Source organism: Chelonia mydas, chromosome 1 (assembly GCF_015237465.2).
Source record: "Chelonia mydas isolate rCheMyd1 chromosome 1, rCheMyd1.pri.v2, whole genome shotgun sequence".
NCBI classification, from domain to species: domain Eukaryota; kingdom Metazoa; phylum Chordata; order Testudines; family Cheloniidae; genus Chelonia; species Chelonia mydas.
In genome coordinates, this window is record NC_057849.1 from 219,917,951 (window position 1) to 220,062,129 (window position 144,179).

The following is a 144,179-nucleotide window of genomic DNA, read 5'->3' on the forward strand; positions in this document are numbered from 1 at the left end:
CCATAAAAAATCCTGTCCATAAGCCTTTCAAACACTGCATTACATAGGCCAAATGGCATCTCCTCAAATTGCCTTGATGTAAATGCCATTTTCTCCTTGTCCATAGGGTCCACTTGCACCTGCCACTACCCACTTTCAAAGTCCAATGTGGAAAACCAAACTGACCCTGCCACAGCATCCAGTGTATCATCTATCCTTGGCAAAGGATACAAATCTTTCAAGACGGCTTCATTCAGCTTTTGAGTGCTGCTATCCTTTTTCTTTACCAGTATTATGAGCAAGGCCCAAGGGCTGACTGAAGATTCAACTCTACCTTCATGTTGCATTTCTTCAGTAACTCTTAAAGTTTGTCCCCTCTTTTCAACTGATAACCAGTAAGTGTCTGTTTTACCAGTCTGGCTTCCCTAGTGTCAATCTTGTGTGGTATCAGCACAGTTTGCTCTACGTCAATATTGGACTGGGAAAGCAATCTCTAATTTTCCCTCAGAAAGTGTTTTAAACTACTCTGCTGTTGTGCTTTTAAATGTACAGCACTGCACTGGAACACTTCAAGAAGGAATTCTAAGAACACTGCTTTGTTCCCTTCCTCTGCTGAGTCCTTTTCTGCATTGGACACTACCAAACTCTCCAGCTCACTAGCCTGAACAAAACAACTTTGGTATACTTCCTTGAGCCACCAGTTTACCCATAAACAAGTCTAGTGTTCTCCCTTGAACCATTTTTGTTTCCCTACAAAAATCCCTACCCACGCTCAAGTAAGGGGTCTGATGCCTCCTGGATCCAAAATCCGTATCAGTTCCTTTGGGATTTCATCTTCTTTTGACTGATCGTGCTGGGGGCTCCGTCTGTCTCCAGCACTCCAGACCCTCAGCTACCACCACCACCACCTAGGAACCCCGACTGGTTCAAGCTTCATGGAGTGGTGAGAACCCAACTCTCTCTCTCTCTGTACTCTAGGTATAGCTTTCTAACCCTGACTTGTGTGATCAGGTATAGTTTTCTAAATCTGACTTTGTAATCAAATTTAAGCTAGATTTAATATTGTAACTGTTTTGTTTGTTTGGCTCTCCTTGTATGGTTATTACCTGGCAATAAATAACTTTTATGGTTAAGCTGGTTACTTCCCTCAGCCCCCCTCTCTCTTTTGTGTTTTTGGCTTCCCCATTTGTTCTGCTGCAATGCTCCTCTTACTTCTGCATTCATTAAGAGTCTACAAATAATATTTTCTTGCTGCGTCAGTTCCTCAACTGGTGTCAATCAGCATAGCTCCATTCCTCCCAGGATTTGCCAGAGGCCAGTTTGTTCTCCAGCATAAGTTAAATTAGTCCAGAGACTGCTCTAAGTTACAAAGGCTGGTGACAGCCCCTCAAGAAGCCTTAACATCAGCTGTAGTGCTAAGTAAATAATTGATTTTTTGGTTCAGGGGCCAAACCAAAAAAAAATTCAGTTTAGTTTGAACCAAAAATGAACGTTTTGTTTTTTCTTGCCAAAACAAAAAGAAAATTGAAAAAAAAAATCATTTCAGGCTGAACGTTCCATTTCACCCAGAACTATTTTTATTCCGTTTTTTCATTTGGGGTCATTCTGGGATATTTTCCACTCCCCTTTTTTTGTTTTTTATTAAATTAGCTAAAGTTCAAAATGAAACTTTTCCGACATGAAAAGCAGAAATGTTTCATTTAGAAGCGGCTGAAACAAAACATGTCAAAATGGATGAAATGAAATGTGTCAAAATGAACCCTCAAAATTCCTTTTGAGAATTTGGGTCGAATTGAGCAATCAGTTTTGGCAAAAATGAATGAATGAATAAATTCTTTATCAAAAAAGCAAAACTATTCATTTTCAACCATTTAGAAACCAAATAGTTTTAGTGCCCCTCAAAGGCATTTTTCTGTGAATTTACTATTTGCCAAATAATAATTAATAATCAGCCAGCTCTAACTGGCTGAGGATTGCCAGAGCACATCAGCACTCCAACCTCACTCTGTATTCCTGGTATGTCCCTTGACACATCCCCTCACCAGTGCCACTCAAGGAGCCCCCAATGCTGGAAGAACTGGATCATCAAAAGTGGGTCATATCAGGGTCAAGGATCTGGCCCACAAAGTCTGTGCCGGTGAGCTCACAAATAAGGCAAATAGTAATGGGGCAAGGGACATCCCTCCTTACTGGAATTCCTCTTAACAATCAGAGCAGGCAGAATCTCAGCTATTTAGTCTTCCTGTGGATATTCTTGAACAGAACCTGGAACAAAACTTGCATACTGGATTCTGAAGTCCAAGTCCTCAGGTAACAGAAATAAGTAATCTGCTCTACCTGGTCAAATGTCTTCTCAATATCCAGCGATACTGGAGAAAAATCATTTGACCGAGAGGAATAGATTCCCTTCAGGGCTCCTCTGAAGCTTGTGTGCACTTGACAAAACCTTTGACCGTTGTCAGTTAACACGGCAAAATGCCTTTCACCCTCAGCATTGTAACTGGAAATTTAATGTAATTATTTAAATATTTAAAAGTCTAATATGAGGCTCTGCACAGAGAGATTTCCCCCTTAAATGAAAGGCTTATGGGCACCTCTATCATAAGTGGGGAAAGGTTCTGCTTTTAGTGGCTTATTATACACAGTAAACAATAAGAGGTTGATTCAAGGCACTTTTTTAAAAAATAAAACCCTATTCAATAATCACACGATACCAGTGACCTTTCTCCTGAGAAGTCATTAAAGACACCAACTCTTCTTGCTTCATTTATTAGTACCTCTGACTTTTATCAGATATCCACCTTATTTGCTGTCCACGCACGACTAGTTGTCCACAGAACACTTACTGGCAATCTGCAAAGAGGTGGCTGGTCACATTGCAATGGCTGTCCATGTTATCAGCTGCTTCTACCATTCCTCCTGAATCTTCATTGCAAAGAGAAAGCCTGTAAAAGCAGATGGAAACAGGAAAGAGAAGCTAGCCTTGCTGCCTCTTCTAATATCACTGATATAGATAAAGGAAAAGGAGAGGAAACCAAAGCCAGCTTTGGGAGAGCCGAGCCACCAGAAAGAAAGAAGCTGCCAGCAAGCAGTGGGAGATGATGTTTGGGGGGCAAGAGAGAAAGTAGTAAGACAGCCAGGCAATATATCCCAGGGAATAATGACCCAAATGGCAGGGAGGCATGCACATTATTCATAATCTTTATGGTTACTGCATAGCTTCACAAGAACAAATTGTTATAAACTGGCCATCAATAAGTTTAGGTTTGAAATTAGATGAAGGTTTCTAATCATCAGAGGAATGAAGTTCCAGAACATAAAATCAATGGGTCAACATGCTTCCAATGGGAGCAGTGGGGACAACAAACCTAACTGGTTTCAAGACTGAGCTTGACAAGTTTATGGAGGGAATGGTATGACGACGTTGCCTACAACGGCACGTGGCCCATCCGTCACTGTTATGAGCAAATATCTCCAACAGCTGGAAACGGGACACTACATAGGGGAGAGCTCTGAGTTACTACAGAGAATTCTTTCTCAGGTGACTGGCTCACTCAGGTGTCAGGGTCTAACTGAATGCCATATTTGTGGTTTGGAACGAATTTTCCTCCAGGTCAGATTGGTAGAAACACTGGGGTGGGGGGGGTGTTCCCCTTTCTCTGCAGCATGGGGCACAGGTCACTTGCAGGTTTAAACCAGTATAAATGGTGGATTCTTTGTAACTTGAAGTCTTTAAATCATGATTTGAGGACTTCAGTAACTCAGCCAGAGTTTATGGGCCTACTACAGGAGTGGATGGATGAGGTTCTGTGGCCTGCAATCTGTAGGAGGTCAGACACAATGATTATGATGATCTCTTCTGACCTTAAAGTCTATGAGTTAAGGTTGTTTAGATACATTCAGAGTACAGAAATGCTCAGATAAGGTGAAAGAAATCCAGACATGCTAATCTTAACTTTGAATTTCATAGGTTTGTAATGTTAGTTGGTTTGGGGATAATTACAACATGCCCTGTAATGTTCTGACTGTAAATTACTGATGTGCACTCTCAACCTTAACTCCATCTTAATGCAGTTTTTTGTCTGAGAATAGTCTATCATAATAGTTAATGCAACAATTAATAACTTATTTGTAACTTAATTTCTTCAAACACAACCTATGCAAGAGATTCCAATGAATTTTAATGATATTGAATGTGTGAAGAGTGTGTGGTGGTCTTTGCATTTGGGACCAAAAAAGGCTGAATACAGAATAAATTTAATAAAATCCCATAAATGAATATTAATTCAAAACTAATTAATGGATTTACTTGTATATTCTCTAAAAATTGATACACTATTCAAAGAGCAAGTGTTACAAATATAGGAAACACACACTATTCTTCATACATAACAGAGATTGCATCCCTGCTTTGAGTACAAAACTAAGCTCACCTTTAACTATGGATACACAACCAATGTCACTATAATTTAGGTATGTCAAGATTTTGCAGTACGGAATCGAAACAGAAATGTGGATGGTCTCAAAATATAGTGGATTGATCATATTTTGTGAGCAATGAATACATAATTCAAGAGATGTTTGTATGGTTCCAGTTAGGATACTTTTAGGAACATGTTCTCATACATTTGCAAAACAGGGGCAGTGCCAACCTTGAAAAACAATCCCTTTTTTCTTGTCATGAGCAGTCACTTGACTGATGGAGATTTCAAAATGATCTGAAAGTGACACTTTATTTGAATGTGGCCTCAGTAACTGTTGTTATATCTCAGAAACAACCAATATGCCTTTTCACAAGTGTCTCCACTCAGAAACTGTTTCCAGTCCTAGATATTGCTAACTAACTTATTTTCATGTGGGCTACTCATGAGAACTAGTGTCTGTTTGTTATCTCTGCCTACCCCTCATTTGAATTCATAGTGCCAGATCCCGAGCCGGTGTCAAAGGGCTGTTGCTCCATTAAGGTCAATGGAGCTATGCTGATTTACTCCAGCTAAGAAACTAGCCAATAGGGCTAAATGTTCTAAGAGACTCTTCCAAGTCGTACATGAGCTCAAGTGCACTTGTGTCCACTTGAACACTCTCAAGACCACAAAAGTCAGCTATTTCAAAAGTAAAAGTTCCCCAGAGCAGTGGTAACTAACTCACTCTGCAGCTGTGACATGTGCAGCATTTTCAATGACTATTTATATCTTTAAGTGCACATTTTTGTTTGAAAAAATGGCTGAAGAGAGAGGTTTAGAATGAAATGCTCTTCTCAGCCTTAATGATAGCAAGCCTATTCTGATAATGTTTAAAACAAAACAGCTTCTAAATACAATGTTCTTCAAAGATTCTAATGAGACATCAGTGGCATGGTGTTAATAGCCTATAATGAATGTGGCATTTTGATTTCAGAAAGCTTTGGGGATTTGGGGTTTTGTTTTTTGGATAAAAAGCACTGTAAATCCATTGTCTGTGAAGCTGAATGGGAATGACACTTGACATATTCTTTGGCAGTCAGGGCAAACAAGAGAGAAACTTGAACATATCCGAAATTGCAGAGATCATGGAAATTCAGTTGCTTGTTTTAATGAAACAGCATTTGCCCCAGCTTCCTGTGGGTGCCAAACACCACATTCATTCAACATCACAGAAAATGATTCTGTGTATGCATTCCTCTGCCATGGTAGGAATGTCATTAAGAGGTGGAGGGAAGAACCTGTCTCTCTCTAAAGATGAAAAACTGATTTTTTTTAAAAGGCTAATAACATCTGCAGCTTGATTACAAAGTATAATCATTGGGAATATTGTTAAAAGTGAGGATTTTATCCCAGGCTCCCCTATTTTGCGAGTGAAGAGTCAGCTTGTGCATCTCAGCCCTGGCAGCAAGAATGTAAAATTCCAGTCCAACATAAATATTTTCTTTTCATAGCCACATGGGCCTATAGTGACAAGAAGAGAAGGCAGCAAAAATAAGTGGAATGGGGGGGTGGGTGGGAGAAGAGAGACAAGTTTGACTAGCTCTTTCATATCAATTCAGCCTTTACAATAGCTAAGAGAAACGGGCTCTGAAGCAAGTGTTGTGTCAGACACCAGAACAGAAACAAACCAAATTAGTAGAATCCTTCTCCCAGTGTCTGGACTCATTTGCAACCAAAAACAGTAGCTTTCTAAATGAGCCTTTCACACAAACAGAGTCAGTAGGGGCTGTGGTAGCCATGTTCCAGCTGCAAGTCTTTCTTTATATACCTTACACTACCCGTCCAGCTCTAGGTATTGATATTGTTTTGTGGCACAGTCAGCAAATAGTCTTGATAAGGGTCTTCCGATCCATGGTGTGTTTTGCTTCACTGCAGATTCCACATGTCCTCCCTCTGGGCAAATAAGAAAGGAGCATCTTCAGATGAAAACTCATTAATAGCTATGGCTCATAAGCTTTTTTGAACACATTAGTGATGTGCTAGAAGGTACACCTGTGGTTTCTCAGGAGCCCCTTGTTAAAATCTGAACTCTACTTTGAAGGGATTGTTATTGTTGTTATTTATTTGCATTGCAAAAGTGCTTAGAGGCCCCAGCCAGGATCAGGGCCCCATTGTGCTAGGTGCTATTCAAATCCACAATAAAACAATCTCTGCCATTGAAAATTTACAATCTGGGATGATTTCTCTTCTCTGCCTCTATTACTGCAGTTCCTCCCTGATCTGTATTCTAAGTTCTTATACCGTGCCCATCACAGCAGTATCTGGACACTTTCCAGTGATCCATGAAGCTCTATGACCATCATCTGTCATGTGTGGTGCTTTCCCTCTTCTTCTACCCAGAGGGAAACGTATATGTATATTTGTTGTTATAATGTGCTAAGTGCTTTAATTTGGGAAAGCAAAGTTGAACAAGTGCATCCAGCTTTCAGAACAGAAAGTGGTGAGGTAGCTCTCAGCCTGAGCAGGAGTTTAGTCCATTCAGTTATGGACCAGCCCATGAGGAAGCGCTCTCTTCTGCACATAGCAGCTTTATCCTTTCAGTAGAGAGTTCTACTGTGTCAGAGCAGGGGTTTGATCAATGGACTCCTCATCCTGGAGCATTAGACAATCTTTTATGTCTGTTGGGCCCAGATTGTTAAGAAACTCGAAGATAAAAGATGAAGACCTGGAACAATATCCTTTAGGGAGGCTGTAGGCTGGCGGGGCCATCCCACCACGTCTGCTTCTGAAAGCGGCCACGCCTCCTCGCAATTTGGATCTGCTAAAGCTCTAAGCTGAACAAGAGTAGGGGAATTAGCGATTCACAAGGGGGCCCATCCTTCAAGTGGGGCAGGCCATGCACAGTCTGGGCTCTGGCGGATGACCAGGGTGGGCTACAGCTGTCTATTCACCCAGCCCTTAGGCAAGGCAGGGCAGTCACAAGTTAAGGCTCTGGCCTGCAATCAGGCCGAGCTGTCGTACCAGCCCAGTGTAGGGGCTCAGGTTTGGGGTTGAGCACCACATGCAGTCTATGGAGCTCAGGAGCACAGGCCTCCTGGCCTACAGAGGGGGAATACTACCACCCCAGGGGTGGGGTGACAGGAGGGACATGGGCCCACCCAACTCCACCTTGTCCTAAGCCTGGGCCCTATCAGTGGCAGAGCAGTCCACCACTGGGTCAGCAGGGATCCGCCCACATGCTGACCTAGCTTCAGGCTCACTCTCCCCCAGACAACTGCCTGATTCCCCTGGGATGCTTGCTTCTCTCCCCCTCAGGCATACCTGAATCCAGGGGTCATCCTCAATCTCCTCTGAGTACACTGTCAAGGGCAGAGGTAGCAGCTTCTCTGCCTCGAAAGAGTCAGGGCTCCCTAGAAGCTCATGCTGGACCTTGGGGCAACAGCGGTTCTCCTTGGTGCTCGCCTCCAGCAGTGGGGAAGAAGAGTTTATTGCCTCCGGCGGCTTCTTCCCAACTGAGCAACGGGGCCAGCCTTTTATATTTCTCCTTCCTGTCCCACCCCTCTGCTTCCAGTGTGCTGGGCATCGCCCTCCTGGCTCCTCCCACCAGGCAGCCTGCCGCGTTCCCTCCGTGTCTGCGTCTGATTGGGGCCATGCCTCCTCACCACAGAGGCAAAGTACTGAGTGGAGGATAGGTAGGTTATGCTCACAGTAAACAGTATCCTTGAGGACACAAGCTGGTGAATTCTGTACTAGTTGTTGCTTCCCAGGCAGATTACATTGCTAAAAGTCTCTGAAAGGTGACAAAAGCATGTCCTATCAAAGCCACGTTAGCCTCTGCAAGGATGAGATGTAGCCTCCTAGCCAGCCAGAAAAGTTGTGTGTTATTCATCAACACTGTTGTGTCAGAGCTCAGTGTCATTGAGGAATGTGTGTGTGTTTCTTCCATTAGTGGGGACTGTACCATGACAACAAACTCCTCAGAGTGTTTTCTTCTGCCAATCAGCATAACCTCCAAATTGCTGGGGTTTAACTTAAACCAACTTTCCTTCTTCTCTGAGATGATCTTGGCCAGGCTTTGGGTTAGTTGGGTGACAGTGATGTGGTCTGTTGTAAAGGACCCAGAGTCACATGTCATCTGCATATTTTTGCTATGACAGCTTTAGGAGTCTCACCAAATCTCCTGTGATTACATAGCTTTCATAAAAATGAACTGGAAAGGTGGGGGGGGGGGAATCATTTGGGTTGCACTAGTTTAACACAAAGTGTTTCATTGAACATTTATAATTTTTTTCCCCCTGGGCTTGGTTGAGAGGAAAATGTGTTTTAAATCCTGACTCCCCCCAGAAGGCCTTCCCACCCTAGCCCCATTTTAAGCTTGACAAGTTGAACACTGAGCTACACTATCATATATACTATTCTTTCAAAGAGAAAACATGTAAATATTTCCAGCATGTTGCAAAGAAATCAAAATTTCTTTGCCAAGTTTTATTGTCTCTACCGTGGGTTAAGATAATGCATTTTTCTTTAAATGGGAAAACCAATCTATAGATTTTCCAATTGCTCTTCAAGCACATTGACCCCCCTCAAAACAGACCCCAAGAGCCTCAATTCCCCAAATTCTCTAACATAGCCTCTAGGCTGCTTGGTAATGAATAGGTTAGACTAGTTCTAAATGAGTCAGAAAAAAAGATGAAGCACAAGAAATACATGCAACCACCAATTAACGGATTGCGGCTTATCAGCATTTTTTCCAGGAGTGACTGTAACAAATTATGGCAAATAAATTAGGGTAAGATCAAGCTACTTCTTCCCCCCCTTGCAGCATTGGTACCTATGCTAGCACTTATTCTGAGATATGTAGTTTGTTTCTGGCACAGTTCCACTGAGAAGGACCTTCACATTTCAGATGGGACCAGTCTATATGTATTGTCCAGATGTTCTCCACACAGATCGACAATTGTTAGCTCCTATCTTGATGTCTGGTGGAACTACATAGGGAACTAGTGTAGTGTAGGAAAGGCAGGGATGAGCAGCTAGAGGATGCTGTGAATAAAAATGCCTTCAAACAGCTTCCTCAGAAGCTCTTAAGCCACAAGCTGTTTCCTACAGAGCACTGACAAACACTTTGAAGAAATGGCCCAACTCTTGTGAGGAAGACCTTGACAGGCCTGATTTATTTTTTGTTTTTATCAAAAGATAATAAAAATTTCTTTGGCTCCTTCCCAATGCCTCTCTGCTAGATTGAACTCTTCTCAATGAACTAAATTCAGTCTTTCTGAAGCACCCCATCTCAGATCTATCCACTTCTATTAGCTATTGTGGGGAAACAGAGAAAGAGGAGTGTTATTACAGAAGACATACAGAACAAATTAATCTTGATACTCTTTCAGAACTTTCTACGCCTCCCTAAAGGGAGTAACAGTGTGACCTATCATTTCTGGATTGCAGCATTTGACACTGGCCCATCAACTCCTGTGAAATGTTGAAAGAGGAAAGTAACTCTAGTTATTATATGGTATAATATAATTATATTACATACTATAAAATTTTACTCATCAACTGTCATTTACCTTTATATAACTCTGCTGTGAATTTGGCTTCCTAGGGTGAAGAGAATGTGTTGTTGACACAGAACATAAACCTCACTCCAAGTGAGTAAGCAGGAGTGTATTTTCCATAGGCGTATCTCTTGAGATCTTGATTTGAATATAAACTTATGGGGGTGAAAGATCAGTACAACAAACTTTATGTTGGAATTACGGTAAATCTCACCAGGGCAGAGCCCAGCCTTCTTTAACAATGATCCCAGGCCTCTCATGTGATGACAGAAAGAATGAGAGTTTGTTTCTAATTCTGCCATGTGAATTCCCAAACATAATAAACCAGCGATTCATTTTTGCTTGTACCTGCCAAGCCTCAACTGTTGTAGGAATCTGTAGGAGGAATTTGGTGATTAGCTTTTGTTCTGTACCTGGTAACAAATATTCTATTCAAATTAAGATCTAGCAGTATTTCTCTATTACCATTAATTGAGTACACACATCTATAAATGTCAAACATAATAAGCACATGTGACACTCTGTAATTTAACTTTCCTTGATGTGTGTATGGTCAGATTCACCTGTACCTTCTGGTTATTCTGCACCACTCTGGCTTAATCAACTAGTTAAGTCAGATCTATGGCTGATTTACATCGTCAGACTGGTGCAAAATAGTCAGTGTTAGAACCTTCACATTCTTTTAGGGATCAGCACCTGGTCACTGAACAATAATTCTGGCATATTGTTGTTTGAGGCAAAGTACAATCACCATCTCTATTCAGGAATGAACTAACCAATAGCAAGATAATCAGTATGCACAGTTTCATGATATTTTATTAGAAACAGAACAATAAAGCTATGTAGTATGTAGCTACGAATGACATCCCCAGTGCGAAACAGCATAGAGCAAGCAGCAAATGGTCAAACAAACAAACCAAACACGCCTTTAGAGAAGCAACAGACTGCAGCCATGAAGGAATAATAATTAATGATTCCTCACACAGGTAGGAAACGATCAATCATTAAAGATAAGCAGCCCAGGACAACACTAAAGGACTCTTCAAGAGTTTTTGAGCCAATTTTCCATTCTGTCTGAGCCTTTTTATGCCATTGTAGGTAAAAAGCAGAGCTATAAACTTAGTGGAAGCGGACAGAGGGGATGTGTATAGGACAAGAGGCATTCTGTTCTTTGGCCCTTCTCAGCTGTTGGATGGCTCCTAGAGGGCTGCTGCAGCCAGGTGTAAATTAGAGCAGCCTTAGGGATACCCTAACTTATGCCGGAGACTGAATGCATGAAAGTGGCTTTAAGTAACCTTTCTATGCCCCCCTCCCCGCAACTCATTCACGTGCCAAGTGTAGCTTGGATGAAACTGAGACTCAACCCCCTTGTGTGATGAGAAAGGTTTCTGAGCTTCAGCGCAAGTGTGAAGGTAGGCTTCAAATAAGATGAAGTGCTACATGCAGTCCTCTGCACTGACGAGTAAGTTTCAAGCATGCTCCTTTGTTTACAAGTATTCAGGGTAAAAAAGAGCTGGGGCAAAGGAGCATCCATAAAAATAGGAGTTTTAATGCCATCCTCCTCATGCTAATAAGGCACTCAGCTACATGTTCCCTTCATAAGCCTGACTTTGGCTACTAGGCAAGGCCAACTGTGTGGCACTGCCCTCATTAACCCAGGCTTGAGTTCTCCTGACCCCTGGCCTGCTTTTATCTGCATTTTATCTTGCTCTCATCTATGCAAGATTTCACATCCCGCACTGTACAGAATAAAGTCATAATATTCAGTGCAAAGTACCACCATGCATCTATCAAGAGCACCCCATATTCTTACACAAAACATCACCCTGATGTGTGCCCTACGCTGAACAGGGCCTGACTGTCTACAAACAGCTTTATATATGCTCTTATATAAAGTACCAGTATATAGTGTACCTTGAAGACAACACTATAGGTTGGATTATCTCCTATGCTGCGATCTGCTTAGTGCAGAAGGAGGAAGGGAGACCATCAGGAAGCTGGTTATTACTCCCTGATTGTCAACCTACCTCATCCCCAACCCTCTCATATGCTAGTGCAGCCTTGGGGCTGCTCTAACTTACAGAACCTATGGATCCTAAGCTGTGAATTGGCAGAGCATAGCTCTGCTCCTTCACATTATACATGTTCCTCCTTCCCCTGACACACATCCCTAAACCAGAGTGAGAGGGCAATTGGTGTAGGAACCAGCTCTGCTGTCTTTATGACAACGGACAGTGCTTCCCCAAAACTGGGCAGCTGCAGACAGATTCCAGCTCCCTTGTGATTCAGGAACCAAGGTACAGAACCTGGCCCGATATGCAAAGTACCATCCTATGCTTTACACAGAACAGTACCATATTTCTACCCAGGCAGAGAAAAGGAATGCCAGAGCAATGTTTGCCATCAAGTAACTAAGCGTAGAAAATAAGATGCTAAGAAAATTGTGTTAAAAAACTACAAAAGAATCAAAATAAAAGAGAGGTTCTCATTGGCTACTCAGGACAGCAGAGAATCAGTACCCTTAACAGTCCTAAAAGACTACATAGGCGAAGTGGTACATCGTGCTACGATGGAACCTATAATTTTATGGTGTTAAGAACTTAGCTAAATAGATGAAAGCCTTGCGGATTCAAAGTAGGTAGAAGGTATCAAAAACCTGTCATGACCTGTAAATCTGTTATCTAAAATTGATAAGCAGCAGCACAAATTGAAGTGCAAGAAACTGCACGGACTGAATTTCTTTAGGCTGAAATACAACGATGAAGAAATTACTTCAAAGGACGCTTATAATGGAAAAAGATTCCTTGAGACTGAAAGAAACACCCACCGTTGGGACATCAGAAGCTTAGACTGATGGAACAGTGATGGTTAAACACATTGGAGTCAAAAATTCAGAGAGGGCAGCACAGGGACACTCCCATGCCCTCTGGGTCTTTACGGGTCACAGGCCTTGTCTCCATTGCTATAAAAAGTGTTTTATCTCAGGGAAACTAATGCACGTGAACTATCCTGAGGTAACAGCTCAGTGAACGTAAAGGCATTTTAGTTTTACTGTCGAGTTAACAAGGTGAGATCAGCACTAAACCCCCACTCATGGTCGACAATACCGAGTTTCTCTCACAGTAAACCTATAATGCTTTGTCTTCACTGTGTTTTTACCTGATGCAAGTTAGAGCTTGTCTACATGGGGGGAGGAATAATGCACTCTAGAGGGGCTGATTTCTAAAGTTCACTAACTTGTTGCACATTAATTGGTCCATGTAGAACTTGCTGGTGCGCACTAAGGTTCCCTAGTGCACATGAATGTACTGCTGTTTCAAAGAGTCTGTACGGACCAATGAACGTGCAACCCACTGGTGCACTTTAGAAATCACGCCCCTGTATAGCGCATTACTCCAATCTTTTTTAGTAGTAAAAACAAGACATTAAAGAGGTCAAGAAGGTCTTTATTTTAAAGTAGGGACAAGACTTTTGCTGTGGTCTTTGGAAGGTTTTGTTTGATACATTCAGACGCAAAAGGTCCAGTGAGGATGTCAGGCCATCATTGCCAGATTGCATGAAGCCTAAGCACCTCTGTGATGTAATACTTAAGGGTGGGGTTTTCAAAAACCCATAGCATTGGTCTAACTCTAGTCCCTCTGAAGTAAATGTAAAACTATTGACTTCAACTACAGCACAATATTTTTAATCAGCAAAGATGACTAACCATTGGAACAAACTGCCTAGGGAAGTGGTGGACTCTCCATCTCTTGACATCTTCAAATCCAGACTAGATGCCTTTAAGTTTCTGGAAGATCTGCTTTACACAAACACAAATTATTGGGCTTAATACAGGAATAAAAGTATGAAATTGTAGGGCCTGTGTTGTACAGGAGATTAGAATAGATAATCTAATGGTCCCTGCTATGAAGTTAGGCCAACACTGAAGGTTTTGTAAAATTCCCTCCCTAAGTTTCCTGCTATCCCCTCACTTGTGTTTCACTTCACCCTCATTCTATTTGCTCTTTCTGCTTGTCATTTATCTGATCCATTCAAAGTCCAACCGGCTCTGGAACTAATTGAAATCTATTGCTGTGGCCAGCAAAACAGGCGAAGACATTGCAAGCAGCCTCATCCCAATGTAAAGGAGGACGAGTTAGAACAGACCAGATCATGCAAGCCGGAAGTCATCTGGGGTCCAGAGGTGAAAGCACACCCATTTGTGACTAGCCTGAGTACTACATCCTGCCTCCAGCATGTGAGCAAAGAAAGCAATGGGGAGACCATTTCTTTTTTGAACTATCCTTTAACTTCCCGCCTTGTGGGTGGTTTTGGAGTTTGTCTAAAGAGCAGGAATACTCTGAGCACCCACAACCAACTGTTGAGCCAAAATCCAACAGTGGATTAACTATATTTTCCTCACAAGATAGAATTTTGGCACCAGCAAGAGATATTTCTAATCAACGCTTTTCTTCTGGAAGACTTTACTGAATGCAAACTAAGGAAAGGGGCAGTATCCCCAGAATGACTTGTTCTTTAATATTTGAATGCCAAGTGTTTTCGTGTTGCTGCCTTGTTCTTTTCTTTTATGCTTAATAAACATTGGCAAAGATTTCTGTGGGGTGGATAAAGACGAGAGTCCCTTTACATAAGACCCTAACCCTACAATTGACTCTAATTGTATGACAGTAAAAAGAGGGCCTTAGTAACATCTCAACACCTGGGAGCTTGAGGCCCCTTCATAACAGCAGGTGCTGATTTAAGCCCTAGCCATGCAATAGAAAGCTAACTGGAGACTTCAGACAGGTTGAATTTCTTGAGCAACAGCAGTACTGCTGTTTGCAGCTTCTACATGTGCTCATAATAAATACCAGCAGGCAGGAAAGATGGCAAGTTGTGAGTGTAAATAAAGAAGACAATGTCAAACTCTTAAAGGTATAAGGCTGGGGCAGGAGCTACAATGTGAAGTCATTTGTATGGTCTAATGGTTTCAAGAAGGTCAGATTAACATAATGTGCTGCATTGCAGTTAGCTGCTGTTTTGCACTGTTTCAGTGCCAGCGCTGAAAATCATTATCATGTACCATAAAGCAATGATTAAGCTCTTCATATTTTTTCCAGGTCAAATTAGGAACCAATATTACTCTGCTCCTCTGGAATGCCTTGCATCCGAGAATCGCAAATTGCTTTACAAATGTGAATGATGAAAGCCGCAAAAGAGACAGTTTGAGATACCATGTTGTAGGAAAGTAGTATTATTCCCATTTTACAGATGAGGAAACTGAGGCAAAAGAGGCTTAGTAACTTGCACAAAGTGAGTCTACACCAGAACAAGGAACAGACCCCTGTGCTTTAATGACAGGATCATGCTTTTCTTCCCATTACATAGATATTTGTAATATAAGTAAATCCTTTTCCTAAGGATTTACTACTGGAGGTCCTAACATGGGGAGGGTTAGGTTATTAGGTGACCTAAAAATCCATTTATTATGATAGTCAAGGAGAGATGTAAGTTTGAGCATTCCATTGATTTGTTATACATCTCAAAAAGTGGATGTTTATCCAAGCCTATACAATTTAGAAATCATGCACAAAATCTCACACAAATAGGTGCTTATCTTCTTACTATATGTTCCATTCTATGCATCCGATGAAGTGGGCTGTAGCCCACGAAAGCTTATGCTGTAATAAATTTGTTAGTCTCTAAGGTGCCACAAGTACTCTTGGTCTTTTTACAGCATTCCAGTAATTCCTAGGTTTCAGGTATGTCACTGAAATTTGATGAACCTAAAAAACAAACAAACCCCAAAATGTAAATTCCATTTGGTTTCTGAGGAAAATGTTCAGGATGGTTTTTCATATAATCTCAACTAGCTTTCCCATCAGTATATAGAAAACTATATACAGTATATGAGTACGGTTACTAACAGAGGACACCTAGTGGTGTTTTGTAGGAAGTGATCTATCTGCCTTGGACCTTACTTGGCTGTTGTACCAGGCATTCAATAATATTCATATGGTAGCTTAGCTGATTATTTCCTCCTCTGTCCCAGAATATAAGAGAAGATAGAGGTACTATACATCTCCAGGGAATCTTAACATTTTCTTCAGTAATGGTCCCAAGGAGTGCAGTCTCACCATAGTAAAATGGAATATTTGAAGCATTACTGTACAATATTGTAGCATTTTGAAAAATGAGGTTTAATTTATATTTATTGAAGCATTACAAATAAAATATAGATTTCAGGCTTTTCCCCTCACTTTATGAGGGAAATATGCAGTGAGTACAATTCTAAATAAAGTCTATTACACCGGTGTACAAAGGCTTAATCACAGAATTAAGAAGTGTCAATATACATATAGGAGACAATCATGCATTTTTCAAGAAATTCTTTATGCATTGAGTATATTTCAAAATTAAGTCTATTTAACCATTGCACAAAGGCCACAAATATTAGTGATAAAGAGAAGAAAATATAACCTTAAGGTTAGCCACTTTGTAAGGCAGAGGTGGGCAGACTATGGTCTGCGGGCCACATCTGGCTCGCAGGACCGTCCTGCCTGGCCCTTGAGCTCCCGGCCATGGAGGCTAGCCCCCAGTCCCTCCCCTACTGTCCTCCCTCCCCCACAGCCTCAGCTCACTGCACTGCCATCACTCTGGCCTGCCACTCCTGCTGGGCAGCACGGCGGCATGGCTGGCTCTGGCATGGTAAGGGGGCTGGGAGCAAGTGGGTTGGATAAGGGGCAGAGGGTCACAGGGGGGCAGTCAGGGGACAGGGAGAAGGGGGCGGTTAGGGGATGGGGAGCAGTTGGATAGGGCGTGGGAGTGCTGGGGGGCCTGTCAAGGGACAGGGGTGTGTTCGATAGGAGGTGCGGTCCTGGTCAGGAGTTGGGGCCAGGCTGTTTGGCCCTCCTGGCCCTCCATACAGTTTCAGAACCCCGATGTGGCCCTCGGGCCAAAAAGTTTGCCCACCCCTGTTGTACAGTGTACAATTGTTCTACAGCCACCTTTCAGAGATGACCAAGTTTAAACACACAGAGAAAGAGATAGGCAGGAAAGGAGACAGAAATGAAACAAAGGCAAATGGAAGAGAAAAATCAAGAAGATATGTCATGACATTGGTGGTGGAGGAAGAAGAAGAAATGAAAATCCTATTACTACTTTGGACCCTCACAATATACCTAACTAGGGACTAGATAGTAGCCCAGAACAGGGACTGATGGATGGACCAGAGAACCAAGACTGTTTCCATGAAGGGCAGTCTGCTGCAGCCCAGTGGAGGAATGATGGACAGGAAAGAGAAGCAGTTAAGAGAATCTCAAGCTAGGCATACAGTCAGCTATGACAAAGCCGAGAATCTGAGGCCACTATGCAGAGGTGAGCACATCTGGGTCCAATCATCAAACAGCCATGTAACGCAATGGCAAAAGGCAACACTCAAAGTTGCAGGGGAACACAGGTAATATGAGGTACCTATAGACTCAGGACTGTGATGGAGATGAAATCAAGCACAGTTGTGTAGTAGTGGCAGACAAACACACCCAGACATACAGGGCCAATGCTAGGACTTAGAGAGAGCCTCAGCTATTAGTTGGCCTGATATGGGAGAGTCAGAAGAAACATGATAAATGAGAAATACAGAGGACCAACAGGATGGAAGATAGTCCCCCACGATGAGCAACACCACAAACAAGGAATGGGAGGCTGGTTCAAAGACCAGCACACTTGATGGACTGTGAGGCATAACAGGCCGCAACAGCCTTGTGGTAAAGCCTGTGTCTGTGCAATGGGTTATGCACCAGTAAACTCTGGCCCTAGCAAGTTGGCAAATGCTGGCACAAAAGACAACATTGTTTTAAAAAGTACTAGAAGGAAAGATGTAGCAACTTGCAGGAAAAGGAAGGAAGGAGCACAGATTGCAGGTGTGAAGAGTTTGGAGGAGGCACCAGGAAGTCAGTTTGCAGCATCTTTATAAATCTGTGGTGGGCAACCTGCGGCCCATCAAGGTAATCTGATTGCAGGCCGCGAGACATTTTGCTGATGTTGACTGCCCACAGGCATGGCCCCCCACAGCTCCCAGTGGCCACGGTTCACCATTCCTGGCCAATGGGAGCTGCGGGAAGGAGCAGCCAGCATGTCCCTGCTTCCTGCAGCTCCCACTGGCTGGGAACGACGAACCCCAGCCACTGGGAGCTGCGGGGGGCCATGCCTGCAGACGGTCAACATCAGCAAAATGTCTCATGGCTCCCAATCAGATTACCCTGATGGGTCACATGCGGCCCTTGGGCAGTAGGTTGCCCACCACTGCTGTAAATAGTTCCCTTAATAAAGAGCCAGTTTAGTTTTAGAAACATGGAGTCTGTCATGTTATTACCCAGCACACAGTGCATGAAACAGTGGGTATATCATCATCCTTGTCCCTCAGGGTTTCTTGGGTCTCCTACCCACCTCTCTTCTGGTGACAATGTAAATTCCTCTGTGTGTGTGAACATTTTATCTTCTCCAGGAAGTTTGCTTGTGAATGAAAGTCCTTCAAACCTCATTCTATTCTATACAGTACCTATTCTAACGTAATTCTTGCTAGAAACTTTCTTGGCATTGTTGAGGAGTTATACTATTTTCCTGAAACAGCTGAAAAATGACCTGATTTCTTATTAGGAGATTCAGCAGCGGATAGAGGCAGGGTCAAGTCCCACTTTTTTATCCAACTAAGGATCTGAAGAAGAAATATCTACTAAGCTGCAAGAACAGAAAATTGTTGAGCTGTATTATGGAATAAAAATCATTTCTCTCCTCTCTTTTCTGGACTTGAAACTCTCAAGTCTGCTCTTTCAAGTAGTAGTAATATTGACATATCAAGGGCTGACAGTAAAGCTTTTCTGTGAGGACTCAGACTTTGAATTTTATTTGGCTCTGATTTTCAAATAGCCTTCTTGAGAAGCTTTGCATTGTGCCTCTCACTCTGCAAGAAACAGCAACAAGCTTTTCCTCCCTCTATTTGAGCTATCTAATTTTCTTCTCAGTAACAAAAGCAGACGGAAAGAAAACTAAGTTATCTGAGCAGTCTTGGCTGTTGTGACTGATACAGATTCTGGAGTTTCAGAGTTCTGAGGAACATCCAGAAGCAATAGGAGCTTGAATAATTATCAATAGCTCTAGTTAGTGAGTGCTCTATCACTATTGAAGTAAAATATTTTAAATACAGCCAACTCCAGAAGCTCTTGAAACTGGAATAACGGGCTGCTGCAGCAAACAGATTAAATACATTGAGCCAGATCCTCAGCTCGTGTGTAAATCACTATACAGTCTATTTACACCAGTCCGTTGACTGATCTTATGAGAATGAAATCTCTGATGTTTGTGCAGTTAATAGTTACTGCTGACGTACTAGAGAGCCATCACCTAAAGGAAAGGTGCCTTAAGAAACTAGTTATGGAGGTCTATGGAAATAATTTGCTGGGAAGAAATTAGTATTCCGTAATTTCCATTCTTTAGAAACTTCAATTAACTCTTACTTATTTTGGCTTAAAATGAAAGGACTTTCTCTTCTTTGAAGTCAATAGAAAGCACAGTTAAAAGAACAAAAATGCATTAAGGGGGGCTGGAACAATTTGTATAGTGGGGGTGCTGAGAGTCATTGAACCAAACTGTATACCCTGTATATGATGGAAACCACTTCAAGCAGCACCCCCAGCACCTCTAGTTCCAGCACCTATGCAAGAAATACTGAACCAATAAAATCTGCAGTTGGGACTGACAGGTTTGCAAGCTGAAGTGTGAGTGACATCACAGACACTTCCACAAAAATATCTGAATATACATATTTTGTAATTATTGCAAAGGAAATGTGCAATTACTAATGGAGTTTTGCAGTTAAAAAAAATGATAACCCAACCTGTTCACTTCTACATTATCTAATCACTCATCTTTCTTCCCTTCCACAATTTCACTCCCATGAGATCTTGGTTTGTGATCACAGCACCGCAACAACTTTGTAACAGTAGTCAATTGTCTTTACCAGGGTAATCAAAGACTTGCCATATCTAGGAACACTTGCCCCAAGATGTAGAAAGCCATGGTCATGAGCTGAGCTGAGCGAATAATTGATTTTTTTCAATTCCGTGGCTGAAAACTATTTTTTTGTTTCTTTCAGGTGATTGTTTTCCATAAATTTAATTTCCAAGTAAATGGATTATTTAAAGGATACAAGTTCACAGAACACTTACGAAGTAAGGAAGCATTGTCTGAGGGGACTGGGAGTCTGCGTGACCTTGAGTAAGGTAATTAACCTCAGTTCCTCCATTTGTAGGTATAACAATACTTAGCCACTCAAGCACTTAGTGATGCTTGGATGCTGTAAAACTGATCAATGAAATTGTTTAATTGTTCACTTTATTATTATAACTTCATAAGCAAAGTTTTATGAATGAAACATTCATTCATAAAACCGGTTACCCCAATAACTGGCTAATTGACAATGAAGCTGCTTGTTAAGAGCCACAGCTATTCAGGTGTCTGCCCTTGTAAGTTTCACTTTCAATCCAATTGCTGCTTAAATTGCTAAAACTTACACTGTTTCAACACTAACTTCTGGTCACTGTTTGCCATTCCTTACACTTGTCCATATTGTAACTCAAACTCCATTTTAACTTGTCCCAAACTTCATTTTAAAATGCTCACTCCATTTTGTAAACCCTACTGCAACCTTCATTTGGCAAAACCCTGATGTAATCTTATTTGTGTAGTTTAGATGTATGAATGGGGTATGTATGGATGAGGGAATCAACCTCCAGCCCCAGCCTGTCCTGATGAAATAAAGTGTAAACACCAATGGCTGAAGATGCAGACAACAGCCCTGACAAAGCAAGAAGAGTCCACCCTAAAAAGAAAAGAACAAAAGTACAATTGAAGAAACATCAAAGCCAGGTCCCAGGCTGAAAGTCATGTCTGCAACTGACGGGTGATCAATCACACCGAACCCAGAGGCAGCGTGACACAGCAAGACCTATAGACTCTGGATTCAAACTAAAGCCTACAAAAAGGATGAGTGAGATGGAAGACTTTGGAGGGTAACGTTCTGCTTCCAACATCAAGGGGCATCAGTGTGTGCCCAACAGAGACCAAGCCCTTCCTCGTGCCCGGCTTTCCTGGCCAGTTAGCCACCACGAACTACGATCCCAAGCTGCGAAATCAAGCCACAAATGCAAGCTACGTTCAGGACTGGTAACTACACAGCAGCTGCAGAACATTTGGGGCTGTGTGTGTGCGCGTGTCCGAGCATGTACATAGGTATTAGATATTAGTTATTGGTCATAAATCAAATTGTGTTATAATAAACATGACATCTTGTTTTGTCCCCTGAAATGATCCTGTGTAGTTTTTTTCTGCATAACAATGTCTCCTTTCCCCATGAGGAGAAGTGAAGAGGAAACGTGAGTATGGCCCTTGTGCTGGCTGTATGCCAATGCAGAATCACATATGCCCTGATAGTAATCTTGCTGTGCCATTTAGTAAACTTGTGCCCTAAATATTCTAGTGTGTGCAGAGTTGGCATGATTCACCTGAAGATGTTGTCTGCAATGGACCTCAGCCAAAGCCCATTGAAGTCAAGCGATGCTTTACACTGATTTCCATTGGGTTGGATCCAGCCCCGTATTTGCAATCTAAAGCAAACAGTATATCCGCTAAGATGACCGGGCTTTCGTTTACGCCAATAGGAATGTAGAGGTTCTATTTTATAACAAACATATAGAAAATAAAAAGGAAAAAAATAAAAATCAGATATGAAGGCTACATGCAGTTCAAAGTGATTCCCTCAGTTCATACCTGGAACCATGTGCATTGAAAATTGCACAAAAGTCAGACAGTTCATGTGATTTTTTTCAATAAAACAAAGTGGAAAAAAATGTTCCTGAATTCCAGTTGTTACTCCTGCCTGGGTAAAGTTAGAAATCTTGGGTGGAGGAGTGGACACTGATCAAGGGAAGTTACTGGTACAATGAGTATTGGCTTATTACATACAAAAAGATACAACCCACTAACAATCCCCCCAGCTGCTTCTCCACCCTTCCTTTCTGCCTTATGTCTGGAGGGGTGTTAATGGGCCACTTCACCTTGAATAGGTCCCTTGGAATTACTTATACTAAACAATCTGTTCCACCTTGTATTTAGCTGTGACAGTCTAAGGGCTAGTCTACACTGGCAGCGCTTTAATGTGGCTTGTGTAGTCACGGCAGAGAGCTCTCCCAACACTCTTAAAAAAAAAAAAACAACAACACTACCTCCACAAGAGGCTCCCAGTGCTGGTGCACTGTTTACACTGGCACTTTACAGCGCTGAAATGTGCTGCGCTCAGGGGGTGTTTTCCCACACCCCTGAGTGAGAAAGTTGCAGCGCGGTAAAGTGCCAGTGTAGACAAGCCCTAAGTTTCACAGATGTGAAGAAGAGCTCTGTGTTAGCTCTCACCAACAGAAGTCGGCCCAATAAAAGATATTACCTCACCCAACTTTTCTCTCTAATATCCTGGGACCAACATGGCTGCTATAACACGGCATACAACCAATAAGGTGTCTGTTTTACTGGCCTGGCTTCCCCATTGTCAATCTCGTGTGATGCCAGAGCACTTTTTCCTGGTCCAATAGCAATATAGGGAAACTACCCCTTATTTTCCTGCAGAAAATATTTCAAACTTCCCTACTGTTCGATCTTTAAATGTACAGCATTGCACTGAAAGAATTCTAGGAACTCTATTTCACTCCCTCCTTCCACAGAGTCCTTTTCTGCATCAAATGCCACCAAACTCACTGGTTCAAACTGTACTATTGTAGTACTCCTTTTATTGACCTGAGGTTTATGTGAGACATTCAGCAATCTGACAGGGAAAAAACCCTGACTCAGATCAACTAGAGCTTTAGCAGTGAGAAACCTTCTTTGACTAATGTTGCCCAAGCAAGTCTCAATATTTCGCCAACTCTCACTTGCGGGGATGTCTCCCACACATTTAGTTGGCACAATAATTTCAGTTCCGGGAATTAAGATAACTTGTTTACAGCGCACCAACCTCTTGCAAAGCATTGCTCTTGAATGAATTATATCTGGAAAGGGAATTGCCACTGATCACATCTGCAGAACACCTCCATTGGCATTAGTAACAGATTTATTAGACGTGACAAATTCTAACCCAAGGATAAACTCATCCTCTATTTCTGCTACACAGACCTGTTGTTCAAGCTTTAGGGGGCCAACTTTTAAGACTAATGTCCCCCATTTTGGTCCCCAGTTATTATCTTCAGTTCACTAATTAAGCAGTTTATTTTTGGAACCTCCAATCCCTGGCCTTCTCAGCAAGTCTGGTCTAATTACTGTTAGATCTGAACCAATATCTACAAGCCCTCTGCATTTTGTAGTCCCCACTTCACATGTAAGTGCCAGACTTCATCAGTGGTTAGTCAATTGCCCAGATTTGCACAAGCACAATGGGGATGTGACATGCACGCTTAAGATTTGCCACTTTAGCTTCATTTCCTGAACTGTGTGAGGGAACCTCCCTAAGCTCCCGTGACTCTCTCTACTGACTTGGTCAATTTTGCCATAATGCCAACATTTAAGTGAGCCAGTCTCTTTATTCTCACCACCATTGCTAAAATGTCGAATTTTCCGCCAGACTTAGCCCTTTCCTAACTGCTCTACAAGTTCAGTTACCTGATTAAACTCCCCTTTTCCTCCACTTGTATTGGATGCAGATGGGCTCTCATAGGACTCTGCTTCCTCACAAATGGCGGCCGTCCTCTCTGCTGAACTGCAGCAAGCAAGCTCTTAAGTTCAGTGAGGATTTCCACACTGTCTGGAGTAAGCCTGGTCTCCTTTCACAGAGTTTCAGCTGCACGTCTGTATCCAGCTGGGCATCGTAAATGCTCCCAGCTGGTTCTGGGTTTCTGGACTGGTACAGGGATAAGCCAGTGAAACCAGCCTCTGCAGGTCCTTTGCCAACTCCAGTGGGGTCTCCCTCTTGCCCCTCCATATGACCTGAGTCCTGGCCAACTCTGATGGGTGATTAGCTCCAGTCACATGTCCAAAGCTTGCAACAAATCTTTATAGCTCTGTCTCTTACCCTGGGGCAAAATCTGCAGCACTGTAAGGGCCAGCCCATCCAGGTTAGTTGCCAGAAAACTTCCCCTATCTGCTTCTCCCCAGCCAGTCGTTTGGCATATTATGTCAAACTGTTTTAAAGTAAGCTTTCCAATGAGTTTTCACTCTCAAATACAATGGACTTCCACATTATCCTTGCAGGGATATGAAGGGAGATGGGAGTGCAAATGTTTTTGAAAGGTTCTGGTTTACCTGGATGTCTACCCATCTCTCATCCAAAATGCTGGCTTCTAGGGTGGGCTGCAAGACCAGAAGTCTCCTTTCCAGTTCTCTCAATCCCTTTTCCCATCTCAACTCTGTTTGCCAGTTGAAGATCAGCTAAGTCTTTTTGGATCTTCATTATCTCCTAGAATAAATTCAGATTTAACTTCTTGTTGCTGGCCTCCAAGATCAACCTGAATGCTTTGTAGCTGCTGATTCAACAGTCTATCTCCAGATGACTGAATAAAATATTTCCCTCCAGTGCAGCCTGATTAAATTGAATCTTTTTCAATACAGACGCATGATAGGATCTTTCCCTCAAGCATTGCCTGGCTGGCATGGATTGAGCAAGCATCTCAGCAACTTGCTCTATGTCAACTCATCAAGATTACCAACTCAGTGTCTCCTCTCAGAACTTCTCTATCCCACATGTGACACCAGTTGTTACTCTTCTCCTCCCCCAGGGTAAAGTTAGAGACCCCGGGTGATGGAGTGGATCCCGATCAAGGGAAGATCCAGGTTTGATAACTAGAACCAGAGTGGGAGGAACCAGGAGATCAGTTACTGGATGAAGAATGAATTAGCTTTTATTGTTTACTGCTGACTGGTACCTCTGGAACCAGCTTAAAACAAAAGAAAAGAGTTTGCTCACCGACAGTTACAACTGTCTGACTCCACAAACGCTGCACGCAGCATCCCCAAGAGCCTCTCTTATCCTGCAGCCTTTCCCTCTTGTTACCACTGCTAATGGCCACTGCCTCTCTTCCTCATCCTCCGGAGCCAGCAACTGAAAAACACTTCAGTTTGGTCAACCAGGGCCAAGGCCTCTACAGGGGGAAACTCCTCCCACTCTGATTGCCACAGTCAGCTGCACCCTTGTCTGCTCTGGGCCTTTCTGCATACAAACTGGAGTTCTTCCTGCAGCCTCTGTCTCCGTACCCTAGGGGTCAGACTTGTTACACCACCATCAATTTCTCCATAATAACAAACAGAATATCTGTCAAAATGAGTGTTAAATGTAATACTAAAGTCTTCAGATCTATGCAAAATCACTAGAGAGTAAAAATATCTGTTTGGGAAGAACACACAGATCCTCCTTTAAATCTGGGACTGAATAATTACTGTTTGGGATGCTCTTTTTCAGCCTAATCCTGCACCTATTGCAGTCAATGGCAGCACTCCAATGTACTTCCACTGATGCATGACAAAGTCCTCTCTTACTTGGCTCCACTCACGAGTGTGTTTTTCAACACTATCACTCATGTGAACAGGTCTATGTTTCTTCTCCCTTTCTAGGAGTCTGTCACACAGAAGGAGACTTGAGGATCCTTACATCCCCATCCCCGCAACCCTATTTTAATCCCACTCTCCACATGCCATTTCACAGCCACCAACCTTCCTGCTGAATAGCACTGGATGACAACTATTTAGCAACTGTTCCCTCCCGCATATACCTTGGTGGGGTTTTCTGTTTTGTTGACTATTTTATAAGTATTACAGATTTCAATAGCCAAGACTGCTTCCGCTCTTAAGGACAATAAGATGAGCTCAGCAGCAACTTTTGCAGTCGCATCCGTTGAATATTATTTTTGCTTTAAAAGGATTAATTGCTAACAGACAATGCTGGAAGACTGAACCAGTCATTCTAAATCAGACGCTTTATTGCTTTTTACAGCACTGTAGCTAGTTACTGAAATGTGGAACCATTTGTTATAAAGCAATGAAAGATCTTGATTTTAGGTTTGAGGCTTCATTTGAAGTTGTATGGATTAAATAACAAAGAGAAAATTAGGCAGGTGATTGGAAGTTGTTTTTCAAGGTGGATTGTCTTAAAATCTGCATTATTTATACTTGTTGATTTTTTTTTAGATTTATGTGATCTTAATTAAGCCCTATCATTCCAGATACCATGCTTGAAAGGGAAAGGGTAGTTTATTTACTAGGAGTAAATGGTGACTGTTTATCAAAGCATGAGACCAGAATAAAATGTGAGCCGTTTGCTTTAAAACTAATTCCAGTGCCTAAATTATAAATAAGTCTGGCTGTTGAAGTCATTCCCGTCTCAGATTTATGAATCAAAGGACCAGATTTCATTCTGCCTCTAGCTACTAGAAGGTATTTAGGCTTAAAGCAACAGACACAAAGGCTTGCAGCAGGCTGGGTTGCAGGCATGGCCAAAACAAATAAAGATCCGTGAAATGGATGAGAGACACCCTGATTGTTAGGGAGTAGATAGAGACATAGCCAAGTATTCAGATGTTCTCCTTGTCACAGTTTCAGGGTAACTGCACCTGTATTTCCACCTCAGTGGTCCCTCGAGCACAGAGGTGACATGTAACCGTTGATAGTGCAAGGGGCACAAATTTAAAGTTTCAGAGGGGAAGGGGGGCACATGAATGCCTCATGCATCACCTCTGGATCTAGCACAGAGGTTTGCAAGCTGTGAGGCATGGGCGTGGAGGAACATTCGGTGGGGAGGGAAAGCAGCAACACCAGGCAGCTCAGGCCAACCCCACATGGTGGGACTCAGGGAGGGAGCACGACCTCCCCTCTTGATTCACCTTCGAAGCTGTTGTTAAATGGAAGTCAGGACAAGCCCCACTGCAGTGCAAGGGGAGCAGTTTCCCTTGGGCAGAGCCCCTGCTATAGGAGTGGGAGAGCGGCCTCTGCCCTGGGAACTGGCACAGGGCATTTGCCTCAGGGCAGTCTGGAAAGCACTGGGACTCAGCAGCAGGGATGGAGAAGCAGCCCCATGTAGAAGGGGGTGGGGGACTCAGCCCGCAGCCAGGTGCCCTGCTGCGTCCTCCTTCCCCACACTGCACACAGGTGAGTGCCACCTCCAGGGGGAGCTGCTGCCTCCTCGCTGCTGGGCGCCTGAGTGAAAGGTGGCCCATGGCCTTGCCCATCCCCACCGCCCTGTGGGGCACAGTCTGCAAAGACCCCTTTGGATGGGTCCTCTAGCAACATTTAGCTGTTTGTAGTGAGGCGGTGTGGTTCCCTGCTGCTGCGGAGAGAGACGAGCCCCTCTGGACACCAGAGTGGGCGGAGCCAGGGAGCTCTGAGCCCACCCCCCAGAGGGTCAGGCGCTGCTCCGGGAGTATAAAGGCCCAACCTCAGGGCTCACTGGGGAAGCAGCCGCCAGGGCCAGACACCTCCGGCCTCGCTTGCAAGTGGGAAAGCCCACCGGCCTGCAGAAGACCTGAGGACTGGCCCGACCTGCCCCGTGCCAGCTACCCAGAGGAGTTGCCGAGTCTACCCCATGGCCAACAATCCCGAGGAACCCATGGTGCTGGATCCCCCTGAGGACACCACCCTAATCCAGGTACCTCAAGAGGGGGAATCTGGAAGTAGCTTGGGGGCAGCCAACCCTAGTCTGGCTGCAGCACTGCCAGAGCCCATGTCAGTGTGGTGTGGCCAGGATCGCCACTGACTCCGCAGCGCGTCTTCTGCCACTGCTAGGGCCCCTGGCTGGGACACAGTGGAGTGGGAGGGCCTGCGTCCCCCCACCACCCAACTTGCGTAAAGTGTAAAGCTGTAACCCATATATTGCCCACAGTTATAAATTACCACACAACTCCTTCTAAGCAAGCACATTTATTCTTAAAGTGAAAGCATTACAGTGAAAATATATCAAAACTATAAAAACCTACACCCATGCTGAAAAGCTTACCAGAGGTCACTCCCCCAACTCCAGCCCAGGGTTTTGGTAGGTTTTAGTTGTTCAAAACCCACAACTGGGTTTTCCCTATGATTACAAGGTCATCCATTTTAGAACCAGAGCGCAGATCAGCTGTTTCTTAGTACATGTTGGGCCTTTGATGCATATTGGGAAAAAATAATCCCAACTATACATACAAAATGATGAGATCTAAATTAGCTGTTACTCAAGAAAGATCTTGGAGTCACCCTGGATAGTTCTCTGAAAACATCTGCTCAATGTGAAGTCAAAATACTGCATACAGTTCAGCTTGCCTAATCAAAGAAGATATATTCTAATTGGAAAAGGCACAGAGAAAGGCAACAAAAATGATTAGCGGTATAGAACAGCTTCCATACAAGGAGAGGATAAAAAGACTGGCACTGTTCAGCTTAGAAAAGAGACAACTAAGGAGAATATGATAGAGGGGCTACAAAATCATGAATGCTATGGAGAAAGTGATTAGGAAAGGGTTATTTACCCCTTCACATAACACAAGAACTAGGGGTCACCCAATGAATAAATAAGCAGCAGGTTTAAAAAAAACACAAAAGGAAGTATTTCTTCACAGAACACAGTCAACCTGTGGAACTCATTGCCATGGTATGTTGGAAAGGTCAAAAGTAGAACTGGGTTAAAAAAAAGAATTAGATGTATTCATGCCCATCAATGGCTCTTAGCCAAGATGATCAGGGACACAACCCCATGTTCCAGGTGTCCCTAAACCGCCAACAGCTGGAACTGAAGGCCAGGGGATGGATCATTTGAAATTGCTCTGGTCATTGCCTCTGCAGCATTTGGCAATGACCATTGTCAGAAGAAAGCATACTGGGCTAGATGGACCATTGGTTTGACCCAGCATGGCTGTTATGTTCTTGGCCTTCTGTAACAGATAATCAGCAGACAATGACCCTGTCCTCAGGGTGCAACTTAAAAAGTCTGGGTTTTTGTATAACCAGAGTTGAAGAATTTGTATGAACCTTTCCCTACGGATTCCCCAAGAAATCCGCTTACTGTCCCAAAAGTCCATACCTACCTAGCACATTTTCAATATAGTCTTTTGAACTCCCAGGTTTTATATCGTCATGACTCCCCCACTAGAGAGGTTACTTACAATCCTTGCCCACAATAGTACATCAACTTAATACAATAATATCGTTCAAAGATATTGCAGGAATTACCATGTGTAGCAAAGTGAAGACTCACTGGCACGGCACCTCCTGCTGGTTGTCTTGGGAATTAGCTCTCCAGCGCACAGAGCGCCTCCTTCTGGCCAGAGTCTCGTCTGCCAGTGGCCCCGTCCCTCCCAGACCCCAGTGCCCTTTTCCTTGGGGTTCTTCCCCAGCAGTACCCCCACACTCTGGGTCTCCCCTCCCAGGGGAACCCCCAACCCTCTAAACCCACCTTGCCTAAGTGGCTACTGCCAGTCATCATCTAGCCCCTGCTCACTGAGGCAGACTACAGTCTGTAATGGCCACTAATCATTGGCAAGGGGTTAAGACCTGCTACCTTTGCCTATCCTTGGGCTACCCCTCTGCAGCCCCAGTACCTTTTCATAGGCCCTCCTCAAGGCCTGCAGTGTGGGGGTTTACCAGGCTTGAGCTCCCTTGCCCTATTGCTCCGCTCCGCTCCCAGCACCTACCCTTCCCACTCCAGGGCTAGAGTGAGACTCTTCTTCATTTCTGGCCCACAGCCCTCTTATAAGGGCCAGCTGGACCCTGACTGAGCTGGTCACAGCTGTGGTCAGCTACTCACTCAACTTCCCCCAGCTGTTCTCATTCCTCTTCCCCCCAGCCGCAGCCCTCTCCAGGGCTGCTTTTACTATTGGCTCCCAGGGCTGTTTTAACCCCTTCTGGGCCAGAGCAGGGTGACCACCCCACTACACCATGTCTGTTGCACCCCTTCCTTGGCAAAAAAGGAGTCCAGCATGAACAATCCCTACCTTCTGGCACTTTCCTCTAAGCTTCCTGTTCTTTCAGGACGTGATAACCTGGCACTTGCAATGGTGCATGTGGGTTTGGCAATATTGCTGTGTGACAACTGGAGAGGTTGAGGTCAGACTCTGCCATCTAGCCTTTAAATGACACAGTCACTGAGAATTTTGGGGCATTTCATTTAGTTATACACTATTGTATTAAAAAACTACTTCCATGCCCAACTCAAAGGAAACATACAACATTTCAGTTCTTCTGTCAGTCTGCATTTCACGTGCAGATGAAACACCACAAAAGTTATCAAATTATTTTGTGATTGTTACCATGACTGCATACCCCTATCTCTATCCATGTAATAATAAATAATACTTGCATTTCAACAGTGGATCTCCAAGTGCTTTACAAAGGGGTCAGTGCCATTATTCCCATTTTACAAAAGGAAACGGAGGCACAGAGAGGGGAAGTGACTTTCCAAAGGTCACCCAGCAGGCCAGGAGCAGAACTGGGAATAGAACCCAGGTTTGATAATTTACAGAGTGGAACAGGTGAAAGGAAACAAAGACAAAAACCCAAACCTGGTCATTATTCATTTTACTGCAATCAGTGGCAAAAAGGGAAGAAGAAAAAAATCTGAAATTTTGAAAATTCACATTTTTTCAAAATCTATTTAGTGAAAATCTAAATTGAGAAATTGTTCCATTTTGAACCCTGCAAGTAGAAACAACTTCAAAGATTATTTACATTCTTTGCAAAGTTGTTTTTCCATTTTTTGACTAGCTCCAGAAAAAAAAAATTCTTTCACTTGTAAATGGAGTTAATTGTATATGAAAGCCATTTTTAACGGTCGCATTTAGAGGAGGATCTAAATTGTGTGTTCTCTGGCATGCACACATACAAAATGGGAAATGACTGCCTAGGAAGGAGTACTGCGGAAAGGGATCTGGGGGTCATAGTGAATCCCAAGCTAAATACGAGTCAACAGTATAACACTGTTGCAAAAAAAAAAAAAGGCGGGGGGGGGAGATCATCATTCTGGGATGTATTAGCGGGAATATTGTAAGCAAGACATGAGAAGTAATTCTTCCGCTCTACTCCATGCTGATTAGGCCTCAACTGGAGTATTGTGTCCAGTTCTGGGCACCACATTTCAAGAAAGATGTGGACAAACTGGAGAAAGTCCAGAGAAGAGTAACAAAAATGATTAAAGGTCTAGAAAACATGACCTATAAGGGAAGATTGAAAAAATTGGGTTTGTTTAGTCTGGAGAAAAGAAGACTGAGAGGGGACATGACAATAATTTAAGTACATAAAAGTTTGTTACAAGGAGGAGGGAGAAACATTGTTCTTCTAAACCTCTGAGAATAGGACAAGAAGCAATGGCCTTAAATTGCAGCAAGGGCGGTTTAGGTTGGACATTAGGGAAAACTTCCTGTCAGAGTGATTACGCAATGGAATAAATGGCATAGGGAGGTTGTGGAATCTTCATCATTGGGGATTTTTAAGAGCATGTTGGACTCTCACTTGTCAGGGATGGTCTAGAGAATACTTAGTCCTGCCTTGAGTGCAGGGGACGGGCCTAAATGACCTCTTGAGGTCCCTTCCAGTTCTATGATTCTAAGTAGTTACCATGATAATGCTGAGTCACTGGCTGTGACTCTTGATCTTCCCCTAAGGAAGCAGAGCTCTCTCCCTGCCCTGCTAGTAACAGAACACGACTGCTAGCTGCTGCTCTGTCATTCCTCAGAACAGTTTTTGCATCAGTTGTAATCAGAGCTCAATCAGAAAGCACTGGGAATGGGAACAACTCTTATAAAGAGCTCTAATATTTGAGAGAAGGCTTTAACACGGCTTGTGTGGTTGCAGCAGAAAACATCTCCATGTGGGGTGTAGTTACCAGCGCTGGGAGCACGGTTCCCAGTGCTGGTGCACTGTCTACACTGGCACTTTACAGAGCTGAAACTTGCTGCACTTAGGGGTGTGTTTTTTCACACCCCTGAGCGAGAAAGTTGCAGTGCTGTAAAGTGCCCGTGTAGACAAGCCCTCTGCTTCTAAAGACAGCAACATCAGTTAGAAAGCATAAGGTCACATGCAACACAACAACAGCCAATACCTCATGATAGCCTTCCTGTTGTGGGCCCTTTGAATTCCATCAGCTTTCACGTGCAAAGCAGTTCCAATCTCCTCCTAACGCATGTGTAGCGTGTGTCTTGCAGAAGATTATAACCTCTTTGGGTTCAAGGACTATCTTTTTGTTCTGTGTTTGTACCGCATCTAGCACAATGGGATCCTGGCCCATGACTGGGGATCCTAGGCACGAACATGACATAAATAAATTATAAAATACTCTGTTTTTACTAGGGCACACTTATACATTTTAAATCTGTGGCCATCTTTCTTCCTACATCAATTTTCTTGCCTTTCTTGAAATCATTTAACTTACCCCATTCTTCTTCTTAAACGTAGAGTCATAGAATCATAGAAATGGAAGGGACCTTGAGAGGTCATTTATTCCAGCCCCCTGCACTCAAGGCTAGTATTATCTAGACCATCCCTGACAGGTGTTTGTCCAACCTGCTCTTTAAAAATCCCTAATGATGGAGACTCCACAACCTCCCTAGGCAATTTATTCCAGTGCTTGAGTTAGGACAGTTAGTAAGTTTTTCCTAATGTCCAACCTAAACTGCCTGTTCTTTTATCAAAATGACCAGCTGGAGTCCTTCCCAGGCTTCTTCCTGGCTTCCAAGCCTCTGCCTGGGAAAGGGCGCAAGCTCGCCCCTCCACTGGCTTCCTAGGCCTCAGCCCTTCTCAAACTGCTGGCACTGGCTCTTCAGCTCAGGAAGGTCAGCAGGCTAGTTCCTCCACTGCTTTCCAGGCCTTTCCCCTAGGGAATTCAAGCCTCTCTCTCCAGGGACCTCCTTCCACCACAGCTGTCTTCCCCTCATCTATTAGCTCCAGATTCTGCCCTACCCTTTTAATCAGATCACCCTGGGGATGACCCTGTGCTGGCACCGGAGTGCTGGACCAACTTCACTTAAAGAGGCCAGCTACACTGTGACAAGGGGCTGCTTTGTCTTAGTTTGCTGGGAACTCTAGCAAAAGAATAATGTTTTTTTTAAAAAGTTAAAACAAAATTTTCTGTCTCTCTCGTATGTTTTTAATTGTACAAGATAGAGACCTAGAACTCCAGCAAAGGAGGTGCTGAGCACCTTCATCTTCCCAATGGGAGGTAATGCTATGTTCATGGCAAACAAAGAGAGAAGTAAGATTAAAAAACAAAATACTCTTGCTGGAAGGTTGCAACATAACACTATATTTATCCTTAGAATCCAGAATGAGAACACACAGTAATCAAAAGCAGAGACAAAACAGGCTGCTCCATAAGGCAGTGAGGCACAATTCACCCCTCCTTGTTCTAGGCTGTTTTTCTTCAGACTGACTGCTGCTCCCAGATGGCATGCTTCACTCACAGCCTCCTAGTCTGCAAGTAGAATCCCTCCCTGCCCCATTCTTAAAGGGATAACTGGCAGTTCCAGCACAGTTCTCAATACACCACAGTAAGGGCACTTGGCAATGTGAAGGAGAGGTGGATATTTTGGTAACTATTGAAACTGGTCATTTTCAACTGATAGTATTGTGTCAAAGTACATATTCAGCAATTAGAGTACTGTAAAGTATGTATCCTATGATTAGGGCTATCGTTTTGTCATGGAATTTTTAAAATAAATTTTATGGCAGACATGCAGGGAAAAAATAATAAAGTCACGGACAAGGAGAAAGCAGGCGACCTGGGGGTGGGGGTTGGAGAGCGAGAGCATGCTGTATTCGCCCCACAGTGGCAGCTACTGTCTTGTGAGGCTGGGCCTGGTTCCCTACTTGGGGAGTTGCGACCTAGTGTATGTGGTTGCACCACCACTCAGGTCTGGTGCAGTCACCCCTCCGTAGATGAAGATGGAGGGGCAAAGGGCCAAATTTGATTGGCATTGTGACATATCACACAGGTTCACAACACCACTTAGATGTGACCTGTCTGACCCTCTGTAGATGGAGATGGAGGGGCCCTGTGTGTCAGGTCACAATACCACTGTGTTTGGAGGCATGTCACGGACTTTATTCAAATTCACAGCTTCTGTGACCACCATGACAAAATCATAGCCCTACCTATGATTTCTTATGCCATTATAATTCATAGGAGGTTGTCAGGAGTAGAGCTGTTCAAAACTTGGAATTTCTGTTCCACACGAAATTCTAATCTTTCAAAGAAGTTTTAATTCCATTTTGGAACAAAGAGAAAAACACTGCAAAATTTCCCATGGAAAACAAAAGCTGAAAAATTTCATTTTGGAAACACTGAGCAGCTTCAATTCGATTTTACTGAAATGAAATGGAGCAGTCAACTCTAGAGGATTCACTGGGCTGCCTCCAAGTCCCCCCAGAGTCAGGGGAGTCCTCTGCCAAAGAATGGGGAGCCTAGAAGCCCTGAAAGCCCCTGGTCCAGCTAGGGCTCCCAGGATCCCTGCAGTGGAATGGGGAACCTAGAAGACCTGATAGCCCCATCTTGAGCATGATGGGTTTGCCCCAGAAGCCTGCTGGGTGTGCTAACAGGAAACCTGTGTTTCATCAGAAGTTTGTCAAATCAAATATGTTTCCACAAAGCATTTCAGGTTCAATGAATTGGCATTTTCTGATGAACCAGGGTATTCCAAAGACGTCTGAAAAATCTTAGTCTTTAATGATAGCAGAAAATAATATAAACCATAGCAAGAGTAGGATCCTAAAACTAGGTTTCTAATTCCATATGTAAGCATCTGCCTGATTTACAAAATCATTGAGCACCCAACAGCTCCAAATGGGAGATAGTTGGAAGGTTTTGTTAAAATACAAGAATAAAATTAAATAAGTGGGTTTTTAAAAAGGCTGAATTCATGGGAGTAGGCTTCCTGCTAATGAATGAAGAGGAGATTTTCAAAGGCACAAAGGATAGTTTGCAAATTGAAATTGAACGTTGATGGGAGTCAAGCAGCCACCTTCTCTTTTTTTGCCTCTGCAGATCTTCCCTGAATAGTCTGGACTCGAGTATTAAGTGCTGGTAATTCTCCTTCCTTAAAATGGGTTTTCCGAGGTTCATATGTGGAAAGCAGGGTTGATCATAACTCAGCTTCCAAAAAACTGTGTGAAGATAATTGCCTGCAGCTGAGAAGGAAAAAAATATTGCTGTGACTCAGTTTTCCTGTTTGAAACCTGGGCCTGGAGGCAAAGAAGCTGAACTAACTGGCAAAAGTGAAGGGCTGTTGAGTCCCCTCTGAATTATCTGATGTTCCAATGAAAAATAAGTCAAGAAAAACATGGGATATGGGTCTTCGGGATATGTACAAACACATCTTGAATTTACTGGACCTCAGAAGTCCTGAAAGGCATTGTATGCATGCAAATCCTCATTACAACAGAACGGAAAGGAAGTCTTTCTGGAAGCAAAATAGCAGTTTTCCATTACCAAAAGGAAAACTACTCTGTGACAGAACCCACTCTTCCTGGCCTCCTTCCCACACCCCCTCAGTCCTCTGCCATCTGTTTTAAAGCATCAGCAAGTCTTCATTATTCACAGATTTTCTAGCAAGGCATTAATGGGACTTTCTTTAAGAGTGGGTTGTTGGGTTTTTTTTGGCTGGAGGGTGAGGGGATCTTTTTACTTTTTAAATTAACATTATTAAAGTTTTCTTAAAGGTGACCAGCAAAGGAAAACAAACTGAGCGAGGTGAAAGGTGTTTTTTTTTTTAAGCCAAAAATCCCCCTCCCCCGCCCCAAACAAAAACCCAAACATTAGACATTCTGGTTTGTTTACCTTGAAATATTACACAGAAATACTCTTAGTTTATTATATATTAAATACTATCTGTTGCAACTGGAGAACAAGCAAAATGTTGACATCACAAGAATCAAGAAAGTGAAAGCTAAGTCTTGAATGTGGAAGGAATTGTTAGAATGTTTAATACTGTGTTTGTTATTCTTAACACCTGTTAAACTCCAAAGCCTAATCAATATTTCAGTGAAAGGATGTATTTGTTAAAGGTTCAGTATCCCTACCCCTTCAGTTAAAGTATGAGGGCTCAAAATACACATCTCTGAGATGCCTAGATGCTTTTTCTAAGGTAAAAAAACAAGCAGAATACTCCCTATCAATGCCTTAAAAAACTAAAACCATTCAGGCCTTATGTCTATCTATAGATATAAAACACAATGTAATATAGGTGGGTGTGTGTGTGTAAAACCCAAATTTAAAAAAATTCTTTGCATGTCATCTTTAAAGAAAAAGATACAACATTTTGCAATAGAATAGGGAAAAAAGTAAGGACAAGAACATTACAGTTGTTTGTACGTTTATTTTTTTGTTGTTTAGGTAATTTGCGTTGCAGAATTCTGGGGGGGAGGGGCAAGGGTTATGCTAAAATCAATTCATTAAATAAGTGCATGTTTCAAAACTCTACTACTGTTTTCAAAGTGGCAGTTCTTGCATTCCGGCAGTGATGTGCTGCCAATGTTTTAAAAGAGGCTTACACAAATAATCATATTCTCTTTAGCATGTAATAAACTCTGCTCAAGGTGAACATGTTTACATAATGAAGGGGTTACCACATGCCACAATCTATTAGGCAGACTTTTTCTATATTTAAAATATATGTATTTAAATAATTTTACTCTAGGAGGAGGAAGTGCAGTTTTGTGATTAGAGAAGAGACCCGAAGTCTAGACTTCCTCCTTATTTCACTGTAATGATCTAAAGTCACTTCGTTACCTATTCCTCAGTTTACTTCTCTGCAAAATGGAGATATTAAAGCTTATGGGTAAGATTCACAAGAGGACTTAGGTGCTCTGCCACCTAACAGAATTCACAACTCTGAATTAGGCAACCAGACTCCCTGTAGAATGTATGGAAAGTGAGGCACTTAAAAAGGGGATTCACAAAAGCCAGCACCCTGAGTGGGGAGCCATGTTAGCCCATAGGAAATGTTGAAGAAAGGGGTGTGGCGTAAGCTTTGCCCTTCAAAAGAAGTTTGGTAGGCACATACTCTGGGCCAGAGCCAGGCTCCTATCTCCACTCAGGATTCATAGCCATGAACCTTCTCCGCTCATAGAATCATAGAAGATTAGGGTTGGAAGAGACCTCAGGAGGTCATCTAGTCCAACCCCCTGCTCAAAGCAGGACCAACCCCAACTAAATCATCCCACCCAGGGCTGTGTCAAGCCAGGCCTTAAATACCTCTAAGGATGGACATTCCAACACCTCCCTAGGTAACCCATTCCAGTGTTTCATCACACTCCTAGGGAAATAGTGTTTCCTAATATCCAACCTAGACCTCCCCCTCTGCAACTTGAGACTATTGCTTCTTGTTCGGTCACCTGCCACCACTGAGAACAGGTGAACTCCATCCTCTTTGGAACCCCCTTCAGGTAGTTGAAGGCTGCTATGAAATCCCCCCCTCCTTCTTCTCTTCCGCAGACTAAACAATCCCAGTTCCCTCAGCCTCTCCTCATAAGTCATGTGCCCTAACCCCCTAATCACAACTCTCCTGGAGTTTTCACCTGTTTAAAAAAAAAAAAAAAAAGAGACGCTTCCCTGCCCCCAACCTTTAACCCAGTGGTTAGAGCACTCACATGGAATGTGGGAGACCTGGCTTCAACGCCCCACTCTATCTGATGTGGAACAGGGACTTGAACTTAGGTGTCCTATTTCAGCCCCCCTACCCCCTGTAACCACTGGGCTATTAGGTATTCTAGAATGGGGCACTTGATCTCTTCTGATGAAGCTGTTCCACTTCGCTTAAATAATTAAATATTCATTGGAGCAGGGGGACTAGAACCTGGCCCTCCCACAGTACTGTTGGGGACACTGGGCACTACACTAGGTAACTCGGGAGGGTGGAAGACCATGAGTGTCGAGGAAGCCCTCCTGCTCTAGGCCCGGATAAACCAAGGCCCCTTTCCTTCTTGAACTCTCTGTGATCCTGCATAACTCTGAGGAAGCTAGCATACAAACAGACAGGTTTGCACACAGATCGCCAGCCAAGGCCAGCTTCGACCTGGGAAACAGATAGATAAGGCAGAAATGTGTAGCAAAAACCGGTAACAAATAGAACCAAATAAGGCAAGGCTCGGGCAATGCTACTGAGGAAAAACACAACTGGCTGCTTTAGCTGATTGGCTACGGTATTGTACGGGGCAACAGGTAATTGGTTGCATAAGCTTGTGTAGTGAAGTAGGCAAAGGTTTAAAATGTATACTGGAATCTGCTGCACGGCTGCAGGATTTGAGACAGCTCAGTCTCCCTGCACCCTATTTGGAGCTCCAAATAAATCTCTCTGCTTCTCCACCCCGTTGTGGTCATTGGCGCGACGCACACCGGGCAACGAACCCAGCTGTTGCTTGCCTCGGGCACTCTGTGCTGGCAACAGTTCCACCCTAACCAACAGGCTATAAAAAGTCATTCTCATATGCTCTCTGGCCCTCCTCCTCCAACCAATTTAGGTGTGAGCAGAATACACCTACTGGTTGGGCCCTAGTTTGTGAATCCCATTGAGAGTTATGTGCTGGGCCATGACAGGAACTAGACAGCTGTGCACATGCCCTGGCATGAACATTTGGGAAACTCAGGGTAGAAACTTTGGTCCATAGAGATTTTAGGCACCTACAGGGTTACACAGCTGAGCAGAGATTTTGTGATTGTCAATGGCTTGAGGCACCCAACGTGGAAGTTTGGCACCTAAGTCCTGTCTCACAGGCGGAACGTGAGGATTAAAATCAATTAATCTTTTTAAAGATCCTCAGATGAAATGGGCCATACCAGCACAAAGAATAATAAGAGGATTGTTAAAATTGTTTCATCTGCTTCTATAAATAACTGACTCTTTTCTTGTGTCACCTGTCTGCCTGCCATTTTGACACGTTGCTCCTGCTCCAATAAAGAGGCCTTTACTTTTCTTCTTATTTACAGTAGAGGAAAATTCTAAAAATACTCCCAACATATGTGTACAGTATCTCAGTGTTTATTTTCATAGCTGGCCTTACCAGTGTTACAGCCCTTTTGGGAACCGTGTATAAACATATTTAAAGACTTCCAGACATTTTTCTTCCATGTGTTCTTCCTGCCAAACACACAGAAAAATATTCAAACCTTTGCAAACATATTCACCGCTAAGCACCACTGAGCAGGTGTTGATGTCAGCAGAACCACTCATGTGAGTAAATAAGTGCTTGCAAGACCCAAGTTTGTAAAAAAATTTGGATTTTCCTGGATAAAAGTTGTGATACAAATGTAGATTATCACTATTCTGTAAGAAAACAAATAATCCATATGTATTCCCTAAGGGAACAGATGTGCTGTGTTCTGCCTGACATATGCAAGCGCTACAACAGGAAGACTGATGGGAATAAAGTATCTGGGCCAGGTTCTTATTTACACTAAAGCTCTTTTACACCATTCTGGCAGTGTAAAGAGGCTATAAATTGGGTGTGTAAATTGGGTATTCCCACTTTATGGTTCCTTTATACTGCTAGAGGGATATAAAGGGGTCTTAAGGTCAGGTCCTTTGACTTCAGAGGGATTATTCATATCAGTAAAGTTACTCATGCGCATAAGTGTTTGCAGGTCAGGACTTAAACTGATCATGGATTCAAATAGACAAAATATGCAAATAGTCACTTCAACTGTTACTAAAAGGTGAGACTCAGAAACTGCTTAATAGCAAAATTATCCATAAGCCCCAGTTTAAGACAGAAAGTGAAGAATACTTTAACTTTTCCTCTTGAAACTATATTGCGGATTTAGCTACTCACTTCCTCCACAATATTTCAACACAAAACAAAAACTCTGGGGCACATGGCTTTGGCCACTGTCGGATGACAGGATACTGGGCTAAATGGACCTTTGGACTGACCCAGTATTGCCGTTCTTATGTTCTTAAGAGACCCACCAAGATATAAATGTGCCGAAACTGAAGACTAAGCAATCATCACATAGTGGTTACCCTCACCATTCCTGATTCCACTGCCACCTGCATTGGTCACTTAGTTGGCTGGCACAGTAACCCTTAACATCATGCTGTGGCGTGGGTTTGGTACCAACTCAGAAGAGAAAACACCACCTCCTTTATCACTATCACTTCCCTCAGCACCTGTGTGGTTCTTAGAGGTCTCTCATCCAAATAGTGCCCCACTACTGCTTATTTTGCAAAACCAGAGGGCACCACAGGCCCTCCTAAGGTAGCATGAGTTAGTTAGGTTCTGGTAGTGCATTAGTTCTCAAGCTGGGGGTCATGACCCCAGGGAGTCACAATCAGGTGTCAAGGGGTTGCAATCAAAGGCTAGATGGCACAGGCTGTGTGTGTGGGGGGGGGGGAGGGAGTTCCCCAAACTTTTTCTGTTGTAACACGGTGTCATAATATAGAAGAAGAAGAAAAAAAAACCTGAGAACCACTCTCTCACCGCAGTTAAATTAGGTACAAGAAGTACAGACAAAATGGGCTTTGCAAATAGGAAGGGAATTGCTTGGCTACAATTTCAGTAAGGGAGATTCCAAATGCTTGGAACAGAGCTTATATAATACCCTAGGCTATTTACTGAGCCAGCCATTTATCATGAATAGTGAGGGCGTGGAAAAATCTTGAAGGAAGAAAGGACACACAAAAATTGGCTTTTGAGTTTAGACAACTGAACTGAAGTAACTGTAGTTGCTCTAAATTTAATAAGTCAGCTCCAGTCCTCAGAGCATCAGTCTAAAAAACAAGACCTGAATCTTATCTCATTTACATTTGTATAATCAGGCATAACTCCAATGAAGTGCTAAAGTTCCTTTTTGCTCCTGTTGTCTTTCTATTAAATCAGGGGCTCCATTGTGCTAGGGACTATATATATACATATATATACACACACACACACACCATACATAATCCTCGCTCCAAAGAGCTTTCAATCTAAGGGCTTGTCTACCCAGTGCAGCAATGTTCACTAAAGGGGTGTGAATTCTGAAGCACATCAACGTTTTGCACTAACTGGCCTATGCAGATCCTGCTGGATGCACTAAAAGTGCCCTCGTGATAGAAACACACTGGTAGCTATGAGGAAATAGCTAAAAGAATGGGTGGTGGCTGTGGGTGCATCCTGTATTATTTGTCTACCCTTTAATAATATGGTTTGGATGTGCCTTGCATTGCTGCCAAGTAAGTTGTCATAGCAGGGATTGAACCCAGGACCTCTGGATCAAAAGCATGAATCACCACTGCCTAAGCTGAAAGACTCCGCTCTGCCAGCTCAAAGTCTGTACAGACTCATAAAGCTCGCTGTGCCAATCCCTAGAGCAGGAGTGGCCAACCTGTGGCTCCGGAGCCACATGCAGCTTTTCAGAAGTTAATATGCGGCTCCTTGTACAGGCACCAATTTTCCAATGTGCCAGGGGTGCTCACTGCTCAACCCCTGGCTCTGCCACAGGCCCTGCCCCCACCCCTTCCCACCCCCTCCCCTGAGCCTGCTGTGCCCTCGCTGCTTCCCCTCCCCCCCCCCCCCCGAGCCTCCTGCACACCACAAAACAGCTGATCGGGAGGCACGGGGAGGGGGGGAGGCGCTGATCGGCGGGACTGCTGGTGGGCGGGAGGCGCTGGGAGCAGGTGGGGGGAGCTGATGGGGGGCTGCTGATGTATTACTGTGGCTCTTTGGCAACGTACATTGGTAAATTCTGGCTCCTTCTCAGGCTCAGTTTGGCCACCCCTGCCCGAGAGGGTGTCAGATAGCCACACTGAGTAAGCATGGGGTACATATGTGTTGTGTTATTTTGGATATATCACTGATCCCAGTTTCTCAAATGATACCAGTGGCAAATAGTGCCTTTTCCCATCTATGGTTAGTGAGGAGCTGTGTCCATTCCTCTCTGATGTGAATGCTGCAAGTGATCCCGGTCTATACAAACCTCATGATCAGAGTCCTACAATATGCGCCATTTGGGTACGTCTGCACAGCAAGCAGGATCCTGCAGCTTTGAGTCTCCGAGCCCACTCTACAGAATTGAGCTCACACTATGGTGCTAAAAATAGCTGTGTAGAGGTTCAGTCTCGGGCGATTTGTAGCACTGTAGTGCAAGCCCAAGTCTGTAGACCCAGGCTTTGAGACTCACTGCCGTGGGATCCAGCTTGCTGTGCAGACGTACCCATTGAGTCTATTCTCTAAGACTTCATTGGCATTAACCCTTTCCTCAAAATTGTCCTACCATCATTACCACAGTTACAGCCCTCTACTGAGTAGCAGCAGGTAGGAGAGCTAATGTAGACCTGGTGCTCGCGTCCAACCACCATGTTGTCCAGACCTCCTCCATGTAATGTTAGATGACATGGTGGTTAAAATGCTGCTAGCCAATCTATATGAGTCCTCCCTAACAACAGAGATGCACTGGTGATACCAATGGTGAGAAAATTTAGAAATACAGGCTAATGCAGACACTGCCTAAGAAGGTTCTGAAGCTGGACTCAATGCAGAATGCAGCAGCTTGCCTCTTGAGTGAGATGAGCACAAAGCTAGCACCCCAAAACTTTCAGTGATTATCTGTTACCTTCCAAGTGCTTCTCCAAGGTGTTGGTGATGAGAATTATCCTCTCACTCTACACACTGTCACTGCAAAAAAAAAAAAAAAACCAAAAAAAAAACCCCAACAACAAAAACCCATGGCTGGGTTGTCCTTGCTGTCAGGATTTGCATGTAGGCTACCCAAGTCCCAGGACAAATTCCTAAATAAAGGTTCCATCTAGCTCCTATTGGAAGTCAATGGGAGCAAAATTGGGATTAGTTCAAAACTCCATGGCCAGACATGGTGGTTAAATGTACGCAAATAGCATACAGCTGTGCAAAAAATTACTTTTTGGTTTGGTGCCACATTGAAAAACAAATTTAGGTACACACACAAGTAACATGTTTTCATTTTGCTGAAAACTTTGAACATCGGAAAAAAGTTCATTTTAGGTAGATCAAAATGTTTTGTTCAACCTGAAACTAAAGGTTTCATTTGATTTTGAGGTTTTTTAAAAACACCATAAAAGAAACTGTACATTTTTTTAAAAATAAAATTGAGTGAAATTCAAAAGGAAAAAACTTCTTTCTGAAACAAGTCAACCATTTTCTTTTGGAAATGCTAAAACAAACTGTTTTGACATTTCTAAAATGTGTGTGTATTTGTTTCCCCCCGATCAAAACAACTTACCAGAACTGACTCAAATTCTTAAATGTTTCATTGGACCCAAATCTGCACTTTTTTGGCAAAGAAAGATTTAGCACAAATCTTTGCCCAGCTCTAATATAGCGTAACTTCACTTTTCCTGTTGCCTCCTTCACCCACACCAGCTGCAGTGAGCTTTGATGGCTCGATTTATATCTTTGGCTCTGGCCTTCCCTTTTCCCTCTCTGAGCGCTGAGACCTATTTTTCATGCATCAGTCAGGAAAGCATTTTGCTGTTACAGATGAGCATTTTAACATCCTGTCTGTTTGTTTGCTTTTTGCTTGGTTGCTGTTGCTTTGCCTTGGCTATGCTGCCATGAGTCAGATTGCCTTGAAGCTGAGCCATCGTGAGTCATTCATTTGTCCATCCCAAGAGGAGTCCAGGGGAAGGAAATACATATAAATAAAATAAAAAGTACAATGCTTCATCTGCTCTGCTTTAAATGTCAGATTAGTGTCTGCTTGAGTTAGTTCATTTCTTGTGCACAACCTTTCAAATAGCTTCATGAACATTATGGGACAATTGTTGAACACAGTCTTTTCTTAACGATTGGAGTCAGGGATTCTAATCTAGATCATTACAGCCATGACATGAGTTTTAAGTGCTCACACACCACAAAGACATTTTTAGGAATGGAAAATGTCAAGTGTATCACATAAAACAAATCTATTTAACTCTGATACACCTGCCATAAACTGGAATATGTTTTCTAGTCATTTCAAGAGCTTTTGGCATCCAAACAAAAGTTCCCTCATGATCCCTTTGTTCTTACTATTCGATTCTGCAGTGAAGTGATAACCGTGCATTTCATTGCACATGGTTACAGCATAGGACTAAGGAGCCATGACATGTGAGTAGAGCTGGTCAAAATTTAGATTTTTCGTTTCAGGGGACATTCCAGTGTTTCAAGAAATTTTTATTCTGATCAGAAATTTCGAAATTTCCTGCAGAAAAAAAATTCCAAAAAACCCAATTGCTGCAGAAAAATCAAATAAATGTGATGAGGTGTTTTTTGTTTAAAAACAAAATGGACTAGCGAGATGCCCCTACGCTGCAGGACTCCCCAGGCTACTCCCCCTGGAGCTGGGAAGCCTAGAAGCTATGAGAGCACTACCTCAACCCAGGGTTCCCAGGGCATCCAGGTTCTGAATCAGGGAACCTGTAAGCCCTGAGACAGTCTGCACAACAAGGCTGCTCTGGAAACTCTGGGTCCCCAGCTCTGGAACAGTATGCATGGTGGGGCTGCCTTGGAGCTGTAGACCCTGGAAGACTCCCCAGTAGCCCACAAGGCGATCTGGCAGGAAAATTAGGCAGGGTTCCAGTGAAAATCTGCCTGTGTTTATGGTGAAAGTTCAGCAAAACTGCAACTTTTCCCTATAAGATCATCATATTATGACTACGGCTACGATTTTGTCACGGAGGTCATGGAATCCATGACTTTCAGAGATCTCCCAGACTTGATCCTGTGGTGCCTAGTAGCTGCAGGGTCCCCCCCCACAACCCGTGGTGGCTGGGAACTGTGATGGGATCTCACAGCTCCAAGCCAGGGTCCCTTGGGGTGTTGTGGGGACCCCACAACTCCCCATTTTGTCATGCATATTTTTAGTAAAAGTCACAGATATATCACTTTATTGCCCATGACCTGTCACGATTTTTACTAGAAATATGCATGACAAAATCTTAGCCTTAATTATAACATGTCAATAGTAGTGGGGCATATTATGCTACCAATATGTTATGAAATAATGTAAAAATAATATAAAAATGAAAAATCATTAACAAAATTCTCAGCTAAATCTTGGAATTCCCAAACTGAAATTTTTGGAATTTCACTTTGAAGGAAATTTTGAAAATACTGGATTTTGTTCTGATTCAAAACAAACATGTTTCAAAATGTCAAAATTTCCTGCTAAATGGAAATTCTGAGTTACAAAAAGCTCTAGTTGTTATTCCTTTCCCCCCTACCACCCCTCCTCTTTGCATTATGTCTGAATTTAGATTATAAAATCTTTGGGAAGGGGGCCATGGCTACTAGTTTGCATTAGGAGGCATCTAGCAAACTGCAGCGCCACGTAAAAAAAGTGCATACTTTATAGCACGGTTCAATTTATAAATAGTTTATTAATATAGGCTTTAAGAAATGGTTAATCAATTGTTATAGAGTCCAACAAGTCAATAGATTGTTTATAACCACGGCTTATTAATAGAGCTAGTCAAAAATGTCCCACTGAAGCTGTTGTTCGATGGAAAATTGCACTTTTATCTAAATGGCATTTTTCATGAAAAGTGCTTACTTTCCACAGAAAATTGTAATTTTTCCATCACAAATGTGGAATTCCTGAAAACTGAAATATTTTGATTCAGAAATGCCCTTATATCACATCTTTTTAACCACAGATCTCAAAGCACTATGCAAAAGGCAGGCGAGCATTATGAGCCCCATTTTATAGATAGGGTACTGAGGCATAGAGAAATTAAGGGTGAAATCTTGGCCTCACTGAAGTCAACTCCAAAACCTTCATTGATTTCAATAGGGCCACGATTTCACACTAGGTGATTTGCCCAAGGTTATATAGTAATGGTGAAATCTTGGGCCCCATGAAATCAATAGCAAAACTCCTATTGACTTCAATGGGGTCCAGATTTCATCCCAAGCCTGTGGCAAAGCCGGGAATAGAATCCAAGTCTCCTGAGTGGCAATAGTCTCCAAGATCTGAATATCGGTTTTAAAATATCCATATCTCTTGTCACGGAGCAAAAAAAAAACCCAAAACCTGATTAAAGTATAAAAGGGGTCTGCATGTGTATAATCGTCTGTCATTTGTTTGCACAAGTGGTAATAGAGCAAAAATTGTGTGTGTGAAGTCAAGCACTCACAAAATAGAGTTGTGATTTTAAAAAATGAAGGTATCAGTCTCTGGACAGCACTGCCATCTTCTTGCAGCTTAAATAGGAAAAAAAAAAAAAAAGAAATCAGCTACCCCCCACCGCCCGACACTTCTCCTCTCCCTAAGCACATAAAGGCAACATTCCACACAAGGTATCATCATCTAAAATCCTTTTCACTGTCCATGCTTTCTCCTGTATCTCTGTTTACATAAGTGCACAAAAGGCGGTGACTTTCAAATCCCTTCAAACAGAACTGGTCGAAAAATGGAAAGGGTTTTGCAAAATGTTTCCACAGCAATTTTAATTCCACAGATTTTGAAAAGGAACTTTTGTTTATTTGTTTTGAATTTTTAAAATGAAAATTAACAAATTTCTAGCTTTGATATGTTTGTTTTTATTTTACAATTTTGGGACTTTTCAGTTATCCTTCCCCCTTTCTTTTCCTTTCCTTTCCTTTTTCCATTTTGCCACTGAAGAAGGCAGTGAAAAGAAAAAAAGGGGGGGGGAGGAGGAGGAAAAAACCCTATTTTTTTTCATTTTTCAGTTTTGTCCAAGAAAATATGAAACATTTGGAAACAAAGTTTTGGGGAGAAAATTTCTGATTTTGAAAAAAGGCCATTTTTTCCAAGATGTTAAAAAAAAAATTTTTTTTTTAACATTTTGACCAGCTCCGACTAAAACCGTGGGCAGGATTTGAACTGGTTCCTCAGAAGTTCCATAGCCCTCTACCAATTACTCATGCCTTCTGAGTCTATTTTTAATGGGTTTATATTTTCCTTTATTTACATCTTCAGTTTGGCTTTTGTCAACCATCTTCATTCTTCTGGACCAGATTATTGGCTCTCACAGCTGGAAATAAAATGTCAATATATATTGCTCCCTCTCCGTTTCTGCTCCATTTGAGGTAAAGAATGCCTTGGGATTAGTGGGATGTCTTAGGAACATACTTGAGTCCAGTTTATACTGTTTTCTTATACAATTTCTTTGTCATTCAAATGACTTTTTTTCAAAAAGGAGGGAAAACAAGCTTACGAGTCAGTAATTTATTTTTAAAGGCCAGAACAGCAGTAGCTGTACTGCATATTTCCTTTAACATTTCATCCCTCTTTAACTTCAACCCCCCTCAAAAACAAGATTCAGTGTGTGAACAGCTATGGGTGATCCAGGCTAACAATAAAACCGCAGTATTACCCAGCCAGATTTCCATTATGTTTGCAAAAGTAGGCAGGGCTGTGAGAAGGGGTTTCAAATGGCCAAGGCCAGTCAGGGGCCTGTAAAGGCCCCCCCACCCCTTTTTTGTGTGTGTTTGTTTAGGTTAATTGTTTTTTATTTATACTTGCTAGTCTGTCGTGGGTCCCTAGCCTACTGAGTTCCCTGAATGGACCATTTGGGGCCCCATTTATTGCTTTGTAGCTTTCACTGATATCCTCATCAATGGGGAGGGTATTATTGAGGTTATTTTAGGGAAGCTGAAAAAAAAATGGCCAATATTAGATAAGGCTGATTGCAGGGTACAACACTATGACAGTGTAGTTGACATAGCTGCAGCGTACAAAATCAAATTCAGCAGGTAACATTAGGAATATCCGCTCAGAGAGAAACACTCTTGAAGGAGGAAAGTAATGCCAGGTGAACTTTCAGAAGCCATCAGATCCAAGAACAGGTTTGGAACCCCATCTTAGACATGATATTAACCCAATTAGATGACAGGATTCAGAAGTATGATGGATTCGGAGAAAGTTTTGCTTTTTTGACAGGCGAGAAACTGAAAAAGCTCAACAGTAAAGACATAATGAGGTACGCTCAAAACTTGGCAAGCAACTACACTGAGGATTTAAACAGAGTTCTGAGATGAGATCGAGCTCTTCAGCAGTTATTGCAAGTGAATATTTAAGGCTGACTTGGAAATGAAAGCACCCACTGATTTCCTGACTATAACGGGGTTCAAAAGGGAGCTAGATAGATTCATGGAAGATAGGTCCATCAATGGCTATTATTGGCCAGGATGGGCAGGAATGGTGTCCCTAGTCTTTGTTCGCCAGAAGCTGGGATTGGGTGACAGGGGATGGATCACTTGATGATAACCTGTCTGTTCATTCCCTTTGGGGCACGTGCCATTGGCCACTGTCGGAGGACAGGATACTGGGCTTGATGGACATTTGGTCTGACCCAGTATGGCCGTTCTTATGTTCCTTAGCTTCATTCTCAGAGCTTCTTTAGATGTGAGGTTCCCTAACACAGAAATAGCACAGCATATTTTTTGCTGTCTTCCTGTAACTGGGTGTGATGTTCACCAGTGGCCACTCTCCCCTCCCCCCCGGCTACCTTCACGCCTGGTGTTACTCTGTTTTTTACTGGGGGTTGACTCGATCCTCCGGTCAGTATGCCACACAGTCCTATCTCCCTCCAGTGTGGTGGGGTTTCTAGAGACAGATGAGGTTTGCCTACTGGCCCCTCCCTGCCCCGAGTGTCCAATTGCAGCTGGGAGTTGCAAAAGGTATTAATCCTTCCCTCCCTCCCGGGGTAGTTTAAAACATGAGGATTTTCATACCCTTTTTGATGAGGTGGGAGGTTGGTACGGGAACCCGGGCCTTCCCACTTCACTTGGCTCCGGCCCTGTAAGCGCCTAGTATGCAGGACGACCTTAAGGCTGCCTCCCTAGGTCACTCTCTTGTTGATGTCTTGTAGTTTGTTGCAAAGTTGTAAAATAAAAGGTGCCAGTTGAATCTTCAGCCCCCCCTCCCTTCCCCCTGGGCTCAGCAAGCAGGATCTTCCTCTACTGAAGAAGGTTTGTGCAGTTTTCTTCCTCAAAAAGAAAAGGAGTACTTGTGGCACCTTAGAGACTAACCAATTTATTTGAGCATGAGCTTTCGTGAGCTACAGCTCACTTCATCGGATGCTGTAGCTCACGAAAGCTCATGCTCAAATAAATTGGTTAGTCTCTAAGGTGCCACAAGTATTCCTTTTCTTTTTGTGAATACAGACTAACACGGCTGTTACTCTGACACCTGTTCTTCCTCAGGAGCCCTCAGGGCAGGTACTTCTCCCTCCCTTGTCAGGCCCTTTCTGAACTCTCTGGCTCCCTTCTGAGCGCCACCTCCAGCTGGAGCATGCTCGGCAAGTGCAGCTTGGCAGGGATGCCTGGGCCTACAGTTTCTCGTGAGTCCCTTCAGTTCTAGTGCGAGGTTTATACACCCTGTTGTTGGGGACACTGGGCACTACACTAGGTAACTCGGGAGGGTGGAAGACCACGAGTGTCGAGGAAGCCCTCCTGCTCTAGGCCCGGACAAACCAAGGCCTCTTTGGTCCTTGAACCCTCTGTGATCCTGTATAACTCTGAGGAAGCTAGCACACAGACAGACAGGTTTGCACACAGATCGCCAGCCAAGGCCAGCTTCGACCTGGGAAACAGATAGATAAGGCAGAAATGTTTAGCAAAAACTGGTAACAAATAGGACTAAATAAGGCAAGGCTCGGGCAATGCTACTAAGGAAAAACACAACTAGCTGCTTTAGCTGATTGGCTACGGTATTGTACGGGGCAACAGGTGATTGGTTGCATAAGCTTGTGTAGTGAAGTAGGCAAAGGTTTAAAATGTATGCTGGAATCTGCTGCACGGCTGCAGGATTTGAGACAGCTCAGTCTCCCTGCGCTCTATTTGGAGCTCCAAATAAATCTCTCTGCTTCTCCACCCCGTTGTGGTCATTGGCGCGACGCATACCGGGCAATGAACCCAGCTGTTGCTTGCCTCGGGCATTCTGTGCCGGCAACACTGTCACAGTAGGGTTGCTAACAAAAAGGCATTTCAGCAAACTAAAATTAATCAAGAACCTCTCTGAGAACATCCAGAGGGTAGGAAAGGTTACGCTATCTGGCAATTATTTCTATAGAGAACTCGGAAGCAAGATGGATGGAGTGGGATGAGCTAATTAACAAGACTGCTTCAGAGAAGACTAAGAGGTCTTTTTGTAAAAGTAATTAGTGGTGATTGTGGGGTGGTTTGTAGGGGGGAGGAGGAGTATTCAAACTGGGCCCGGAACACCCTTGGTATGGCACTGAAAGCAGGAGCCTGAACGTAATTAAATCATGAATGGTGCTTACATTATACCTAGACTTAGACTAGCATATTTTGAAATAGCTGCAGGACATGGAGATTGCCTGAATCGGGCTAGGGATATTGTTAGGGAAACAGAGGTGAAGAAGAAAAATTTTGGTCCCTACAAAAGCGAAGTTTGAAATAAATGGCACATTGGCAACTAAATTAAATATATGTACTGGGTTTTCTTTCAGAGGGATAAGATGAAAGATGTGAGAGAGTAAACAGAAAAAGAAAGACAAATATATCTTGCCAAAGACATTCTTAAAGCTAAGACTGGGAAAAATCTTATTTTCTAGTTCAGAAGTTTTCTACAGTATTTCCCACCAAAATAAAGCAGACACAATGCTGTGACCCTTTCTGAGTAATCCAATGATACCTCAACTCCAAAATAAATAAAACTTTCCAGTATTTTTTGAGAGCCTAAAATTGTGGTAAGTATTTGACCAGCCAAAAACAACCAAGCAAAAAACCCCACCCGTCCTACTTCCAAAGAACTTAATCTAAATTCTACATGACCCAAGTATCATTCAACGAGATAAAACTGGGGAATGACAACAAATGCAGATGACGAGAATGCAGTCATGTACGTAGCTTGAAGTTTCCAGGGTTTTCTTTGTTTTGTTATTGCCTTTCCTCCCCCACACTTCTCACAGGCAAGAGATGAAAGAGGCGTTTTTAGGAGCAATTTCAACAAAGTGAGTGTGGTGGCTTGATGAACAAATGATACTTAGTACTTACATAATGCTATTCATCAAAGTGCTGTACATACATGTACTAGTAATCAGCAGAACCATCCCTGAGAGGTAAGCCTTGCTGTACAGAAAAAAAGACTGTAATATGCAGTATTCATTCCACAGTGAACTTCTGTGTAATTATGTGGAATGTTCTCTGTTATTGATATTATCCTTTCCAGCTTCCATAACCCCATGCTGCCTTAGCTCCATTTTGGCCTTCCTTTTAGTTCTTCTTAAAAATTGTGTACCTAATTCTCAATTGCCCTCGCACAGTCATTTACACCACTGCAAAGTGGTGTATCCTATCAGAATCGTAGAATTTTACATCCACTTTGAACCAGTATAAATGATGACACCAGGTACAGGACAGTGGAGAATCTGACGCTTTATCTATATTAGAGCTCATGCTAACACCCAGTAAGTCCTGAAAACTCCCATGCAAGTAGTAAGCCAGTCGAAGGTGAGCAGTTCTACACCTACTATTTCTCAGTGCCATCTGTTTCACATGGGCTCCTCTCTCCAGTGTTACCAGCAATGATTTTTAAAGAACACTCAGAGTGGCCGATTTTCCTTTTAGGTGGGCACTTATAGATCATTACATTCTTCCTAGCAAGAGTCGTCCCTTTAGAGAGAGATGTGTGGTGTAACAGGGAGGAGGCAGGATTCACCTAGGTAGCAGATGTTAGAATTTGAGAGGGAGCTGCAGGTTAATTACTGCTGACTCACTTGAGCAGAAGTGACTCAGACTCCACTCTGAACAACAGGCAGGTGGAGACAGGTGATAAGGGAAGGGCCCCTAAGAGCAGACAAGTCTGGGGAGAAGGTTTAAGCTGGGGTTCATATCGTTTATTATTTAGGAGCATACGCATTGGAGCACCCATGGGAAAAAATTAGTGGGTGCTTAGCACCTACCAGCAGCCAGCTCCTCCCCCCAGTGCCTCCCACCCGCTGCGATCAGCTGCTCTGTGGCATGCAAGAGGCAGTGGGGGGAGGAGAAGAAGAAGTGGAGACAGGGTGCGCTCAGGGGAGGGGGCATAACAGGGCACGAAAGAGGCGCGTGGGAGTGGAGTGCGGGTGGGGCCTTGGGGGAAGGGGTGGGGTAGGGGCAGGTCCTGGGGCTGAGCAGGGGTTGAGCACCCCCGGGGGAAAGCAGGAAGCCGGCGGTGTTTAGGAGTTATCTTTTTGTAATGAAACTAACCCTGGAAAGGGATGACTTTGGGCTGGGTGCACAGTGACTCTATAATTCACATGTAGCTTTTGCATACTCTCCACCAGATTTCATTTGGTTCTCCTCCAAATTAGCATTCTCCTTGTTTGCAGATCCTGCTGGCCAGCGGGGCAAGAGATTGTGAAAATAAGCACTGCCTAACCTACACAAAATTTACCAAATTGGACCCAACTACTGGTCCTTTAATTCTAGCATCCTGCAGTTATCAGGGGCCAATTCCAAAGTTAAAGGGGATTAAGAAGGAGAAAACAACATATTCCCCTCCCCTTAATGAACCAAATATATTATGCAACAGAAACTCGTTTTCTGACTACTAAAGCTTTTATGCCCTGAACTATGGGATTTGGTTATTCTTGTGGTGGCTAAAGTATTCTACCTACAAATAATAAAGAACTTTTCCCTGGGATGAGTGGGATTTGGTTTTTTTAAAACTTGTGTCCAGTCCTTAATGTACTGCAGCCTCTCTCCAGCTACGTGTGGGTATCAATTTCTGAGTATGCTGTTGTTAGAACTGCTTGAAATGTTGCAGGGTTGAAGTTTTGATTACAGTTTGATCATCTTTTTCCAGGTTTTCAACCAGCTCTATATAGCTGGTTGAAATTTCAAATTTGAGGGGGAGAAATTTGCAAAATATTGTCTTCCTTTTTTCTCCTGACAACCACCTCTAGCTACTGTGAAGTGCACTGCCAGCTATAATAGAGACTGAACAGATGACTTATCTTTGCTTTCCTACTGAGTATCTTCCTGCTGTACAGCTTATCAAAGGCAGGTTTCAATAAAGGCTGCATAGGATTTACAGCCTTCAGACATTAAGTTAAAACCTTCCATTATTGGATCACTGTATTTGCTCAGAGTATTTTTTTTTTTTTTTTTTTAAAAAGAGCCAGGCAGCTCATGCTGCACCTGTTAGCTGTGAATTTTTTAAAGCATATGATCAAATAGAAGAATATGCAAGATTTAGCCTCTTAAATAGCTCCCTGTCTCAACACACCTTTTATTTATTAAATAGGTGTTGGGTGCTGTTTGCCATCTCTACAATACGAGAGGTCTCTTGTTGAAAAATATCATCCTTCCTGGAAGAAAGAGAGATAATCTTACTCCACTGCATATCTTGTTAACCTTTTGAAAATCATAATACACAAAATAACCCACCTGGCATTTGGCCTTCACTACAAGTAACACCAATCAGAAATCCCAAAGTCATTATTGAGCAAGGGACTGTCATCCACAGCCCCAAAAGGTTACAAAATGACTTCACATATAGCTGCTTTTACATGGAGTCAGAACTGAGGTTCAAGACAGGAACCGTATGGGGACAGTTCTCATTATAGCTAACACATGTAATGTTTCCTACCAGGTGTGCACAGTAATTAATGATCCTTTGCAAACTGGTTACTGGGGATGCTTAGGGCAGCTGAAGGGCACCAAGAAGATGTAGCTGAAAGCAGCAGAAGAGAGAAGATAAACAGAAGGGAATTTGGATATTCCTAATCAGTCAAGCAGACCAAAAGGAGGAAGATACTCACTCAGGAGGACTCTTGAAACTACACAATAGTGGGATGCATCCAGTTTGTCCTTTTGGTTTCCTTTCAGCTGCTATCAATCGAAGTATTACTGACTATTGTCTTCCTGCTAACAGAACCCTGCTTGCATTTCTTTTCATGAGAACAGTAACATTTATGAGCATTGACACATAGTTCATCCCAGAAAGAAAGCCTGAAGCAATTAGTGCTGAGAAGATTCAATTCCAGCTCAATCATGCGCTATCATTCATCCTCTCATCCCCATGATAAGTGGCCATTGGACTGTGGTGGACATATCCATTTCCTGCTATGCTAGAATGTCCAGAAGACAGATGACTAAGAAAAGTCCGGACCAAGTAAAACAGAATAAGGTGACATCTACTGCTGAACTGGGCAGCATTGTCCTTGTGTGTATGGGAGGAGTACATAATTCTCAGAATGAATCTTGCCATTTTATGACATTTCAGTGGTGAAATTCAAGGGAGTTTCATCTTGTGTGGGTATGTTCTGCCAGCATTACTACTGCAGGAATTGTTTAGATGAAAAGACAGTCCTGTCCAAACCAGTCAAATTTGATTCAACAGACTCAAATCTGAACACTTAATCTTGGTTTGTCAGATCTATGACTGTAATATTGGGTCACCAGCCCAGCAGATCACCTAGTCTGCCAGCTCATCCTCCATATGCAGGTGGCAGGAGGAGGCCATCTTCTTCACCACAGCTGGGTCAGCAGAGTATGACTGAAAGGAGAAAATTCTGTTTCCTCCGTGACTGGCCCAGGAAAGTCCATGTCTACGGACCGGGAACAGTTTGACTTCTGTAAATTCACTGAACTGTGGCAACATAGCAAACAGGAAACTTCTCCAAATTGGTTTACCTGTATACACCTAAAGTTACAGTTTGTAAATTAAGAGCCCCTATAGTATATAATTGAAACACGTCTCCACTGAAATATATTGCCAGAAGTCAGACGTTAAAATTCATACTTTGTAATCATTAGGCCTCAGGGTTAATATCCATTGAGATGAGCGCAGGTAAGCTGCACCTCAGAGCTACTGTTTCAGTCTCTCTGCAAACGCATGAGGACAACAGAGCATTGGGTCACAGTCAGTGGTGCACACATAAGGCCCACAGGAAATCCATTTTTTGGAAAGAAAGTTTAAATTTTGCAGAAACTGAAGGGGCTACCTCAGAAGGGCTAGGGCAGTGTACGGACTACTGAGTAATACCAGCTCAATCTGAGCATGGAGCCTGAGAATTACCATTGTGGGCTGATCACCCAAAGGAATCAAGGGGCCAAAAAGAAAAGAAGACAAGGGGCCTGCCTTGTCTGCAGCGTGCTAAGTACCAGCCCCAGCAATGAGATCACAATAAGCCACTCAAATAAGACTACCTGCAGCCAGCAGACAAAAGGATCTTTCACTCCGCTATGCCTAAGGTTTGCAGCACATGCAGCTAGTAAGAACACCACTGTATGACAACCCTGGCTTATTCTGTGAGCATAACAGGTTGAATGAAATGTAGTGTTTAAGACTGTAAGGCTGGCACATGCTGTTAAATAGCTGCTACGTTCCATCTCAGAGGTGGACACTTTTCAGTGAGACATGATCCATGCATAGCAATATAAATTAGTGAATTATTAAAGGATCATTTGAGACAAATTACCTATCTAATGTGGAGTGATATTGCTACTCAAGTGATGTTCAAAATACAGTATATTACTTTTTTCAGTTAGAGAAAATGACAACTATTATTCTAGGATTGATCTTCTCAGTCCTAAAGAATAAGAAAATCAGGAGGGAAGCATGACAAAAGGGGCAGCTAGCTGTTTCATACCATCTACTACATTTCTTCTTTCCTAAGGTTCATCCCAAATCCAAAGCAAAAGCACCTTATGGATAAATAACCATTTATTGGGGCACTTGACTTTGCAGCATTGCCAACACTTATCTAGTGAGACAAGGTGTATACAGCAACTATTCTGGCATTTTTCCTCTTCGAAGTCACTCTGGAATCCTTCCTCATTTCTCTCAGATAAAAATCATAGACCTGCAAAACCTTGACATGAAAGACACGTTCTGTTGGCACCTCATACAAAACACTCTTTGGGGGACCTTTTTGTTTTTTCACTTCATCTCTTCCTCCGCTTTATTATCAGGGGCATTTTATGAAAACAGGATGTTTGCTTTTTACCAAAAGTTTGTTGCTTGTTTGTCACCTGAAGCGATAATACACTGTGACATCACAAAGGGTTGCTGTGGAGAGGCATGCATCAAGTAATAATAGGTCTCCTCCAAAGCCCACTGAAGCTAATTGAAACACTTTCAGAATGGAAGAGAAGAACCTGAAGGCAGACAGGGAATAAGCAACAGCAGCTAAATGCCTAATTATAATTAATATCATTATTAATTTGTATTGTAGCAGTGGCTAGGAACCCATCATGGACCAGTGCTCTACTGCAAACACAGAAAAAGACAGCCCCTACCCCAAAGAGCTTAAATCTGATTAATAAAAAAAAAATCCTTTTGAAAGATTCATAGTGTCATGGCCAGGGCATGGGTGGTCAGGCCTACTGGATGGAGCCAGAGTCACGGGCCCAGGACCAGAGTCAAGAATCAAAGCTAGAGCCAGGAACCAGAGCTGATGGTCAGAGCTGGAGTTGGAAGTCAGGAACCAGAGCAAGGCAAGGAAGAATTGTCTGTCGTAGCAGCTACCTGGGGATCCACCCAGTTGCACACAGACAACGTCTTGGTGTCTCAGGCTTAAGTTGTGCACTTGGACCAAGCAGGGACCCAGGAGCCCTGCCAATCAGGCCCTTTGTGGGCAGCGCATCCTGTGGGTCTCGGGCCCACAAGGCTTACAGCCTGCAGATTGCTGCTCTACCAGAGCCTTCGGGTGGCAGCATGGCTGTGGCCATCCCCTAGGGACTAACAGCAGACCCAGGTCCCAGACCAGCAGATCCTCACGCATAGTGTTTAAAGTCATAAGGGACACTAAGATCTCTAGTTTAACCTCCTACATATCACAGGCCATAAAATCTCACCCCTGCATTGAGCCCAGTAACTTGTGTTTGGCTAAAGGATCTGTTTCAGAAGGCATCCAGTATTGACATGAAGACCTCAAGATACAAAGAATCCACCTAATCCTTTGGTAGTTTGTTCCAATAGGTAATCACCCTTTCTGTTAAAAATTAGTGCCTAATTTCTAGTTTGAATGTGTCCACTGAAAAGAAAGGCGGGAGAAAAAACAGAGCTAGAACCAGTCTTGTTTCTAAAGGGATTATTTTTTCCAAGTTCTACAGGAGGTGTGAGCAAAGCTCAAGTTTTTAGATGGAAATAATCACTGGAAGACATTTTAAATTTCTCCCATTAAATTTGTCCTGCCAAGTGCTTTCAATGCAGCTTCAACAGAAGTTGAGAGTGCCCAACAATCCAGCTCATGCTCATCATGCTGCAAGATCATGCCCATACTTACAAGCTGAAGCAAGCCCTAAGGCAGCAACCTTCACCCCAAATCACTTAAATCTGTTGCTTGTTTGACCATGGAGCCCCTAAGCTTTAAAGGAGGAAAGGGCAAAGGGAAGTTTTGCTGAGGGGGAAACTAATGTCTTCATCTGAATGTGATGTGATGTGATGGCACTTTTCTGCTTCAATTATCCTCTTCCCCATAAAACCATCTCACTGTTTCCCAACCAGCGGCATTCAGAGCCAGTTTATTCAAATACTAATGCTAACATTGGAAATTGAACATTAAATCCCCAAGCACTGTAAATAACTAGGGTGCTGCGAGTTGCTGGACGTACAAAGTATTAGGTGACTAGTTCATTTCCTGGAAAAAAATGGAAATTCTAGTTGAAGCGTGAATGGCTTTAGACTGTAATCCCCTGGGGCCAGAGATGACTTCTTTATATGTATTTGTACCGCTTGCAGCAAAATGGGACCCTGATCCTGACTGGTGCCTCTGGGTACTACTAGACTATTAAATAATAATCAGTGTATGTCAGTAGATCAGTTGATTATTAATGGATAGCAATGGTGGAAATTGATGTCATTTTGGGACCAGATGTCACTGTACTGACACAACCAAAGGGAGCATAGCTAGCCTTTTGAAATGAAAGGCAAAGGACTAGAATAAGGGGCAAAGCAAAAGGGAAGACAGCAAGGAGCATTAAAAGAAACAGAATTCACATATTGAGCTTAAGATTTTCTAGCTTTTTAGCATCACAGTCAAAGCACTCTGGAGGAACCATCTCAGTAGCTGTGCTTATTACTTATAAGCAACAGATTAGTGTTTGATACTTTTTTAAAAATTTGTATTTATTTGTAATGTTTGAATACCACTAGTCCTCTTGGTCCTCATCATTCAATCACCAATCTAGTAGAGAGTACTGCAGTGTGCTCAGCTCAGTGAAAGAGAGACTTTGTATTATTTAACAGAGACCTCTTTAGCTAGTACTGGTGGATGTCCTGTCTCTTATTTCTAGGGTTCACTGAGAACACCCCACTTTGGCAAAGGAACCCCAGTAAGTTATACTGGGAACAGGATTTTGTTCTAGCTTTCAACATAATAGACAGTTGGCCTCCACTCCTCACATCTTGCAGGACTCGACTCCATATTTTAATAAACAAACCGAGGGCCCAGTGGTGTCTTTTTATTACGTCTGTACCGTGTCTAGTGCAATGGGGTCCTTGCCCATGACGGGGGCTCCCAGGTGCTACTGTAATACAAATAATTCATAATAATACACACTGGCATGCAACAGAGTCTGAGATCTTGATCCCAGAGAACGGTGGATTGCGTGTCTAGGGGGACGTAGAGTTTACTTTACTATACAGAGTCAGAACTGCTCAAGTGTGTGTCCTATGCCCTGTACTGCTACCTGCTCCAGAAGATTTCCTTTAGTGCAATTCAATACTTTGGGTTCAGGAGCACCCATGTTCCATCCCTGTTGCTGCCAAAAAGTTCCAAGTGGCTATTAAGTGCAGCATAGATACAATTGTGAAGCCCCTGATGATCAAGGATGTCTTGCAATAACTACTTTTAAATACAGACACTTTCTCATATTATTTTGCTAATAAAGTTTCTCAGATCTGGACTGAGGTGTCAGCATCAATGGTGAAAGGTCAGTGGCTAGGTTGTCTGTGGCTGTGTTTTGGCCAGCATGGTTCACTGAAATTCCGGATGCGCTTGGCGACTGTTAGTCTCTTAGTAGAATCTGATACAAAACTACTCAAGATAGTTAAGTCCCAGGCACACTGTGAAGAGCTACAAAAGGATCTCCCAAAACTGGGTGACTGGGCAACAAAATGGCAGATGAAATTCAGTGTTGATAAATGCAAAGTAATGCACATTGGAAAACATAACCCCAACTATACTGTGACACAGCTCCGACCTTGTCTCAGTGGGTCCCGTGCTTCCTGGTGGATTATGTTAGCCTCAGAGGCTCACTGTGATCCTCCATGTAGCCCTTCTCTCTCTCTAGAGGCAAGGGTCACAGCCTACTGAGTCATTTTCATCATAAGCCAGCAAGGGAGGTGAGGAGAAGCTATCCTCCCTCGCACAGTCTCTGTTGTCTCCCAGTCTCAGTGATTAGTCAGGGAGGCAAGGGGGGAGCCTGGGCCCGCTCTCTACTCCAGGCTCCAGCCCAGGGACCCTGATAGTAGCAGCTCTTGGTCGTGACTTTTTGGAAACAGGACGAGTATGATTCCCTGGGCCACTTCCCCACAGCAGCCCCCACTTCCTCAATATCTACGTCACCCGTACCTCAGGGCCTCCTTCCTTGTGCATGATAGGGTTTGTACTGCTCCATTTCCCCAGCAGCATGGTGTCCTCCAACAGCTCCTGACACACGCGCCCACCTGACTAACTGGGAGGCTTTTAACTAGATTCAGCCAGCCCCCTCTCCTGCCTCAGCAACTCCACAACTACAGATCACTGCTGGATGCAATTCCCTCCAACTTGTTTTGTGTGTCATGCCAGCATTCCCCCACCTTGCCAACCCACTGTGCCACAATCATTCTCTGACTTCTATGGAGATTTCTACAGCTGAGCAAGCCATAGAACAAATGAGAGCAAAATCCCATCTATTGGTTCCTAATGACTGCAATTGATCAAAACGTAAACTATGAACAAAACCTATTTAACAGCTCTCCCTGCCAATGTAAAGCCATTGGTTAGTTATAACCAAGAGACAGGGAATTACTATAAACTAGAGCTGGGTGAAATTTTTTGTGCAAAAAGTTAATTTGCCAAAAGTCACTTATCTAGGTAAGCTGAAACAATTCATAAATTCAGGTTGCTTTCAGGAAATGCTTTGGGTTGAATAAAAAATAAATCACAAATATCAAAAGGATTCATTTTGGCACTTTAAAAAAGGAATGTTTTGAAATGGAACTACTTATTTTGGAAAGACATTTTTGTTTTGGAATTTCACTCAGTTTTTTTAATAAGCTTTTCTAAAAGACATAAAACCTCAGAAATGAAATGTTTTGTTCAACCCACAATTAAGTTGTTTTGACTTTTTCATTTTGCTAGAACAATTAAATGTTTGTTTTTGTTTCGGGTCAACCTGAACCAATTTTTATTTCGGGTCAGTGACCAAATCAGAAAAATTGGTTCTTCACACAGTTTTTGTATAAGTATTTTAGAGACTGGGAAACCGAGGCACAGGAAGTTTAAGTGAGATGTCCAAGGTCATGCACAGTGGCAGAGACAAGAATGTAATGCAATAGCCCTCACACTAACCAGCAGCTCACATTACATCTTGATCAAGATCACTAAATAAGATTCCCTCTGAACATACTGCAGAAGACCAATCAACCATTAGAGACTGCAAAATCTGAGAAAGGTTTCACATATTGTACATAGCAGAATGAATCAATATATACAGGCAGATGTCGGAACCACAGACTGAAGTATATACAGACTGCTTTATTCAGTGGCCATTAACTACATTTTAAACAGTGCTGATTTCTAGATGAAAGATGGGAGCTCTGGTGTGCTCTAATATCTCATTAGTAAGGCTGCGAGTTTGTCACAGAGGTCACGGATTCCATGGGAGGGTGCAGGGGGTTGGAGCATGGGGTGATTCCCAGCCAATGGGAGCTGCGAAGCCAGCGCTCTGAGCTCAGGCAGAGCTGCCTGGCCATGCCTCCACCTAGCAGCTGAACGAGGGGGATGTCGCCGCTTCCGGGGAGCCCCCAGGTAAGCACCGCCCAGAGCCTGCCTCACCCTGTCCCATGCCCCAATCCCTTGCCCCCTCCCAAACTCTCCTACTGATGGGGTGGGGTGGCGCGGAGCCAGGTAGGAAGCCTGCCAGCCCTGCCCACACAAACCCCAGCGGGGGTCCCTTTAATATTTTGTCTGGTCTGTCTCGAAAAGCCATCTTTCGATTTGTTCAGTTCTGATTTCATATGTCTACCTTTTAGGTTTGTTTGATAATCCATGGCATAGTCAGATTAGGTGATATATACAGTATTTGCTCTGTTATATCAAGCTACTAATACATTACAATACACAATCTATAGAGTGTTATTCATATATGTAGAATATGCTTTATTATGTTGTAAGCTGATTTTTCTTAAAAATACAATTAAAAGATCACTAAATGAGCTGGCAAATTGGTTAATATCTACATACAAATTAACCATAGATCAGTTAATAAGTACAATGGAATAGAATGACCAGATGTCCCAATTTTAGTCATGATATTTTGTGCTTTGTCTTATATAGAAGCCTATTACCTCCTCATCCTTGTCCCAATTTTTCATATTTGCTATCTGGTCACTCTAAATGGAGACACCATAACTTAATAGAAGATGAACAGACTGAAAAAAGAAAGATCATATTGATTCTCCCTCTGTCAGATGCATCGGAATAGTAAGTGCCCATTAAAATCAGACAAGTACTTCATCAACAGCTGTTTAATTTTTAAGACGTGTTCACTCTATTGACTCAGGTCGCCCAAGAGCTTGGAGAACATCAATTACTTCCATTCACCATCTCTGGGTTTTACGTTTAATATTTCCCCTTGCACAAGATGACTCCTCGTATACTACATGGAATGATTATTAGCATGGATCTGGCAGCAGCTTTTCTTTACAAGTGATTCTTCTCAACTCCTCGCTCTACCAAAGGTAGATATGTTTCAGGGAGAAAATTGACACAATCTTGCAAGAGTCTTCACCCCACCCTTCCCTCACCAGCCCATCCCTTGTAAACTTCTTCCTCCCCACCGAACATCTAAGCCCTTTCATCCCAGTCATACACACTGAGACTTCTTTCTTAACATTGGCTCTCCTAACCTGGCAACCCATCCCCTTCCCCCTGTCACTCACTGTTACATTCCTTCTCTCCCCTATTGCCTCAAACTCTCGCCCATCTGGCTCTTTTCTAACAACCTTCAGGTGAGCTCTGATATCCGTTGTATTGGGAAAAAAAAACAAAAAAAACCCCACCACCCTCATGACTCATTCTGATTTCTGAGCTAATCCACCAGAGATGCACGATGCTTATACAGGCAAAATATTAATTATTAGAACTGATTAACATTTTTTGCACAGAAAGTTTCCCCATTGAAATACATCAGGGTTTTCAACCTTTTTTCATGTGCGGATCCCAACACAATTTTGAACGGAGGTGTGAACCCCTTTGGAAATTCAACCTGTGGTCCCCTATCATTAAAGTTTTAGACTGAAAACTGACTGAACAGAATTCATTTATAAATGCTGCACGTGCTCGGCACGGCATTTGACGCAGCGTGAGAAAGGGTGCTAAACTGTAGGCTCCTATGGTAACAACGCTTCCGGGTTTTGACCTGTAGGTTGGTGTATTCAAATACTTTTGACTGATCAGAAAAATGGAATGCCTTTTCTGGGATCTGGAACTTTATTTTTCTAGTGACCTTTCGTGGACCTCTTAGACATAGTCTACAGATCCCCTAGGAATCTGCAGACCACAGGCTGAAAACCACTGAATACACTGTCTACCTGAAATAACATTTTCCCACCAAAAAAATTGATTCCAACCAAAAATTACAACCTTCCCATGGGAAACTGGATTCAAAATGAAAACATTCACATTCTGATTAAAAATGACATTTTCATTTTGGTTTAAAAACAAAATGGAAATGAAGAGAAATAGAGTGTTATTAATTATTATAGTAGCAACCAGAGGCATTGATCAGGTTCCCACTGCACTAGGCACTGTACTGACACAGCTGTTGCCTTGAAGAGCTTAAAATGCAAAAATTACATTTAAAACATATTACTGCAGAGAATGAGCCAGATTCTGACCCCCCAGATGCCCCAGGAAAGCCTGATTTAACTCTGGGGAAGACAAACACTGGCTTGGTTTTTGGTGTGTGCGCGTTTGTAAGTTTTGCAACCCTGAGAAAGACATATTCCAAGCAGCAGAGGGCAGTAGTGCACCCACATCAATGAACATTGCTATCGGCACTAGGTGAGCCATTTGACTTTTTTTTTTTTTTTTTAGGATGTCATTCTTATTGATTCACTTTGGACTTGGAGAGATTTGCCCCAGAGTAAACATTTCTCAGCCAATTCTTCTCAATAGCTCTTCCGTTACTGGAAATGCTTTACAGTATTTGTCTACATAGGTTTATGAAATGTATTTCCACATCTTAATACAGAAATACAGTGTACCAGCTATATCATGAACAAAAACACAGAACCTACATGGAGGTAGTAGTGCTCCCTGTATGGGAAAGAGATGACTGAAAAGATGTGGTGCTCAGTGTTATTGCCAACTTTGAGACATCATTGCTGGTGATGTTTAATTTGCTGAACAAATAGATTACTTATTCTTGCAATAATCCAAACACTGCAAAGTGTAGATCCCTGAGAACACTTTTCCACACTTTGATTAATTGTACCCTGTGCACATAAAAGTTACCCGATGTACAGTTTTTGCATAAGCACTTTAAATTTACTCAGAGAAAGACAAAGCATACAGCACTCAGTCCAACGTATCTGCTATGCATACTTCATTACAGATGTTGCTAGTTTTCAAGGTCCTGAAGAAAAATTTATGTGATGTGACGCACATTATGAGATCCTTTCATCTCTATTGCTTGAAGCCAGCTAAGAATCCAAGGTATTGTATGCACTAATTGCTTGTAAACATAGCAGCAGGCTTTCAGGTATTCTTTGTAACTGATATATTGTCTTGTAAGTGCTATATATCTCTAGCACCCTAAATAATGAAGCTCAAGTATAGCAACAGGAAGGTTGGCAAAAAAAACACGGTCTGGCTCACTCACTTCACTGGACATAACTGAACCTACTTCTCTACTTACCACATCAATGCATATCTAGTACACCCATCACTGAGATATCTAGGTGTCAAATATAAAATGAAAAGTTGCAGTACGCATGTCTATAAATGACCCTCTTCTCTCTGCTCTTCAGTTCAGTCATCATTTCTAGTGTTCTGGGTAGAAAAGAAAGAATACATTATGCAGAATGATTTTTAGCATCCAGCACTACCACCCTCCTCATCACTCCACACATCCATAGGGACATACAGTAAACCACAGTGCTACTACTCTTTAATATTTATGTTATGGCAGCATCCAAAGGCTGCAATCATACACGGGGCCCCCATTTTGATAAGAGGTGTACAAACATGTATGAAGGATCCTTACCCCAAAGAAATTGCAATCCAAATAACTACTTATAATGAGATCAGGAGACACCACAATCATTAGGAAGGGGTAAACTTTGAGTTTTCAATGGCAACCACTATTCTACGTATTCCTTGTATTTTTCTCGGTTTGATCAATAATAATCCACACATATAATACATTCACATGAAATGTATACTTAGATATACTTGGGCATATACTATATTTAATGCAATGTATGTTACCAAACTGATAAAAACATAGGGACAATACAGGAAGTGTGATTAAAAAAAAAAATCAGTGTTTACTATTCACCATATTTTGCTTCACGATTTTCTGCAGTTAAAACACAAACACCTCTCTGAGATAAACCAGAGTAAATATACTGGGCCTGACTCACTATAGCGTTACTCTAGTTTCACCGCAGGGTAACTCCACTGAGTAACAAAATGGTGAAGTAGGCTCCAAAACCTCAAGTGCACCAACCATATTTATTTTTGCCTTTGGCAATAGGGACATTGCTGGCAGTCTACAGACTAGAAAGTTTCAATATTAAGTTAAAAATCCACCAAAGGTGGTTGTATTGCTTCCATTACCATAGTATCTAAGCGCCTCACAATCTTGTAATGTAATTATCCTGTGAGGAAGGGAAGCACTGTTATCCCCATTGTACAAAAGGTCACAAAGAAAGTCCATGGCAAAACAGGGACTGGAACTCAGGTCTCTCAAGTCCCAGATGACCAGCATGCTAACTACTGGACCATCCTTCCTCTCTAACAGTAACAAATAATGCTAAGAAGAAACAATTGAGATTCTTAGACTGATGGAACTTTAAAAGTGCAAAGTGCTTTATAATAAAGTGCCTTTCCCCATTTTACACAGGGAAAAGCTGAGACACAGACGGAACAAAGGTCTGTTCAGCTACAGTGTAGAGGGGGGTTATGCAGATTATATTAAAACACAAACGGTAGCTAAGCATAGTTGGTGGAAAGGGATAGACAATAAGACAGGAAATATCACAATGCCACTATATAAATCCATAGTATGCCCACACCTTGGATATTAGTCAAGATAGTCGGGGATGCAACCCCGTGCTCCGAGTGTCCCTAGCCTCTGATTGCCAGAAGCTGGGAGTGGATGACAGGGGATGGATCACATAATTGCCTGTTCTGTTCATTCCCTCCAAAGCACCTGGCATTGACTACTGTCGGAAGACAGGATACTGGACTAAACTGTGACGGACTATTGGTCTGACCCAGCATGGCCATTCTTATGGTGAAACTCCCCCTAGTGTAGAAGACCAGCACAGTTTATGCAACACTTAAGACTCACTTAACTCCTCATTACAAGGCTTAAGTGGGACTAAAGTGACTTATATGCCTTGTACTGACCTTCTGCGCATGCGTGAATTTCACCCCTACTAACAGGCACCATTGACCAATAGCAGGATACACACCCCACAGGAATCTTTACTTAGCCTTATAACAATGAGTCCTGAATCTGACTTCTATAATTTAGTGCAATACAAAGAGCCACAGCAAAGTCAAGGGAAATGAGAATAATGGGAGAATATGAACAGCATTTGTAATAGCCAGTAAATGAATCATGTCCAGTGAAAATGGTCACCGCTGTCATTGAGTTTCATAAGACTTCACAAGAATCACTTTCTCACTTTTGCTCACTACCTTAGTACAGACTTTGATGGGCCAGACATTCCACTGTTTTATATGGGTGTTGCACCATTAAAGTCAATGGAGTTACAATGATTTACACCAGCTGAGAATCTGACCCATAGCTTTTAAAACAATGACATGATTTCTGGTATTTGATTTAGTACACCATATTCAGAGGAAGATGCAGTAAAGGAATACTAAAAACTCCTACTTTGTACTTCAAGCAGACAGCACTGAGGACATGGCTTGGGAAGACATTGATCAATAGTCTCATTAGTCCTTAAAATACGCTTTGGCTCACTTCAGCCTCATTCTGTCCTCTCTCAAGTTCCTTTTTGTTATTATTCATAACCAAAGTCCTTGGAATCATTGTCTGTGATCCACAAACATCTACGTGGCAGCGTCTGTTAATTGTCTCATTGCTCTTCCAAAGTAACTTATAGCAAACAAAGCAACTGCCTGATCCATGGATGACACAGTAAGCAACACCCATGGGTGGACTAGTTTGTACAAGGCTACTTCTTCCACGAGAAGCCACAAACAATGTCTTGCCCTGAAGGTAAGATGAGCCAATAGATCAATAAGCCACAAGAGGGCATGTGATGGTGTTAAATTCACCCCTGTGCAGAGGATCAGCAAGGCCTACACACCACTAAAGCCTCACTTAAGAACCCAAAATTGGGATTAAATAGTACACTAGTCCTTGTGTTGGGCCCTGTGCAGGGCTGAATTCCACCCTTGGATGCATTTTATTGGAATGCCTTCGCCACACAAGAACGTGCTCTGATAACCTACAATACACGCCACAGAGTGGCATTTGCAGGGGACTGTGCAATGTACCCCTTCACTTGTAAAATGATCAGAGAAAATGCAGAGAAAAGGTGCAAGTGACTTTCCTATACAATCCTCAACATTTTTTAATAATTGTAAAATTTTTCATACCTTTTCTCTCTTCTACACTAACTGGACTCCTTCCTTCCCATACTGACTACCGCAAATGACCACCTCACTTTCAGCAGCATATGGCTCATCAGCCAATTATAACTCACCTTCTTTGATCAAAACTAAGGGCAATGTTACACAGCACTGAGTAACCTGTAAAGGGCTCTTTCCTCCTCAACCCCACGTTGCTGCAGCACAACCTTTAGCAGCAGCCTTGATGGCTCAGAGCACTGGCTTAGTCACTCGTCAAGCCACCCACTGGCTGCATGCAGGCCTGAGAGCAACTGAAGTAGTACTTGACTGCTCTTGGCTTGGCTTGGCCCCACCCCACCCCACTCAGGACCACAACCATCCAAGGTAGTACCTGGCTGTTTTTGACCCTGCTCTGTACCCCAAAACCCCAACAGAAAAAGGTAGTTGAAGGTTACACAGCAAGTCCACCCCTGCAGCTACACGCCCCTAAGTAAATCTACTTACCTCCCGCCATGGTTCTCCAATACCTGCTCATCTCCTCACTCACGAGGAGCAGTACTTCCACTGGGATCACTGCTGAGCTGGATGAGGGAAGAGGGATGGATAGGCTGATTTGGCATTAGGGCACTGGAAGAATTCTCGCCTGGGCCTGAGCCATTCCCATCCTGGATCCTAGGTGGAAATGTGAGAAGGAAAATGTTAGTTCAGTTAAAAGGCAAAACACAAGCCAAAAGAAAGAAGAACATCTCAATGCAACAAAATTAAAATGGTAAAAATGCTTGTGGAAATGAAAAGAATAAACATCAAGCTCCTAACCTCCTCCACCACCACTTTCCAAAAGATGGTAGCACTCATCAGAAGGGACCCCAGGTAACTAGACTGAGAGGTAATCCAGCTGCAGTTCGGGATTGGTGGGAGATTGGTGCACAGCAGCTACGAGTGTGAAGGTGCTATAGGGCCTACCCTGTGCCTAAGGTTACCAATTTTGGTTGGACATAGAATCATAGAATATCAAGGTTGGAAGGGACCTCAGGAGGTCATCTAGTCCAACTCCCTGCTCAGAGCAGGACCAATCCCCAACTAAATCATCCCAGCCAGGGCTTTGTCAAGCCTGACCTTGAAAACCTCTAAGGAAGGAGATTCCACCACCTCCCTAAGTAACCCATTCCAGTGCTTTACCACCCTCCTAGTGAAAAAGTTTTTCCTAACATCCAACCTAAACCTCCCCCACTGCAACTTGAGACCATTACTCCTCATTCTGTCATCTACTACCACTGAGAACAGACTAGATCCATCCTCTTTGGAACCCCCTATCAGGTAGCTGAAAGCAGCTATCAAATCCCCCCTCATTCTTCTCTTCTGCAGACTAAACAATCCCAGTTGCCTCAGCCTCTCCTCATAAGTCATGTGCTCCAGCCCCCTAATCATTTTTGTTGCCCTTTGCTGGACTCTTTCCAATTTTTTCACATCCTTCTTGTAGTGTGGGGCAAAAACTGGACACAAGTACTCCAGATGAGGCCTCACCAAGGTAGAATAGAGGGGAATGATCACGTCCCTCAATCTGCTGGAAATGCCCCTACTTATACAGCCCAAAATGCCGTTACCTTTTTGGCAACAAGGGCACACTGTTGACTCATATCCAGCTTCTCGTCCACTGTAAGACCTAGGACCTTTTCTGCAGAACTCCTGCCTAGCCATTTGGTCCCTAGTCTGTAGCAGTGCATGGTAGTCTTCCTTCCTAAGTGCAGGAATCTGCACTTGTTCTTGTTGAACCTCATCAGATTTCTTTTGGCCCAACCCTATAATTTGTCTAGGTCCCTCTGTATCCTATCTACCACTCCTCCCAGTTTAGTGTCATCTACAAGCTTGCTGAGGGTGCAGTCCACGCCATCTTCCAGATCATTAATGAAGATATTGAACAAAACCAGCCCCAGGACCGACCCTTGGGGCACTAATCTTTCATTAAAGATGGACTTTTAATTCCTGGAGACTCCAGGACAATCCTGGAGGGTTGGCAACCCTACCTGTGCCCGATTTGATAAATGGGCGGTTCCTCATGCAGGACACAGCCATTCAAAGCATCCACTGGAACAAAGAGAGAATGTGCACAGCTGTACACTATAGACAGCATGCACTTGCTCCAGGGAGATGTGTCAGGAACCGTGGGAAAAGCTCAAGTCTCTGGAGGCCCTGCAGCACTTGCAGGCAGTGGTGTGAATGGAGGTAAGGTACCGTGTGCACCTGTGGCAGCCAGGCTAGAGAAGAAAGGCCCATACAGTGACCTTAACATCGGTCTTAAATATTTAATTATAACTCAAGATTTAGCTGCCTGCACCATTAAACTAATAAACAAGTCACAAAAGGTGACTGCTCCATCACAGTGTTTAAGCAAAGCACCCAACCTGGCCCTGGAGTCCTAGGCCAGTTCTGGGGAACTCTTCTCCTTTGCCACACCCACTCAGCACTGTCCTTCGAAGGAAGCAGGCAAGCCTTCTTAACTAGCCTGCTGGCTCCCTATTGGTCAGTGGCTCCTCCTGGCGCTTCTAGGCCTCTTGAGAGCCATGTCTCATATATAGCCTGCCCTGAGTGGGTTTTCCTTAAGCAGGGGGGTGTCAGGGTGCTGAGGCCCCCAGCAGGAGTTAGACCCCATCACAGCACCCCAAGCAGAATATAAAGTGGGGGACACACTGCACAACTGCAACAGCTCAGTCACACGACCAGTCAGTACATAGATGTTGCAATGGTGTGATTCCCCAGGATAAGCAAGGCTCTTGGAAAGAGGTCACTTGCACTGGATGAAAGATCCTAGCAACACTGATGGTAGTTATTTTATTCCCTTTTGCTTGTCCCACTGTACTCAACATTTGTCCATTGCCTAGAAGGTTGTCACTCGTGGATCCTCTGAGCCACATTTTTCACCATTCTTCTATTGTCGCATCAAAGATCCTAGACACGAGCTGCCCTCCCGTGACCAGCCAAGGGTCAGTGCTGTACAAATAAAAGATGACAGATCCTAATATTTAAATGGGCTGTATATTTCTTTGGGTAGCATTCCTTATTATTCTAACCTCTGTCATTCTAGGAACTCAGAGCCTAATGTTTATGGAGTCAGATAGACTAGAATCTACTATATCTTACCAGGAGTTTGGCACTAAGTCTAACCTTTGAGTCTATGGAACAGACCCAGACTACTAAATTGCTACACATTAAATATATTTATATTCAACCAAAACCATTTATTTTCCAAAGATAACATTTTCTATAGATTTGGATTTTAGAAACTGGGTTTTTTTTTATTTATAAATCAGATTTTAAAAGAGTTCCCTAAAATATGCAACAAATATGATTATTGGCTTCAGTGTGTAACTTTAGTGCATACTATGGATCTATGTATATTAGAGAATACGGTTTCTGGTACTTTTCAAAGAGAGTTGAGGTGAGGCATTTCAGCAGTTCACAAGGTTTAACATTGCTTGGCACAGCATGATTTCACGGATTTATATTGGCCTATATTTATTGAATTCGACTGAAGAACTGAATTTTGTTTACATTCTGGCTGGAATTTTGTAATGCTAGGACCAGACACCCACAAAAACCTTAATACTTCTGAAAAGTACAGGTTGTACCCAAAAAAAAAAGCCATGCAACATGTAGCCTGTCAAAACTACTCCAAAGCAAACAGGCAGTTCCTAAAATTATCGTTCATACAGCCCCAACTCACTCGAGCACAGAGGCTTTGCTGCATCTGCCGCCCCCAAGATCAATTTAATGTACACTTTAGGAAAAGGCTATTCAGCTTTCTGGAATCAGTGGGAATGAAGTTTTATGTGGGATGAAAAAAAACAACCCTTTCCAGGTTTACAGACAAACTGCGGCTGGGGCCGTGCAATCTCTGCCTATGCTCTGGTGTTTGCTACATACAGACAGACAGACATATACTCAATATTCAACTCACACAGAAGAAGGCAGAAAGCTGTTCACACCAAAAAAAAACAAAAAACAAAACAAACCCCCCTCTCTCAAGGATGTCAACAAGGAAGAGAGTCCTGAAAACTTTTCCTTATTCCTTAAAATAGCTCTCTCCCTTCCATTTCTGGCAGACAGCTACTGTAGCAAGTAATTAGAGAGGGACTTTCATGTTGGGACAAACAAGAAGAAATGAGAGCATTTAGGCTTAAACATTTTTCTTTGCCAGTACATTGCTAAATAAATATTATTAAAAATACTCAGGTAAATCTGGATGCTGGGAGAATAAGCTCGGATTCTCACCATTCTGTTTAATCCTTTAGTCAGCAAGCTCATGATCAACCTGTTTGTGAAATCACAGTCTTGCCATAGGAATGCATAACCAGGCCAGCTGCCTCCCATGCAGCTATACTACAAGCAACCTGCCTGTTTCCTCCCACCCAACCCTGCTTTCAGGGCCCCTTAAAAACTCATTCAGTTCAAAGGTCGGTCAAACAATCCCCTCCAGGGGGTCAAATTCATTGAGTCTTCAGATATGAACTAGCACCTAGGCCCCAGCCATACAGCATCTCTCTAGTTCAAAATAACAAAGTCTTTCAAGCAGAACACAAACTCATACACGACCCAGAACTGGTTCAGCTGGGCACACTGCCTCCCTGCTGTGGGATTGCCTTTCCACTTCCCCACCCCTCATGCCTAGCATTTGCCCTTCTCCTTGGCCTCCTTCAGCTGTTGTCTTCATCCTATTGACTCAGGATACTGCAGAAGCCTTCGTAATACTCCCTACAGTATCTACAGGCACAGCTGCAACTTCCTAAGCATCCCACCCACTCTGGGTCCTGCAGACACCCTCTTATTCCCACAGTGCTTACAGACTTGGTATAGTTTCTTGAATTTCCCCCTTCTTGCTCCTTTTGTACTGCAAGCATCTGATTCCTCTCAGGTGGGACTCATCCTGTAATCAGGGTTGACTTAACTGCAGGCTCTCCAGCCAATGGGTCAAGCCACCCTGTTACAGAGAGATAACGATGTAACTAATTCAATGTTATGACTTCACTGCAGAGCTCACCATGAGAGGTGGGTTAAGGGGGAGACAACATTTGTTGAATTATAAACACAGTAGGAAAGATCTCCCTCTGGTATAAATTAGAGCAGCTCCCCTGGACTCAATAGAACTTTGTTGATTTGCAGCAGCTTGAGATTTGGCCCTGATATCATTTGATTAGCAAAATTGATTTAAAATTATATGAAAAACACAGGACAAAACAATGACACCATTTTAGGAGATCTTTTAAAGCATTTCCTAGGGTAAAAGTCATTTACTGCAGGAATTTTCCTTAGATGAGGAATATAGGATTGGACCCCGACATGGCATCAATTTGCTCCCAAACCATTTGGAACATTATTCCCCATTAATTTACTGCATTTGTATGCGTCTCTCTCTCTCTATTTTGTGATAGAAAATTGTTCTTTCACTACAGAGTCACACATCTCAATTTTGTAATTAAAAATCTTGGCAATGCAATTGGAAAAGGAACGTTATACTCTATAATTAGGCTACAGTGTCACATAAGATATGCAATTGTGTTATTCGTATGTGTGAATTCGGATTAGAAGACTATGTGAAATTTAGTTTTGGGGGAAAAAATGTACTGTGCTGACACAGTAGGTGACAGTTAATGTACCAGATGTTTGCCAGACTCCACATTCCAAGCCCTACCGTATTAGTTCACCGAGGGCGAAACACACTCCAGTGCAGCAGGTCCTCAGGAGGCCAATGCATCAGTTACGTTCCACAGAGACCTCTGAACATGGACCATCAGGCTGTGCGCGCTCTAGGGTGGAATTCACCCTTTAAAAACTGATCACATGAAGAAATGAGATCGAAAGGGGCTTGAGCTAAAAAGAACGAAAGCACTCCTGAAAAATATTCATTTCTGCTATTTTCTCCCCATCTTAAAACTGACAACAGATTTAAAAAAAACAAACAAACACAAAAAACAATTATTACCCACAGAGGGTGAAATGCTGGCTTCATTAAAGTCAATGGGAGTTTTGCCACTCACTTTACTGGAGTCCGGATTTCACCCAGAGAGAGAAAATTTTCTTATCCGACTTTATTTTATGGCTGAAATATAATTCAAACTTCTTTCATACAGAGGTTTCGATTAGAAAAGTTGTCCTACCCTAGTTATTATAAATAGTGGGTGCTGCCATATAAACAAAAGAAAGTCCTTATGTCACTGAAGCCTACATGAAAGAGCAACTCTCACCTTCAGGGAAAGGAAGTGGAATAAAAAGCCCTTGATCCATGCAAGAGCACCCTCTGCTGGCCAGCCTGCTTTCCTGCTGGTATGCCTGGCTCCCTAGGCTGCCCAGCCCCCTGGGGCAGCCAGCCCCATGGGGAAGTTGGGAACATTGCCGAACGTTTCACAAGGATGGAAGTTCCATTTCCAGGCCATTTCTACACTCATAAGGTAGTGCTGAGTTGGAAAATGGGATATAAGTTAGTGATCATTGTTTCAAGTTTAATGTTTCAACTTTTTTTTTTTATTTCTAATGTGATTTTTTTAGTACAAGTGCGGTGCTGTGTTCATTCCATATCTTTCCCATCTCTCCTTTAGCAAAGTAATAAGAATTAGAGTATGATAACATCAGCTGGGGGAAAAAAAAACACCCCACACCCTACTAGAAATAAAGGAATTATAATGAAATTCCAGGTTTCAGAGTAACAGCCGTGTTAGTCTGTATTCGCAAAAAGAAAAGGAGTACTTGTGGCACCTTAGAGACTAACCAATTTATTTGAGCATGAGCTTTCGTGAAGTGAGCTGTAGCTCACGAAAGCTCATGCTCAAATAAATTGGTTAGTCTCTAAGGTGCCACAAGTACTCCTTTTCTTTTTAATGAAATTCCACTACCACAAAAACGGATGGGAAATTAAAACACTAAATTGAGGCACCATAAAGAGCCTGTTCAGTTGCATGAACTAAAAAAATTGTTAAAGAAAAAAAAAACCATTAAAATGTGCTCACGAGCAAAATAATGATCATCTATGGCCCCAGTCAAGCAAATGCAGATCTTCACTCACATGAGTAGTCCCACTGATTTTTAAGCACGGGCATAATTCTTTGCAGGATTGGGGCCGCTATCATGAAAATAGATGCTTGACATTAAAATTTCTGGACATAAACTATCTTTACGAAAAAAAAAATCATAGAAACTCAACCCTGTATATGCTGCAACCCTGCTTAACTAAACGCTTATTTAACCAGGTGTGGATTAAGACTATGGCCCAATCCTTCAAACACATACACGTGTGCTTAACCTTAAGCATGTGCAGAGCCGTTTTTAGGCATATGCAGCATATGCAGCTGTGGAAGGCAGCCAAAAATGTGGAGCACCAACAAGACCATAGGTGCCGACTTCTCATCTTGCCAGGGGGTGCTTGACACCACCCCCTCCACTCCAGGCCCTGCCCCCACTCCATCCCTTCCCCCAAGCCCCTGCCCCCGTCCTGCCTCTTCCCCGCCTCCTCCCCCGAGCCTGCCGTCCCCGCTCTTCCCCCTCCCTCCCAGAGCTTAAACGCCACGAATCAGCTGTTCGCGGCACTCCAGAAGCGCTGGGAGGGAGAGGGAAGAGTTGGTAAGCGCAGGGCCGCCAGCACACAAGAGGTGCCGGGGGAGAGGGAAGGGGGTATAGCTTGGTGCTGATGGGCTGCACCCACTAAATTTTCCCTGTGTGTGCTCCAGCCCCGGAGCACCCACTCCTGGAGTCCACACCTATGACTAGGACAGCAGGTAAGAGCAGGTCTGGTCCCACACACCCAGTGCACACACTGCAGTCCTCTTACTAGGCAGAAGCCCTATTCCCAGAGCTGAATGCGCTGGCCTAGGGGCACCAGTATTCCAAGAGCCAAATGCTCTGGCGTAGGGGCACCAGTTGTGCTGGCATAAAAGCACCAGTTTAATAATAATGTGTAGGGCCCCATAAATCCTAAGGAGGGCCTGAGCATGTGAATAGCACAATTGACTTCAGTGGGACTACTCACATACTTCAATTTAAGCCTCTGCTAAAGTGACTGCAGGATCAGGTTCTATATGTGGCCCAAATGAAATCCAGCAGAAGAGCTCTCTCAAACCAAAAGGCTCTTCATTCCAGTAAGCAAGAGGCCCACACCCCCCAAACATGTTTGTGATGGTGCGCATTATTTCTCCATGTCTAACATAGCCTGTCTTTTCTGACTTTCAGGGAACTGGTTTTATAAATCTCTCTTTTAGTGAATGCTAATTAGTAAACAGTTGCTTCGTTGAAGAATATTATGTTTAACAGCATGTAACCAAAGAACAAGGTGCTGCAGCTGGGAGCTATAACAAACTCACAGCCTCTGTGAGTCAGGCATGGAGGGGGATGGATAACACACTGACCAGCAGATTATATCTGCATACTTTGGAAGATTATTAGATCAATGTTAAATCTGACTAGACCTGAGTCTGTAGTGGAAAAATTGTGACTTCAAAAGTGTAATTCTATTTGATTGTATCCCTTTTGAACTTTGCTTTCTGTGAACATAGAAGTGCTCAAGTATTACCAACATATATGTGAAGAGAAGGGAACTTTATGCTAGATTGGTTACTGAAAATGAAATTCAACTTGTATATTTGATTGTGAAGACCCAGTTTGAACTATGGGTGAAATTCATCTCTGTGCAGGGTTCCTCATCAAGGCTAAAGTAACAAGTAAATCCTCTAAGGTGAACTTCACTGTGCATAACCTATATGGTAGCCCTCTGCACAGGGGTCAATTTAGCTTGCAGTATTCAGCCTTTGCCAAACTGGTTGGCTTGCAAACTTGTCAAAGTGCAACTCTATGTATCCTGAGAACATATCAATCTCTAGATAAACAGAGTCACAATGCATATGCTTCTGGTCATCATGTCAGATTTGCAAGGATTAAAGCATACTCAACACGTAGATCAACACAAGGGTCATCAATTTAAATTTTGTAATCTGTCCACCCAATACAAGCAATTTCCACTTGCTTTATCCTTTAGCGACAGTCTTTAATACCATGTAATCATAATCTCTATAAAAAAATTCCATAAATGTATTACATGTATTTGGATTTGAACATGTCTCTACCTGTTCATATCCCAGTTGAAAAGCATTTTAAAACATTGCCACTGGAGGGCTCTCTGGTGTAAGCTTTACAGATGTGAAAGTGTGTGTATTTGGGTAACATTTGCAAGAGGTTTAATTTTTTCCCCCTTAAAACTGTGTACATCAGTGCATTGCTTACGAATGTGAAGGGATTAAGAGCATAGGTTTAAGACAGACATAGTGGCCACTCTAGACAATCAATGTGCCAGGGACCCCCTGCATTCCCATACCAGGTTTCTCAGTGCACCTGAGTCCTGACCTACAGCCTTCACTTGCTTTTCTAGTCTCAAACCCTTTGGAGGAGAGATTATCACTCCTGACAAGCTACATGACCGTTTTAATGATAGGGACGATGGGGACTAGAATGAGGCAACCTCATAGACATTAAGGTCAGAAGGGACCATTATGATCATCTAGTCTGACCTCCTGCACTACGCAGGCCACAGAATCTCACACACCCGCTCCTGCAATAAACCTCTCACCTATGTCTGAGCTACTGAAGTCCTCAAATCATGGTTTAAAGACTTCAAGGTGCAGAGAATCCTCCAGCAAGTGACCCGTGCCCCATGCTGCAGAGGAAGGCGAAAAACCCCCAGGGCCTCTTCCAATCTACCCTGGAGGAAAATTCCTTCCTGACCCCAAATATGGCAATCAGCTGAACCCGGAGCATGTGGGCAAGATTCACCAGCCAGATACCCAGGAAAGAATTCTCTGTAGTAACTCAGATCCCACTCCATCTAACATCCCATCACAGGCCATTAGGCCTATTTACCATGAATAGTTAAAGATCAATTAATTGCCAAAATCATGTTATCCCATCATACCATCTCCTCCATAAATTATCGAGTTTAATCCTGAAGCCAGATAGGTCTTTTGCCCCCACTGCTTGGAAGGCTGTTCCAGAATGTCACTCCTCTGATGGTTAGAAACCTTCGTCTAATTTCAAGTCTAAACTTCCTGATGGCCAGTTTATATCCATTTGTTCTTGTGTCCACATTGGTACTTAAATAATTCCTCTCCCTCTCTGGTATTTATTCCTCCGATATATTTATAGACAGCAATCATATCTCCCCTCAGCCTTCTTTTGGTTAGGCTAAACAAGCCAAACTCCTTGAGTCTCCTTTCATAAGACAGGTTTTCCATTCCTCGGATCATCCTAGTAGCCCTTCTCTGTACCTGTTCCAGTTTGAATTCATCCTTCTTAAACATGGGAGACCAGAACTGCACACAATATTCCAGCTGAGGTTTCACCAGTGCCTTGTATAACGGTACTAGCACCTCCTTATCTCTACTGGAAATACTTTGCCTGATGCATCCCAAGACCGCATTAGCTTTTTTCACGGCCATATCATATTGGCAGCTCGTAGTCATCCTGTGATCAACCAATACTCCAAGGTCCTTCTCCTCCTCCATTACTTCTATTCGATGCGTCCCCAGCTTATAACTAAAATTCTTGTTATTAATCCCTAAATGTATGACCTTACACTTCTCACTATTAAATTTCATCCTATTACTATTACTCCAGTTTACAAGGTCATCCAGATGCTCCTGTATGATATCCCAGTCCTTCTCTAAATTGGCAATACCTCCCAGCTTTGTATCATCCGCAAACTTATTAGCACACTCCCACTTTTTGTGCCAAGGTCAGTAATAAAAAGATTAAATAAGATTGGTCCCAAAACCAATCCCTGAGGCACTCCACTGGTAACCTCCCTCCAACCTAACTCATTTTCTCTGGTGACTACATCTAGACTTCTGATCCAAGCTTCCCTCTGTGAAGGTGAGCACAAGATTTGACAAAAAGAGTTTCCCCACCCAAGCACAGAAAAATTAAACATTTGCATTAGATGAGACCCATTATTCTTTTTAAGAAACGGGTGAAGGGCTGGAGGACAAAGAGCAAAAGCAGTTCTATTTATTAATGAAAGTTCAGTTCTGAGTTATGGCTTTTTCCAAGTCTTAAGGATTAGGAACCCCCTCCCCCCCACATACTCACTTCCCTTCTCATTCACACACACACGATCTGAGATCAGCATTTCCTCAGGATGTTCAGCATCAAACCTGAGAACCATTGTAATGCATTAGTCATATCAGACACCATAGTTTACATCAGTGAGCTAGTATAAGTAATCGTAGCCCCATTCAAATCAATGAGGCTTCACTGATTTACATCAGCTGAAGATCTGACTCCTTGCATTCATGGTAGTAAATTATATGTACTGGTCACTGTCTTGCAGAGATTTGTGGCTAACCTCAGAGACTCTCTTGCTACAGTAAATGGAGCGTGGGAAAATCCATGCTCTTATGCCTAGGGCATTTTGAGTATTAAATGTCAGCTTAATCTCAAGTACTGTGGTAGAATTTTAATAAGAGGCAGGTAGGTATATGACTATTAGTGAGATCAGAGAGACAAGATGGGTGAGGTAATATATTTTATTGGACCAACTTCTGTTGGTGAGAGAGACAAGCTTTCAAACTTACACGGATGGGCTGGGTACAATATTTAGGGGTTCCTCTTAAAAATACAAAACAGAACTGGCTCAAGCCTCAGTAACCCAGAAAAACTAAACATGACCCCAGGGCACCTCTAAGAAGCAATACTTGTTCCCCTTGTGAACATTGAATCTGTATACTACAAAAGAAAAACTTTTATTAAAAAGGGACAGGGAACCCAGCATTACTTTGGGAGACCACCACCACAACATTCAAGAACAGGTAACCATAAGCAAACACCCAGCACACAATATGTTGGGCAGTGCCATTTTCCCACCTTAGGATGTGAAACTCCAGACAACCATCCCTTTTATACACCACCTCACTCACTGCTGGTTGTCCTTAGTCAGCAAAGACACACAGTTCAGAAGTGCATTCACATGGACCCACTTCCCACCCCTGAAAGGTTAGTGAGATTTGTAGTTATGTTAAACAAACCAACCTCATGCTTCAGGGTGTAAACTGAGCCTCCCTGTGGTCAGCCCATCTCTCATGTGCATCATTGCTCAATTACCTTGGGGTGAAATTCACCCTGTACAGCTGACTAGCACAAGGAGTATGTATCACTAATGAGAAAGGGAGACCTGAGTAATAGAAGTCTGTCTTTGCCCTCTGCGTAGGGATGAATTTCACCCTAGATGAATTATTGGTGTTTGTTTTTTCCCTCCTCCATCCTTTTCTGGAGCTTCAGGTATTGGACAAAGCCAGAGGTAGGATGATATTTGGTAGATTCATGGTCTGACAAAATATGGCAATTCCAGTTTCTTACAGCACAGTGTTAAGTGGCATAAATTGTACATCGAGATTAATGGTTTTACATACTGATTCTATATACATACATGTAAATTGCATAACGTTAATGCACATTAAATTAAAAAAAAGTAAAGCAATGGCAAACTTGTACAGTTGGAGCCTAATTCTGATCTCAGTTGATGTGCACTGATTTAAGAGTAACTCTAGTGAAAGCAGTAGAGTTATACCAGTATAAATCTGAGAAGCAGTATGAGGTCTTTAAAATTAAATAAAGGTTAACTGTACAAGTTAAGATTCCTAGACAGCTACATAAACAGTCCTGGTGTACACATTTGTGTTTTCTATTCTTGTTTTCTTTATTGGATGTGTATCTTAATATATTTTAAGTTGTTTATAAGAGAAAGAAAACATTTTTTCCGCAGCTTTGCAGAATTCGAAAACAGCTGAATGGATTTTCCCCTCAAACTTTCCCATAAAATTCTCATTTTGGCTGAGACCAATGATGGAAAATTTCAGCCTAGAAAGTAGAACCTTTCAGAGAGCTATGAGCAAGTGAAAACATTGATTTATAGCAGAAACTGTTTTGTCACCTTAACTACAATATTGTATTTGCTACCAAGCAAAAGCCTGGTATGTGTGTTGTGTTTATTTATGAACACATACATTGATGTTGGTACAGTGAGTCCACACGGTCTTAATTATTTTATTGACCAGCAACATAGAAAGACATGGAAAAACCCCATAGAGTCAAGACTTGCCTCTGGGCTGATTTAACCTAAACACAGTCTTTAGGGAAATGTTTGAGTGGTTCTTTCAATAGATGCAATTGGCATGCCTGAACATGGCACACCTATTTGTTTGATGTGGCTTCTTTTAGACTTGCACATCCTTCCATTGCATCACCAGGAGGGTTCTGCTAGTGCTCGGGGCAAAATTAAATTGGCTAAATATTAAATGGTGAGCACATGTGCTGGCACTGCAGAGATAAAATGGAAATCTATTCATCATCAGGACCCTGATAATGAACTTTGTTTTCACAGTTATCAGCCTACCGTAGCCAAATTGTGGGACACAAATGTGAGAAAGAAACACATAACGGACACAAAAAACTGCAGTGCAGAAAGCTTAAGGTGATGTGGGTGAAATTCATTTCTTTAAAGAACACCATTACACAAATTACATTCTCCAGGAGAGACAACTGGGTCTTCTAGGTCAGAACATTGGACAAGGAACCAGAAGATCTGAGTTCTACTCCCAGCCTGTAATGCAGGGCTTGTCTATACAAAACACTGAATTTGTGGCAAGCTGCGGTGAAAGTCTATCCCACATTAGGCTGGTGAGTACCAAGTGTCCATGTGGGCCCTGCTGCTGCATACCAAACATTCCATAGCATGGTTTGATCCACCCCGCTTGAAAGTGGAGTAGATTGAAGTACACTAGAGAATGGTTAGTGCTTGGCAGCAGGTTCCACATGGACATTTTGCATTCAGAAGGCTAATGTGGGGTAGAGTTACACTGCAGCTTGCCACAAACGAAAAGTGTTCTTACAGACAAGCCATGACTTGCAGCAGCATCTTAGGCAAATCACTGAAACTCTGTGCCCTGGTTTCCTTCCCCCATCTGCAAAATGTGTTTAATAATGCCTAATGCTCATATGTATATCTAGCCTGAATTAAGGCTAGATTGTGACTTGAGCTATGCACTCATGTGAAGGAATATGAACGCTCCTTGTGGCCACACTCCAGCTACGGAGACCTTAGGTCCAGTTGTGCAGCAGGAAGTGCATACTACATGCCAATTTCTCTTCCCACACAGCAACTGTCCCAGCACAGAGCATGTCACAATTTGCTGCTGATAGAGCCCAGCAGTAAAGTTACTGGCTTCTCAGATGGGATTATGTCTCAGAGGGGGTGTCTCTGGGTCACAGTGCTTCCTGGGCCTATGCACTTTTTGCTCTACCCCTTGTTCAGGGCTGTGCCTAAAGACAAAAATCTATCCCTTATTATTTGTAAAGTGCTTTTTGATTCTGGGCTGAATGGGACTATCCCAATGCAAAGTGTTATTTTTCCACAAGCTCTGGTTCCTGATTTGACATTCTGTATATAAATCATTTACAATAAAAGTGAGATAACTTGTAGTGAATGTTGGAGGTGGAAATTAACTGGGTCTAACATTAAAGTTACCTCTAGCAGTAGTGGATAGATGAGAGAACATGTTCAGCATTGTGTCCAATTTGCCTCTTTATGGCATAGCTGCTGTTTCCTCTTTATTTCCATTAGAGGGTGCTCTTGTTTCAAAAATCCCTGAATCCCATGTCTCGCCATCAAAGTATTTCCTTTAAAGTAAGTCTTCAAGTTAGGTGGTCCAGTCCAGCAACCTAAATGCTAAGCCAGGTAAGAGACAGTGTGGTTCAACAAGATAGCATTTCTTATTTTTTCCTGATCTATGAGTCAGAATCACTGTAGACATTTAAGATCAAGAAACAGCAGCTGTGCAAAAACTGTTCTCCTTGGAATCTCCCATTACACAGACCCTGCTCTGAGCCTCAGCAAATGGATTAATAGTACTTTTCACAGTTTCTTTTCAAGGACGGGGGAAAGGAGCATTTGTATTTTAAAGTCCATTTATTAAAAAAAAAAAAACAAGACACCAACAACAGTCATTTCTGTGGTGGACTGTAAAGATAAACCCAACCCAATTGTCACAAAACTTTCAGACAGGGACATTTTAAACAAACAAACAAACAAAAGAAACTTCACACATAGGGCAGGGATTTCTACTTTATCAGGAAGGTAATGACGACAGGGTCTGCTGGCACAAGGTCAGAACTGTCCCCAACAGAACCTACAAAGCCCAGTTCAATGGAAGCCTTCACCCAGCCAGCATGCTATTACTGTGTTCAGTTTTTGTCCTTTAATGTCACATATCACGTGGCCACTTGACATGGGTTTTGTACATTTGGAAAGATTTTAGTTCTTCTTTTCATTAGTCCATTAGGTTGTTAGAAGTTGCATCACTTGTTACCTTCCCTACCTCCCAGGCAAACGGCAGTGTGACCAAGGTGGTAGCCTAAAATCATCACTTCCGATTGCGTTGTGTTTTAACAGTGCTCAAGCCTGAATGATTGTAAAAGAAGACAGCATCCCAACAATTCTCATAACACCATTTTGACGGGCTCTTTGAAGTACAATGGGGCTGAGCACTGTCCATATTTGGGATCTTTGTAGTTAAATATGCTTGCGTCTGCTTAGAGACAGTTGACCCTTCAGGCAGTGGGGGGAAGCCCTCTTTGGCAAGATCCAGCTGGAGATAGGAAGAAGGAAATCTCCTCTCTCTCCACTTGAGTTGCAGGCTGCCGCATTTACAACCGATTCTTCTGGCCATGGTTTTTACTTGCGCTTAGCAGCAGCTGTGCCCCCAGCTGGGAGTTTTCACTTTCTATTTTTAAAATCAGTGAAATCAGGAGCATATGGGGTCTGTAATTTACCATGAATTTTTAATAATAAAATCCTCTCAGTGTATCAGGCTGTAATTCCAGCCTGGAGATCCTGGGGACACTGTTCCACAGCTTCAGCTTTGCTCCTTAAGCCAAACATCCTTTGCTGGAACTTTCACAAACTAGGAATGCCTAATGAGGTGTAGCGGACGGTGCTACGTTCTCCATGTTGTACTATTGACTACCATAACCCAGTGCATTGCCCATAGCTTTGTGCTGCTGTCTCCTGTATGTTCACCAGCTTTCGGAAACAGAGGTTAATATTCATGACAGCTTATTTGATTCAAAGTTTGTGATCAGCCAGGAATATTGGTTACCCTTCAAGATGCTCTCGCCTCCCTAAACTGTGCTGACAGCTGTGTTCAGCCCATCACACTCTCTGGGTTATCCATTCAAGTATTTTTTTTTAATCAAGTTGCATTTAAGTAGGCAACTACCTTCAGCTAAAAGACCAAAGGGAGGAGGGGGAAGAGAGAGTTGAGACAATGCCTGGATAAGCATTAGAGTGAGACCATGGTATAATGGGAGGTAAACTGCACTCAGAATGAACAAAAAGTGCTGAGCATTTTAAATGTTCTATTTTTCTTCCTTGGGGCTAGGATCTCAAAAATATTTTGTTGTCCAACTGCCACTTTTGGCACACAAATAGCAGAATCAGCCTCCCCTTGGATTCACAACCTCCCACCCCCATCTCACAGCTGATGCTGAATACTGTTGGTGCTTAAACTCACTTAGCACCTAAATTTTTACAGTGAAGTTCCCTAGGCACCTGTAGGCATGCATGGCCATCCCTCACCGTCAATCTCCAAGGGCGGCCATGCCTCTTTGCTGTCACACACCTGGAACGGCAGTCTGTCTCTAGGTCTCAAACCCACAGGCAGGGTAAAGCAGCGAACAGTTCAGGGGCCCAGGCTCTTGGGCAGGGGACCAAGCAACCTAGGGCTCCAGTCCTCAAGCAAGGTAGAGAAGGTAAGAGTCCAGGAGCCCGGCCTTCAGGCAGGGGTGAGCACCAAACACAGTCTAGGGCTCAGGCAGTAGACCTACACAGGCCTCCTGGCCTATGGTGGGGAGGCTGCAACCTCAGGGGTGGGGTAGCAGAAGGTCGGGGGATGTAAGCCACCCAACTCCACAACTTCCCAGCCCAGGGCCCTAACAGTGGCAGAGGGGTCCACCACTGGGTCAGCAGGGATCCGCCTGCAACACACGGACCTTGTATCAGGCCAGCACTCTACCAGACAGGTCATCTAGTTTCCCTGGGCTACTTCCTATTCTCCCCAGGTTTGGTACCTCAGTGCAGTGAGTGTGTGGTGTCTCCTCGGGGTACACCAGCAGTAGCAACCCCAACAGCTCCTCAGGGTTGGCTGGGTCTAGCAGCTCCGGTAGCTTAGGCGAGTCCTCAGGGTAACTGAAGTCTCCTGTGAGCTCCTGCATCAGGAGTGGGGAGAATGCATCCACCCCCTTTGACAGCTACTGCCCAACTGAGCTACAGGGCCTGCCTTTTATCCTTTCTGGTCCTGTCCCACCCCTCTGCCTCCAGTGTGGTAAGCACGGCTTTCCTGGTTCCGCCCACCAGGGGGCATCTGGCCATCCCTCACTGTCAATCTCTGAGGATGGCCGCGCCTCTTTGCTATAGCACCTATGTTTCTGTCTCTGGGCATGTGCACTGCAGCCCCACTCTAGGTGTCCAGATGCCTCTCTCCCAGTGCAATGCGAGAACCAGGGGAAGATGGGTATTCCTTCACCTGCAGGGCCTGTTTCGGTAAGAGTGCTCAGAGCTCACCTACCGGATTGGGGCCCATCTGCAAACTCATACAACACAGCTGTGAAGGGAAGACACTTCCTTGTAATAGCTTTTAGCTCAATGGAGAGGGTACATACCTGGGATGTGGGAGACCTCCAGTTCAAATCCCCCCTCCAACTGAGTGGGAGAAGGGATTTGAACAAGGATCTGCCACCGCTAAGGTGAGTGCCTTTGGCATATAGGATATTTTGATATTGGGAATCCCCCAGTCTCTTTTTTTGAAGCTGTTCCATTGTGGTTAAATAATTTAAAATTACATTGGAGCAGGGGGACTGGATCCTGGGTTTCCCAAATCCCAGGTGAGTGCTCTAAGCAGGCTATAGAGTCACTTTTTCTCTCTCACTCATTGTTTATTGGAACAGGTTCAAGAGGAGGGATTCCCTATATCAAACTATCCAATATCCCCAGGGTTGGAGCACTCTCCTGAGAGATGGCAGATCCCTGTTCAAATCTCTTCTCCCCCTGAGGTGGAAGGGGTACTTGAAATAGGAAGTCTCTCTCATCCCAGGTGAGTACCCAAACCACTGATCCAGTAAGCATGCTCGGAGCTCACCTACCAGATTGAGGCCTGTATATGAGGTCCTTCTCCTTCCCCTCACAACTGTTTTGTGAGAGTTCACATACAGGCCTCAATCTGGTAGGTGAGCTCTGAGCACACTTACTGGATCAGGCCCTGCAGGAGAAGAAACACCTAACTTCCCCTGGTTTGTGCACTGCACTGGGGCTTAGGTGGGAGAGAGACAACTGGATACCTAGAGTGGGATACACTGCACTTGTCCAAAGGCAGAAACACAGGCACCTAGGGAACTTGTTACTTCAACAACTTAGGTCTTGAGTCAGTTTAGTGGCAGCTGACTAGATGTTTTGTGAATCCCAATGGAGCCTAAATCCCAGAATAAGGCACCTAACACAGAAGTTTGGCACCTTAATCCTTTTTTGAATCTAGCCCTATCTTCCAGCCTTATCAACTATGAATCTAGTAAGTGTCCCATTGCCTTAGAGGCTTGAGAATTCAGTGGGAATGGATTCTGCATTCTCCTCTCAGTCTAAGTCAGAGCTGAGGCACATTGGCAGTGTAATGTGAGGAAGCTTGCACTGATGCTGCCTAGACTGTAGATATCCTGTAGATCTACAGAGAACCCCAGACTCTAAGGACGTGAATCCAGCACTTTTCAACAGCACTAAGTTCAGTTTTAAAAGATGAAATAGAAGCCTGAACCCCACTGATGCATGCAAGAAATGAAACAAGGCTGAAGAAAACAGTGTAAAACCAGATGCTGAGTGAATGCCCCAACTTTCTGAAGCCAGATTTGCTTTTCTTTGGTAGTTAATTAGACACACAAGTTTCCCTCATGCTGCTTGTATGACTTCAATTGCTGACTTGATTTAACCCAGAGGTTAATTGACATAAGATAAACAAGTCTTCATGGCATCACACTTGGCTTTCCACCAAATCATAAAGTTCTGTTTGCATCCTCTTTTGCCATTTCTGACTTCATAAGATTGGGTCTTGTTTTTGTTAGTTTTTTTACCTTTCATGCTAAGCCAGTTATCTTCAAAATTCAAGTTGGTAATTACCGCTGATTAGGGCAACACCTATTGACAGGGGTAGTGCTCATCAGCTGCAGTCTCATCATCTGTTGAACAGAGCCAACAGGGCTCTTGGGAACCAAACAAATGTTTCATCTTTTAGATCATTAGATCATTCCCCTGCAGCAGCATCCAGTATAGATAACAATCTACACACTTAAAAGGCAGTCCTGGAAACTGAAGAGCAACTTGGCTAATAACATGCCATACTTGGACGGACTTAGTAGGGGGATGGATAAAATGACCTAATGGGGCTTTTCCATCTCTTGTTTCTATGTTGTCCTTTGCTCTCAGGAAATGGTGAGCCAGTTGGTGAGAAGATATTTCTGTTTGTGTATTCTCCTGGTTCCTTTATTTGTTATATTTCTCTTGGTTACTTTGGGAAGAAAAATCATATGATGTAAGTTGGGAGACATAGAGAGGTCAAAACTGAACAAGGTTAAACAAACATCTGTCATAGGATTTTTTAGATAATAACATGCCATAATCTCTGAGCTGGTAGTCAGAGGGAGATCTGAACTCACATATGGCTTCTGCTTCCTGAGACAGGTTGATAGGGTAAAAGGGTGAAACTTCAATCAGTGTCAAATCCTTCCATAGCCAGGTAGCTAGCTGACTAGCATTCAGCACACAAGGGAGCATCCTGCACATAGTTGGACATCACAAGAGTTATGATCTTCTTTTTTCTTTATGCCGCTTTGCCTGGTGAGGGTCATGGTGGCAGCAGGGAGAGTAGGGAGGACCAGTCCTCCCTTTCCACCCCAACAGGTTCCATCTCCTCCTGGGGGATTCTCCAGGGTTCCCAGGCTAGCTAGGAGATATAATCCCTCCAGCGTGTCCTGGATCGGCCTCGGGGCCTCTGCCCAGTAGGACGTGCCTGGTAGAGTTCCAAAGGAACCCGCCCCGGAGGCATCCTTATCAGGTGCGCAAACCACGTCAGCTGGCTCCTCTCGATCTGGAAGAGTAGTGGCTCTACTTCGTGGCCCTTCTGTATAGCCAAGCTCCTCACCCTATCTCAGAGAGTAAGTCCAGCCACCCTGCGGAGAAACCTCATTTCTGCCGCTCGTACCCATGATCTTGTCCTTTCGATCATTACCCAAAGCTCATGACCATAGGTGAGGATGGGGATGCAGAGCGACCTGTAAACCGAGAGCTTCATCTGAGAACTCAGCTCCCGCTTCACCAACACTGATTGGGACAGCGTCTGCATCACTGCCGCTGCTGCACCAATCCGCCGGTCAATCTCCCGCTCCCGCGTACCATCACTTGTGAACAAGACCCCTAGATACTTTAACTCTTCCACTCAGGGCAGCTGCTCCCCCCTCACCTGGAGAGAGCAGTTCACTTTCTTCCAGGAGAGGACCATGACCTCTGATTGGGAGATGCTGATTCTCATCCCAGCCGCTTCACGCTTAGCAGCGAAACATTCGTGTGCGCTTCAGAGATCACAGTCTGAAGAAGCAAGAAGGAGGACATCATCTGCAAACAACGGGGATGCCACCTCCGACTCCCCATACCGGATGCACTCCACAGCTCAGCTGCACCTTGATATCCTGTCCATGAAAATCACAAACACGGGTTGTATGATATTTAATATTAATTTGATGGTCATGAAAATGGTGGATTAATAGAAGAGGCAAGAGCCAGGCATAGTGCTAGGATGGCCCATGTATACTCATACACTCACCTTTGCCAGTGCATCAGAAGCCTTGAGGTTCAGCCTCCTCTGCTGTTCTAAGCCTGACCTCTCCCATGCAGAGATTGCCAATTAGCTTGGTTCATATTGTGGACAAAAATCTAGTAGGAATTAAGATAAGACCAGCATACTCGATTTTACTTGTGACTTGAGGTAAGATCAGAGGCCATGTCCCCCACAGTGAAAACACAGTATTCCACAGAAAACACAGAAAAACCAGAGATGAGCAAAGGGTTTTGGCAGAAACGTTTTTTCCAGGGAAAGAAGCAGATATGACCGCAGCAAAACGGTTGCAGATTCATCTTGGTTTCACCAAATGGTTTGGATAAGAAAAAAAAAATCTGAAAAAACCATCAAAACATTACCTTTGGATATTTTCCCCCAATGAAATCCCTTCCGTTTTTTGTTTTGAAGTGTTTGTTTTCAAAGTGTCTCTTCGTTTTGCTATAAAAACAATAGAGACATTTTTTAATGGTAGAAATCGAAACAAAACATTTCAGTTTTCTTGGAGCAAAATGTTTCATTTGACCCAACCTGATTTTGGGGGGGGGGGGGGGAGAAAGAAGAACTAAAAAATTGTTTTCAGTCCAACCTGAAACCTTTTTTTTAAAATTGCCAGCAAAATAAAAAATCATTATTTGCACAGCTCTAGTAGTTACCCACTGCACCATATTTATGGTGGTGATCAAAGAAGATGATAGGAATGAAAACCCCTTGGCTTCATAGTTCAAAGCCTTTGGAAAATAAAACCTCTGTGAGCTCAGACTGAATTTAGGGAGGGAGTCCCCAAGCACCCAATATGTAAGCACAGCAGAAATAAACCTATTTAAACACAACTATTTTGTTTATATAGACTCCCATTATACATTCTGACTGATGGTAGGTTACCACTGTGTTGAAGTACCAGAAGGTCACGGATTGAGAAAAAAATATTGCGTGAAATTGTAAAAATCACTTATGCCGTCACTTTTCTTTTACAGGGTAGATTCCAACCTGGCCATCTTTTCAGGCAGGGGCTCCATGCATGTTCTGTGGAAGACCGGAAGTGGGCCATTTTCTATGAGCAAAACCAGCCCCCACCATTGTGTTCTGTGCAGTCTGTGGCACTGATTGTCCTTCCTGAAGGCAAGGAAAAGGCTATCTCTAGCTACACAACCGTGTATGACCACCAGATGGATGAAACAGCAAAGCTGCACTTTCTCCCAAGAAATACATAATGCTACCAATTGTGCCACTGTCAGTCTCAACCTCTCTCAAGCAGGGAGCCCCATTAGACCAACCAATTCTATCCGCAGAGTAATCTTTGTTGTACTATGCATATTTACTGCTACTGGGTAGTAGTCCTGTGTTGTCAGGTGTGGATGTCACACAGGAATAATGTAATGTAATGAAATGCTTACAGAATGAAATGCTTCCTTCATTTGCCCGTAAATCACCTGAACATGCAGCCTCCATAATTCTGCAGATCCTCTTCTCATCTAGGGCAAGAGACAAGAACTGAGCTTCAATCCTCTATGTAGCAGCACTACACTGGCCTCACCTTAAAAGACACACATGCTGCAACTCTTTTCCCCAAACTTTGGTGGAGGCTCGGGAAAGGAGATCATGCCTTTTGCTGTTTCTAGTACAAATAAGTTGACAAGATGTTTTCTATTTCTTTTAGCTGTGTTCTCCAGGGATGACGTGTGCTAGCCCATCACTACTCCAAGGCCTTCCAATGCTACTTAATGACCAGAGTAAGCCCACATTCTCTTCAACTCTGTCTTAAAACAAAAAAAGGCAACATGTTGTTCCGGTTGGGCAACATGAGCCGTCAGCACAGCCTCGCTAGTGAACACTGATAATGTAACGTGATGGCACTGGCTGATCTTAAGCTAACAAGCCAAAAGGAATATCTCTTCCTCTCCAACCTTTACACTTCCACATATGGCTTTAATTGTGGTTCTTGGTCACATGGGAAGTGATTGTGATGGCCTCCGCTCAGAACTTAGTGGGCAGTAATCTATAAAACAGAGCTCTGATTCTTGGAAAGGGGAGCATGGGAGTGGGGGATGCACTGCATCAGGGCTTGTTTTAAAAGATGGAAGAGTAGGGAAGGTATACTTTACAAGGCAAATTATTTGCTTTCCCACTTCCCTTAATCAGGTAAATGAGATCGAAATGATTCCTGACAGGAGACAGAAGACCTGAAGTTAAGCACTTGCCAGGAGGAAAGAGAGACACCCCCAAAAAACTGCCTGAATGTAAATTTTCAGGAATTATCCTTTTAAGAGATAAAGGAGGGAGAAGGAACAGAGAACATAATTGTGCCCTGCAGCCATTTTGGGAGGGGAGCTAAGCTGGGCTTGGCATGGTGCCAGTTCACTGGCTCAGATTTCACCTGTAAAAGCCCTGTAGACATTAAAAAAGCATTCATTATCCACACTGACACAAAAAACTTATTATGCTCTATTTTTCCAATCCTGCTAACTATGCATGAACCGTTCCTGCTGGAGGACAGTATTACCTGCTTCCTTCAGACTCCTTGCCGATCATAGCATCCCATGGGTTTTTGTTTTTAATTACATGGAATATTCTGTGCTGGACTCTTGGACAATGGGCATCAGGATGAGAGCTCCTAGTTAGTTCTTGTTTGAGTGGCACTGACAGCAAGCATGGGCACCATGAACTCAAAGCCCACCGTCTCTCCAGCCTTCTTAGTCATTCAGAGTCAGATGTCTTATTACTCAACGCCTGATGGATTCAGCTGAAATCCACTAGTCCCTTTGTGGGCAGGCTAAAACTGGCACATGTCTTTATATAATAAGCTGTGCATTATCTATTAAGACACCTAAGGCCTTTTGGTAGCACGTGTTTGCATTTTAGTACATGTTACTTTCCCCCTTGTAGGCCTATCCTGGCCTTATTGCTAAGCATGTTCAAGGGCTGGGCGAAACTCTTTAATTAGACTTCACTGGTTTTGAGATAGGCTTTCATTAGCACTTTGCCTTCAATGGCAAATCCACTGTGGCTACTCATAACCAGGGTGTAATAGCAGCTGGAGTGGCAGTGGTTAATGTTTTCTTCCAGTCTAATGCAACTGTTGTGTCTGCAATGTGGCAGGCAAACGCTAAGACAAAATTAACCAGTGAATTAGCAGACCCCACTCCATGGGATGGCAGCTATACTGAGTGTGCTTCCTGAAGTCAAGGCTGAAATCAGGACCCTTGTGTGGGCTAAAATCAGCGCATTTTCCAGGTGAACCAAGAGAGTGAGCAAGCAGGAACCTATCTCAGCCAGCAGTCACTTTTCCCAGCTCACATCAGTGAGATGGTCATCAGCTACTAAGGAGATTCCACTAAAGTTACATTATTGCAAAACACTACCCATTGTTTTGTGGCCACGATGCAAATAGCTTACATCAGCACTGTATTAACAAGGGAGGAGGAAATGGCCTCTGTGTATACATGACAATAGATTTTCTCCAAGACATGTTGCAGCTTTTCCCTCAAGACCAAAAGAGAATTCCTCCCATCTTGCCAAGGACGCTTTTCCCAGCATGTGTATGCTCTGCTGCACAGCACTGCAATTTGCGTGGTTTCACATCATCAGGAGCTGAGAGTTTACTTGAGACAAATGTTTAACAATAAGTCTGAATGCTATTCAGGACTCAAGGGTGGGGCAGCCTTTTTTCCCTCCCGGCTAACGAAGCTTAAAACGTTTATGTGATTTGGTGCATGTATGTTGTTCAAGAGACACAAGAAAAACAAGCACTGAATTAGGTCGGGGGTAGAGTGCTGGAGGGTAAGGAAGGTGGCACAGTGAGTGAACTAACTACCATTTGCAAGCCTAGGTTCAAATCTAAATTGTCGATCGTAAGGAATTTGGCAGCCTTAATATAGTTAATGTTGACTCATGTCTATCACAAAGCATATGGACCACTGGCAAACCTTAGCAAACTGACAAGGTCTGCTCAAAAAACACTAAGGACTGGAATACTAAGCGTGTTCCAGGGCAGGAATGAGGTGCTGGAAGATGTGAATGGGGAAGCTTGTGCAGCTCTTGCTTGCATTGGCATTAGCCAGAGAATTAGTTGTTGACTCTCATAAGTACTAGGATCACTTGAAATCTTGTCTGGTTAAAAACAAACAAACAAACACCATCACCAGCAAGGAATAATTAAGAAAACAAATTAGAGGCAAAGATGAAGCTCCTGTTCTAAAGCCCAATGAAATTAAAAGGGGAAGTCCCATCGATTTCAGTGGGCTTTGGATCAGACTCAAAGTAAAATTGGTAGTTGCAGATTTTGTTGAAGAAATAACATGGTAGGTGTTTGTAGTTATGTACTGCAGCATTTTACCCTAAAAAGATAGTATGAGAATTAAACCAACTGCTTTTCATCAACGCCATGTACATTTCTGGTGGGGGTGGGGGAGAAGCCATTAGCATCCCTTTGTGTGAATGTCACCTCAGACAAGATCTATTGCTTCAAGTGATCAAGGTCCATTCTGAATTTAATCCCTCTCAGACCTCTCAATGGGATCTCATACCTGATAGGTATAGTTCTTCCATCTTTTGGCTCTTTTTGATCCTTGGTGGTTTTAGCAGACCCCAAACAAGCTCTTATGCTGCATGCACAGATGGGTCTGTAGTGTTTAATAGTTGCAGTAGAGAAGTCAGGCAAATCCTATATTTAGTCCCAACTGTGCCATGCTCATAATTTTGTTCTTGGGATAGGTAGGTCACTTGGCCTCAACTGACCAAGCTAGAGAACTGGGCAAAAAGGAAGACCTTGGAAAGGAAGGATGATCTTGTGTAGAGCCGTGTGAATCATCAGTTTTTTGGCTTGCTGACCAAACTGAGGAACTGGTGTGGGGAGGAAGGGAATCATTTTGGGTTGATCCAAAATAAACTTTTTTTGTTTTTGTTTTTGGGCAAAACAAAAAAAATTATTTGTGTAGCACAACACATTTTGTTTCCTTTTGGGGCATTTTAAAGTAACTGTTATTTTTTTAAATCAATGTAGTGGCTCAGTGTGGGGGCCTCCCACTCCGGGTCCTCGGGAGGCCACCCTGCCTCACTGATACATCAGCTGCCGTGGGGAATGAAGCGGTCTCCGCTAGCAGCTGGGGCCCAGGCCAGTGCTCAGGCTGAGCGGCAAATAAAGTCAAATTAGCCCAGGCCCAGGATCAAGGTGGGGTAGCAAAGAGTCTGAGGCTCAGGCTTCTGGCCTGGGGAAGAGGAGATTGCCACCCCCGGGTTGGGGTGGCGGTGGGACGCAGGCCCACCCACTCCACTGCATCCCGGCCCAGGGCCCTAGCAGTAACAAAGTGCTTTGTCACTGGGTCAGCAGGGATCCACGCTGCAACATGCTGATTCACCCTCTGTCAGCATTGTGGCCAGACAAGGGTCTGCTACCCCTTGGCCACTTCCACACTGCCCTTCTTGGTGTCCTGTTGCTGTGAGGAGGGGTTGAGGTTGACGGTGGCTTCTGGGACTGTGAACAAGTCTTTGGGGGTCTGGTCCGTCAGCAGTCTGGGCCAGTTGTCTGCTTCCTCCAGGTCTGAATCAGCTACCGGCCCCAGTGGTCCAGGCTAGTCCTGCTCCATCAGTACCCTCTGCCGCTTCCCAGCTCGGCAGGCCACAGGAGGCGTCTGGTCTCTCCAGTGGTTGCCTCCCTACGGAGCTTTCTGAGCCGCCTTTTATACTTCCTGCCCCTCCCACCCACTTCCAGGGGGAGGAGCAACTAGGCCCTGGCTCCGCCCACCAGGGCTCAGTGTGGGGGCCCTCCTCCTCTGTGTTCTAAACACACACCCTCTTAAGTCCAGCTCCCGATCTTCGGAGCTGGGTTCTTGGCTTTCCCTTACTTGGGACAGAAAGTTTGCATTAGCATTCTGTTTCCCCACACAGTGTTGGATAGTGAAGGCATACTGCTGCAAGGTGGGGTACCATCTCATCAGCCGAGCATTGGCAGTTTTCATGGTACTCAACCACTTTAGGCGCTCATGATCGGTTATCAGAATGAAGGGTTTCCCGAAAAGGTAGTATCTGAGGGCCTTAATCGCCCATTTGGTGGTGAGGGCCTCCTTTTCTATAACCGTATAGTGGCGTTCTCTGGGGAAGGGCTTCCAGCTAATGTAGAGGATAAGGTGCTCTTCCCCATCCACCTCCTGGGACAAGGCTGCCCCTAGCCCCACCTCCGAAGCATCCATTTGGGCCAGGAACTCTTGGTCAAAATTGGGGCTGAATAGTACAGGTTTCCGACACAGGCTCTCCTTGAGGGTTGGAATGCGTCTTCACACTCCACCGACCATCGTACTCGACGTAGGCTGTCCTTAGTTAAAAGGGACTGTGAGGGGAGCCACAATGGATGTGAACTGGCGGATAAAGTGTCGATAGTATTCTGCTATGCCCCAAAACTGCCTCACCTGCCGCTTTGTAGTTGGCACTTGGCAGGCCTGCAGGGCTTGAACCTTCCCTACGAGGGGCTGTACGAGGCCTCGCCTAAGGGTATATCTCAGGTAGGTAGTTTCCTGCCATCCAATCTGACATTTCTTCAGGTTGGCCATGAGGCCTGCTTTCCAAATGGTCCACAGGACTGCCACTACCTGGAGTAAGTGTGCTTCCCAATGGTGACTATAGATAACAATAAGAAAAGGAGTACTTGTGGCACCTTAGAGACTAACAAATTTATCTGAGCATAAGCTTTCGTGAGCTACAGCTCACTTCTGCGAATACAGACTAACATGGCTGCTACTCTAAAACCTGTCATAGATAACAATGTCGTCTAAGTAAGCAGCTGCATAGGCGATCTGCCCACTCAGGAGGTGATCCATCATATGCTGAAAGGTAGCCAGGGCCCCATGGTGGCTGAAAGGCTTCTGGATAAATTGATACAGCCCCTTCAGAGTGGCAAATGCCGTCTTCTCTATAGAACGTGGATCCAAGGGGAACTGCCAATACCCTTTTGTGAGATCCAGTGTGGTGATGTAATTGGTGGTCGAGGAGCTCATCAATCTGGGGCATCAGATAGACATCAAACTTTGAGATCGTGTTTACCTTCTGAAAGTCGATACAGAAGCAATGGCTCCCATCAGGTTTTGGGACCAGTACAATGGGGCTGTGCCATTGCTTCGCGACTGCTCGATGACTCCCAATTCTACCATTGTTTGAATCTCCTTTTCCACGATCTCTCAAGCTTCAGAACACTTCTCTGATGGCATGGGGGAACAACCAGCTGGGTCTGGACCTCCTGGATCTGGGGGTCCCACTCTACCCGACAGAGGTGATCGGCTGTAAGTTCAAACCCCAGCCACTGCAGTGCTCCCTGGGGGTCTACTATGGTCCTGTTGATGTGGGACACTTGGTTATAGGCATGATCAAGGGTGGGGTCATCCCGCTGGTCTTGAGGGAAGTTGGACAGGGAGGTTCTTGCAGGGGCTTCCCCCACTGGATCTGGGGCTGGGTTTGGGTCCGGGACTCATCGGGGTTTTCTTCTCCCTGTTCCTCTCTCTCTGGTTCACCGTGTCCTTCTTCCTTGGCCTCAGGGAGGGGCAACTAGGCCCTGGCTCCGCCCACCAGGGCTCAGTGCGGGGGCCCTCCCACTCCGGGTCCTCGGGAGGCCACCCCGCCTCACTACAATTGAAAACAAAGAAAATTCTGAAACCTCAGTCGCAAAACCATCAAAGGAGGAGGTGGCACTGATGCGGCCCTGCTTATAGCCAATAAGTAGTCATTGGGCCAGAGGAAGCAACTGAGAATGACTCTATAGCCTGGTGGTTTGGGGACTCACCTTGGGAGGAAGGACACCTGGGTTACAGTTCCTGCTCTGGTGACTATTTCAGTAGTTTATACAGAAATGGAATATCTTCTACAGGAGAGACTGAGATTGAGCCCGCTCATAATACCACATAGCCCAGTAGTGCAGCCATTCATGTGAGAGGTGGGAGACTCCTGTTCAAATCCCTTTACTGAATTATACAGAGTGGGGAGTAGAACTTGGTTCTCCCACATTCCCAGGTGACTAGGCTGGGCCATTGGGTGGCATTACCTGTGGTAGTCTTGTGAATAATACCTAAGTCCCCTTGTGAACTGAGCCCTAACACTTCTGGTTTCTCCAAAACTATGCAGCGAATTGGTGTCAAATTTGTGAATAGTTTGGTCAACCCCAAACTGCATTTTTAGATGAATGAACTATTAGTCCATACAATTTCAGCTAGCTCTAGTCTTGTTAAGGCACACAGCTGAAAATCAGGAAGATTTGGGTTCTTTTTCTGGCTCTTCCTCAGACTCCTTGTGTAACCTTGGTCTAATTATGGGTTAATTCCCTCCTGTAATATAGGGAAAATAGCAACCTTCCTCACAGGGGCATTCTGAGGGTAAATTCCTTAATGTAGGTGAGGCACTCAGATTCTATGATGATGAGTGCCAGTAAAAAGCCTCTATATAAACAAATATCCTGTGAAAACAACAGGCTGTATTTGAGGTGCTTTCTAAAGTACATTCCAACATCACCACCCCTACACACATCCACAGAAGAGAAAAATACTATAATATATATAGTGTAAAAAACTAAAGAGCCTCAAAACTAGCCAAAAGTGATAAGGACCCTTAATACAATCTTTATACATCATGAGGCTAATTCTCAGGAGTGCTGAGTACCCTCTGCTTCCACCGACTTCAGTTGGAGTTGTGGGTACTCAGCAATGCAGGCACCATATCATCATATAGTTTACAGAAGAGGTGCCAATGTCAGACATTATTATGAAACCTTAGGCCTCAATCCTGCAAATACTCATGCACATGCTTAGCATTATGAATAGTTTCACTGATTTCAGTGGGATTCTACTCACTGTAGTATCGTTAAGTATTGTCTGGGCTGGGATGCAGGCAGCCAGGCCCAGTGGTTACCACGGGGTGGGAGGCCAGGTCCCCACACCCGTCAGTGTTCAGAACCAGTAAGTCAGGAGCTGAGATCAGGAACCACAAGTCAAATACCAGGAATTAGGCCGAGTCAGGAAACCAAGATCAGGAGAGAGGAATAGGTAGCACTAGGTGAACAGCTCAGAGCATGGTGAAGCCCACTTGTGCAGATGACTTTCTGTTCCTCCTTCTGGCTTAAGTAGGGCGAGTAGGCCAGTCAGGAGTGTTCCACCAATCAGGGTCTGGGAGTGGAGACTTCTATCTGACCAGGCTTCCAGGAGTTCTGTTTCTAACTGGTGTTAGTAAGCTGTCAGGTGGAGGGGTGGTGCGTGATGATGCCTGCAGACCTGGGTTCAGGAGTCATGGATCATGATAAGCACATGCATAGCATGTGCAGGATAGCAGCCTAAAACAACCTATGGAATATTTATTTTTCTCCCTATCAGAGAGTCCTTCCCAGAGGAAAATTACTTGTGCACATCTGCAGCAGGGCCACTGAGGAAATACAGGAGAGGTTTCTGTACGAGTGCAGTTACTTTCCCATATTTCTATTCCCAGATATCAATCTGCCTGCTTCACTGAGTTTCAAAAATGGGAGCAGTAGGTCAACACACACAAGTAAACCTGCGGGACAAGATTCTATCTCAAAATCAGTGAGGTTATGCCAGCATCTGGGCCGGTGCACTTGCTTCTTGATGCGCGGGTTGGGGAGAAGAGTGGAGTTCTGGAACATTATTTTTCATTTAGTCCAAAACAACAATGCTTCTAATGGCAGCATTTTAAGTGTTCTCAAAAAATATTCCTAATACTTTTCAGAGCTGGGAAACTTTGTTTAACTATATTTATAACAGTACCCTGATTTGGGGATGGGACTGAAAACATTCCAACTCTGAGGAATTTCATACCCAGTGTGACAGGGCAAGGCCAGCTGGCTATAGAAAAGTAGTGGGAGATAGATATATTAGCTCCAGGCTAAACAAATCCCTGGTACCAGGTTAAGTGAAATGGAAGCTGCTCCAGGTCAATTAAGACACCTGGGGCCAATTAAGAACTTTCCAGAAGGCAGGGAGAAGGCTAGCTTGATTGGGACACCTGAAGCCAATCAGGAGCTGGCTGAAACTAGTTAAAAGCCTCCCAGTCAGTCAGGTGGGTGTGCATGTCAGGAGCTGTGGGAGGAAGTTGTGCTGTTGGAGAGGCTGAGTAGTACACACCATATCAGGCACAAGGAAGGAGGCCATGAGGTAAGGGTGAAGTGGAGCTAGAGGAAGTGAGGGCTGCTGTGGGGGAAGTAGCCCAGGGAATTGTGCATGTCATATTTCTAAAAGGTCAGCTACCATAGCTGATACTATTAGGGTCCCTGGGCTGGAGCCCAGAGTAGAGGGTGGGCCTGGGCTCCCCCCCACCACCATCTTTGCCTCCTGATTAATCACGGAGACAATAGAGACTGTGCAAGGAAGGATAACTTCTCCTCACCTCCCTTGCTGGCTTATGATGAAAATGGCTCAGTAGACTGTGACCCTTGTCTCTAGAGAAAGAAGGGTTATGTGGAGGGTCACAGTGAGCCTCTGAGGCTAGCGAAATCCGCCAGGAAATGCGGGACCCACGGAGGCAAGGACAGAGCTTTGTCACACCAGATATGGATTTTGTGGCTTGTGCCCCCTTTGAGGGTGTAGGGAATTGGGCTTTTATTCTTGATGGTACGTGCAGAATGAGTAGCAAGGTGAGAGGGTGGAGTTATTAGTCAGAGAGGTGCTATGTGACTGTATCAGGCTACATAGAGACTAACCAGTGTGACATCATGGCAGGGTTTGATGTGTTGCTGATCCCGTCACTGGCAGGTAGCAGTTTTATCAACCCTAGAAAAATCAAAATTTGGACAACAAATAAAAGTAAATTCTAATCTTAATTGCACACAAAGCTCATTCCCAGGGTCCAAGCCCCCATCCGTCACACACGCATTATGGCACATTGGCTAGTAGCAGTACAGTCTGAAACAGAGCAGCAAACTTAAAGGAAAATACCTACGGGGTAGTCAACACTGCACTCCCTGTTTGCCAATCAGAGCACGCTACTTCAGACTTGGCTGTGTCACCGCTCCCTCACCAGTGACCAACCTGCCTCAGACCCACCTCAGAGCTCGCTATTATTTTTGGCGGGGTCTACGACCCTGGGCAACCCAGCCCTGGTGTTTAAGCCTTGCCCAATGCTTTACAGACCTGAGAACACATGTTTTTTTGTTTCAAAGACATTGCTTAAAATAACTTCATCTCTAGAAAGTTGGAGCTGAAGCCCCTTTTCCCTTCCCCCCACTTTGCACAGCTATAGCTCTTGCGAGTACCTAAAACCAGATGTAACATGAAAGTCTAGTTATCATATGCCTCCCACCCCCACACCTCTCAACCCCCGCATCCAAAAATCTTTCGGTGGGCTGCAGAAAGAAGTGTATCTGTTTGGGGGTGGGGGGGGGCGGAGGGGAAGGATTGGCTGAAAAACATCCCCTCCCCCCATCATCCTGTGCTTTCTTCAGACATGTTTTTAAACACAACCAGTTTTGGTCTGGTTTCCTGGATGGCACATCCTTGTGTCTAGTTAGGATTCATCAATCATCTCATGAGACAGGATAGGACCTGAGGTGACAAGACTGCTGAGAGGTTTCAAGCAAGAAACAGGAAGGCTGGAAGAAAGGATTCCTTTTAGAAAATTGAGCAAAACTGTATTTCTAGAGGGGAGAGGTAATTTAGATTCTAAGAGATAATTTGGCATTCACTTTAATTTGTCGTACCTAAATGAAGAACTTTTTTTTTAATTCAGTACCTGAATTTGTCCATGCTTTCATTTCTGTGGTTTGGAGGGGGTGAATTTAAAATACCTGCCCTACCTAGAGTTCAGAAGGAACCAGCTACTTCCGATGTCTGGAGGGTCCTATATTTTATTCCAAACTGGCACAAGATCTGTTCGGATATTCTTAGCCTTGCTGACACCTTTTTGCTTTTGTTACATTAATGCATGGATGTGAAAAGGGAAGGGACTCTGAGTTCTGGATCCTGTTCCACCGAGCTGCTAATTCGTATTAAGAAAGGTCAAATCTAATAGAGTGCTGCCTTATGCTGAGGCCAAGAGGAAAAAGAGTGCATTTTAAAACTCCCTTCAAGGTGTATTAACCCCTTCAAGTACTGTTAAGTTGCATATGTGTCAAAAATATAACCCTCCCTCCTGTTCACTGGCCCAGTATGAGGTTGTTCAAGATAGGGGAAGCCTGCCTTGCGACTTTTTACACAACTTTGGGAAACTGGGCCTGAGGCTCCTTTGTGTGCTCTGCGTTGTGTGTCAGTGTGTGTTCTCCTCAGACCAGACCCACTCAGACAAACCACCAGGAACAAGACTTTATTCTGTAAAGAACATAGGACAGGATTACAGTCCAGCAGCCTCCTCTCTGCTTGCCTGCTACGTGCTCTCAGCTCAGTCAGTGCTGAGACCTCCTGCTGGGGAGACAGAGGGTACATCCTGGCAGGAAACAGGAAGTTCTCCCAATATGCTGCCATTTATAGTCCACCTCTTGTAGTTCCCACAGCTGTTGTCGTAGCACACTGGACCTTGGACTACACCAGCAACAGTTCTTTCATGGAGGACCTCAAACAAACTTCCTCCTTTCTGATCTTTTAGCTCTAACTCTTTCATAATCCTATTCATTCATTGTGAAGCTGCAATATTGTTCCTTCTACTGTAATTCATAAAATCTCTCTTCTCTCCTTCAGCTACTTCCTTTCCCAGTAGCCAGCTGTTGCCTTCTACTTATAGTTCCCAAGTGTAAAGTCATAAAGAGTCCTGGAGCTACTACAGTTTATACACAGCTCTTTACACAGAAGGTCACACTGGGAGTGTGGGTGGAGAAAGGGTCCTCAGGCAAATATATAAGAATCATTCCACTCAGAGTCTTGTTTTTGTAGTCAAAGTTAGGAGCAGTGCCATAGGGGAAAATGCTTCTTCTTGGAAAAAAAGATGGAGGGGAGGGGGGTCTGTAACATTCAATGAAGACTGTCTCACCTGATTGCAAACTGCACTGCATTCTCAGAAGGCAGAGTTCAGAGACAAATTCAGGCAGAATGAAGGTGGGGGTGGTGGTAGAGATGTATATCACAGACATCACATGCTTAGTTGCTAAAAGAGAAAATTTAAGTGGGAACACAGAAGGCAGGCAGGCGGGCGGTGTGGGAGGAGGCTGCTTACAAAGGGTCCTTGGCAGAGCAGAAAGACTTTTTTTTTAAAAAATGGACAAATACAAGAAATGGAATTTACTCCATGTGCCTTGTTGTTGCATATAGCTTTCCTTAAGGAGCACAGAGAAAAATGAAATGATTACAAGAAGCAATGCAAGATCTGTGTTACAGTTAGCAAAACAGAGACTGGGTTGAATGGTCCTTTGCACTCAATTCAGAATAAATATTACACAAACCTATTAAGTCATTTGAACATTTGAAAAAGGGAATATCACATACTAACCAGAAACCTGGGCTTAGACACAGGGGATAAAACAAACTATCTGCTTTGTTTCCTGTCCCAGTACAGGCAAAGTGAAGAAATATTTCTTACCAGTGGAGATCTAAAAAGAAACCAACCAACCAAAAAAAAATCTCTACCCAGGAGACTCTGCATTTCTGCTCAGAGTTCAGTTTTTGTTTGGACCCTGCAAGAGAAGAGTCCCAAATGGGTAAATTCTGCATAAGAGTTAAATGTACAGGTAACATCAGCCTCCATCATCCACATACACTTGTTAAAATGCTCAGAGACCACAAAATGAAATGAAAACAAAATAATATTCCTCTTCTGCACATTCTCGGTTTTCATGATACCCTCTCTGCCATTTGGAATTGTTCACTATTTTATTTTGATCTCTTTTACTGTTTGAAATGTTTCCTCAGTGGTAGAAGATTTCTTTCCCATTCCTAGAAGCTTTCATTTATGTCCCCACTGGAACCTAGCTTGGGATGCAGACCAGGATCTGAAAAAAAATCATTCATCTCCCATGATCAGATATTAAGAAAAACTAGATATTGTCCCTTCTGAAGCTTTGAACCCCTCACCCCTGCTGTTTCTAAATAGCGGGGGCTCATATACCACCCACAGCTATCCAGGCTAGCTTTGACACAAGAAACAGGGAAGACTGTGTCTTGCTTTTTCAGTGAGCCAAGGAAGAGACAGATGCTGCATTGGACAGGTGATGAGATGTGAGAGGATGTCATTGGAGGGCAAATGGATGAGTCCACAGCCACTGACACCTGGAGCTCCGTGTTGGTGCTATGCTTTTCCAGGCACTCTGTGACACTCAGTGATGCTGGCAAGCTTTCCCTCTCCAGGAGGGAAATTCCCTCAACTCTGGCTCAGAGCTGAAGTCTAGGTTTTTACCCTGTCTCCTTCCAGAAAACAAGAATCTCTTAGTTTGTGTTTACGAGAAGATTGTGTGTTTCACTCCAGCTGGAGGGAAAACTAGGGGGAAAAAGTCACCCTTTTCTCAGTCAGATTGATCTTGGAGGTTCCACACACATGGAGGTGGGCGGGGAGGGGAGAACTCATCTGCCATCAAGGGATAGAATACGGTATTATTTCATATTAGTGTATGCGTGAGTGCACATCTCCCTGCCCCTCTTCAGGAGAAGGATGTATTAATACAGGCTCAATCTCACGGATCAGGTAGTGCACCCATATACGTATAAGGGCTGTAAGACAGGCAAAGAGGGATTTCCAGCAAAGGCCAGCATCGTGTGGCTCCTACCACAGGTGAAAGGTTCCTCTGGGGTTTGGCTCACTGGCTAGAGCTGTTGCCTACAGATCACCTTGGTGTGCATCTCAACTCGCGTAATGTGCACATGCAGTACGTGCATTCTCGTGACAGCCACACCAGGGCCAAGGCATGGTTACACAGAACAGGAGCTCTTGGACTTAATCGTAGAGATGTCCTGAGATGCAAAGTTTGGTTCTGGATCCAAATTTCCTCTGTGAGTGAAGATGTTGGTTTCAGGCCCTTATGGAGTTAGGGGCCAGCTGCTAAATTCAGACCCAGATCCAAGTTTCTGAAGAGTGTTCAGATCTGGAGCTTTAATCTGCTCCATTCTGGAGATAAGAGTCAGAGGTGATGTTCAAACTTCCTCACAGCTGGAAGGTTCTTGGATTTGAAATTCTGGTTCAGGCCTCTCTCTGCTTAAAATAATAATCCCCGCTTGCATTGGAGCAGTACTCAGGAACTCCTCAGTTGCTGGGAGCAGACATGAAAAAAGTATACATCTATACAAAATCTTCATAGCTTTGGATCACTGCATTTATTTTCCCTTCCCCAGCTATAACAAGATGGAAATTGAAGGGGCACTGACCACACAAATTGAGGGGAAAGAAGGGTGAAACAAATGCTGCCCTGAGGCTCCAATTCTCCTTAATCCTCCTGAGTCAACATGCTGCTACTGAATCATTTCAGTGGGTGAAGTTGCTGGAAAGCAGCATTTGATGTTCCCCCAGGTAAAGAGAGAGTTTCTGTTACTGCAGCCCTTGCCTGCCATGGTGGGTGGGTGGGTGGGGGATTTATGCCATACCAGCCAGGGCCCCCACAGGTTTACATTTAAATACATATCTTTTATGTTCCCTATCTTACATTTTGCTGAGCAGTGAGGTGGGGATGGGATAAAAAATTAGATTCAAAACAATAATAATAATAAATAATAAACACAAATGCTAAATGTAATTCCCATTTCTCATTACTATGCTACTGTAGCTATGGTTTGGCTCTCCTCCTGGACTTGGCAGACATCATCCACTTCATCTCCTGCTTCTCCTGTTGGCTAGGTTCCCATTCTTCTCTTGGCTCCTGCAGCTGAAGTCCTGGCTGGCTGCAGTAATCCCACATAATATTTCACGCAAATTTATATGAAGCCCGTTACAAAGCTTAGCAAGGAGACACTGTTTCTTTTTCTTGATACAATTAATCATTTGTAGCCCAGCTCCAAGAAGCAGCCTGTCTTGCAAGTAACTGTTTCTCTGTCAAAACAAGATTTGAAACGTACAGTACCGAACATGGCCAGAAAGTAGCCTTGCTTTCCCACCAACCCCAGGTGAAATCACTGATGCTTTAAAAATCCCCCATGCCTTGCTTAGTTCTACCAAAACAAGCTGCTCTTCTGAAAATCCCCAAAGCTTATTCTGTGCCCCACTCTCCTTTCAATCATGGTTAGTCTGGAGTTTTCAGAGTGACTTACCCTGCTATCTGAATTAACATTCGATAAACACACTCCAGCTGCTAGGATTTCTCAGCCCTCAGGTGGGAATTCCTTACCAGTTCTCTCTAACAATTTCTCTTCTAGTCATGTTGTGCCTTTTAATTAATCCTACAGTACAGCTCCCTTTTCCCTCCCTTTTTAAATACAGTAATTTCCAGTGACATACCTGTGTTTAATGAAACAGAAACCTAACCCACACTACAACTATGTGCCTAAAACAGAGGACTGAAGTCTTTAGGACGGACAATCCAGCACCTTTCACCAGCAATCAAACAAACAAAACACTTCTATTGTGACATCTATGGCTGCATTCACATTAAAGGCTATTTTCCCACATCCACCCTTTGCATCCATAGACCGAACTTCTCTTCCTCCTTCCAGAGTAACAGCACCAGGGGACAGTTCAAAAATACCATGCCAGATAAATATATTATCCTCTCTTTAGCTTTAGAGGCAGAGCATGACCAGAGACAGGATACCAAAACTAGATGGACAAATAATCTGCCTCAGTAAGACAATTCAACTGTTCCCATGTTCAGACAGTGTAATCATGGATTCGTGGTAGGTCAGTTCAGATTGCAATCAACAGGGAAAAGGTAGTTTAATAAAATGCCTTAAAAATTCTTACAGAGAATATTGGATCTGCTGATTTTATTTATTTACTATGCTAACTAGGCCAAAAAGTACCAGGAATGTCAGCCATCTTCCCTCCTGGCAAAAAATTTACTGCTGTGGGGTGACAGTCCGGGGGTGGGGGAGGGGGAAATTAAGAAGGAAGCCAGCCCATCCCTCTTCATTCCTGCTCAATAAAAAAGCAATGCAGATGTGGCCAGGTTCATTATGGAAGTTTCCTGAAGCAGCACACTGAGCTACTGCCAGCAGGTCCCAGCCAGGATAAAACAGAGAAACACCAAGGCAGATAGGCAAATCGAATGCTCTGGCACTGCAAGCACAGCTCCTGTTCAGAACACATCCCCTGTTTGCCCAGGAGTTCCGTGAGCTATTATAATCCACCTGCCTTTTTTTTACTGTTATAATTTTTACTGCCAGGTAATTATCTTTTCAATGGCATATTTGGCTCGATGTTGGCCACCAATGGATAGTTACCATTAATTGGATTTCCGACGTGAGACACCTCAGGAGCCTGTTCCTTCAATGGTAGCTGGAAAGATGACTGACACATACCCATTAATAGACGGGCATCTCTGAATGTGAGACCCTGCATGGCCCATTTCTCATATGACCACCATTTCGAGAAGTATGGTCTCCTGGAGTGAGTAACTTCTTTACATAATGTTTCAACATCAGAATGGTGAACTGGCAAAAAAACTTAATATCAGAATGTATCCTCTTTGGTTGGTGGTACTTCTTTAAATGCTATTGTGGGCCAGGTGATAAATGGAAGTTGTTTACACACATGGCATGAAGTATTATATAAATCAGATGTACAGTATCGGTTCATCTCCAGGTTTGCTTTGGTACAGTACATTTGAGTCACTGAAGCCACACTTTTTGTTACTTGTCTAGTTCTGATCACAGCCCCGTGGATAAGACCCCCTTACATGGTATCCTCATTTTTGTAAATTTCACATGAACTGAGAATTATTTTATAATCATTTTGTATTCATCACCCTGTAGAGCACCAATTTTACCACCCTCAGTAGTCGACCAGACTGAGATGATCCTTTCCATGTTAAAAGCTGGTGAATTTCTACATCAGTTGGAATGGTGCACTTCAGCGCTGAGAGTGGGTAAAGGTATTAAACCTGTGAAATTACAGAACATTCTGTTGCACCTTCCCAAAAAACTGCATTTCCTTTAGAAAATAGTGATGGGATCACTCCTTTAGCAGAAAACATTGGAGGCCTGTACATTAGACACAGATCTGAAGAAAAATAGGATTTAACCAGGGGAAAGAAAAGAATCCCCTTGCTTCTTTCTCCACTCACCAGTTTTCCCTCTTTTCAATGGTGTACTTTATATGTAACAATTTTTTTTCTCCTTAAGTTTCTGGCCAATGTATGTTATTCTAAATATGCAGATCTTGGCAGGATAACTGCATGGACATTTTTTATATGCAGAGAAATGTTTAAGTGAGGAAACTCCATCAGGAACTGTGGCCACCTTTCTGATGGCAGATGACAAATTGAAACAACATGCTACAGCGTGGTGCTTTCCAAAATCCAAGCTGCTGAGCCTACATCACGCTCCCAGGAAGGTGAGTCATGAGAGGTCTGATCCTCAGGAAAGGAGGTCTAAAGTCTTTGGGAGGGTTGTTGTTGTTATAATATTCACTTTTGCTTCTTGTGTGGTAAGACAAGGAAGACAGCGCTGCACAAGAAGCTGTTGATCTCTCAGCTGGGTGGAAGCAGCAACCATCTTTGATCATTATGGACGTGGCTGCATATTCCTTGAGAGTGAGTGCCGCCGGATATGCATAACCTCGAAGATGCAGAGAGAGAGAGGGAGAGGAGGGGGCTTCTTTCTGTAAACCATCCAGAGGGAGAGAAGTTAGCCCAGCTTCTAGATTTGAGCGGACTAAGGTGTTGTATTTTGAACTTCAAAGATGTGAAAGCTGCCTGGGTTATAGAGAAGCACTGCCTGCAGTACAACAGAAGCCACACTCCAGGCAATCTGGAAGGCCCAGAGGTTTAGCTAGGCTTTTAATGACGGACAAGATTGGGTGGAGTGGGGGGGAGGGCTCACTTTGGTAGTGGAGTTATTTTGTTTGCAATATTGATTTGTTCATATTTTTTTAAAAAGTTGGAAAAGTTAACAAAACAAAGTTAACAAAACATTACTCATCTAAATCCAGTAAGTAACAACCAGCAGCTCCAACGACACTACAAAGAGCTTACGAAAGTTGATGCCCCCCCAATAACTCCTAATTAAACAAAGCCCCCCTCACACACACACACATACACACACAGACCGCATCCCCACCACCTCCCTCCTCAAGAGCCTGAGTTAAAATACACCCCTTGCAATACATCTGGAAGGTCACTAAAAACAGTATTTGGGACCACAGGAAGGAGTAGGGACCTCCTCAGGTAATGCTTTACCTTAAGCCCACTCTTTTAAATCAGTGAGACTTCAGTTCTGATGCCTGCACTGATCACAATGGCAACAATTATGGCATGAGGAAGTAGGCAGGTCTTGAGTCGCTTATGGCTTTCTAGGTCAAAACTAACACCATAAGCTCCATGCAGGAACTGAAAGACAGCCAGTGAAGATCACAGTGCCCTAGGGTCATGTGCTTCCTCTGAGAAAAATTGTACCAAATTAGGATTCCAGTTGGGCTTAAAGTATAGCCCCACATTAGCTAATGATACATTTTTAAAAAAATTCAAAATGCACGTGGAAATTGAGGCTAGGCGCATTTTGTTAATGGAAAGGTGTCCCAGATAGCTGGTCTCTTTCATATATACAAAAGAGCTATGGAGATAAATCAGCTCCTGCAATGGCAGGCTGACACACAAGCACAACAGCAACAAAGACAGCAACAACTGTTCCAACAGATAGCATCACATCAGCAACAGTTGTTACAATGGATGGCAGAACTGGTACCGGCTGCTACTCTTCTGGGTCCCACCCCTAGAAGGAATGAGCCTCTCATAATTCAGGGAACCATTCTGACCCTGATGCTTCCCAAGATAACAACAGATGATGACCCAGAGTCATTCTTGGTAACTTTTGAAAGGGTGGTGAGGCCTCTCAATGGCCTCCAGCCCGCTCTACTCCTCATTGGGAAAGCCTAGGCAGCATACCAGGGACTTGATGATGCAGCAGCCCAGGACTATGAACAAGTGAAGGTGACCACATTGGACCAGCTTAGTTTGGATGAAGAAACCTATCATCAGTGCTTTCTCCATGAGTGCAAACCCCCAAAGCACAACCACCATCTGCAGGCTGAGATTGGGTTTGCAACATTGACCAGTAAGCCTAGTTGATGCCACCTGCCTCATGGAGAACTGTTCAAGCCATCCAGGGACCCTCTGCTATGGAAGTAACTGCTCCATATACACTGGAGAAGGAAACAGACAGGTATCCAAGGGAAGTGGTAAACCCCAAGAGAACATGGGTAGCTGACTGGCCGGCAGGCAGGATAGGTGACAGGTGGCCCTCTCATGGTCCCTAGGTAAGATTTCCCTGAGACAGTAGGCCCATGACTTGAAGCACGCCACCAACCCCACTCCCCGTGCCTACACAGGACATGACAATAGCCCCATTTTCCCCTTAAGATGGACTTACTATATCACATAGACCAGGACAAGCAGATACAAGAGATACAGATGCAACTACTAGTACCCTGGGTATATCATCACGAGTTCCTACATCTAGCACATGTAATCCCATGTACAGGGCATTTTGGGAAGGACATGACACAGCCTAGGTTCCTGGCCAATACCAACACCTTAAAGAAGTCAAGAATTTCTGTGCATCATGCCCTGAATGCCAATTAGTAGCCCCTAAATAAGTCCCATAGGCCCCTCTAGTATCCCTTCCCTGCGTGGAGACCCCTTTGAATGAATAGGAATTGTCCTTATAAGCCCCCTAGAGAGCTCCTCCAGACATCAGCATATACTTGTTATTGTGAGCTATGCAACCCAATGCCCAGAAGCCATACCACTCTGGTCTACAAATGCAGAGGCTACTGCTAATGAGCTGCTGAAGGTCATCACGTGAGTAGGGATTCCAAAACTGATCCTCACAGACCAGGGAACAAATTTCACATATATCTGATGAGAAAGGTCTGGCAACTATTGAAAGTCAAAGTGTTATGCACATCCATGTACCATCCGCAGACATACAGCCTAGTGGAAAGATTCAATCAGATGCTCAAGAGAATGCTCAAGCAATTCATTACTCAGGACCATTGACACTGGGACCAACTATTCCCATCCCTACTCTCCACCATCAGAAAAGTATCACAAGCCTCAACAGATTTTTCACCCTTTGAACTGCTATATGGGTGACAGCCAAGAGGCATACTAGACCATGGGAAACATAGGAAAGCCAAGCACCAAGAGCTGAAAACATAGTACAATATGTTTTAAAGTTACATGAGAGACTGGAGACTATGGGGACGTATGCTAGGAAAAAAACACAAAAAAGCACAGAAACAACTACAAAGATGATATAATAAAGGGGCAAGAATATGGGTCTTCCAGCCATGTGACAGAGTTATACTATGGTACTTCTTCCAAACTCTGAATCAAAGCTAATGACCAAGTAGGAGGGCTCTTATGAGGTGGTAAAGAATGTAGGAACTGTGGACTATTTAATCAGACAATCATGAAAAATACCCAACAAATTATCATATCGATTTGCTGAAGCCCTGGAAGGCGAGGAAAAGCTTCTTCATAATGCCGTATTCTGAAGAACCAAAACTGGGACCCCAAATTAATGACTGCCTGAAAGAGAGCTCAGTGCCCCTTGGAAAGAACCTAAACAAGAAACAAAAGCAATAGGAACTCCAACTAGTGGCCACTTTTCCAAAGGTATTGTCAGCTTTCCCCAGGAAGACGTCCTTGGCCCATCATCACATTAATACGGAATCCAGTAAAATAATATGAGGGCTCTGACCAATCCGTAACAAATTGAGGGGGACCATTGAGAAACAGCTCAGAACCATGTTAGAACTTGGGGTAATCGGGGAATGCCAAAGTGACTGGAAGAATTCTACAGTGCTGGTTCCAAACCCGGCAGGTTCACTGTGTTTCTGTGTAGACTCCAGAAAGGTGAATGCAGTTTCAAAATTTCATGCCTACCCCATGTTGCAGGTGGATGAACTCTCAAACTAGTTGGGAGAAGCCCAGTGAATTACCACTTTCGATTTGATGGAGGAATTCTGACAGATTCCCTTAACACCAGATTCCCAAGAGAAGACAACTTTTTCTATGTCACTCGGCCTATTTCATTTCAAGCTTATGCCTATTGGATCACACGTGGTGGTGGCTACTTTTCAATGTTTAATGGACTGATAACTCCAGCAGCATAATCAATATGTGGCAGCATACTTGAGTGATGTAGTCATCTATAGCAAGGATTGGGATAAATTACCTACCGTTTGCCAATCACTGGGAGAAGCTGGGTAATGGCAAACTGTTCTAAATGCATGATAAGAAAAGAGGAAGCCTGTTACCTGTGCCACACAGTCAGTGGAGGGCAAGTCTACCCTTTGTAGATAAAGTCCATGCCTCACAGGCATACAAGACTCCAACCACAAAAGGCAAGTGTGTGCCTTCTTAGGCCTAGCCAGCTACTATCACTGGTTCATACCACATTTTGCCACCATAGCAGCCCTGCAAACTGACCTAACTAGAGACACAGCCCTAAGATGAGTGTTATGGACTCCCACCTGCGAAAGGGCCTCTCAAGTGCTCAAGTATATACTCTGCAGACACCCAGTGTTGTACAGTCCAAACTTCAAGAAGGAATTCATATTGCAAACAGATACATCAGAGGTAGGGCTAGGGACAGTCCTTTCTCAAGAAGAAGATGGAGAAGAACATCTGATAGTGGACATCAGCCAGAAACTCTTTCCTCTCAAGAGGGTATACTCGATGACAGAGAAGGAATGCTTGGCTGCCAACTAGGCAATAGAGAGCCTATGGTACTACCTCCTCGGGGATGAATTCACATTCGTTACCGATTATGCCTCATTGGGCTGGGTGAATGTAATGAAAGAGATGATCCCAAGGATCATGAGATTGTACCTGTCACTACAATCATAGTAGTATGTCACTACAACCATATGCCTTCCAGACACCCCACCACACACAGGAAGTTTGCATTGCAATGCTGATATTTTTTCAAGAGAAGTAACCTTTGCCAGCCCAGGCCAAACCTCAGTCTTGGGGGTGGGGGTGGGGGATAGGTACTCGGTTTTACAAACCCCATAATGAGCACAGGCAGAAGGGAGAGGAGAGTCTTCCCTGCTTACAGGCAGTCAAGCTGATCACGTCCCCATGGAGCTGCCAGAACTGCCAATCGTGGAGACATATACCCACAGCTGTGACCAAGAAAGAAAACAAGGAGGGAGAACAAAGTGGGAAAGGGGGCAGAAAGGCCTGGAATAGCAGAGGGACAACAGCCCCATGCTAGGCTGCCTCTGAGAAACAAACAAGGAGACAAAAGCAGACAGTAAATCCTGGAGTTTTAGGGCTGATAGACTCAATTTACATTAATTACATTATAGGTCCTCCTATAATACAAATACTTAATGACGAGGAAAGATACATCTTGTGTAACAAAAGAAAAGATAGTTTTGTTGCTCAGAGCTTATTGTACATTGGATAACAAAGGGCAGCATGCTAGCTACAGTGCTCAACAGGCTGTGACAATGATACAGGACACCTTTTAAGGAAACAACGTGCTTTTCTTTATAGGGTACTAATTCTAAAATAGCTCAGGAACTGAAGCATGCTACCACCCTTTCCAATAAGAAAAAATGTGTCCACCAGTTGTGAGGCAGCAGAGTTTTGGCTGCGAAAGGGGCTGTAGCTATTTGCACTATTTTACTGGTACAGACACCCAGGTACAGATGCTTTCATGGAAATTCTGGCTACATATCTGTATTAACTTTGGCTGAGACTTGGGACTATTTTCAGAAGCCTTCAGAAATTTACAGGAAGTACCTTTCCTTATATACAGTATTATTGTTATTTTTATGTGTTAAACAAACAGAAAGACTTTTACTTTGCTCCCACCGTGGTAAGAAGGTAGCGGGGGGTGGGGGAATCTTGGCTGAGCCAGTTCAAAAAAACTAGCCCAGTGGCAACCTGAGAGATGAATGCTCTTTCTAGAAAAGCCTGGTCATGAGAGCAGTGGTCTCGTCTGAAACTCTCTGGCCTGCATCATGAGCTGTGGCCAAATAAACAAACAAACAAACAGAGTAAAGTCAAGAAGAGAGCGTCCACTGAGATTTGGGTCTTGCTGTCTCTTTCATGAGCAATGAATGGGGCGACCGCACAGACTTGGAAAGCTCTGTGATGCTCAGATCCACTGCAGACTTTCAAGTAGGCAGAGCACAGGATTATAGGGACTCACTGGGAGGATTATAAAACCAATTAGAAGGCCTTCAAGGTAGGCCAGTAGTTTTTATTACCTAAACCCACACAGGGGAAATCTAACAAAAACTCTTTACTCTAGCCAGCAGTATATAAGCAAGAACTTGAACTATGCAACTGAGTCCTAAGAAGCTTTTGTAAAAGGTGTTTCTCCATCTTGGGTGTCCAGGTCAGATGTCATGGGACCCTTTTATGCATATGAATCCAATGCCCATCAGAAGCAGGGAAACTCATGCTCAGTAGGCCCACCTGAGGTGACCACCCATCCCAGGACATTTTCACATTAACTTGGGTGGTCTCAGGCCCCTGAAAGCAAGTGTCTTTCTGCTCAGAAATGACACACAAGGTAAACAGAATGTATACGGGTGAGTATAATACTTTGAAGTTCCCCCCACAAACTAACACATTAAGTTAACCTGATCACAGCTCTTTTCTCTCTGTTGTTTTCTCCTCCAGCTCCCCTCTCCATTTTTCATAGCTCTTTAAATCAGGCTTTTAAGGTCATATTGGAGCAGAAACTTTCTTCAGCTCTACAAATCAGCAGTTAGCAAAGTTGGCTGAAATTATACTGTTTCACTTAGTCCTGTGTGGTGCAATTTCACCATCTGTACCAATAAAGTCATATTTGCCTTTTGTAATGAAAGCAACAAACTTTAGTCCCCATCCAGTGATAAACTCCGAATGTTCCCCCAACAGAAATGTACCATTTAATAAAATAAAATAAAACAGCTTTTTGTAAATAATATAGCCTGTCTCTGCCTGTGAAAACACTTCTTTTTTGCCAGTGAAATGAAACTATTTCAAAAATCCAGGAAAACAAGATGTTGCTCCTGACCAGCAACACCTGCAACATTATTGTAATTCATCAGATGGCACTTTTTCAAATGCTTTTGGAAGCGCTGTTTAACTACATGCATATGAGCAGTTAGCTTTTGAGAGAAATACTTACTGGCAGCTGTGATGCAGTTCTTTTTAGATGCTGAGCATAATCAGAAGGAAAGTTTGTTCACTTCCTTAATCTCTCTTGCTTTAGCCTCACTCTTGGATATTCATTTTCACATGGTGCGGATACAGAGGGGGGAGGAGTTTCTCTTTACAAGTTGCTCTGTTCTGTATAGGGTCTTATACTGCGCTGATCACTATAATATCCGAGTACCTACACACACACACACACACACACACAAAACCCCATGGTTTGGTGTCAAAACACTACCCGGAGAACTTAGAAACCTTTCTCAGAAGGGGAAGAACCACTTCAAATCTGCAATGGGATCTCACTAGACATTCAAAACAATGAAGTGTATCTGTTTTTGTGCCAGCAGGGCTCAGTCCCATGCTTGTATGTGCTCCCTACCAGTTAGTATATTGCAGAGCAGGGACAGTTACCGCCACTTGCTCACAATATTAAGTTCATTTTAAAAGAAAAGAGGTTTCAGTCAATTTATTGTTGGTGAAAGGTACTTCATTGACAGCTCTAAAGGATGGAGCCCTCTATTTATTCCCAAGAGAGAGAGAATTGTGGCCACAGCACAGGAATGGGGGGAAAAAGGACTCTCCTGACTGCGTATCTGAGCTATGACACTGACTCCCCCTCAGTTGTGTTGGGCAAGTTACTTTACTTCCCTGCCTCACTTTCTTCCATCTGCAAAAGTAAGGGGATAATAATGCTGCCCTACCTCCCTCAAAAGGATACTGAGCCACATATCAGCAAAACTTTAAGGACCATGCATGGAATATGCATGATAATCCTTAATTATAGGCATGATCTTTGCACAATCCTTACATTAAACCTTGATTAAAAGGTTTTCCCTTTTGTCAGTGTGGAAAGATTAGTTAATGTTTGTAGCATTCTTTGAAGATGGAATGCATTATATAGGTGCTAAGTGCTGTATTATTAGAACAGGTTCAGCATGGGCAGTGGATAGAGAAAACTTCAGTCTCCAGTTCTATCATGGTCTAGTACCTTTCATTAGCACCACATTCACTTTCAAGTCATCATAAAGAATAAAATGTTAAAGCCTATAAAAATTGTAAAAACACACTATTAAAGAAAGCCAGCTGTCTGAGAGAAAACGGTGCTGGGGTTAGCTGGACCTACAGCTGCAACAGCAGCAGAAAAGATTTGCAAGGGAAAAGAGAATCCATACATTTTAATTTTGACGTTCCTTTTGAAATGGGCCACAAACAGAGCCAGTTGGCTTTTAGCTCATGTGATAGAGGCTTATGCTTTAAGCTCTAGAGGTCCCAGGTTCGATCTCGCCCGCCAATGACCAGGGTCTGTCAGTGTTACAGATGCACAGTGAGGCTAAACAGGGAGAAGCACCATGGAGGATTTTAAAGATTCATAGATTTTTTTAAGGCCAGAAGGGACCATTATGGTCATCTTGGCTGACTTCTGTGTAACACAGGCCATGGGATCCCACCCAGTAATTCCTGCATCATGCCCATAACTCGAAGACTGAAACCTCAGATTTCCTATATTCTCAACCAACCATAGCTTTTTTTAAGGTCAAGAGTTTCATAACCACTATAGAAAGTTACGATAATCAACTCATGAATAAGCAAATCACAGTGGGTAAGCCTGAATCTAGACAGGATTGACAGTCTTTTTTCCCAGCTGTAGATGGAAAGGGATATTTTTTGTGGTCATAACTATCAATCCAGCAGAGTATCAGGGTGGCAGGCTGTCTTAACATGCTGAGACCAGATGCCTTCAGTGAAGGAGAATATTATAGGGGAGGTGAGTTCTTTGAACTACTTCCTTCTCCCCACCTGATTCACCTCAGCCTTTCCAAGCTTTAGGTTCAATCAGCTGTCTTCATCCAGTTGTTGGTCTGAGCTAAATTCTTAAACAGCTGGGAGATCGTGCTGTTTAGGCCTGGTCTGAAGGTGATATAGACCTGAGTGTCTTCTGCATATTAGTGGCATTTTCAAGTCCATGCTGTTTTACAGTCTCTCCTAGTGGTTCCATGTAACTGTAGAACACAATGAAGGACAAAATGGATCCCTGGGGACTCATCAGATGAGGGCCTTGGGGGCAGAGGAGCCTATCACAACTCTGAGTGAAGCCATAGAGGAAAAACTGAAGCCATTTTTCAGCATGATAAATTAAACCCTGCTACTTCTCAGAGGCAGGACAGCAGATCAACTGCATCAGCCACTGAAGAGAGATTCAGCAACATGGATACAGATGTGATGCTCTTGACCACTGCTAAGAGGAGGTCACCTCTTTGTGCCATCTCTGCAGAACCCTGATTGGAGGATGGGTTCTAGGATACCGGCTGAATTAGGTTGTGGTTGGAGGCATTCTTTGTCGAGCATCTCAATAATTTGCTCAGGAATGGCAGATCAGATCCTAGATGGTAGAGAGATCATTTGCATTTAGCAGTGGCTTGGGAAGGCCATATGATTGTTGTTCTAGGGATTTGTAGTAGGTTTCCCTCTAAGGAGGTGTTCACATTCACAGTTAGCATGGGTCCCAGTTGCTCTCTGTCACTAGCCAAGAACATGAATCAGAGTCAGTTTTTCTGCAGTACTTCTAAAATTTCCTGTCAGGTATACTGGCTGAATTCAGAAAGGGAAGGTTATTGGGCATACACCTGTTGTATGGTTCCTGGGTTTCCAACAGGCCATCTCAGATGTGGGTGATTTTCTCTGAGAAGTGGGCTGTCAATTTTATTCTGAAACAAATGCCCAAGTCTGGTGCCTGCTATCTACAACAATGCCACAACCTGGAGAGGAAATCAAATTCTTATTTCTTAGTTTTAGGTACAAAATGTGCAATGACATTTCAGTCTGCTGGATGCCACAATATCTTGACTTGTTCTATAAATTCCCTACAGCAGAGGTTCTCAAACTGTGGTCCATGGACCACCAGTGGTCCGTGAGCTCCATTCAGGTGGTCCGCAGATAGTTCCCTCTAAGGTATGCACCTGGGCAGTCGCACACAAGAGAATGAAGGGCCACCCCCCGTAATTAGTGGAGCTGCGCAGGCGTGGCTCCGCTAATTAGGTACCTGGATCCTGGAGAAGACGCATATGTAAGGTGAGGTGGTGGCCTTGGGGGGAACAAAGGGGGATAGGTGGGAGGGGGCAGTGGGGTGAGAAGAGGGGGTGGGGTAAATTTGGGATGTGCGGCTGCCAGAGAAAGAGGCGACTTTCCCCAGCTCCAGGACTGTGGCTGCTGGGGAGAGATAGCCCTCCTTCCCAGCCCTAGCTCGAGGACTGCCATGGCGGGGGAGAGAGGGCACATCCATTGCATTAGAAAGGTAAGACTACTGATATTAAAATATGAGTTGTGTGCTTTTATTTGTAGAACAAAAAACATTAATTGGGGGGGGCGTTTTATATAGCACTTTTATCCAAAGCACTTTACAATAGTTAGCTAATGGTAAAACAATATTTGGAAAGATCATTAAGTGGTCCGCCGAGACCCTCGGCAATTTTCAAGTGGTCCGCGATAAAAAAAAAAGCTTGAGAACCACTGCCCTACAGTATATGTTAGAGCCCTGTGTAACACGATATAGTGTCAAGTACTAAAACCAGACATACTGCCTTAATTAAAGCACGAGATCAGATTTGTTCAGTAATTATTAGTTACACTTGTCATTGAGGTAACAGATTCTACTGGGCATGCCCACATAGGGACCACAGGCTAATACAAACAGTATCTCCCCTGAGGGAAAGAACCTCCATAAAATATATTGGTTAACTGCAGCTAGAGGTCATGGGTAAGATTTATAATCCAAGTCTCTAATGCCACTTAAATTAAACAGGAAGGGCATGTCCATACTACAAAATTTAATCAACTTAAGTTACATGCATGTACAGCCACCACAGTAATTAAATCAGATTTGTATGTCCATGCTAGCACCTTCTGTCAGTGGGGCCCATCCTCACCAGTGTGGGACCTTGTGGGGCACTGATACCCTGAGCCCTGCTGCCTGAGGTTGACAGATGGAGGTGGACGGTGGGGCTCCTGCCCTGGTGGGGCTCCTGCCCTAACAGGGCTCCAGCTGTCAGCCCCGGGACAGCGAGGCTCTGGGGCTCTGGCCATCAGCCCAGGTGGTGGGGATCTGGCTGTCAGCGTTGGGCGGCTGACAGCCAGAACAGTCAATACAGTGTCCACCTAACTACTTCAGCCTAAGTACTATGCCTCTCACGGAGGTGGGGTTATTAAGCCAATGTAGTGGGTGATTTACGTTGGGGGGAGCAACATTGTAGTGTACACTTACAGAGTTAGGTCAACGTAAGCTGCCTTACATCACCCTAACTCTGCACTGTAGACCAGGGTGAAGATCCCCACAGCTTTCCCAGCAAAATACAATAAAAGCTATTTCCCTATTACCTCCACAGACATGCCAGCGTAGTGGGCATTACTGGGAGAGGAAATCTCATCCAAGGTACTATAATTTGTGATTAGGTAATGATTTATGGCTTACCTTAAGGCTTAAGCTCTGAAACAACTTTTTAAATATTCATATAAGTAGTTCTGGCTGAGCTAATTAAAGTAAAAAGTGACTGATTTATACTTTAATTTACTAAACTTTTTGCCACACCTTTAACGACAAGCCTCTTTCTTTCTTTTCCTGATGAGGCAGATTTTCCATTACCACCAGGCCGCTACTGCATGAAGAAAGAGTTGCCATTCCAAACATCATTGGAAGGTTCCACTTCTTCCTGGAAGTTGTTTAAATTACATATTTAAACCCTTCTCTTTTTCTTAACATTAAAATCAAAACCAAACTAACAAAACAAAATAAGCCCTCACAGTGCACTCTAAAAACATTTACTGTCTCTCATTTTTTCTCCGTGTGAAAGAAAGCCAATTAGATTAAGGCATGTATTACCACCCTATTGCTTATTAAAAATGTTGACGGCTCTTCATACGTTGATAGGTTCATCAAGGAGACCCTATGTTGCATTACCCATCCCTTCAATAAACCAGTTCAGACAGTTTTAAAAGTGTAACAGGAGACTTTCACTTTCAAGTCCCTGGTTGAAATCCAGCTCAGCTTTGACAGTGACTCAGGTCACAAAGGGACTTATGTATTGCTCTGAGCATGCCTACCGGATTGGGTCCCAGCGGTGAGAAAGGTATCTATCTTCCCCAGGTTTGAGGGTTGCTCTGGGGCTTAGGCAGGAGGCAGCTATCCATAAACCTGTCTCAGGCAACAGAGCACATGCCCAAAGACAGAAACTCTGGTGCCTAAGGGACTGTTACAGCAAAATGTTTGGTGCTTACAAGGTTGGTCTGTAGCTAAGTGGGGGTTTTGTGGAGTACCGTGGTGCCTCACACTGGGACTTCCCTAAATCAGGGATTTAAGTATCTATGTCCCTTTGTGGATCCAATCCTAAATCATTGTCAGCTGATAGCTGTCTGCTCAGTGATTTCTCTACAGTGAGAACTAGGCCCTGATTTGAAGCTAACTGAAGTCAATGGGAATCTTTAGATTGACTTCAATCAGCTGTGGATCATTCCCTTGATCATAGAATATAGAATCATAGAATATCAGGGTTGGAAGGGACCTCAGGAGGTCAATCTAGTCCAACCCCCGGCTCAAAACAGGACCAATCCCCAACTAAATCATGATGATCAGAATCACTTTCTTGCACAGCAAGCACACTACTAAAAATGGTCATTTCACTTGGCCTTAATCAGCTCCTTTCCTGGAAGATGGAACCATGCAGCCCTTGAATGAATGGTATGAAGAATGACCTATATTTATCCCTTCATTGGTAGTCCCTTACAAACAGATCTATCTGTAAAAAGAAAAGGAGGACTTGTGGCACCTTAGAAACTAACAAATTTATTTGATATAAGCTTTCCTGAGCTACAGCTCACTTCACCAGATGCATTCAGTGGAAAATACAGTGGGGAGATTTATATATATTTATATTTCCACTGAATGCATCCGATGAAGTGAGCTGTAGCTCACAAAAGCGTATGCTCAAATAAATTTGTTAGTCTCTAAGGTGCCACAAATACTCCTTTTCTTTTTGCGGATACAGACTAACATGGCTGCTACTCTGAAACAGATCTATCTGTATTAGGCAGTGCTGGTGGTATTATAAGGTTACCCAAGCTTTCCCACAATATAACCCTGTTTTCAGTTGCTCGTAACTTTGACAATCTTTAACCAGCTGGGATGAAAATTTCCTTGTCAGGTGCCTGCCTCAGGCTGAATTTTGTTGGAAATTTTCAGCCAACACAGTTCAGCTGCACCTGAGAACAAGGGTAGGGAACAATACAACATTTTGCCCGTGTTAAAAAATTCTGGTGACCTTTTCTTTGCGGAGCTCTAATGCCCCCATGCTTTGGAGCAGGAACTTGAAATTTGGCAGGAGTCGGGGACCGCGGGACTTATTTTGTGCGTCAGGGATGTGCCTTTTGCTTTTCCTGTGACAATTTTGGCCAAGTTATGAGCATTTTATGGGCGTGCTTGAGTCTCTCACAGCTCCAAGTGCTCACCAGACTGGGCATGTGCTATAGCCACAGACTGACTGAGCATGCACCCTCCAGACCAGGGCTACTGGGGTGAAGCCGGACTTTTCCTGTAATGGCTACTCCCGTCAGGCACCAGAGCTGAGGTCAGGAAGCCTGTCTCCTGTGCTCTCAAAGACACCCCTGCCTCCCCCATCAACCAAGCAACATGGAGGAGGAAGCTGTCTGATTCAAAAGCAGAGAGGACAGAAGCTGGTCAAGGGGGAAGGGAAAGAAGCAGATTTAGACACAGTCTGGTGAGGCTAGGAATGGAGTAGGGGGAGATAAAATGTGACAGGGCAAAGAGGTTGGGACTGGGAGCTGGGGGAAGGGGAGGCTGGTATTGGAAGCTGGTGAAGGTGGGAGAGGGGAGACTGGGAGCCAGCTGGCTGGGAGGGGTGGGGGGACACTCAGATTGGATGAGGAGCTGTGGCTAAGAAGGGAGACTGGGCCTGATTAGACAAGGACACTGGGACTGGAAACCAGTGGGGAAGATCAGATGGGAAGGGTAGACAGATCCGACAAGGATCTAGGTTGTGAGGGAGTGAACTGGGAATGGCTGCATAAAAAGACTAGGACAAGGAGCCAAAGAAGAGGGAGACTGGGGCAAGGAGCCCAGGGAGAGCTGTTGAGGGGAAACTGAAATTAGGTGAAGAACCTGGGGCAGGAGACAAGAATTGAGACTGAGTGGGAGGGGAGAGACAGATCAGAGGAGGAGCCAGGATGGGAGAACTTGAACTGGCTGGACAAGTAGACTGTAGACAAGGAGTTGGGGTGGCAGAAGGGAACTGGGACTGGGCACGCCAGGAGACTGGGACTGGGTGTGAGGAAAGGGAGATGGCGATTTGGACAGTGAGCCTGGAGGAGGAGACTAGGAATGGCTGGATTAATAAAATTGGGCTGGGAGCAGAAGCCTGAGGCGTGGGGACTGGGACATAACTCAGACAGGGTCACGTTGGAATGGATAGGGCAGAAGAAGCCAAGCACGGAAAGAATGATCAGAAGAGGCTTTCCTAAATAGTGTGAACTCCCTTCAGGAGCCTGGAATGGAATCCGAGATTCCGGAGTCTCACCATTCTTCTGCTGTCAGCAAATATCTGTGAAATCCAAAGATAAATTGGGTGACTATGCAACCTTAATTTGGCACCCTTATGAGAATATCCTTTATGATATAGTCTTTATTTACATGCTAATATTTATATAGGACACCTGCCTCATTTAGTGCACAGAATGGACCTGCTCTGGAGATGAATCAGGAGGATACTGTTTGTAAGACTCTTGCCTTATTTCTTGTAGAAGTTTGAGGGTGTGTCATGAATCAGGCAGGGGACTGCAGAAAGAGAAAGGAGAGTCTCATCATTAATGCAGTTGAATGCTGCCCTAGATAATTGGATTGATCCCTGAATCTGCCATAAAGTTCCTATATGATGTTAAGCAAGTCACTTAAGCCAAACTTTTCAGCAGTGGTCATTAATTGTTGTGTTCCTCATTTCATGGGTGCCCTGGGGACTCATTTGCAGAAATTCTGAGCACTCACAGCTGCATCCAGTGGGAGCTATTCTTGAATATATAAGGTGCTGTATCATGATAGGGCACCTTGGCCTTAATCATTCTGCGCCTCAGCTCCCCATGTGTAACATGAGCATAATGTCACCCCTTACCTCACAGAGATTTTGTGAAGATAAATTAATGTTTGTGTAGTACACAGATACCATAGTGATGAACACCATAGAAAAAGCCCATGAGGAAATTAATAATTCTATCTTCAGAGCAGGGTTTGAACAGAGTGAAGTCAGTAAGGCCTGCAGCCACACATTGAAAAATGAGGATAATATAAAACATTGAAAGGCTGCTCCTTAACTGAGCACTGTCCATCCTGTGCACTGAATGAGGCAGGGGTCCTGTGGGAAAAATATTATGTGATCATGTAATTAGAGACTGTATCATAATGCACACACACAAGGAGTCTGAATTAATGTTGCACAGGCAACCTTAGTTCTGTCATTTCCTAACTTTGGAGTGCTTGACTTCTCAACCTTAAAGTAACCTTTTTGTGTGTAATATTTACACAGACACAGAAAGAGAGAGAATGAGAGGGGTATATTGAGTGCAAGCATTCAAATGATCTAGTTCATGGGTTCAGATTAGGATTGGTACAAGTTGGTCCAGTGTTAGTGCTAGAGGCATAAGAACATAAGAATGGCCATACTTGGTCACCCAGCACCCTGTCTTCCAGCCGTGGCCAAAGCCAGATGCTTCAAAGGGAATGAACAGGGCAATCATCAAGTGATCCCTGTCATTCAGTCACACCATCTGTCAGTTAGAGGCTTAGGGACATGCAGAGCATGGGGCTGCATCCATGACCATCTTGGCTAATAGGCATTGCGGGACCTATCCTCCCTGAACTTATCTAATTCCTTTTTAAATACAGGTTTCAGAGTAGCAGCCATGTTAGTCTGTATTCACAAAAAGAAAAGGAGGACTTGTGGCACCTTAGAGACTAATAAATTTATTTGAGCATAAGCTTTCGTGAGCTACAGCTCACTGCATCCGATGAAGTGAGCTGTAGCTCACGAAAGCTTATGCTCAAATAAATTTGTTAGTCTCTGAGGTGCCACAAGTCCTCCTTTTCTTTTTTTAAATAAGTTATCTATCCACGGTGACTACAAGAGCTCTTTCTTGAGTGGTAACAGCAAATTTATGTATAGTTCCGATTATGTTTTCCAATGTGCATTACTTTATATTTATCAACATTGAATTTCATCTGTCATTTTGTTGCCTAGTCACCCAGTTTTGTGAGAGGCAGAATATAGGCCTGGGCTCGGATTTGTGATAATTAGTGGGGTTGGGCTAGAATGAGGTTTTGGGGCCAGTTCATACACCAAATCACTGGGGTAGAATCGTGGGTTCGGGCAATGACTATAGTTGGGTCTGTCTTATGGTTGGCTCCTGAACCCTGGCTTCCTTAACACACAGTGGTAAACTCACAACCAGCTAAATCTAGAAATTTACAATGTGGCTGTTTTATAGATGTAATTGAGACTTAGGGCAGGTTTACACTAAAAAGTTAGATCGACCCAGCTACGTTGCTCGGGCGTGAAAAATCCACACCCCTGAGAGACGGAGCTATTCCAGCCTAACTCCTGGTGCAGACAGTGCTAAGTCGATGAAATAATTCTTCTGTTAACCTAGCTATCGCCTCGCAGGGAGATGGGTTAACTACAGCGCCAGGGGAGCCCCTCCTGTCTCTGAAGGGAGTGTCTACGCTGAACTGCTACAGCAGCACTGCAGCTCTGTCCCCGTAGCAGTTTAAGTTTAGACATAGCCTTAGAAATCACAGAATCTGATGAAGACAGGCTTAGTAGCGTTATAATTATGAAAAAATAAAGTCAACCAGACCTCACCCGTATGATGCTTGTTGTGTCCTCAAGAAGCGTATCCCTACCAAACCCATTTTAAAAAATGGATAAAAATGCTGTCTTTAAATGCTCAGAACTTGAAAACAACTGAAATTATTTTTTTCAAACTTGGCAAGTGAAAAAGGGTGTTAGAAGGGAATTTAGGTTTTAAAGTTAACTACAGCAGACATTCCCCTCACTGACTACAATATTTCATTTTTTAAAGTGAGTTTTGTTTTGTTAGGCGTATTTACTTGTTGGCTCCATGCACAGGCTATTCTGTGCCTGTAAGGCATTTGGATGGAATAGGAATCAGGGAGGTACTAAATACTGGCATAGCCAATGGAAGTCAGAAGGGGACTTCATAGCTCAAGGCATTTCTTGTGCTTTGAGTAAAACAACATCTACAATAACCCACTGAAGCCTCATGGAAAATTGTAAATACATCGGGTGAAATCTTGCCTGAAGTCAATGGCAAAATTCCCAACAACTTCAGTGACATAAGGATTTCACTGTTTAGACAATCTGTCCATGTCTCATATTTTCAGTGTCACTCTTGACTTCTTTGGGGCTGGTGATTTCTAAGGAGAGTTGAATAAAGATGAGATCATTGATGCTTAGAAAATCTGCTTCTTATTCCAACCTTACAACTAATGGTTGTAGAGATGGATGCAAAGCCACAGGCAAACTTCTGATGGGAATAAGCAACGGGATCGACTAAGTTTCCAAGGAACAAAGATCCTTTTTTCATGCAGATGTCCTTGAGAAATGAGGCAAAGCCCAGGCAATACAGAATATGACAGAATTATTTTTACATAGGATGTTTTCCGGGAAGTGTGTGGGACACTCGCCTGCCCTGATTCAGAAAACAAAGGTGTGAGGATTGGGGGGGTGGGGGGGGGGGAATATTAACAACACAAGATTTACAGTGTGTTGTGGAGAGCAGGAGGGATGCAAATTTCTTACTAGGGCTTTTCAGCTAAATGAAAATTTTCACCAAAAATTCAATTTTTCTCAAAAATGTTTGGGTTTTTGTTGAAATGGCAATCAAAAACTGAAAGCTTTGTAAGGTTTTGATGAAAACCCAAAAATGTAGATGAAAATGAAAAGAATTTATTTTTCATCAACTTTTTTTCACAAGAAAATTAATCACTTCCCAAGAGTCCCTCTACCATTGAGATTTTTTTTTTTTTGCACTGATATAGCTACATGGCTTGCACTGGTAAGTTCCGTTGGTGCAGTGTGTTTGCACCAGGGTAACTAAATGAATTTAGTTACACCAATATAAATTTCCATAGTTTAAACTAGGTTTCCTTTGGCCTGAATTTATCACATCACCTCCTACCTTTCTTGAGTGTAGTGTCCTACCTGGATTGTTGAAACCAGTTTGTCCAGACGCTTATGAAAAAGATGTGCAATGAAAAGCAAAGCAAATGGGTAATGACAATATAAAGTGATCTCTGTTCATGGCCAAAGAGCTGAAATCTTTTCAAAGGAGATACTAAAAATTGTCTATAGATTGCTGCAGGGAAGGAATTCACACCGTTCTGTATATACAGTTCCTCTCTACAGACCTTTAGAGTTTTCCAAAAGAGGATTAATTTGACAACTGTTGTGATTCAGGCTGCCTAGAGTTTTTGCTCTTGTTGGTTGTATGGATTTGCTGGCAATGGCTTTAGCATTGGGCTCATCTTTACCAGGAGAAAATAAAAGTTAGCTGAATCCATCTGGTTAAAAATGGCTTTATACTGAAATGAATTAAAGCCATTTTCCATGGGCAGCATGGAGGTGTCTGAAACTAATTCATTCCATTTCAGAAAGCTGTTTTCTAGTCTAGAGCTGGAGGTGCAACCCTAACTAAGGCCATAATCCAGCAATTTTAATGTGCTGTGGTTCTGTGAACAGAGGTCTGGGACAGTGTGCTTTAGCCATCTGAGCTGAACCTGATTGTATATAAACAGGGTCAGTTAACATGCATTTCCCCCACAGTGTAGATGGGCCTCCGGCAAAGCACAAGAAGAAGGGATGTTCTCAGTAATAGAACTGAGCTTAATGTGGTTCAGTTTGGAGACTCCTACCTGAAATGGAGAGGATGGTGTGATGGGATGGCCTGTTCTTAAAGGAAGCAGTGCCTAGAGGTCACCCAACCCCACCATCTGGATTTTGAAAGGCCCAGCAAAGATATACAAGGACCCAAGAAGGAACAGGGATAGAGAAGAAGTGGTTCCAGGAATACGTAGTGGTTGGGAGAAAAATTGGCACTATTTCTTTAAAGGCCTGGGTTCTGGGGCCTCGCAGAGTGGGCAGAGCAAGGCTCCTCTTTCCCACCCAGCTGGAGGATGAAATGGGAGAAGGAGATCAACATAAAGGCTGCCTCCTCCCTCTGAAGCTGGGCAGACACTGACAGGAGAAATAACTGCCTTGCTATTCCAAAGCAAGAGGCTTGAGGAAGAGAGCTGAGGGGAAAATCCTGTTTGAAGGAGGAAAGGAAGGACGGGTGGCTAAGCTAACCTACGGCAAGAAGTCTGAGACACAATCCGTCAACACCAGAGAGAGAGTTGACAGGGAACTCCTGTCTGTGTGGAGTTGAGCTGAACTAGGTTCAGAAACAAACAAATCTCTATGGAGACTCATTCCCAACCCCTTCACAACGTGTAGGTGGTTGCCTCCACACATCCCACCTCTCTGCCTGGAGGAATGATTGGGATCACCCAACTCAGAAAGAACCTAGAGGAGTTTCACTTTATGTAAAAGCTTTCCTTACCTCTCCATCCTCAGAAGCTGCTCCTCCTTTGATGCAAGCTCTCTGTGATTTCTCAGTGCTAACTGACAGGTTTCAGAGTAACAGCCGTGTTAGTCTGTATTCGCAAAAAGAAAAGGAGTTCTTGTGGCACCTTAGAGACTACCAATTTATCTGAGCATAAGCTTCATCCGATGAAGTGAGCTGTAACTCACGAAAGCTTATGCTCAAATAAATTGGTTAGTCTCTAAGGTGCCACAAGTACTCCTTTTCTTTCAGTGCTAACTGTCCATCTTCAATACTTACATGTCCCTCTTACCATAGTGTCTGAGTACTTCACAAGCTTTCAGCTTGGATTTAGATTTTTATCAGCAAATGTTGTTTTCTCCATACATGCACAAACCAATGAAGTATTTCCATTGAAATTTACAGATAGGCAAAGTAATAAATATGCTGCCTGAGAACTTATTAGAGTTAAAATCCAGTGATTTAGACTTTTGAATTAAACTTGTTGCAAATGGATTACTGAATGAAGAGTAAAAACCGGTATGATTTGTTTATTTAAGGATATTTACTTTGTGTGTGCGTACACAAACTACATTGCATACAACATTTGTATATTTTGACATGTGATGTTGACAATTTTGTATTTTACAAAGTTTTAACTTTTTCAATTTCGCCCTCTACTATCATTAAATAATGTTCTGCCCTCTCCATAACTTCCCAAAACTATGAAAATGTAAATGGGTAAATATCTTTTAAAATGCTTTAAAACATATATACTATCCATCAAAATTATAGAAAGTAATAACTGAATTTTGCCAAGCCTAACAATCTTTAATGCATTTATCCACACAACACCCCAATGAGGCAAGGAAACACTAGTATTCCCATTTTCCAGGACACAGTCCCCAAGAGACTAAGGTCCACATTTTTAAAGGTATTTAGCCATCTGAAGAGGCAGATTGTCACCTAATGGGATTTTCAAAAGCACCTAGTCTTCAGGTGCCTTGGGAGTTAGGTGCCTTGGGAGTTAGGTTAGGTTTTGAAAATCTCAGTAGTGATAATCTGCATCTTTAGGCATAAAAATACTTTTAAAAATCTAGCCTTAAGTGGCTCACTTAAGGTCACACAGAAAGTCTGGGGAAGAGCACGAATTGAATGCAGGTCTCCAGCATCCCCAATCATTGGAACAGCTTCCTTTCTGTTGGCATTTGTTTCATATTGCCTCTGAGGCGATGTCTACACTACGAGCTAGGGGTGTGAGTCCCCTGCTTGTGTACACGACTCATCCGGCTAGTGCAAGTGTAAATAGCGGCACGGCTGCAGCAGCACTGGTAGTGGCAGCGGAGGCATGGCTGAGCCACGCCGAGGACAAACCTGCTTAGAACGGATGGGAACGTCCTCAGCACAGCTAAACAGGGCGTCCGCTACCAGGGCTACCGTGGCTATGCTGCCATTTATATCTGAGCTAGCTCAAGGAGAGCCAGCAGGAGTAGATGTACATGAGCAGGGGGATCACATCCCTCACCCATAGTGTAGACACAGCCGGCCTAAAAGGCAAAATAAATCAATGTATAAAAACTTTCTCAGAATATATTGGAGCAAATCTGTCCCTGTCATAACTCCCTGAATTCAAAGGTTTACACTAGAAATGAATTTGACCTAATAAACTTCAAAAATGTATTGTATTTTTAAAAGCCTTTTGCATGATTTCATATGATCTGGATACGTGTCATCGTATTCTGTTTGTGGAGAGGTTTTTTAAGACTTGAAAATTCTAGGATTCTCAGGTGCTCCCAGCTAGGTCACAGCAAGTTATTATGTGTCAGATCTGCAGCAGTAATTGCTGAGCCCTGACTGCATCCTGTCTATGCTCTGGGCGGTTGTGGGTGTGTGTACGTGTATTATTTTTATGCACGTCTGCCATAACTTGCTTCAGGGATTCAACCAACCATTTGTCCACAGCTTGGCTATGCAATTACTAATAGGGAACAAGGTAACCGTCTACAAATGCTGGAAAGATGTAAACAAGAAGAAGAACGGACAGAAATTATTTCAAGGGGTTTTAATGAGGTGTCATAGGATTACTTTAAGAAGGGAAGCATTTAGGAGGAATCAGGAAAAATGTTCTTGTCAGTAGAGCAACATTAACAAACTGCTCTGGACAAAGCACTAGCAAGTGTACAATAGGGAACAACTTGGACACGTAGCGTGATCAGACTCAGACGTCACCTGATGCAGATTTCATTGTTATTGTGGACTGTTGTTTTGAACCCCAGAGACACTGGCCCTCTCTTATTTCTGGGCTAAGGACTGGCCCTTCCCCCCTGCGCACACATAAAAAGACTTTGCAGATGATCAATATGAAGGTTAAGGAAGGAATCCTTCCCACCCCCAGAGTTTGATACAGGGCAATTGTGCTGTTGCTTCACCGGCTACTCCGACTGTAGAGCTGAGGAGGCAGGATGCAGGCTGTACATCTATCTGCTCACTCAAACACGCTCCTGTTAGAACATTTATTAGCCCATCTGGACAGCTCCTACGGAGTGGGCCAATGCAGATTAAAACAATGATCAAAACTAATATGGGCTGGGCTCTGTCTACCCTGGCTGCTCAAAATCTGTTTGAAAACCAGGTTGAATCATTTTCTAACACAGCTCTCTTCTGAGCATAAATGGATTCAGACTGGATGCTCTGTGGGGAAAGGGACTGTCTTCCTATTTGTACAGTGCCACACAAATTTTGGGTGACACCATGACACAAGTAATATCAATCAGGGCCTAAGACTTCCTGACAAAACACGTGTGGAAAAATTCGACCCATGCAAAACACTGCTGCTGACCTATACTGGTGGCTCTCCCTGATAAGAAATGTAGGGTTGGATAATCCGGTCAGCCAAGTTCACTTTGCACTTAGGATCAGAGAGCAGCAATTGGCTCCTTTATTAACCCCATCCCATCCAAGCAGAGCTCAGACACAGTCAAGAATCTGACCCCATCATCTTCCCATTGCACTGTGATGTGTAGACATGTATGACCCACTAGTAGTTTTCTGAGTGAGACAGAGGGTGCTCGCCCTCTTAAATCTCTCTCAATGGGGAAAGTTGAGCAAGTAAGAGGTAGCTGAATGGATTAGTGAGGCTTCCTTCCTGGAATACAAGTGTGTCATAAAGCCACATTTACCACTTTATCAGGGCTCCTATTTCATGAGCGGAGTAAGCCACCATTATACGAGACACTGTCTTTACAGAAGCAAAAACAGTAAAGTATACCAAATGAAGTAGCGCCCTTATTAAAGTCTCCTCTATAACAGTCAAAGAGGAGTTACCAGTCATTGCATCTTGGCCTTGGCATTTGCTGGTTAAACTTCAAAAACAAAGATAATTTATTGGTGTCCTATCTCCATACCCACATGCATTAACTAAAATTATTGCCATTACAAGTCAATGTTAGCCAACAATTACTACACAGTGGTATCCGAGATACCACCATTTCCCCCATAGTTATATGTCCCAAATTATTCAGAGATTCTTAAATCAAAGCTCAGACATTCAGTAGTGGGTACATCATTATGAGCATCAGTAATCTCGCATGCACTGCATCAATATTCATGTAACACTGACTAAACTTCCAAAGTCCTATCCCAGCATGCATTGAACTTAATTAACAATAAATCCAAGATTAATTATTTTGGGATGCAAACGCTTATTTGGCTGTTTCAAGGTCCCAGTCACAAATTATGTGATATCTCCAGAACTTTATACTTAGAATAGGAAATATCTATTCATGCAAACATTGTAATATTGGTTGGCATCAAAATTCAGAGGTAAGTCCATATTGGCATAGGATAGAGGATATGCCACATATTAATTAAGTTCTGCCACTCCAGCTGTGGCATCATTGGTAGCTTTTTAAGGTCAGAACATGCTGCATCAGTTTGCAATCAGTTTTGTGTAAAGAAGGTCTAAAATTTCCTGAAGACATTTTTTTTTAAAATTTCCACAGAAAATTCAGTTTCTGCAAAACGGAAATTTTCTCCAGGAGAAATTCCAATTTTCAGCCAGCTCCATTTTTATGCTAGCATCAGTATTCATAGTTCTAGAGCACTTCACATGGACAAAACACACCAAACTATCTTAGAACTTCCTCCATGGGTGCAGGTTTAAACAAGACCAAGTACCTTGCCCTCCACTGGCAAATTCTTTGCCACCCTACGTATTACATCCCAGATATGCTACTGGAATAGATTAACTAGGTTTAGCAGCATCCGCAGGAAGGAGGTCACTTATTTTTTCATGCGTAATTTACCACGACAGGTATTTCTATCTACCTACATGTCCCCTGTTTAAACCTACGGTAGCACGCACATCTGCAGCTGGACATGCTGTTGCTGTAGCAATCTCACCCCGCCCGTCAGTTCACTGGCAGAATCAGAAACAGGATGTCAGCATGTGGTGCCTCTATGCAGCACTACTGTCTATCAGAAAGAGACAGTCTCAAGACACCCCACTGGGGCTCTTTTTAAAGGAAGCTAGGTAATTACTTAGAATATTTAAGTCTAATGTTAAATATTTACTTCTCCTGAGAAAACATTTAAAGTGGCAGTACTTTATAAGATTCCTGCAAACACCACAACGTTGTAAGTCTTGGGTGGGACTTTTTTTTCCTGATAGTTTGTAAAAATCGGCTCCTTTCCCTCCATTTTATATCTACTGTATATTTTTAAGTCTATTTCTTTTTCTAGCTGCTTTACCAGAATATATATTTTTGTATTGCAAACAAAACAGTATGAAGCACTACATTTCATCCCAGGTTTGAACTTGGTTGTTTAACATTTATGAGGGTTGGGGAGTTTCTCATCTCATCTGATTCATTCTATCAACCTTTAGAAACATGTTAGTCATGTACACTACAGTTATCCATAGGCAATTAATTTTGTCTTACCGTGTCTCATAAAAGGGCAAAAAATGAAATCACAATAATTGCATTGCAAATGAAAATGGGACTTCTCTGAAATATAACTTGTATCATCGGGTACTTGTGTATATGCACACACCTCTCTGGTGCAGGCATAACTCACTGTTTATTAAAAGTTGAACCAATATTCACTACCTTCTCTTCCCACACATTCCAAGTACTTCCAGTCTGACAAGTCATCTATTATAGATTCAGTCCTAAAAAGCAAAAACAAAAAGTGCTTATATTATAGACTTTATTAACTGATGTCTGTTATGACAGAGTAGCTCATGAAGAGAAATGTCATAATGCAGACCAGCTATTGTGTACCTTCTACATCAAGGCTGTATGTGTTTGTGTGTGTGTGACTGACTAAGCTTACATTGGAAGATTAAGGGAGTGTCGAGACATGGAAAATTAAATCTCCAATTATCCAGAGGTCATGACAGTCAGCCAAATCATGTGCTTCCCTTTCCACCTCTACACCCACTGCACTGTCCTGTTGGTGACCCTGAACTGGAAAGACCACCCTCTTAAGAAATGAAATCAAATCCTCATACTTGCTCATCCTTGGGCCTCTCTCAAATGCTCATGCTGCCAAATGTGCCTAATTCAAGCGGTGGTTTTGTAATGCGGTGGGCTACTACTCTCTAGTGACCTGAGCTGAGGTCACTACATGCATTTTCCTTTATGAAGTCAGTTTACATTTAAATCCATGTTATCCTAGTGCAACAGCGTCTGGGATTTTCTCACTGCACATACACTAACCCTCCTCTCTCAGACGAGACTCTTTTGGCAGTCTCATCTCATGTTGTTATACTTAGAATAATTTTTTTAATGTCTCCAATCCAAAGTGCATTTTTTTTCTCCCTCTTGCGTGCCCTTTCCCCCTCCCCCATTTATCTTTGTTTTTCTTGGCCTGTCTTGAGACTGGTTAAAACTAACTTAATTTAGGTGCTTGTCTGCCGGGCTGTCAAATCCCATCAAGAGCAAAAAGAATGGCAAGTTAATAAATTTAGAATTATGTCTGGCACGAAGCATATTCCTATCCCATGCTGTCTATCTGGCAGCAGGTAAAAACCCAATAACATGGAAGAAATGTGGCCTTTCAAACACTCACATTAAAAGGAAAATGAATGACTGAACGTTATCATCAGGTGGCCTGTGTGGAATAGTTGGTGGTCTCAGTCCAGTTCCTAGTGGCTTGGTGCCCACATCACAGAAACCACAAGCCCAACTATGGATCCTCAGAGGGGGAAAAAAATTATGGATGATATTGAAGCGAATCAAGAATAAACAGAGTAAGGCTTGCAATCTACAGAACACCAATATCCTGAAAAATGAAGGTAGAGAGGCACTGGATGACAGAGTCTGCAAATATGCAGGTCGAACATTATGCCAAAACTAGCATGGTCACATATAATGATGAGGCTAGAGTCTTTATAAAAAACACAAAATGGACTATTCGAGAGGAAAGACAAAGAATATCTAAAAACGTGCACTGAGTACGCTGGCTTCAGAAAGCTTTTTCTCGTATATAATCTAGAAGGTGCAATAGAGAAGTTTGAAAAAAAATACATCACCTAGACTGGACCTCATTCATGACCATCTGATAAAGTACTTTGGGAAGAAGGCTAAAGCCAGATTGCTGGACACCATAAAAGAATCATGGACAACATGAAAGATACCTAAATTGTGGAAGTCAGCATTTATTGTACCTCTTCTTAAGACTGGTAAGGATCCCTCTTTTCTGGGCAGCTATCAGCCTGTATCTTTAACCAGTAACCTTTGTAAGATAATGGGAAGAACAGTACAATCAAGGTTCCTATGGTGTCTTCTAGAAGAAGATAGAACCTATCGAAAATGGTAGACAGGCCCTTGCACATGCTGATGCCCTTGTGTCAGCCTATTATTGATAGATTCTAACAAAAGTCACCATTATCATCAATAAGAATGGTTTTGGATCTCAGAATTTGATAGAATCTGACATAGTAGGCCATTATTGAAACTAAGTGACATGGGAATCTGTGGCAAAATATATCCCTGGACAAGAGATTTCCTGCAGGTAAATAACAGCAAGACTAAATGGTACTTTTTTCAAAGACAAAGTCATTCAGGGAAGGAGTTCCTCGGGGATCAGGTTTAAGTCCTCTTCTTTTCCTGCTGTACTCCTCTGTACTGTCAGGGCATCCTAAGTCATCTCTCTGTATACTCATATGCACATGATGATGTATTTTGTATCATGTGAAACAGATGTATTGGAGAATGAATTGACTAAGGCCTTGGAAATTGTAACTAGATGGGCAAAGGAACATAAATTTCATCTGAATCCAGCAAAAACAGAACCAACCTACTTTACCACAAACTGTAAGAGGTTCAACTACAGTCTGAAATTGACATTGGATGGAGAAGGTATTGCTTCTAAGAGGAACCCGGTATATTGTAGAGTGACATTGGATAAAGAGCTAAGAACTTGGACCACAAGAGAAAGATGGCAGCCAAAGCAAAGAAGAGACTGAATTATCTATGATGTATTGCTGGTGCCATTTGGGGTTCATATGTAGGACACTGAAAACATGCTGCTCAATAGCTCACCCAAGACTTGACTATATCTCACTTTTCTGGTCACACACTGCTCCCATTAATCTTGCCAAGACCAATGTTGTGCTGTCAGTCTCAGTTCTCATCATAACTGGGGCTGTAAGATCCACTCAGACAGCAAGGTATGTACAACAGACTGATGTTCAACCTTTTGAGTACTGTAGAAAACAACTGCTAATTAGGTTTGGAAATTGTCTTTGTTTCCTGTCTGAATGTCGTCACTGTTTGGTCTGTTCAGGAACTGGAAAAGGAGATCAAGGTCGAAATGATCATCTTTTTTCAAAAAATGTGTGAAGGTTACTGAGAAACTGAAAGCATTTGATGATGTTAGGAAGCTAGTGTATGTGAAGAAGCTTGTCTGCCCAGTAATACCCTGACATGAACCTATGTACTTTAGCAAATCTCTCTCCCTTTTAATCCGATGAAGTGAGCTGTAGCTCACGAAAGCTTATGCTCAAATAAATTGGTTAGTCTCTAAGGTGCCACAAGTACTCCTTTTCTCTCCCTTTTGGAACCTTGCTCGAAGGAATACACAGACTTGTCTACAATAAGGCAAACTGCAGAAACGACCATCCAATAGTATCAGTCACAAGATAAACAAATTAATGGGTACACTGATGGCACATCAGACAGATACTTCAAGAATGGTGATTATGGTGTCTTCATCCAGTGGCCTAATGGACAATTTAAATGAAATATCCCAAACTAACGCTGTGACGTTCCCCTCTGGTGTTGTCTGGACCAGTGATCTGCTAGGCCACTCCAATCCTTGACTCTGGGAGCCAGCCTTACCTTGCTCTGCTGTGAGAACCCCCCACTCCTGGGCTGTTTACGCACAGCCTCTGGCATGTAAGCTGCTTCCAACTACTTGCAAGCGAATGACATTAGCCAATATCTCTGGTCCCAGAAACAATCCTAGGAACTTCCGTCTTGCAGTGTCCAGTTATGCCCACTGGACTCTGCAAGCTTACATAAGTTCGTCAATTTAACAAAGAAATTGATATGTACCAGGCTTGTTATCCCAAGGGGAGCCTCTGACACACTTCAAACCAAACGCACTGCTTCAAGTAGAATAAACAAACAGATTTATTAGCTATAAAGATAGATTTTAAGTGATTATAAATCAAAGCATAACAAGTCAGATTTGGTTGAATGAAATAAAAGCAAAACACATTCTAAGCTAATCTTAACACTTTCAATGTCCTCACAAACTTAGATGTTTCTCACCACAGGCTGGCTGGTTACTTTTTAGTCAGGCTCTCCCCTTTGATCAGAGCTTCAGTTGCTTGGTGGTGGTGGTGTCTGCAGATGTAGGTGGAAGAGAGAGAGCATGGCAAAATCTCTCTCCCTTTTATCATGTCCTTTCTTTCCTCTTGGCTTTGTCCCCCCACTTCAGAGTCAGGTGAGCATTACCTCATCGCAGTCCCAAACTGACAAAAGGAAGCAGGGTGACTCCCTCGAGGGTTTAACAGATTCTTTTGCTGCTGCCTAAGCCAGTGTCCATTGTTCCTGTGAGGCTGGGCTGGGTTTGTCCCACCCATGCCCTGACGAGGTGTGAATTACTTCTCTGTTCTTGGAGAGTTTTTGCATGGGCTTGCTTTAAGCCATGAGGATACATTTTCAGCCTTATAACTGTATACATGAAATTATAACCTATAACCTTACTATCACAGTACTGTAACAATTAATATAACATCACTATAACAACCATGCTCAGTGCATTATGAGCCTTCTGAAGACATCCAACATGACAAACTTTGCATTGGATACCACACAATTATTTTATAAAGATGAACATGGAGGTGTAGGGTGTTTCCCTGAGGTACAGGGCGTTACATAATGCTCTATCAACTCAAATTATATGGCTGAAATTAAAGCTATTCTGATTGCACTGTAAGGCAGAAGTAGAGGTGGATGTTGAGATGTTTGCCTCATGGGTGGTGACCTTTGGCTTCTTTAGAAGAAACCAGATCACGATCATGAATGCAGTTCATAAGGCAGCTCAGAGGATCCGACAGCAAGGCAATACATTGACTTTTCAGTGGATTCCACCAGATGTTGATATATACAGGAGTTTGGTAATTGATGTTCTGGCCAAAGTTGGAAGATCAGAAACTCATGAAGGAATGACAACAGTCAAGGATATGGATGACCTATGAAAGAACATATTAGCTGAAATGGTCAAAAGGTTAAAAATCCTCTTATAGCTATCAAAAGCATCTCAGAAAATAACATCCACTATTGAGAGATGGTGGAGAGAGCACACTGCAGGAATGACAATCGATCAAGATATATCCATTCTGCAAGGTGTGTCGAGAGCAGGCTTTAGCACCAGAGTTCATGGCCTGTTAGGTTTATTGTGCGAGACGATGACAACATCATCAACAAGAGGCACAGCTGCGTCCTTGTCGCAAAAGCACTGAACTGCCCCCTCACCTACTGGGGCTTGGTGGGATGATGCCTATTTGGGGATTGGGGGGGGGCGCAATGTGGGGAAAGTTTCCCTGCTGCTGCTCAGGCAGTATTTGCTCTATAGATAATGGACTTAAAGCCTTTAGAGCTGTTAGTCTGGCACCTGTTGGGGCAGTGGGCCCAGCTGAGTAAACCTACTACGAGGAGGGAGCCTGTAATAGATGTGAGGCCTTTAGCTATGTACTGTTGCCCTGTAACTTGGTTGGAGGGGGGAGGGGGGATGACAGAAATCCTATGACCAAAGTAATTCTAATGAGAGTCTGAGACATGCTGGGAATTTTGTTGAACTTTGCTAAAAAAGTCTGAAACCATATCAACAAAAGTGTAGCTTTTGGAACAATTCGTATTCCGGGACTGTTAACACTGAAGATGTTCTTGCCTTGTTTGTGAGTTGAAATCATTTGGCTTTACAGGAGTGCTGACAAACTCTAAAAAAAAAAGGAGTACTTGTGGCACCTTAGAGACTAACCAATTTATTTGAGCATAAGGTTTTGTGAGCATCCGATGAAGTGAGCTACATGCTCACGAAAGCTTATGCTCAAATAAATTGGTTAGTCTCTAAGGTGCCACAAGTACTCCTTTTCTTTTTGCGAATACAGACTAACACAGCTGCTACTCTGAAACCTGTCTAAAAAAAAAGACCACCATGGACAGCCAGGTATTTTTCTATGGACTAAGAAGTATAATACCCAGAATAATCCTGTAATCTGGTAAAGGTGGGAGGGAGGAGATGCCTAGCTTTGTTTTTGGTTGGGTGTGTTTTTTTTCTCTGTATCTGTCATGTTTCTTTACTTTCTGCTGAAAGAGAGAGGTCTAATGGGTGTCAAGACTATTGAGCCTCAGGCCATGGTATTTCTCAGGTTTAATAACGTACCCTATGAAAGGCCTAGATCAGGTCTTCACCCATCTAACGCTGCTTCTCCTGATTTCTTTTAATGGAAGAGAGAGGAAACCTTCATCAGCCACTCGGCTATTGATCCAGCCTTCCGACCTGACCTCAGATGGGCCAAGGACTCTGCCTGTCCAAGGGAATATCCATGATTTCAGCCTGAAGCTGACAACAATGATCACCCACTTACCAACACATCAAAGAAGTAACACTTTTTTTTAATCTTCTCCTTTTCCTTTCTGCTGTCTTCTCTTTTATCACACTCCTAGCTCCAAGTATAGACGTAGCCCCACAGTGCCCACCTTGGTAGTTAGTGAGGAGTAGCCAGTGCACTGTAAATTCACACCCCATCTTGCTGAGCACTAACTTCCCTTATAGACGAACCCTGTAACCATGAGAAAAGGCCCTTAAATAGTTTGGCAATGACCATGGGTTCCAAACAAAACAACCCCTAATTAATTCATAAACTATGACATGCCTTTCACCAGCCCTGAATTCACCTGGAAAAATGTGAAGGAGAGGGGTCTTCTGTTCTGGGTAAATTCTTTGGAGTTTTTAGCAGACTCATATTTCTCCAGCAGGTTTTAGATGGCTAATGGCAAGAAGTTGGTGCTTAATATTCTGAGACATACACCCTCTTCGCATTCTGCATGCTTTGTGGAACTGGAATGTATTATGTGGATCCCTCTACTGTCTAAGTCAGGGATATTCTTCGAATCCAGTGACAAAGAACTGAAGCTTTTGTTTGTGTTGCAATGAATTTGTTTGGGGGTTGTTGTTTTTTGGAAAGGCAGCAAAGGTTAAAGATCATTCCCAGTACTCCTTCCCTTTGCTGATGGCTTTGGCTATACCTTAAAGGAGTGGCATTGCTGGATCATGAATAAAGCTGAATAAAATTTGGTGTCATGTAGAGCTGCAGTGTACCATATAAAGCCTAGTAACAGCTGAACACTTGTAGACAAGCACAGTGCATCTTGCACTGGATACTACTGTTATTTGATACATCATTTACAGTGACAGACTTTTTCCCTGAAGTGCTATTTTCCTTCCCACTTGACATGATCCTAATTAATATAAGAGAATGACATACAGAAATATGCCATAAAAAGGATGATGAATGCTCAGTGAATCAGCTACAGATTTATTCAGATTAGGAGAAAAGGAAGTTGACTACTGAATTTTGGTTTAGATGAAGGATTTTACAAGTAACAAACTAAGGCCCCAATCCTACGATTAGGTCCAGCATGGAATATCACAACAAACCTGGTGGCTGAACTTTGTGACTTTGTCCTCACCCACAACTATTTCACATTTGGGGACAATGTATACCTTCCAGTAGCGGCACTGCTATGGGTACTGGCATGGCCCCACAGCATGCCGACATTTTTATGGCTGACTTAGAACAACACTTCCTCAGCTCTCGTCCCCTAACACTCCTACTCTACTTGCGCTACATTGGTGACATCTTCATCATCTGGACCCATGGAAAAGAAGGCCTTGAGGAATTCCACCATGATTTCAACAATTTCCATCCCCCCATCAACCTCAGCCTGGACCAGTCCACACAAGAGATCCACTTCCTGGACACTACAGTGCTAATAAGCGATGGTCACATAACCACCACCCTATACCGGAAACCTACTGACCGCTATACTTACCTACATGCCTCCAGCTTTCATCCAGAACACACTACAAGATCCATTGTCTACAGCCAAGCTCTACGATACAACCGCATTTGCTCCAACCTCTCAGACAGAGACAAACACCTACAAGATCTCTGTCAAGCATTCTTACTACAATACCCACCTAGTGAAGGGAAGAAACAGATTGACAGAGCCAGAAGAGTACCCAGAAGTCACTTACTACAGGACAGGCCCAACAAAGAAAATAACAGAACGCCACTAACCGTCACCTTCAGCCCCCAATTAAAACCTCTCCAGCGCGTCATCAAGGATCTACAACCTATCCTGAAGGACGACCCATCACTCTCACAGATCTTGGGAGACAGGCCAGTCCTCGCTTACAGAAGCAAATACTCACCAGCAACCACACACCACACAACAGAACCACTAACCCAAGAACCTATCCTTGCAACAAAGCCCATTGCCAACTCTGTCGACATATCTATTCAAGGGACACTATCATAGGACCTAATCACATCAGCCACACTATCAGAGGCTCGTTCACCTGCACATCTACCAATGTGATATATGCCATCATGTGCCAGCAATGCCCCTCTGCCATGTACATGGCCAAACCGGACAGTCTCTATGCAATAGAATAAATGGACACAAATCAGACATCAAGAATTATAACATTCAAAAACCAGTCGGAGAATACTTCAACCTCCCTGGACTCTCAATTACAGTCCTAGAAGTCACTATTATTCAATAAAAAAACTTCAAAAACAGACTCCAACGAGAAACTGCAGAACTGGAATTAATTTGCAAACTGGACACCATTAAATTAGGCTTGAATAAAGACTGGGAGTGGATGAGTCATTGCACAAACTAAAAACAATTTCCCCACGCTAATTTTCCCCCTACTGTTACTCACACCTTCTTGTCAACTGTTTGAAATGGGCCATCCTGATTATCACTACAAAAGTTTTTTTTCTCCTGCTGATAATAGCCCACCTTAATCAATTACTCTCTTTAGAGTTGGTATGGCAACTCCCATTTTTCATGTTCTCTGTATGTTTATATCTTCCTACTGTATTTTCCACTGCATGCATCTGATGAAGTGGGCTTTAGCCCATGAAAGCTTATGCTCAAATAAATTTGTTAGTCTCTAAGGTGCCACAAGTACTCCTCGTTCTTTTTGCTACAAGTTTTTTTTTTAAAGCCCTTTTAAGAATTATGGTGCATGGCACAACACTCATAAACGGCCCCTAAAATGAACCAGTGTTCAAACCCCAACACCCATGAACAAGCTCACAAGAACCAACCAGTATGTAACCCTTCAGCAGCATACCAGCTGTGAATCACTCATCTTTCAGTGACAGACTAACGTGCAACCCCAGTCAAAATAAAAACAGTTTACATTGGGCACAGCTTTTCAGTTTCATAGTTAAGTGTGTATTTTTCAGATTTAAGTGTGCATTTTTGGAAATATAATTCAGTTTCTGGTTGTACAGAAGCACCCTCATAACTGACTGTAGTAGATACATGGTTATACACACCATCGATCCAAGAAAAACTGAATCAAAACCAAACTCAATTTTTCTTGAATTTTGATGTGGTTTCAGTAAATTCCCTCCTCCTGCCCACTTTCTTGTTCCTCTGAACATCCTGGTTCTGAATAGGAAATGGTGACATAAAAGAGAAGAGCCATTCTGAAGACGTTTTGGGCATAACCAAAACAGGGAAGTTACAGAGAGCTTATTCTCATACGCCATCCAGCCCACTTTTGCAGAACCAGGAAGGCTAGATAGTTTGAACAAGAGTTTTAGTGACCATTTCAACTATGCCTCACCACCTTTTCTAGCTCACTCATAACTATTCCCTACCTATGTATAAGCTTAGAAGGCAATGGATCCGAATGGCTCAATGGAAAACAATAGAATACAAACTCAGCAAGGAGGAAGGCATTTCCCCTTGAGCTTCTGTGGTACAAAACACTTTCCTTTTGAGATGATTTTGTGTATTATTCACACAACACACACGCCTTTTGTAGGACAGGTATTGGGAAAGTGCACAGAAGAGCTAGAGCCCATTAATACGAAGCACCCTATGTACAGTCTTTCTGTCTTAAAATTCCATCTGTTCTGCGTGGTGAATTCCATTGAAAACCGTGGAGTGCTTATAAAAAAGGCACTCTAGGCCAGATCTACCAAGGGTCTTAGACATCTAAATCCTAGATTTAGGTGCTACTGTGACCACACTCAGCTGTCATGTAACCCTGTAAGGGCCTAAACCTAGCACGTAATTTTTTTTGTAAACATCTCCTAGGATTCAAAGTTTCTGCTCCTGGGAATGTGGCTCAAGGCCCTCTAGGCAGCTGGGCATCAATCTCACACCTAAGCTCCAGCATGCCTAACTCCACACAAAATGGGGGGAGAGAAGAGCGGGGGAAGATGACTACTCCCTTGAAACTTTCAGTTTAGTGGTCAGAGTACTCACCTGGGATGTGAGAGATCCCAGTTTAACTTCCCCCTCTGCCTGATGAGGCAAAGGGTTTTGAACAGAATTTTCCCCCCTCTCAGATGAGTACCCTAGTCACAGAGACAGTCTCACTCTTTCTCTGGCCAAATTCATATTTAATTATGTATACAGAGTGCAAGAGCTTCAACAAGAGACATTGAGAGAGACATCAGACTATCCTATAGCTCAGTGTTAGGGCTCTCACCTGAGTGGTGGGAAATCCCTGCTCAAATTCTAATTCTTTCTCCTCATCGACTAGAGGGGGAAATAGAAACTGCGTCTCCCAAATCCTGGATGAGTGTCCCAACAAGACTAAAGGTTATAAGGAAAGCCACCTCCTCCTTCACACAGTCCTCTTCTCCAGCCCTTTTCTGTGGTGTTAGGCAGGCACCTAAACCGTATTTGCAAGAAATGGCTTAGGTGCCTAAACTGCCACCACTTCAAGAGGGGTTCCCAGCGGGGAACTGAAAGCAGAAATAGGTGTCTCCCTGCTGTCTGCACTTGGGCACCCAACTGTATGAGAGGAGCAGTGCTGAAGACACACCCTTCTCATCAGCATGTCTCACTGGCCGCCTGTTTTCTGTGCTGACGTTTGTGGATCCCATTCTTAGGCACTTGTCTCACTCCATGTATTGTACAGGGAGCCTAGGCACCTAACCCAAGGTTTGTGGATTCCAGTGACTTTCAAGGCACCTAAAAGTTGGGTGTTGCGCCACACAAGTCCTTTTGTGGATCCAGGCTGCCCTTCCAGTAAGACAGGTGGAATTTTAGAGCTCCTAGGCCAACATTTTCAAAGAACAGGAGGTTAAAGTTAAGCTCCTAAATCTAGGTATCTGCTACCTCTCTGGTTTTCAAAAGTGCCAAGCACCCAATTGCTCTGAGTGAGTTCAATATGTGTGGTTGGGTGCTCAGCACATTGGTAAGTCAGGCAGGTGTTTTGGGAAGGACTTTCAAATCTAATTCTAGGCTCCTAAGCTCTGTCTACACTTAAAATACTACAGCAGCACAGCTGTAGCATTGCAGCTGCTCCACTGTAGGGTTTCAATGTAGACATTATCTACAGCAACAGGAGGGGTTCTCCCATTGTTGGAGTTATCCCTCCTCCCTGAGAGGTAGTAGCTAGGTCAACGGATGAATTCTTCCATTGACCTACTGCTGTCTACACCCAGGATTAGGTCAGCATCAATGGATTTTTCACACCCCTGAGAGACATAGCTATGTCAATGTAAGTTTCCAGTGTAGACCAATCCCTACTTTTGAAAGTCTTGGCCAATGTCTACAGGCAAAAGTTTGACATTTTCAAAGGGGTCATAATTTGGTCATAAACATTTGCTACAGCCCAAAAGAGGACATAAAAAGGTCTCACACCAGGAGGAGTGTTGTTGTTGGCTGCCCTTATCCTCAAATGTGATTGAAATGGATTCAACACTTTAGGAGTGAAAATGAAAATGTAAAATTATTAGTGCTCTTGGGTGTTTTTTGTTTTGTTTTTTAAATGATAAACTACTGTGATTTTCAAGTTCAAGATGAGGCTGCTTTAACCACTCAGTCACTTTGGATATTTGCCAGAGAGATTTTCTTTTAAAAGGTTATAGACAAGGGCAGAGCCCTTGTCTACAGTAATTTAGATTTAAATACAAACAGATTAAATAAGACCCCTATCCTCAGCTCTAGACTCCCTGACAATAAATTAGAGTCAGAGTCCATATGGGAATAATCCCTGAACAACACAGCAACCAAGAATTCAAAGCAGCAGAACAATCCCTCCCACCCTAAATTCCATAACCTCAGCCATTTTCTTGCTTGTCTGTACAGTGCTATGAGCAGATCAATGATGCTGTATAAATTCAATACATAATATAACATCTATTATTTTATTATTGACAAGGTTATTTCTTTGATGTCTCTTTACAAGTTAATTTACTGCTGATTAAAGGTGCCAGACTAAGAGCACTGGGCACCGCAATTCATCCACCGAACAGACACAGGACAGCCTGAGGCAGTTCTCTCTCACGTAGGGCTAACTTTATGATTTTGAGGGGGCTCTCTCTCATGTCCGCTTAATGAATCACCTTAATCTCTTAATTTCCTTTCCCTGTCCCCTGAGCAAGTGTGCTCAGACAGCAGTAGATTGCAGACACCATCATTATATTTGGGCCTATCACACAAATTAGGGATCCTCTCAGCCACTGGCTGTGCAGATCCCAAAAGCTGGCTTTGCACATGCACTCCCATCAATGTGCCTCAACTCTGATCTGCCAAGAGCTCTTCAGGGCTGAGAGGGGACTTTAGTCTCTGCTCATTCAGTCTTTGGTCACTTTTCTGAGTCTTCCGATTAGCATCCTAATTAATGCCAGCCACAATGGTGGTTTTAGGACATGTACATTTGTCCATTTGCAACCAGATTGAGATCATCAATTAATTTCACATAGGCCAAACAGTCTTCAGATTGGCAATGACTTTGGCCACTACCAATCTAGACTGGATTTGAAGCAGGCAGCCAGAGTGAAAAACACTGCAGCACTGTGGTAATCTGCTGGTCTCCTTTATTCCACTGATTGATCTGACTGCAACGTGCTGCAGCTTGTATACAGCGTTTGAGTCCCATGGGTTGGGTTATAGGTGAGGAGGCTATGTTGGACTGGAACAGTGCAGAGTCTTCACTGTCTCTATTATCTGAGGCTGATACAACTCTAAATAGGAAGGTGTAAGCGAACTATCCACGTCTCATTTGTTCTCTCCAAGCACTACGACATCTGGAGTAGAAACTATGTACCGCCCTCCTTGTGAGTATTTCAAATAAGCAATGTCATACAAGTCAGCTTTGGCTCACAGAAACTCAGCAATCAGAAGACCATCAGGAGGTAGCAAAAGGCATTACAAGTCTATTCTATGTTCCTTGTAGAAATGATGCATTTTTCAGGAGGAAAACATGATTATGTTTGTTCCTTTAAATATTCCAATGAATATGTTGGCTCCACAGATCACTTAATTTATCTTAGAATAGGGAATTGTGGGGAATGAGTGAAAAAGGTCGAAAAAATCCAAACCCCACAACTCTGGCAAGCACACAGAGGGCAGTAAACGGGAGTTTGAGAGGGAGCTTCTATGTGTAAGAAGGAGAAAGCACTAACTCTTGTGGTGAGTGGGCGAGCTTATTTGTATCTTTGTTTTTTTCCTTTTAGTTTTCTTAAAGTTTACACATGTGGCCTGTTGGGGATGGTGTGTTTGTTTGGGGACTGTTTGGGAGTGGAGGCCAGAGGCCTAATTACCAGTTGAGTGGGTGCTAACAAGGCTCTAGCCCTCTATCCATTGCTCCTTTGACCTTGTGATCACGCCCTTCCCCTGTGTGTTAAAGAGGTGGCAGGGCTGTACTAGGAGAGAAGGGCTTAAAAGGCAGGTGCTAAGCAACCAAGGAGACCAAGTGAGCAGGAGGCAGCGTGCGGGAATTTAAGAGGG

The 144,179-nt window shown here is 43.4% G+C and overlaps 1 long non-coding RNA gene across 1 annotated transcript; it reads right to left on the bottom strand.

Moving 5' to 3' along the window:
- Positions 1 to 2,520: 2,520 nt before the first annotated feature.
- On the bottom strand, positions 2,521 to 84,186 carry LOC122463201. The gene is made up of 3 exons (XR_006286351.1): positions 84,004 to 84,186; positions 67,357 to 67,524; positions 2,521 to 2,924 (listed from the first exon to the last, which is right to left on the bottom strand). It is a non-coding gene; the product is annotated as an uncharacterized LOC122463201 (long non-coding RNA).
- Positions 84,187 to 144,179: the final 59,993 nt, after the last annotated feature.